The following is a 106190-nucleotide window of genomic DNA, read 5'->3' on the forward strand; positions in this document are numbered from 1 at the left end:
GCAAATCCCAGCACTTTGGTTCCAGGAGATTATCACCAGCCTGGGCAACACAGTAAGACCCCATCTCTACTAAAAATGTGAAAATTACCTGGGCATGGTGGTGTGCACCTGTAATCCCAGCTACTTGTGAGGCAGGAGAATGGCTTGAAGCTGGGAGGCAGAGGTTGCAGTGTGCCGATTGTATCACTACACTCCAGCCTGGGCCACAGAGACTCCATCTCAAAAACAGAAAATAATAATAACTACCAAAGGATGAATGAAGCTGAAGAGTAGTTAGATCACAAGTTGTTGTCCTTATGACTGTGTTTCCTCCTTCCCCCAGCCCTCTCTCCTTCCCTTAATCTCTTCCTGCCCGCCCCCACCCCCAAGTTGAAGTCTTGCTCTGTCACCCAGGCTGGAGTGCAGCGGCGCAATCTTGGCTCACTGCAACCTTCACCTACCAGGTTCTCCTGCCTCAGCCTTCTGAGTAGCTGGGATTACAGGCGCCCACCACTACATGCAGCTTTTCTATTTTTTTTTTCTTTTTTATTGCATTTTAGGTTTTAGGGTGCATGTGAAGAACATGCAAGATTGTTGCATAGGTACACACATGGCAGTGTGGTTTTCTGCCTTCTGTCCCCTCGCCTGTATCTGTCATTTCACCCCATGCTATCTCTTCCCACCTCCCCACCCCCTGGTCCCTCCCCCATTTCCCCCCAACAGACCCCAGTGTGTAGTGCTCCCAACTTTTCTATTTTTAATAGAACTGGGGTTTTACCATGTTGATCAGGCTGCTCTCAAACTCCTGACCTCATGATTTCACCCGCCTTGGCCTCCCAAAGTGTTGAGATTACAGGTGTGAGGCAGGCACCTGGCCCTTTCTCTTTCTTTCTTCTCTCTACCTTCTTTAAGTCTGCATCATGAAATAAAATTTAAATCTCCAAAAAAACAATTAGAGTGACTGAATCTCAGAAATCAGTTAGTTTGCAGACCAATCCATGTGGTGGGAGGTGGCCCTGATTCTCAGGAGCCCAGAGATTGTGGAAATACCCATTGCACGGGGCAGCCTTTCAGCTTTTGATTCCAGAAGTGCCTTGTGAATATCCAGGCACTTCTCGTGCATCCTGAATTCCACATTGGGAGGTGCAATGTATGTGATCCTAACTGTTTACACCAATGTTCAATGCACTCTTTTTTAAAAAGGCAAATTCAAGCTGGGCATGGTACCACCCTCAGGAGGCTAAGGCTTCTCTCTCAGAGGCTAAGGCTGGAGGGTTGCTTGAGGCCAAGAGTTCAAGACCAGCCTGGAAACATAGACCCATTTCTAAAATTTAAAAAAAAAAAAAAAAAATGCTGAGTGGCTGGCTGCGGTGGCTCATGCCTGCAATCCCAGTACTTCGTGAGGCTGAGGTGGGCAAATCACCTGAGGCGAGGAATTCAAGTCTAGCCTGGTCAACATGGTGAAACCCCGTCTCTACTAAAACAATACAAGAATTAGCCAGGCATGTTGGCGGGTGCCTGTAATTCCAGCTACTCAAGAGGCTGGGGCAGCAGAATCACTTGAACTCAGGAGGTAGAGGTTGCAGCGAGCTGAGACCACACCACTGCACTCTAGCCTGGGTGACAACACAACAGTTAGTCTAAAAAAAAAAAAAAAAAAAAAATGCTAGCATTGGCCAGGTGTGGTGCCATGGCTCACACCTGTAATCCCAGCACTTGGGGAGGCTGTGGCAGGCAGATTACTAGAGGTCAGGAGTTTCAGACCAGCCTAACCAACATGGTGAAAGCCTATTTCTACTAAAACTATGAAAATTAGCTGGGTGCGGTGGCAGGTGCCTATAATTTCACCTACTTGGAGTGCTGAGGCAAGAGAATTGCATTAACCTGGGAGGCGGAGATTGCAACTAGCTGAGATCACGCCAAGGCACTCCAGCCTGGGTGACAGAATGAGACTTCATCTCAAAAAAGAAAAAAAAAAAAGTTGGGTGTGGTGGCGTGTGGTCTCAGCTACTCAGGAGGCTGAAGTGCGCAGATCGCTTGAGCCCAGGAGTTTGAGGCTTTAGGGAGTTATGGTGGAGTCACTGCACTCCAGCCTGGGTGACAAAATGAGACCCCTATTTCTAAAAAATGAATTTAAAAAATTAACAAAATAAGAGAGACAATAGGATAATATCCATCACCAATAAGAGATCAATCACATCACCCACTGAATCTTGCCAACACGATCAAACTCTAATCTGATGGTGTGATCATTAATCCAGCTGCAAATATGCTACAAATACAAAAGACAGAGAATGGGTTCACATGCACCAGGGAAATCCAGACTTTAAGAAATGCTACAGACCCAACAGTGTGGAGTCTTCCAAAATCCATAGAAAGGAAAAGGGATAGGCCAGGCAAGGAGGCTCACGCCTGTAATCCCAACACATTGGGAGGCCAAGGTGGGTGGATCCCGAGGTCATAAGTTTGAGATCAGCCTGACCAACATGGAGAAATCCTATCTCTACCAAAAATACAAAAATCAGCCAGGTGTGGTAGCACATACCTGTAATTCCAGCTACTCAGGAGGCTGAAACAAGAGAATCACTTGAACCTTGGGAGACGGAGGTTGCAGTGGGCTGAGATTGTGACATTGCACTCCAGCCTGGGTGACAGAGCAAGACTGTCTGTAAATAAATAAAATACATACATACATACATACATACATACATAAAAAAGGAAAAGGGATAGAGGAGAAACTTGTAGATTGTGTCTTATTTAAAATTTTAGTTTTTGGCCAGGCACGGTTGTTCACACCTGTGATCCCAATCTTTGCACTTTGGGAGACTGACGTGGGCAGATCACCTGAAGTCAGGAGTTTGAGAACAGCCAGGCCAACATGGCAAAACCCCGGCTCTACTAAAATTACAAAAATTAGCTGCGCATGGTCCCATGTGCCTGTAATCCCAGCTACTTGGGAGGATGAGGCAGAAGAATGGCTTGAACCCAGGAGGCAAAGGTTGCAGTGAGCTGAGATTGCACCACTGCATTGCAGCCTGAGTGGAGTGAAAAAGAAAAAATTAGTTTTTGTAGAGACAAGAGTCTCCTGTGTTGTCTCAAACCTCTGAACTTAAATGATCCTCTCACATCAGGATTACAGGAGTGAGCACTCACCCAGCCAACAAACTTGGAGATTGAAAGAGGCTTAAAAGACAAAACAATACTGGGTAACAGTTATACGTTAGAGATGCATACTAGGGCAGCTCTACTCTAAAGAAACAGAAAGAGGCCAGGCGTGGTGGCTCATACCTGTAACACCCAACACTTTGGGAGGCTGAGAAGGGAGATCGCTTGTGCCCAGGAGTTTAGGACCAGCCTGGCAACATAGTAAGACCCTGTCTCTGCGGGGGAAAAAAAACTTTATCTTGTTTTTTTTTTGTTGTTTTTTTAAATTAGCGGGGAAGGGTGGTGCACGACTATTGTCCTGCCTACTCAGCAGGCTGAGGGGAGAAGATCACTTGAGCTCAAGAAATCAAGGCTGCAGTGAGCCGTGATTGCACCACTGCTCTCCAGCCTGGGTGACAGAGCAAGAACCTGCCTCAAAAAAGGAGAAAGGAACAGAAAGAAGCAATTACTGTGAATGTCAGGATTGGGAATACTTCTGGAGAGAAGAGAGGGGTTGGCATTGTGCCCGTCCCCAGCCTTTCTGGAAGTACAGAGTCTAGTGGGGAAGACAGCGGCACAAGTGGAGATTCAGGCTGCAGCACCAGGAAGTTCCCTTCCACCTTCCCGCCTCCCTGCCCTTTCCTTTGGGGAATGGGAGCATGATTTTCTTTCTTATTTGCATTTCTAACTAGATTGAGTTTCTGATGGGAGAATTCATATACAGGATGTATAGCATCAACATCCACAGCCAGCTGGAATTGACGGCTTTGTTGATACCCCAGCCAGGCACATCCCTGATTCCTCTGCTAAGTACATCTAGATGTTCCTGCTGCCCAGGATTCTCAGCCACATGCTGAGTGCCCACTCGCAGATCCTGGAAATCCCCTGGCATTGCCCCCAAAAGGAGAGACACTCACTCACAGTTCTGCATAGAAATTGTCTCTATGTGTCTTTTTTTTTTTTTTTTTTTTTGAGACAGAGTCACTCTGTTGATCAGACTGTAGTCCAATGGTGTGATCTCAGCTCACTGCAACCTTCACCTCCCAGGCTCAAGCAGTTCTCCTGCCTCAGCCTCCCAAGTAGCTGGAGTTACAGGCACCTGCAACCATGCCTGGCTAATTTTGTATTTTTAGTGGAGACGGGGTTTCACCATATTGGTCAGGCTGGTCTTGAACTCCTGGTCTCAAGTGATTTGCTCACCTAGGCCTCCTAAAATGCAGAATTTATAGGCATGAGCCACCATGTCTGGCCATTTCTGTGTCACCCCCCCAGGCCAGCCTCTGCATGTTTCGGCTTGATGAGGCTGTGGCTGTCCAGCTGGCTACCTGTCATCTTTAGTCTCTGTGTCTCCTCGATCCTTCTCAGCTGCCCCATAAATTCATTTCCTTTTCTTTCTTTTGTTTTTTTCTTGAGATGGAGTTTTGCTCTGTCACCCAGGCTGGAGTGCAATGGCATGATCTCGGCTCATTGTAACCTCCACCTCTCATGTACAAGCAATTTTCCTGTCTCAGCCCCCCAAGTAGCTGAGACTACAGACACGTGCCACCATGCCAGGCTAATTTTTGTATTTTTAGTAAGATAGGGTTTCATCATGTTGGTCAGGCTGGTCTCAAACTCCTGACCTCAGGTGATCCACCCACCTCGACCTCCCAAAGTGCTGGGATTACAGGCATAAGCCACAGTGCCCGGCCTCAGTTGTTATACTCAGCCTGAGTGGGCTTCTCTCGCTAGCAGCTAAGAGCTCTGACTCCTACGGCATCATAATAAATATGTAAATAAAATATTTATAAAATAAAATAAAATATTATTATGAGACAGAGAAAGACTTGGTCTCATAATAAATGAATACATAAATAAAAACCCCTTCTCCCACCCAGCAGGAGGTGTTTGGATGTTTCTGGATCTAAAATCCAAGTGTCTAAGCCTACCAGTAGTTCCAAGTGCAGATGGTCACACAACTTTTTGACTTTACAATGGCACAAAAATGATCACATTCAGTAGAAACTCTGCTTCCAGTACCGACACAATCTGTCTGTTTTTCACTGTTAGCATAGTATTCAATACATTGCATGAGGGCCAGGCACAGTGGCTCATGCCCTTAATCCCAGTACTTCAGAAGCCTGAGGTGGGAGGATCGCTGGAACCCAGGAGTTTGAGACCAGCCTGGGAACATAGTAACATCCTGTCTCTATAAAATATAAAGATAAAAATTAGCCACGTGCAATTGTGTGCACCTGTAGTCCCATCTACTTGGGAAACTGAGGCAGGAGGGATCACTTGAGCCCAGGAGATTGAGGCTGCAGTGAGCTATAGTTATGCCACTGCACTCCAGCCTGGGTAACAGAGCAGGACCTCATCTCTTAAAAAAATAAAAAATTTTGGTTTATGCCTGTAATCCCAGCACTTTGGGAGGCTGAGGTGGCTGGATCGCGACGAGGTCAGGAGTTCAAGACCAGCATGACCAACACGGTGAAACCCCATCTCTACAAAAAATACAAAAATTAGCTGGGTGTGGTGGCATGCACCTGTAATCCCAACTCCGGAGGCTGAGGCAGGAGAATTGCTTAGAACGTGGGAGGTGGAAGTAGCAGTGAGCCGAGATTGCACCATTGTACTCTAGCCTGGGAGACAGAGAAAGACTCGGTCTCATAATAAATAAATAAGTAAATAAAAATTTAAAAGCACGTAAAGTATTGTTTCACGAGGACAGCATTTCTGTTTGGGATGATGAGAAAGTATAGAAACAGATGGTAGTGATTGTTGCACAATATTGTGAAGCTACCAAACACCACTGAATCGTACACTTAAAGGTGGTACATTTATCCAAATTTATTATCTATTTCTACAAACATTCACGAAGGCTGGACCCCTGAAATGTCAAAGTCATGATCCAAGGTGGGGAAGGGTGAGTGGGTTTTGTTCTCCTTTTAGTACTGCTCGGTTTGTTCTCAACCTGAAGTCGGCTGGACTAACATCCAATGCTTGGTAGTGTAGGTGTATTACATGCATTTGCGGGCCGGGTAGGCTGGCTCACACATGTAATCCCTGCACTTTGGGAGGCTGAGGTGGGCAGATTGCCTAAGCTCAGGAGCTCAAGACCAGCCTGGGCAACATGGTGAAACCCTGTCTTTACTAAAAATACAAAAATTAGCTAGGTGTGGTAGGGTGCCTGTAGTCCCAGCTACCCGGTAAGCTGAGGCAGGAGAATCACTTGAACCCGGGAGGCAGAGGTTGCAGGCAGTGAGCCAACATGGGATCACTGCACTGCAGCCCAGGCAACAGAGCCAGACTCCACCTCCAAAAATAAAAATAAAAATAAATAGGACAGGTACAGTGGCTCACACCTGTAATCGCAGCACTTTAGGAGACTGATATAGGCAGACTACCTGAGGTCAAAAGGTCGTGACTAGCCTGGCCAACATGGTGAAACCCAATCTCTACTAAAAATACAAAATTTACCCAGTGCTCATGCCTGTAATACCAGCCACTCGGGAGGCTGAGGCAGGAGAATCACTGGAACCTGATAGGCAGAGGTTGCAGTGAGCCAAGACTGCACCACTACACTCCAGCCTGGATGACAGTGTGAGACTCTGTCTCAAAAAATAAATAAATGCATTTTCAACCTAGTATGTTTTCACTTTTTTTTTTTTTTTCTTCAGAGACAGGATCTCTCTGTGTTGCCCAGGCTGGTCTTGAACTCCTGGGATCAAGCAATCTTCCCACGTTGACCTCCCAAAGTGCTGGGATTACAGACGTGAGCTACTGCACTTGGCTGCTATTACCAATTTATGATAGATTTATGGGGACATGACCCCGTCATGAGTTAAGTAGCATCTGTAATCATGCTGAAAATGGGGATGGCTTCTGTGAGGATATGGGGGAGTGTCACAAAACACAAGGGGACCAGGACCTTCATCGGGACACCACAGGCTGTCTCTGGCTCAAACCCAAGGCTCCCTCCTCTGTGTCTCCTGCTGCAAGACAGACCCCAGGCCCGCAGCTCTGCAAATTCAGGCTGTCTGCACTGCAGGACTTCAAATCCACAGCTGGGGGTTGTGGGTGATGTTGGAGCAGGAGCAGGGCAGGGGGAACACATCAGGGGTTGCACCTGGAGCCACATTGGCAGAGCAAGTGCATTTCCTTTTTTCTTTTTTTTTTAAAAAAAAAAGGAGTTTCATTCTTATTGCCCAGGTTGGAGTGCAATGGCATGACCTCGGCTCACCGCAACCTCAGCATCCCATATTCAAGTGATTCTCCTGCATCACCCTCCTGAGTAGCCAGGATTACAGGCATGCACTAACACGCCTGGCTAATTTTGTGTTTTTAGTAGAGACGGGGTTTCACCATGTTGGCCAGCTGGTCTCAAACTCCTGGACCTCAAATGGTCCACCTGCCTCCGCCTCCCAAACTGCTGGAATTACAAGTATGAGCCACCGCACCTAGCCCTGGTTTCCCTGTTCTGCCTGCTGGCTCTGTACAGCCTCAGCTTCTCTTCCCCCCCACCCCTTAGGTGATAGTGAGCAACCCCCACTTCCTGAGGTTCTAGGCCACCTTCCATGAGAGCGATTACAAGTTACATGGGAACACCAAGTACAATCTGGTGAGCTATGTCCCCACCAAACCTCGCCGCATGTCTCCTGAGGGATTTCTCTTCCTTCTTCCCTTACCAGCATAAAGAGCTGAGGAATTTCCAGACAACACAGCCCCTAGCCCTGCCCTGTGGTGGGAAGATCATCAGGCAGCCAACATCTACACACCTTACTTCATTAAAGTATCACACAGGTCAGGCGTGTGGGAGCCTGTAACCCCAGCACTTTGGGAGGCTGAGGCAGGTGGATCACAAGGTCAAGAGTTTGGGACCCACCTGACCAACATGGAGAAACCCAGTCTCTACTAAAAATTAAAAAATCAGCAGGCCGTGGTGGCATGTGCCTATAATCCCAGCTACTCAATAGGCTGAGGTAGGAGAATTACTTGAACCCGGGAGGCAGAGGTTGCAGTGAGCTGGGATTGTACCACTGCACTCCAGCCTGGGTGATGGAGTAAGATCCCATCTCTATCAATCAATCAATCAATCAAATAAGTAAGTAAGTATCACATGGGGGATTCCCGCATGGTGTGACAGGGAGGAGCCTAACCCAGCCTGAGACAGGGCTGAAGATCTGAGTTAGCTGAGTAAACTGAGGCATAAGGATTTAGTGGGGGCAATTTCCACGGGGCAGGGGCCTGACCAGCTGCAAGTCAGCAACAGCAAACTTCTTTGTCCAGGCTCATCACATCTAGATGAGTGAGAAAAACAATCACTCCTCACTGTGTGTCCCCAGAACTCTGGGAGCAGTGAGTGGGAGTCTTCATATTGGGGCCATTGTTTCTATGAGCTTCCAGAAGCCTTTCACAGGTGGTGGGATTAGAATGCAGCAGGGATTGGCTGAGCGCAGTGGCTCACACTTGAAATCCCAGCACTTTGGGAGGCCAAGGTGGGTGGATGGCCTAGGGTCAGGAGTTGGAGACCAATCTGGCCAACATGGTGAAACCCCAGCTCTACTAAAAATACAAAAATGAGCTACGTGTGGTAGCACTCACCTGTGGTCCCTGTTACTCAGGCGGATGTGGCAGAAGAGTCTCTTGAACCTGGGAGGCGGAGGTTGCAGTGAACCAAGATTGCATCACTGCACTCCAGGCCTGGGTGACACAGCAAGACTCCATCTCAAAAAAAAAAAAAAAAAAAAAAGTCAGGGCAAGGGACGGAGTGGGTCTAAGTGGCTCCCAGGTTTACCTCTCCTCCAACACCCCATCTCTCCCACAGTCCTGAGTTGGGGGATGCCCATGGTGTTCCCCAGGTGCACTTGGGATTTTCTCTCCTGGCCCCACAGGATATTTACCTAAAACAGAAGCAGCACTGAGGAAGGACAGACCCAGGTTCCCTTCCAGCTATGCTGTCTCCTGGACAGAGGTGGGGACTGGGCTGCCTACGGGAAGTTCCTTAGCAGGAGCAGAGAGAAACAGGGCTGCGATCACAACCCCAGCTGAAGAACAGTAAAACAGGATGATTAAAACACTTTACAAGAGCCAGGTGAGGTGGCTCACACCCGTAATCCCAGCACTCTGGGAGGCCAAGGTGGGTGGATCACCTGAGGCCAGGAGTTCGAGACCAGCCTGGCAAACAAGGTGAAACCCTGTCTATCCTAAAAATACATAAATGAGCCAGGTGTGGTGGCAGCTGCCTGTAATCTCAGCTACTCAGGAGGCCGAGGTATGAGAATGGCTTGAATGTGGGAGGAGGAGGTTGCAGTGAGGCCAGATCATGCCACTGCACTCCAGCCTGGGCGACACAGTGGGAGTCCATATCAACAACAATGACAAAACACTTTACAAATGGTGGTCCCTCAAAACACTTACACACAGCATTGCCATTTGCTCTAACAAAGCCACTGCCATCCATCCCAAAAGAATAGAAAGCAGGAACTCAGGGAGGTATGTGCACACCTGTGCTCACAGCAGTGTGATTCACAGCAGCCAAAAGGCAAAAATCCACCGAGGGGTCCACCATCAGAAGAAAAGATAAACATTGTGTGATCCATCCGCACAGCAGAATAGGACTCAGACTTAAGAAGGGAGGGACCGGGCACGGTGGCTCAAGCCTGTAATCCCAGCACTTTGGGAGGCCGAGGCGGGTGGATCACGAGGTCAAGAGATCGAGACCATCCTGGTCAACATGGTGAAACCCCGTCTCTACTAAAAATACAAAAAATTAGCTGGGCATGGTTGTGCGTGCCTGTAACCCCAGCTACTCAGGAGGCTGAGGCAGGAGAATTGCCTGAACCCAGGAGGCGGAGGTTGCGGTGAGCCGAGATCGCGCCATTGCACTCCAGCCTGGGTAACAAGAGCGAAACTCCGGCTCAAAAAAAAAGAAGGGAGGGAGGCTGGGCGACGTGGCTCATGCCTGTAATCCCAACACCCTAGGAGGTCACGGTGGGTGGAGACTCTGTCTCGAAAAAATAAATACATGCAAATAAAGAGAAATTACAAAGGAAGTGAGAATATATCGTGAGGTGACTCTAATAACTAAGAACTGAAAGCGTTCTCAGCTGCTGATAGCATTACTACCAACCAGTTCAGTGATGTTCCTTTTCCCACCTGGGAAGACCTGCACTTGTTCCCCGGGGCTCACCTTTCTGTACACCAGACAAGCGATGGCCGACTGCAGCCTCATCTGCAGCACCGTGAGCCGGTACGTGTTCTGCTGCTTAAACAGCGTTTGCAGGCAGGCCGAGAGGAACATCAGCACCGCGAGGAGGTAGCCCTTCCAGGCCGGAGGCTTGGGATCACCAATAAACTCCAGGAAAAGGCTTGCAGGGGAAAGGGAAAGAAGGTACAGCTGGTGAGAGGAGGTGCCCATGTGTGCTGCCTTAGCCCAATGCAGGCCAGGTGCGGGGGATCAGTCGACGTGGTTGGCTTTTTCACAATCATGATCTCGGTTATTTCCCCCACAGTCCATGCTTCTTTTCAATCTGACTACAGCTTCTCAAAATCAAGAGATGGCGTTTTTCTTACCCCTTGTTATGGGCTAAACTGTGTCCTCACAAAATTTGTATGTCGAAGCCCCAACCCCCAGTATCTCTGAAGGTGACTGTATTTGGAAATAGGGCCTTTAAAGAGACAATAAAGTTAAAATGAGGTCATTAGGCTGGGCTCTTATCTAATCTGACTGAGGTTCGTATAAGAGGAGAAAATGTAGACACACAGGGAGATACCAGGCTGGACACACAGGAAAGACCGTACGAGGACACACGGAGGAGGTGGCCAATTGCACGCCAAAGGCAGAGGCCTCAGATGGAACCAACTTGTGGATACCTGATCTGGAACTTCCAGCCTCCAGAATCATGAGAAAAATACATTTCTGTTGTTGAAGCTACTCAGTCTGTGATGCAGACTGAGCAGCTGAGCAGACACCACTTGAATCTGGGCTGGCCACAAAACCACCTTTGACCAATAGAGTAGAGTGGAGGTAAAGCTATGCCGGCTGTGAGCCTCAAGAGACAATGTGGCTTTTGGCCTATTGCTTGGAAGCCCCCGAAGCAGCCACATGAACAAGTCTGAGCTAGCTTTTTGGAGGATGGGAACCCACATGAAACAGAAAGCCATCCCAGATTCAGACACACAACTGCAGGCACATGAGGAAACTCAGCCAAGAAAAGAAGCACCACTCAGCTGAGCCCAGTCCACGTTACTGACCCGCATTACCGGGAACAAAATAAATGAATGCTTATAATTTTAAGCCACTCATTTTTGGAGCATTTTACAACAAAAGCTAATTGATGCAGTCAGGTAAGAGCTTGCTTATTTGCCCTTCTGGGGCACAGTCACTTTCTCATTAATCATTTCCCTTTTTCAGTATCCTTCTCACCCACCCTCCAGTGTCCTCAGCACCAGATCTATAGGCAGAGGCATGAGAGCTGAAGCCCTCTGACTCTGAAGGGATGCCATTAAGAGACTACCAGCCTTAGCAGAGCTCCTGAAGTCTGGACTCACCTAAGCAGCTTGGGGACAGTGAACCTGAAAACATCACTGATGAAGACGCTGTGGGTCCCAGGAGGAAGGTAGAACGGAACACCTGCCAGATGGCCCTCAGCAGTGGGCCCCACTGCCTCCCTTCTTGACCTTGGAACGGCTCAGTCTCTGGAGCCTCCATGCCACTGACTCCTTTCCTTTAAAACACTATTGCCTTGGTGTGCCTTAGAGGAAGGGAGAGGCTGGCTCTGGGTCCCATTTTATACTCAGCCACCAGCCACAGGACCAGGCATTAAAAGCTTGTTTTCCTAACAATGGGCATGCGTGGATGTGGATCCAGCCTGGCTCTCACCTGTGCCTCCTTATCACCCTGAGCACCCATTTAAGAGGCAGGCACAGGAGTTGTGGGGGAAGGGCAGGAGGGCAGCCCTGAGGACTCTTAGATGGCCATGGGAAAACACACACGTTGAGCACCTACTACGTGCCAGACACTTCCCAGTCATCCTAAGACCCCCGGCAAGCCAAATGTTGTTCCCATTTCACAGATGAGAAAACTGAAGCTCAGAGAAGTGAACTTGTCCAAGAGCACACAGCTGAGAAGTAAAAGCTGGAATTCAATTCCATCTCTCTGCCTCCAGAGCCCAGGCACTTTTCTTTTTTTTTAAGACGAAGTCTCACTCTGTCACCCAGGCGGCAGTGCAGTGGTGTGATCTCGGCTCACTGCAACCTCTGCTTCCTGGATTCAAGTGATTCTCTCACCTCAGCCTCCCAAGTAGCTGGGATTACAGGCAAATGCCACCCAGCTAATTTTTGTATGTTTAGGAGATGGGGTTTCCCCATGTTGGCCAGGCTGGTTTTGAACTCCTACCTCAGGTGATCCACCAGCCTCAGCCTCCCGAAGTGCTGAAATTACAGGCCTGAGCCCCTGCACCCAGCCTCTCATGTACTTTTCAATCTATCATGTTGTCAACCTGGAGGAAGAACAGCACCCCCTCTTCCACATGCACAACCAGCCAGCCCTTAGGTGGTTTTGAATCGGTGGAGAATCACAGCTGATATGCATGGGGCCTGGTGCTCTGGCTCTGGATGAAAGCACAGACAGATGCTCAGGCTGCCTCTAACTCATAAGATCCCCAGCCTTTGGCCATAACCAGGGGTCACAGAGAAGAGCTAAAGTGAGGAACGGAGAGGAGGTGGTAGGGGGAGGCCCAAGGGCCCCTCCAGGGCAGGTCAGAAGCCCTGGGCCACAATGGAGAGCCTGGGGTGATGCAGCTGTTGACAGCTGGTCATTGTGTGGTTTTGGGTAGGTAGGCTGCTTCCTTCTGTGTGTGTGAGAGGATGGGTGTGGTCCCCCCTCTGAGTCCCTTGTGTACCTCTGAAAACCTGTAAGGTTATCAGTAATTGCTTGCTTGCTTGCTCTTTTGAGACAAAGTTTCACTCTTCTTGCTCAGGCAGGAGTGCAGTGGCATGATCTAAGCTCACTGCAACCTCCATCTCTCGGGTTCCAGCGATTCCCCTGCCTCAGCCTCCCAAGTAGCTGGGACACACCCACATGCCCGACTAATTTTTGTACTTTTAGTAATGATGGGGTTTCAACACGTTGGCCAAGCTAATCTTAAACTCCTGACTGCCTTGGCCTCCCAAAGTACTGGGATTAAGGGTGTGAGCCAACATGCCTGGCCACTTATCAGTAATTTCAATCTCCATTACAAATCTCTGACCCGGGGCCACGTGCAGACATGGGCTCCTTACATGAAGGAGCTCACTGACTTCCCTGGACCCCGTTGCCAGGTGGGTATTATTAGACTCTCCATTTTACAGAAGGGGAAGGAAGCTGAGGCTCTGAGAGGTGGCGATAGCAGCCCGAGGTCACACAGCAAGAGCAGAGCAGGGATTGCAGCCTTGATCTTGACTTAAGGTTCCTAGAGTGTGTCTTGTGCACTAAGGACCCCCAACCCCACCACAATAATAATAATAAAAGAAGCATAACAAAAATCCCCTTGTGAGCTCAGGCGGCAAGACCCTTGCCGGCCATGATCTTTGTCCCTCATTGCTGACCTGATCTGGTGTTTGGTTTGGCATCTATGGAGGGTTGTGGCTCAGTTCTCTTACTGAATGGGCATGGCCTGCTGCTCACAGGTATTTTGGCACTTGGGTCTCAAAGCCAAGAAGATGCCCCTTCCACGCAGAGAGCATCCTTGACCACCCTTTCTGTCTGACCCCACCGTTTCATTCATTGCCTTCACAGCCTTGCCCATGGCGCCAACCCTCACTTTGTCTTGTTAGAGCCCCAGGTGGGTAGACTTTGCCTGAGCTTTTTACCAAGATGTTCCTAGTATCGAGTCCAGCATCTGCACACCGTAGGAGCTCAATAAACACTTGTCAAATGAATGGGAAAAACAGACTGAGTGATATGTATAAAAGGGCCTAACGAGAGTGCCCAGCACATACTGTTATAAACATTTATAGAAGGAAGGATGCAGCCTGGCTGGGTGGACAGAACTTGGCTTTGGAGCCAGGAGACTATGGATCCAATGCCTGCTCTGTCTCCTCTCCTCTGAGGCTGAATGTTTCCATCTGTAAAATGGGGTCAGGGAAGAGCTGACTGGGAAGTTTTCTTTCTGGCTGGAGATTTTACTCAGTTCGGTTCTAGCTGTTTGCCTGGAGAGTCACTGTGTTCAGCCTGCAGTCTCCAAAGCAGATGTTTTCCTCTTCTGGAGGTCTCACCTCCCATCAAGGAAGATGTCCAGATTGCTGTCTGATGTCTGGTCTCTGGGCTGAAGGCCATTTAGTGCAGGACTCACAAATGACCGTGGGGAAAGGCAGGGGGTATGCATGAGTGGCATGGGCAAGGTGTGAGTTGGGAGATACAAAGGGGAGTAGTAGTGAGGGCTGGGTGCAGTGGCTCACACCTATAATCCCAGCACTTTGGGAGGCCGAGGTGGGCAGATAACCTTAGATCAGGAGTTCAAGACCAGCCTGATAACCTGAACAACATGGAGGAACCCAGCCTCTAATAAAAAATACAAAACTTAGCTGGATCTGGTGGCGGGCGCTTGTGGTCCCAGCTACTTGGGAGGCTAAGAAAGGAGAATCATTTGAACCTGGGATGTGGAGCTTGCAACGAGGCAAGATGGTGCCACTGCACTCCAACCTGGGTGACAGAAGCAGAGAGAAGGAGGGAGGGAGGGAAGGAGGGAGAAAGCGGGGGAGAGAAGGAGGGAGGAAAAGAGAAAGAAAAAAGACAAAGAGAAAGAGAGAAAGAAAGAGAGAGAAACAGAAAGAGAGAAAGGAAGGAAGATAAGAGAAAAAAAGAAGCAAGCAAGAAAGCAAGCAAGCAAGCAAGAAAGAAACAAGAGAGAAAGAAAGGAAGAGAGAGAGAAAAAGAGAAGGAAAGAGAAAAAGAAAGGAAGAGAAAAGAGAAAGGAAGGAAGGAAGGAGGGAGGGAGGGACGGAGGGAGGGAAATATAAGAGAGAAAAGAAAAAGGTACATGCACGCATATGCTTATTGCAGCATGATTCCCAATAGCAAAGAACCAAAACCAACTTAAATGCCCATCAATGGTAGACTGATAAAGAAAATGTGGTACATATACACCATGGAACATGATGGAGCCATAAAACAGAATGAGGTCATGTGCTTTGCAGCAATATCGATGAAGGTAAAAGCCATTATCTTACATGAACTAACAGAGGAACAGAAAACCACATACTACATGTTCTCATAAGTAGAAGCTCAACATTGAGTACACATGGACACGCAGACACTGGGACTTATTTGAGGATGGAGGGAAGGAGGAGGGTCGGGACTGACAAACTACCTATGAGGTACAGTGCCTACCACATAGGTGAATAAATAATCTGTACACAAATCCCCAGTGACACCTATATAATAAACCTGCACCGTACCTCTGAACCTAAAATTTCAAGAATAACGGATAAACTAAATCAAAAGAAAGCATAAGGAAAGGAAAATGTGAGATAAAAACCAAAAAATAGTAGACATAATAGTTTGGTGCCTTGAAAAAAAAGAAATAGACAAATTAGTAAGAAAGGAAATAAGCATAAAACCAAAAAAAAAAAAAAGGCAAGAAAAACATTATAAGTTAACTCTAATTATAAGGGACTATTTTACACAACTTTCAAATATATAAATATATTTGAAATCTGCATTGATTACTATCCAATACAACTTCTAAATCATAAAAATGTCCTACACCTGCACTGTTGAATATGTAGCCACTAGGTACGTGTGTTGAGTGAATACTTCTACACTTAAATGCGGCTCATGTGACTGAGAAATTGAATTTTTCTGATGATTAATTTACTTAATTTTTAATTATAACTGCATTATAATTAGTTTAAATTTGAATAGTCTCATGCAGCTAGTGGTATTGTATCAGAAAGCATAGAATATGAAATTGAAATTTTCTTAAGACAATATTATTTACCAAAGTTAAATCCAAGAGTATTTATTTTTTAAAAAAGTTTAAACAGACCAACTCTACAAAAGACATAAAGTTACTAAAGAATCTCATTCTCCCAGGCGCGGTGGCTCAAGCCTGTAATCCCAGCACTTTGGGAGGCCGAGGCAGGTGGATCACAAGGTCAAGAGATCGAGACCATCCTGGTCAAATTGGTGAAACCCCGCCTCTACTAAAAATACAAAACATTAGCTGGGCATGGTGGCACGTGCCTGTAATCCCAGCTACTCAGGAGGCTGAGGCAGGAGAATTGCCTGAACCCAGGAGGCGGAGGTTGCGGTGAGCCGAGATCGCGCCATTGCACTCCAGCCTGGGTAACAAGAGCGAAACTCCGTCTCAAAAACAAACAAACAAAAAACAATCTCATTCTCTCCCTCTGACACACACACACACACACACACACACACACACACACACACACACACAAAGGTGTTACAAGGAAAAGGAAAGCTCTTCTTTATAACATAAACAGGACTTCGACAAACTACTACTCATGGCTCAAATCCTGCTGCAGACCATTTTCCTGCAGTCCATGAGCTAATAATTTTACACCACTAAAGAAGAAATAGAATATGTAACAGAGACCATATGTGGCCCACAAAGCCTAAAAGACTTAGAATGTGGCTCTTTACTGGAAAAATCTACTGGCCCCTGAGCTAGAAAAATGCCTGAATTTTAAAATCACCGTTTTGCAAATACCACCAAGGTAATATAAGATTCTGGCATGAAATTACTCCTAACACTATATACTAACATATTGTTGGGAAAAGGACATTCATATATCTCTATTACCCATCAAATGTTTATTAAGCATGGAATTTAAATCGAAGAGATGAAACTTAGCTTCACAAATATTGAGATAAAGTAATATTATAAACTTCCCGATGCAATGCAATGGGAAACATCATACTTGCCTAAACATTTTGCCTAATCCAGAAGAACAGTTAGATAAATCCAGTTTGAGAAACATTCTATGAGACAATCTCGACTCTTCAAAAATATAGATGTACAGCGTACAGAGATGTACATCTAGTATAGATGCACAGCGTACAGAGATGTACATCTAGTATAGACGTACAGCGTACATCTGGTATAGATGTACAGCGTACAGAGATGTACATCTAGTATAGACGTACAGCGTACATCTGGTATAGATGTACAGCGTACAGAGATGTACATCTAGTATAGACGTACAGCGTACATCAGGTATAGATGTGCAGCGTACAGAGATGTACATCTAGTATAGACGTACAGCGTACATCTAGTAAAGATGTACAGCGTACAGAGATGTACATCTAGTCTAGATGTACAGCGTACAGAGATGTACATCTAGTCTAGATGTACAGCGTCCATCTAGTCTAGATGTACAGCGTCCAGAGATGTACATCTAGTCTAGATGTACAGCGTCCAGAGATGTACATCTAGTCTAGATGAACAACGTCCATCTAGTCTAGATGTACAGCGTCCAGAGATGTACATCTAGTCTAGATGTACAGCGTACAGAGATGTACATCTAGTCTAGATGTATAGTGTCCATCTAGTCTAAATGTACAGCGCACAGAGATGTATATCTAGTCTAGATGTACAGCGTACAGAGATGTACATCTACTCTAGATGTACAGCGTCCAGAAATGTACATCTAGTCTAGATATACATCGTCCAGAGATGTCCATCTAGTCTAGATGTACAGCGTCCAGAGATGTCCATCTACAGCGTCAATCTAGTCTAGATGTACAGCGTCCAGAGACGTCCATCTAGTCTAGATGTACAGCGTCCATCTAGTCCAGATGTACAGCGTCCAGAGACGTCCATCTAGTCTAGATGTACAGCGTCCATCTAGTCCAGATGTACAGCGTCCAGAGACGTCCATCTAGTCTAGATGTACGACGTCCATCTAGTCTAGATGTACAGCGTCCATCTAGTCCAGATGTACAGCGTCCAGAGACGTCCATCTAGTCTAGATGTACAGCGTCCATCTAGTCCAGATGTACAGCGTCCAGAGACGTCCATCTAGTCTAGATGTACAGCGTCCATCTAGTCCAGATGTACAGCGTCCAGAGACGTCCATCTAGTCTAGATGTACAGCGTCCATCTAGTCCAGATGTACAGCGTCCAGAGACGCCCATCTAGCCTAGATGTACAGCGTCCATCTAGGCCAGATGTACAGCGTCCAGAGACGCCCATCTAGCCTAGATGTACAGCGTCCATCTAGTCTAGATGTACAGCGTCCAGAGACGCCCATCTAGCCTAGATGTACAGCGTCCATCTAGTCTAGATGTACAGCGTCCAGAGACGCCCATCTAGCCTAGATGTACAGCGTCCATCTAGGCCAGATGTACAGCGTCCAGAGACGCCCATCTAGCCTAGATGTACAGCGTCCATCTAGTCTAGATGTACAGCGTCCAGAGACGCCCATCTAGCCTAGATGTACAGTGTCCAGAGACGTACATCTAGCCTAGATGTACAGCGTCCAGAGATGTACATCTAGCCTAGATGTACAGCGTCCATCTAGTCTAGATGTACAGCGTCCAGGGATGTACATCTAGCCTAGATGTACAGCGTCCAGGGATGTACATGTAGCCTAGATGTACAGCGTCCAGGGATGTACATCTAGCCTACATGTACAGCGTCCATCTAGCCTAGATGTACAGCGTCCAGGGATGTACATCTAGCCTACATGTACAGCGTCCAGGATGTACATCTAGCCTAGATGTACAGCGTCCAGGGATGTACATCTAGCCTAGATGTACAGCGTCCAGGGATGTACATCTAGCCTAGATGTACAGCGTCCAGGGATGTACATCTAGCCTAGATGTACAGCATACATCTAGGCTAGATGTACAGCATACAGAGATGTACATCTAGTCTAGATGTCTAGACTAGATGTACAGCGTACAGAGATGTACATCTAGTCTAGATGTACAGCGTACGGAGATGTACATCTAGTACAGATGTACAGCGTACGGAGATGTACATCTAGTACAGATGTACAGCGTACATGTAGTACAGATGTACAGCGTACGGAGATGTACATCTAGTACAGATGTACAGCGTACGGAGATGTACATCTAGTACAGATGTGCAGCGTACATCTAGTACAGATGTACAGCGTACGGAGATGTACATCTAGTACAGATGTGCAGCGTACGGAGATGTACATCTATACTAAATGTACGCTGTACATCTATACTAGATGTACAGCGTACAGAGATGTACATCTAGTATAGATGTACAGCGTACAGAGATGTACATCTAGTCATCCACCCGCCTCAGCCTCCCAAAGTGCTGTATCTTCTAATTTTCTACAATATATAGGTACTGCTTGTGTAATAATAAGAGGTTATTTTTAAAACCTCATCCCAAATACTCCATACTTTTATTCATGCTGAGTCCAGGGAAAGTCAAGAAACGTACTTAACAGCATTATTCCTGACGGAGAGAAGGGTGTGGCCACACATAATACAAAGGAATGAAGTGCTAATCACTGTGGCATCCAGGTGTGGGGGACTTTCAGGGGATGTCCCAGAGTGCTGAGCCCATGGAAGGTCAAGGTGGACCAAAGTACCCAGCCCATGGGCTATAATGGAAAGAACCCAGGAAGTAGATTCTGAAGATCTGGGTATGAATCCAGACCCAAGCGCTGACTAATTGTGGCCTTTGACAAGTCATTTAATCGCAGAAGTGGAAGGGACCTTAGAGGTCCTTCCGTGGGTTAGTCACAGGGCGGACGCCAAAACCTAGGCCACTGACCCCGTGCAGGCTCTTTCCACTACGTGCTGCTTCCCTGCTTATGATCTTCTTACCGAGTAACAACTAACTTTGGTACGGCAATGTACGTCTCATGAAGCACAAGTGTTCGTCTTTAATTCTCACAGAAGCTCTTGTTAAGCCAGCATTGTTCTTTCCCATTTTTAAAAGTAAGAAACAGGTTGTGGGAGGCCGGGCTCAATGGCTCATGCCTGTAATCCCAGTACTTTGGGAGGCCACGGTGGGTGGATCACCTGAGGTCAGGAGTTTGAGACCAGCCTGGCCAACATGGTGAAACTACTTAAAATATAAAAATTAGCCGGGTGTTGTGGCATGTGCCTGTAGTCCCAGCTACTCAGAAGGCTAAGGCATGAGAACTGCTTGAATCCGGAGGTGGAGATTGTGGGGATCCAAAATTGCGCCACTGCACTCCAGCCTAGATGACAGAGTGAGACCCTGTCTCAAAAAAAAAAAGAAAGAAAGAAAGAAAGAAAAAGAAACAGGTTGTGGGGACTCGGTGGTGAAGGGAGGGGCAGGAAGAGGCGAAGAAGGGTAGATGGAGAGTGAGGATGAAAGACTATACATTGGGGCCGGGCACGGTGGCTCAAGCCTGTAATCCCAGCACTTTGGGAGGCCGAGGCGGGTGGATCACGAGGTCAAGAGATCGAGACCATCCTGGCCAACATGGTGAAACCCTGTCTCTACTAAAAATACAAAAGTTAGCTGGGCATGGTGGCGTGTGCCTGTAATCCCAGCTACTCGGGAGGCTGAGGCAGGAGAATTGCCTGAACCCAGGAGGCGGAGGTTGCGGTGAGCCGAGATCGCGCCATTGCACTCCAGCCTGGGTAACAAGAGCGAAACTCCATCTCACAAAAAAAAAAAAAAAAAGAAAGAAAGAAAGACTATACATTGGGTACGGTGTACACTCCTCAGGTGACGCGTGCACCAAAATCTCAGAAATCACCACTACAGAACTTATCCATGTAACCAAAAACCATCTGTTCCCCAAAAACTATTCAAATAAAATTAAAAAGTAATAACAAAAAGAAACTTGAGCATCAATATAATGAAGAATTTACATCAACTAATGGACAAAATAGCCAGCTAATGACAGTATTAAACTCACATATATTATTATTAATTCTAAATTTAAATTGACTAAATCCCCCAATCCAAAGACAGGCAATTTGAATAAAAAACTAAAACCCATCAGTATGCTGCATCCAGATCCATCTCACATTCAAGGATACACAAAGACTCTAAACAAGGGATGGAGAAAGATTTACCAACCAAACAGAGAGCTAAAATAAATAAATAAAAAGCAGAAGTTACAATTAAGCAACAAAGATCAAAAGAAGCAAAGAAGGACATTATATAATGATAAAAGGATCAATGCAACAACAAGAAGAGCTAAAGATCCTAAATATATACGCACCCAATACAGGAATACCTAGACATACAGGACTTATAAAGAGACTTAGACTCCCACATAATAATAGTGGGAGACTTCAACATTAATATTAGACAGATCAATGAGACAGAAAATTAACAACGATATTCAGGTCTTGAACTCAGATCTGGAACAAGTAAATGTAATTAACATTTATAGAATTCTCCACTTTAAATATACAAAATATACACTCTTATCAGTACCACATCATATCAATTTAGAAGTTTAAATGAAATCTTGGTTGGCTCCTTGTTTGTTATTCTCTTCCCTCATTTTCTTTCATGTCTCCATTATTAAGGACAATTATAGGCATACCCATATTTAGACTGCATTCTAGCCCGGGCAATAAAGCAATACCCCCATCCTCTCTCCCTCTTCCTCTTTCTCTTTCTTCCTCTTCTTTAAAAAAAAAAAAAAAGAAAAAAGAAACTTGGCTCACACCTGTAATCCCAGCACTTTGGGAAGCCGAGGCAAGTGGATCACCTAAGGTCAGGAGTTTGAGACCACCCTGGCTAACATGGAGAAACCCTGACTCTACTAAAAATACAAAAATTAGCTGGGCATACTAGTGGGTGCCTGTAGTCCCAGCTACTCAGGAGGCTGAGGCAGGAGAATCCCTTGAACCCAGGAGGTGGAGGTTGCAGTGAGCCAAGACTGTGCCACTGCACTCCAGCCTGGGAGACAGAGTGAGACTCCAACTCAAAAAAAAAAAAAAAAAAAAACGAAAACAAAACAGGCCAGGTGCAGTGGCTCACGCCTGTAATCCCAGCACTTTGGGAGGCCGAGGCAGGCGGATCACCTGAGGTTGGGAGCTTGAGACCAGTCTTACCAACATGGAGAAACCGCGTCTCTACTAAAAATACAAAATTATGCAGGCATGGTGGCCCATGCCTATAATCCCAGCTACTCGGGAGGATGAGTCAGGAGAATCACTTGAACTCGTGAGGCAGAGGTTGCCATGAGCCAAGATCTTTAAAGCCATTATATTTAGCCTGGCAACAAGAACGAAACTCTGTCTTTAAAAAAAAAATTAACTGGATGTGGTGATGTGGGCCTGTAGTCCCAGCTACTTGGGAGGCTGAGGCAGGAGAATCACTTGAACCTCAGAGGCAAAATGAGCTGAGATTGAGCGACTGCACTCTCCAGCTTGGCCACAGAGTGAGACTCTGTCTCAAAAAAAAAAAAAAAAAAAGAAAAGAAAAGAAAAGAAAAAAGAAAGCCGAGCAATCTCAACTGATCGCTCACAGTCAATTACAGATCAAACACCTTGTTCTACTCATTCCCCCTCCTCACACTGCAATTAACTAGTCTTAAAAAAAAATTTTTAAGTAAAAAATAAAAGTAAGAAACTGAGTTTCTGAGATACTAAATGGCCTACCCACAACCAGCAAATGACAGAATTAAGACTTGCCCTCTGGTCTTCAGGCTCTAAATTCTGCATTCTTTCCAAGATGCCAGATGAGACTTGTCTAGGACCGTGACAGTAACTGCACTCCTCACACCACACATGCAAGACCTTATTTGCAGGGAAGGGACAGAGGCCTCTCTGGACAGAGCATCCCTGAATGACCCTTACTGGTGCTGACTTCAGGTCATTCAAGGAAAATCCCAGACTCCTCCGGCTGTGTTACCCCAGAAACCTAATCAGAGTCCAGACCTCCAACCCTGGAAAACCAATATAATCAAGGGTCTTCCAGGCGCATTTCCCAACCTGGTTGCAACCAGGTGGCTGCCAGCTCCCTCTGTCCTGTGACTACCCTCCTGATCCACGACGAGGGGCCACAGGTCTTCATCAGCCCACCTCCCTCCTCCCCAGGAGGCTTCTCTCCAAGGCCCACTTCCTCGCCCTTATTCAGTGCCTGCCTCTCCCGAGTACCCTCTTCCCAGGCCCTAGGACTCATATCCCCTTATAGCCATGAGAAGCAGAGTAAGAGGCACTGGTGGGCCCAAGGGGCAGCAGCTGTGAGCAGCTAGCACTACGCTGTCTTCAATAATTCATTCCCAAGGAGGTTGCAGGCAGTATGCCCTCACCCTGAGCTAGATAGAAGTGGCTCAGATTCTTAAACTGAGAAGGGTGAGAGTCAAGGGTGGGGCAGAGGCTAGTGGGGGCAAGTAGAAGGGTATCCAGTCTGCAGGCCAGATGCTGGCACTTCTTTGTTAGAGGGGCTCTGATCTGGTCTCAGAGATCTGATCCTGTGAGATAAAGGAACACGCAAACTGCTGTGAACTAGAGGGGCAGAGACAAGGAATCCAAACATAGTGCCTCACTCCCACTCCCTCCAGCTGTGCATGCCAGGGTCAGCGTCTTCCCTCATGGCTCTGACCTTCTCAAGGCCACCCTCCGCCTCTTGTCAGCAGCCCCACCCTCCTAAAGGCCCAAGTCCCCTCTGCTCTAGCTGGCATGTTTCAGAGCTGCCCCCACTTGGGGAACTCATTCCCCAAAGAGCTCCCACCACATGGGCCTGTAATCTGAGTCAAATATCGCAGAACCTCTTCCAGGGATCCCTACCCCCATCTCCATCTCTTTTCAGCGCAGCTTCCCTGGCTAACCTCTGATGTTTACAAAGCTTGTAAATGCGTGGGGGTGGAGGAAGGACTTGAACTGACCCCTTGGGCTGTGCTGTGATTCAGAGTCCTAAAGCTTTAGGAGTTTAGCAAGAGCAGTTCCTTGCTTCTAGTGAAGGAGAGAAGGTGGTAAAGTCTAGGCCAGCCCCCACATTGCCCTGGCCATCCTAGAGATCCTGCCACCAATACCCCTTCCTCCCTGTGGGGCAGCCCTAGAGTTCCATTCATGTCCCAGGCTCATTGCTCACTATAATCCATTCTGTGGGACTGGAGTCACCTATCATGTGCAGCAGCAGACCCAGAGGGGAAACTGGAATCTAAGAATAAAAGAAACATTATCAAGCACCTACTATGTGCTAGGCTGAGCAGGATTCTGGGCAGCAAGAGCATGAAGCCAAGTACTTCAGCCCTCTCACCTTCCCCTCCTTCCCAGGAGGAACCCCCAAATGCACACAGCAGTCACACTATCTGTCCCAAAGTGAGCAAGAGTTGGGTCTTGAACCCATAGCTGACTCCCCAGTCCCTCCAGAGGCCTGATTCGGGAAGGAGGGTGCAATCTTGCTAGGCATTGTCAGCAAGAAAGCCTTCAGACATATTTATAGCAAATGCTGCATCAGGGGATGGAATCTCAAAGTGCCTCAAAGCATCAAATAACACCATGAGCCTAGAGACAGAGGCCAGAGAAAGAAGACACTGCAGCAGGAGGGACTGAGGTTTGATGTTGGAGGAACTTCCCCCAGAGTAATATCTGGAACTGGCAATGGGGATTCCCTGTGGAAGCTACTTCCGCAGGATTTTCTCAGAAGATAAGAGGTAGGTATCTTTTTCTGGTCTAGGTAGAAAAGATAAAAAGGGATGGACATGGTGATCTCTATCTTTGTAGTGCACAGACTTTCATACACCAGGGCCACTAAGCACAGTTGTGTAGATTATGCCTTGCTGAGGAGGCAAATGGAGATTGAAATCCAGCTCTAGATCAGTTACCTCCTGCTGCAGAGCAGTGTCCTTCACAGACTAGCCAGAGTGGCCAGCAGGGGCCCTGCCAGATGTCCCAAGTCCTGACCATCTGAGGGTCTGAGGACAAGGTGAGCAGGGAGAAAGGATGAAGGTTGCCTGGGAAGCCAAGGGGGCCTGTATGCTAGGGCTCAAGGCCTATTTGGGCCAAGCCAGAGGCCATAGCTCCCAGGAATGGATCCACGCTAGAGGCTCCTCTCAGTAGGGTACCCTGCCCAGATACTATGAGATCTGAGCCAGAGATGAGGGCCCTGAGGGAGCCTGAGTGGGGAGTAAGAGAATATGTGTCTTGGGCAGGCCCTGGAGAAGGATAATCCTGCCAGTCATGTCACAGAGAAGGGCCTAGGAGATGGCAGTTCTGGGGACCTGGAGGCTGGGCTGCGGCTCTAGCTCTGAAGTTCCTACCTTCTCTGCAAAGCAGCAGATGGAGAAGGGGCCTGTGGTCCAGCAGCTGGGGTGGAGATGAGAAAAGTGAGGGGTGTGGAACTGCCCCTGTGCATTTCAGATTTTCTATGATAGGCTCATGGAGGAGTAATTTTTTTTTTTTTTTTTTTTTTTTGAGACAGAGACTCTGTTGCTCAAAGTCTGAAGTGTAGTGGTGTAATCTCGGCCTGCCTCCCAAGTTCAAACAATTCTCTGCCTCAGCCTCCCAAGTAGCTGGGACCACAGGCGTGCACTACCATGCCCAGCTAATTCTTATACTTTTTGTAGAGACAAGATTTCACTATTTTGGCCAGGCTGGTCTTGAACTCCTAGCCTCAAGTAATCTGCCCACCTCGGCCTCCAAAGTGCTGGGATTATAGGCGGGGACCTTGGTGCCAGCCTCAGGGAGAAGTAATTGATATTTCTATTTTAAAGTGGAAGGTGGGCCAGGCACGGTGGCTCATGCCTGTAATCTCAGCACTTTGGGAGGCTGAGGCAGGCGGATCACTTAAGGTCAGGAGTTAAGAGACCAGCCTGCCTAACATGGTGAAACCCGTTTCTACTAAAAATACTAAAATTAGCCAGGCGCGGTGACATGCCTGTAGTCCCAGCTACTTCGGAGGCTGAGGCAAGAGAATCGCTTGAATCCGGGAGGTGAACGTTGCTGTGAGCCGAGATCACGCCATTGCACTCCGGCCTGGGGGACAGAGTGAGATTCCGTCTCAAATAAATAAATAAATACATAAATACATAAATAAAAATGAAGTGGAAGGTGGAGAGCTGGTTTCTAGGCTATAGGTTCAGGCAGAGAATGTGGAAGGAGGGAAGGAGTGGGAAGCCAGGGACAATGCTTAGCTGGGCTAACACCCCCTCTCCCCCACCTCCCTTCTCCTATGGAAACTTAAGCTGCCTCGGGGCCCGGAGGAGCTAGTCCATTAGCTGTGGTCAGCAGGGGAGTGTAGGTGGGGAGGGACCTCTCTCCCTCCAGGTCTTCTTGCCAAATGAAAGGCAAAGCGTTTGCTCCCTCTATTAGAGTCAAAAAGCAAAGCAAAACCATAAAACACACACACACATAACCTCTTTCTCTCCTCTGAATGGTCGAAGCTGAGCAACTTGGGGGTGGGTAGGTGGTAGGGGCTCCTTGATCCACTAGACTAGACTATGAGGGGGGTGGGGGAGGAAGTGCCTTCCTCAAGCACTTTCCAGGTTAAATCCAGCCTCGGGAGAAGCCGGGAATGGAGAGAGAATTTACTCTCCCCCAACTTAGCTCCCTCAGAAATGGGGGCAAGTAGAGAGTCAGCTGAGCAGAGGGGGAGGAACAGTCTCCCGAGATCCCGGGGATGGGAGGATTGAGGGGAGGGGTCCCGGGAACTCCCAGGGGAAGTGGATTAAAAGGGCCGGGAAGAAGGGTGGGACGCCCTCCACTGTATAGGGGACAGAGTTCTAGTTTATGCTGAGAGGAAGTTGGGGAGCTGGGTCTATCCGAGTCAGCGTGTCTCTGTCTCCAAGAGCGGGGTCCGTCGCTCCCAGCCCCCAGGCCCCGTCTTTGGTGTAGAGAAGGGTCCAGCTTGAGGGCGTTGGGGGTGTGAAGGGACCAATGAGCGGTCGGTCCGCTCAGAAGGGTGCAGAGAGAGAGCCAACTGGGACTGCACACCGCTCCCCCTTCCCCCGCCCGAACTTGGGCTTGTCCTGTTTGACGCGCCCGCAAAAGGGGCGGGAGGGGTACTGACCCGAGGAGCGGTCCCGCGACTCTGTACTCCTTGCAGCCCAGTCCCGGTCAGGACGCTGCCCGGCTTAGCGGGGTTGCCCCTCGAGACCAGGATGGAGGTAGGGACGGCCTAGGGTCCCAGAGGGGCGCGAGTGTCTCGAAGGAGCCCCACGGGGTGGGGATAAGTAGAGCGCAGCCTGGGGTCTCCTACTGGGGGCCTGGAGCTGGGACAGCAATTCCTGGAGAAAGGAGGGGGAGAGGGGTTCGTCCTGGGCTTGGGCGGTGTCTGTATCCGGGGGGCGCCCCCTCCCCCTGCTCTGGCCCGGGCAGCGCCGCCTGCTGGCAGGGCCGGACCCCGCGGCCCCGAGACCCGACTCCAGGCGGTGCCGCCACCTGGAGGGCGCGTGCAGCCGCCTGGCCAGCGAGCCCAGGGGGCGCTGCAGCCGGTCGGGAAGGAGCCGCGTAGCTTCGCCTCGCCCTTCGCCTTCGCGGAGCTGAGACCCGCGGCACCACAACCGGGGAGAGAAGGGTGACGGGCAGGGACTCTGCGGGCGCGGGGCGACCCCGGCTGGGCTGTCTCCACAGGGATGCCGATCCCGCCGGGGACACAGGACCCAGCCGGGGAGGGGCGGATGGGAACCTCGACGCTGGGGCAGGCGAGCCGAGCACCAACACTCTTGCTTTTCGGTCCTTTCCCCCGCCGAGGTCCGGGTCGCAGCCGCCGCCGGAGGAAGGGCGCCCGGCGCACGGAGCAGGGCTGGGAGGGAGCAGAAGCTTCCGCCGAGAGCTCAGGTGCCGGGGCAGCCCTGGAGCTGTTCCTGCCCTTCTGCCAGCGGCGGCGGCAGCTCCAAAGTCCCTACCCTTTCCCCGGAGGACGTTAGGGAGGAAGCGAAGGGGCAGGGAAGCCGGGGAGCGAGGGTGCGACGTGGGGATGGAAGGATAGTGGGAAGCACACGGAAAAACAGAACGGGGACCGTAGACCGGAGAGACGGAAGTGGAGAGAGGCTCGGCTGAAAGGCTGGGAGAGCCGGAGACTGACAGGGGCGGCGAGAAAGGAAGGGAGAGGGAGGGAGGAAGGAGGGAGGAGAAAGGGGGAGGGAACCAGGAGAGAGGGAAGGGTGCAAGCGGCGAAGCCGGGCGGGCGTGGGGCGAGGCCAGGCGTGCAGGCGGGAGCAGCGTGCAGAGCAGCGGCCGGGTTCTGCTCCCGCCTCGGAGCCCCTGGCCCGGGGGAGGGGGAGAGGCCGCTAGCCTGGTCTATGTCTTTTTCTGACTCCAGTGCAACCTTCCTGCTGAACGAGGTAAACCTGGCAGGGGGGAGGTCGTGGGAAGGAGGGTTCCCCAGTGGGTGGAAGGAGAGCCTCGCTCCAAGCTAGGAAGATAAGCGTTTGGAGCTGGACCGATGGAGAGGGAGGGAAACCAGAGGAAGTGAGGCCATGGGTGGAAGAGGCACCAGGTTAGAGAGGAGGGAGCGGCCAGAGCGGGCAGCTTCCTAGTACTGGGACTGGATGGGAGGGGAGGACTGACTGGGGAGCCAGAAGAAGGGGCTAGATTACAAGAAGGGTTCTGCCAAGCTCCCCTGATAACCATCCCTGAGTTCCCTGGCAGGCTGCAGCCAGAATGGTAGGGGCCTCCACCTGGTCCAGATCTTAAACACTGCTGGGAGGAGTCTTTAAGTCTTCCCAGAAGGCTTAGCTCCTGCCTCAGTTTCCCCATTCAGTGCCCAGGGACTGGGATCTGCCCAGCTTCCTGGTGCACATAGAAGAGAGGCTAGAATATATTCTGAAACCTCCAAAGAACTCCAGTTCCCGAACCTGATTATTCAGGCTTTTCCTCTTATGTCTTGCTTCCATGACTTGGGTACCTGCCAGCTGCCAGTCTAACAACTCTCTCCTAGAAAGAATCAGCAGGAGGAGTCCTCTCCCCTGATCCATTATTGCCCTCAGCTCTCTCCCTTTATGCGCAACCATGAAAAAGAAAAGAGGTTCAGGGCTACATGGATACTGACAGGCACGTGTCTTGTCACAGAACAAAAAGTCACTAAGTTGGCATGAGAACTGGCGGAGGCGGGTGTGAGTGAGATGGGAAATGAAAGGGGCATTGGGTAGCAACCCAGAGATATGAAGAGAAGAAGGGAAGCTCTGCAGCTCCTGCAGGTCCCAGGGGATGGGCCCAGGTATGAGGAACTTGAACCCATCTCCTGGGGGGGTGGTTGGCATGGCAACGCATGCCTCAGGAGCAGACTTAGACGCCCCTGTCACAGAAGATTACAAGGAGTGTGAGGAAGGAGTGCTGCCGATGGCAGATCCACTGTCACCTACAGCTCCAGGACCTTCCGTGGGTGAGGAGAGTCCCAAAAGGAGAGGCCAGGATAGTAGATGCAGGGACGGAAAGGGAAGCAGCTGCCTCCTCCACTGCTTTCTTCATTAGAACCATCTCCTAGGAGAAAAGCACCTTGGAGACTGTTACTCTTTGACACCTCTCCGGCCCCCTGAAAGACAGAAGGAATTGAATAAAAAAGATGAAAAGGGGGGATACAAGGAATACCGAGTAACTGGGTAAGGGCACAAAAGTGAGCAGTGTCTGGGGACTTCCGATACAACAGAATTCAGTGTATGACCAGCACCCAATTGGTGCTGGACTCAGGAGAGGCAACTATGAAAGCTGACTGTCTCCCCCAATAGTGACGGTCCCTTCAGCCATACGGACAGCAACAAAGTTGTTTGTCAAACCCAGTGTGAGGAAGGTGCTGGGCAGGGCTGCTCTGGGCCACCCACAGTAGACAGACTAAAGATGTCAGTCTTAAGATGAAGCCTCTTCTTTTTCTTGCGAAGAGAACACCGATAAGTGACCGTGGGAAGCCGCTTGGTTTGGGTGAGCTTTCTCACTCCCATGCCCAGTGCCTTCTACCATAGGTCTTACTAAGCCGTGTCAGGGTTTTGGATTTCTCATTCCCCTCAAGCCTAGGGAAGTAGAGGGACAAGCAGATTGCTGAACCCATCTTCCTGGATGTGAGAAATCGGTGTAACCCCTGTCTACTCACATTCTCCTCATGGGGCACAAAGGCAGGCAGTCAAAAATCAAAGAAGGAATTTTGCTCAGGAGATGAAAAAAGGAGAGAGCTCAAATGGGTGGGTGTTTGGGGGAAGTTTCCTCAAGATATGGGCTGCGGCTCTCTTACCTCAAATCTCAGCGCTCCTATGAAGAAGACTGAGCAGTGCAGGGTGGTACAAGGCCTCTGCTAAGGGGAGAATCTGGCCTTACCCTGGTAACTCCAAGGAGTAAGGCCCTTTCCTCTTCTAACCCGAGTGTAGCCAGGATCCCACCCACCCTCTGGCTTCTTTCCCCCTCCCTTTAGGCTCACCTAAAACAGCCCCTTTCTGCCCCAGTTCCCACGGATGCCTTGGCACTATCTGGCACAATCCTTGGCAGGGAAGTGAGGAAGGGAACCCCCATCCTGGCGGGACTAAGACGAAATCTACCCGCGCAACAGGTGTGGGGAGGCCTACTCAGCTCACGGAAAGTTACCCCCTTCTCAAGGGTTGGGCAACACCGCGTTTGCCGCAGCGACCCCGTACTAAGGGGGTTGGGCACCTGTTGGGACAAAAGCTGCCGTCCTGGCATCAGCCTGGGGGTGTCAAGCCCATTCCTCCCACGACCACTGCGGGGTTTGCTTTCGGAGCCTCGGGGACGCACCGGCCCAGATCCGAACTGCTGTCGCCTGGGACCCCTCCCCTGTCTGCTGCTAGTCCCCGCGTCTCTTCTGTCTCCTAGGGTCTCCCCATTTTCCTGTCTTCCCTGTCTTCCCCGCGTTCCCTCTGCCTCTCTCTCTCCCGCTTCCTCGACACCTGCGCCCTCTCCAGTCTCCGCCCGGGTCGCGTCTCCCTCGCGGTCTCAGCGCCCCCTCCCTCCCCCGCCGCAGCCCTTTGTTTCCCGGCGGAGTAGTTCCTGGGTTGCCGAGCGTCTCTGTCTCCGCATCTCTCCTCGCTCCGCCTCCTCCCTGCCTGGATCCGCCCCGCCCGCAGCCTCTCCTCCCCTTCCTCCCCGTCGCCACGGCCCCGTAGGTGCTCGGGGACCCACCTTCCACCCAGCGCGAGTCCGCTCCCCTCTCCCGGCCGGGCGCGGGCTCCCCAGTAGCCGCCGCCCCCGCCTGTTCCCAGGGAGGGGGTCAGGTGGGCGGGCACTATTGTTGTAGGAGCCGGCGCCAGATTCCTCAGCCGCGCTCGGGGTGGGACCGGCTGGGTTTGGGGGGGTGGGGTGGGGGGAGCGGTGATTTGAGCTCCGAGCAGCTGGTCTTCGCGGCTCGCTCCCTCCTTCGCGCTCTCTCGCTCCCCGCCGCCGCCCGCAGGGCTGCGGGGCTCGGTGGCATCTCCCGGGCGCGGCCCGCAGTCCTCGCCCCTGCCTCCGGGCCGCTCCCGCCCCCGGCGCCGCTCGCTCCCCCCACCCGGACTCCCCCATGTATGACGACTCCTACGTGCCCGGGTTTGAGGACTCGGAGGCGGTGAGTGCCCACGGTGAGGGTGGGGGCGGGGAAGTTGGGGTGACACCTCCTCTCCCTTAAACCCTTCCCCCAGTTCAGGACTTTGAAAAACGCCTCGGTGGCAGGGCAAGGTGTGTAGGGGGACGCTCTAGGTACGTGGGGAGATGGATTTTCATGCCAAGGGCTCCCAGCGACCCAGACCCAGACCCTGGGGCATCGGGTGTGTGCAGAGAGGGGGCAGTGTAGGAGAAGGGCTCGAGCAGGTGGCTCCACGGCCCAGGAAAGAGGGGCGGGCGGGGGCGGGGGGGGCAGGGCTGGAGGCCGAGGGCACCGAGGATCTGGAGAGGGAACACGCCATGTCTGGAGTTCCAAATTCTGGATTTCTGGGGTCTGAACACAAACAGCTAGGAGAGCCGCCGAGGTTGTTGGGAAGGCAGACATTCCGGACCTCCCGTGCCTCAAGTAAACGACACATGAGGGAGCTGAGAGGACATCAGAGAGCCAGGGACCAGCCTCTTCAGACAGAGGAATCCTAAAACTTGAGGAGCTCCATTATTCCCCTCCACCCCCTCCATCTCTGCGCATTGCCTCATCTCCTCACCCTTTCTCTAGCCCAGTTTCTCTCCCAGGCTGAAACCTGGGCACCCAGCACATGGGTGGGCCAGGTGACTAAGCCCCATCCATTCCTCAGCCCCCTGCTGAGGCTTGCTCTGAGCAGCGGGCATCCTGCGCTCCTGCCCAGCATGGAGGGCCTGGAGGTGAAGCCAGAGGAGCTGAGGGCCTGGGGATGGAGAGGAAGCGCTTTGCTCAGAGAAACAGGCAACCGATAAATATTTAATTCTCCTCTTTGCTTTTATCTCCTGACCCACTGAGACAAATCAGCTCATTAAGCAGTGATTCCCGGAGCTCAGAGAGCAGAGAGAGTGCCTGGAAAGATGGGGCCAGAATGCGGAGCCCCTTGGAGCTGCCAACTTTCCCTCAAATGTCCTGTAAGAAGGCCTCCTTAGGAGAGGACCACTAGATGGCTTGGAAGGGCCCCTGATAGGTGTGGAGGTTGAGGCACCTCTGGGTGGGAAAGGGGAGTATGTTCAAGTCTTCTCCCATTGCTTGCTGCCAGGCCCAGGATAGATGAGTGCTGACGCTCAGAATAGGCAACTGTCCGTTTCTGGGACTGGACTCTTTCTGGGCCTAATTCTTCTCCCGGCCTCTGGGACTAATTACATTGCTGCCAGAGCAAATGATTTTTAAGGCTCTGGTGGACACCTCTTTCTGACAGTTGAAGGGACAGCTGGCATAGCCCAGGGTGCCAAGGTGAGCTTGAGAACAAACCTCTCTGTGGGACTTGAGGGCCCTAGGAGGTTCTTCCCATCCCTGATGAGAAGGCAAGAGCTATTGCAAGGAACAGACTGACATGTGGATGGTGTTGGAGGGCAGCCTGCTGACCCATTGCTCCCTCCCATCTCTCTCTGGCTCCTGATTACCCACCCCTACTTCCCTTTCTCTTGCTTGGCTCCTTGCTCTCCCTGAGGCCCCCTCTGAAGCAGTAGGAGGGAGATCAGGCTCTAAATAAATCCAACGGCTCATCTCCCTCCTCTCCTTCCCCCGTGCCAGGCAAGAGAGGAGCTGCAACCTGCCCACACACTCACTAGGCAAGGGGGGCACCACCAGGGCACCGTGCCAACTCCTGGCAGCTCCAAAGTACTGAGAATCTGGCTATTTTGGCGTAGCAGGGTATAGGAAAGGTAAGACCCTAGATCATGCTTGGCAGGGCAGTCCTGGCCTCCCCAAGTCATATCAGAGCACAAGAGATGGATGAGCCCAGAGGACATGGGAGTAATGGAGAAGGAGTTTCATTCTGAGCCAATTCATTAAATAGGGAGAGATCCTTTGATCCCCATCCCAGGGTGAGAGGTCAGGTAACCCAGATGCCCCAGGTGTTAAGATTACTAAATTAGGCCAGGCGCGGTGGCTCACACCTGAAATCCCAGCACTTTGGGTGGCCAAGGCGGGCAGATCACTTGAGGTCAGGAATTTGAGACCAGCCTGGCCAATATGGAGAAACCCCGTGTCTACTAAAAATACAAAAATTAGCCAGGCATGGTGGCATATGCCTGTAGTCCCAGCTACTCGGGAGGTTGGGGCAGGAGAATCATTTGAACCCAGGAGGCAGAGTTTGCAGTGAGTCAAGATCGCACCATTGCACTCCAGCCTAGGTGTCACACCAAGACTCCATCTAAAAAAAAAAAAAAAGATTAATAAATTAAACCAGGCGTAGAGGCTCATACCTGTAATCCCAGTGCTTTGGGAGGCTGAGGTAGGAAGATAGCTTAAGCCTAGGAGTTTGAGACCAGCCTCGGCAACATAGCAAGATCCTGTCTCTACAGAAAAGTAGTAGGCATGGTAGCGCATGCCTGTAGTCCTAGCTACTCAGGAGACAGGGGAGCGCTTGAGCCCAGGAGTTCAAGGCTGCAGGGAGCCATGATTGTGCACTCCAGCCTGGGCAATTGAGCAAGACTAGTCTCTAAGTAAATAAATAAAATAATAAAAATAAAGATTACTAAATTGGGTTGAGAGCCTGGAGCACAGGCAGAAAAGGTCAGACTCCTCTTCAAGCATGGTGCTGGGCCTCTGGGAGGTACCTGATATATCTGTACCAAAGCGAGTGGTCATCTGCCTTGCCTCCTGCCTCCCAGTCTATTGGCCCTGTCTGGTCCCTTCAGACAGCAACATCTCACAGAGGTTTCTCGTGTCCTAAGACCCCTGGGAAGGAGGTCCCTCACCCTGTGCAAAGATCCTTTCTGCGGCTCAACCTCCACTTATACTCTGCCTCCTAGCCTCATTTTGTTCGGAGAGATGAGGAACAGCCAGTAGACTCTTACTCTCCTATAAAATGAAAGATCTTTCTCCCTTGTGCTATCTTCAGGTGTTTGGTCTGCAATAGACACTGTTTTTATCCTAAGGCTCAAGGCTGTGGGCTGACCCCCATCTGAACAGCCCTCTTGCCCAAGGCAGGGTGGGGGTAGACAGCACAATGGACAGCAGGTATGTGATTTTTACCTTCTCCTCTGAGAGTCTGGCCTCTGCTGCCCTCCGTAGGTGGTCATGCACAGTGAGCCTGAGAGAATGTTCCTCCACCTGAAGGACATTCTAAAGCCCCTTCCCCTATACACACATACACTCCTGCATGAACCCCTGATCTAGGCTTATCTCTTCTCCCTGCGACTGGTACCTCAGAATTGTGGGAAGGATCAGTTGAGGCTTCTGGCCACAGAGAGGGAAAACTGAGGCAGAAAATGAAAGCTTCCCTTAGACAGGGAGAAACCCAGACACCCCATCCTCTGTGCTCTCGTCTTGAAGTCCAGTTTCTCTCATTCATTTGTGCCTCTTCCTCATGGCCTTGAAGCTGAGCCCTGCCACCCTCAGCTGTACCCTCGTTGCCCAAGACCTTTCCCATGGGCAGGACTCAGAGACTCTCCTTGCTCATGTTACCCCATCCCCGTATTCCCGGGGGTCCTGCTCTGTAGCTGGTTTGCCTGGCACCAGCATAGCCTTCTTTGAGGGCTCAGTATCCCCTGGGCCTGGGAAAAGAGTGGGGAGATGTAGGCCAAGTTGTAGGTGTGGCCCAGCCCCACCTGCACCCAGGGAAGACAGCTTTGTGTTCTTCTCAGTCTGTGTCTTGTTTGCTGCCCACACCTGGCCAGTTGCCCCAGTAGGTGTGGGAGGAAAGAAAGTAGGGGGTGGGGACAGCGAAGAGGAGGTAACTTCTAGGAGCTGGCAGCTTTGTGTCCTCCTCTTCACCCTGGTAGGTAAGGGCTCACCGTTTGGGAGCCTCCAGACCCTTGTTGGAGTAGAGAAGGTGGAATCTTAGGGGGGCAGATGGCTGGATCCTGACGCTCGGGACTGATGCTGTGCCAACCAGCGTCTCTTGACTGTTGCGGCTGGCTGGACTCCTGCCAGGCATCTTAAAGGGATGATGTCCAGGCTGCTTTGCGGGCTGCTGTGAACAAGAGGGCTGGGTCTCCTGGATCCAGAATCATCTCTAATATATCATCTTCAGCACACCTCCCTTCCCTCTGGCTCAGAGGACATGTTAGAGGGGAGAAAAGGGAGGAAAGAGAAATGAAGGCTCTATTCAAAGCTGCAGTATTAATAGGCCTGGGGGAGGAGGGGCCCAGATCTTTGCACCTATGGATTGGGCCAGCTTTCTTGCAGCCTCAGAGGCACTGGGGCCCTTCTCAGGGGATAGGAGGGGCCCCAGGGACCCAGCCAACCCCTTGGAGATGGAGAGACTGGGGGCAGTAGAGGCAACACTGTAAGGTGAGGAGGGTGCCTCTGCAGCATCCTTTATGCCAGAACCTGGGAGTCACAGCCTCTTTCCCAACCCAGGGTTCAGCCGACTCCTACACCAGCCGCCCATCTCTGGACTCAGACGTCTCACTGGAGGAGGACCGGGAGAGTGCCCGGCGTGAAGTGGAGAGCCAGGCTCAGCAGCAGCTTGAAAGGGCCAAGGTATACTTGGGCATGGGGCAAGACAGGAGGCCAAGCTAGGTAGAAACCTGCACTTGGTCCTAAGTCCCAAGGGGTCCTTGGGCAGGATGTCCTTGAGTGTGAGAGGGTGTGTGTGACGGGCAGAGGCCGTGGCCTTCTGCTGTTGGGACACTGAGGCTGGAAAGGGCGCTCCGAGGCTTCTCTCAGTTGCACTAATGGCCAAATTCTCCAGCACAAACCTGTGGCGTTTGCGGTGAGAACCAATGTCAGCTACTGTGGCGTACTGGATGAGGAGTGCCCAGTCCAGGGCTCTGGAGTCAACTTTGAGGCCAAAGATTTTCTGCACATTAAAGAGGTGATCAACCCCCTTGCTTCCAGAAGCCTGTGACACTTCATTTTCTTGCTCTTGCCCCCAGATCCCAATGCTTCTGACTTCAATCCTCAGTCTTAATTCCCCAAGCTAATCAGCTCTTCTCCTTAACACACACCTGTCCACCTCTCATATCTAAGACCTCATCCCCAGGATCTCCATCCTTCTGAGACCTGGCTTGGGCCTCAGTTTCCATGTCTGTCAAGTGAGCAGTTAGATTAGCTGCCTCCGAGGCTGTGACAGTTGTAGTGCCTCATTCAGAAATCCTGGGTGGCCCTAACTTGGCTGCCCTTGCCCCTTCTGCTCACTGCCCCTTGTGCTGCATTTGTCAGACCGGCTCAGTGACTGCCTCCCTGGCTCCTTCACATTGAAAAGCCAGGACTGGGGCGGGGCGCTCCTCTCATTGCCCCTTCCTGCTCCACCCACCCCCAGAAGTACAGCAATGATTGGTGGATCGGGCGGCTAGTGAAAGAGGGCGGAGACATCGCCTTCATCCCCAGCCCCCAGCGCCTGGAGAGCATCCGGCTCAAACAGGAACAGAAGGCCAGGTGAGAGTTGGGCTGTGACTTAGTAAACACACCCCAAACATGTGCACTATACCCACACACACGTCACCGTGCATGCCACACACATGCATATCCCCCGAAATACACACACACATATGCCCAGCTCTACGCACTCACACTAATCTACAAACACACATGATGCACACATATTGCATGTACACCTGTCTCACTAAAGCCTATGAGAATGTGTACAATTATTAAATAATGCATAGAACATAGTACACAGAAACACATTCTTCTCTCCCTCTCTCTCGCCTCCCTTTCTTCTCAGGAGATCCGGGAACCCTTCCAGCCTGAGTGACATTGGCAGCCGACGCTCTCCTCCACCATCTCTAGGTAGCCTCCCCCCAACCCACCCATTTTGGGAAGGTGGGTAACTAAGACACAGGGAAAGGGGGGATTCTGCCCCAGTGAACTTGTGGGAAGGGGTTGGTGAGGGATGGGCAGAGGTGGGGAGAAGCCAGTATCTGCTCTGGGGATGGGGCTACCATGCCCCCAGGGACCTTTCCCCCTTCACCAACTTTATTCTTGTATTTCCTTTTCCAAAAAGCCAAGCAGAAGCAAAAGCAGGTGAGTCAAGAAAGGGACCTGGGCTGGGGGACTCATGGCTTATGGCTCTGGGGACAGTGGTCTAGGCGGTCATTGTTGGAGGGCAGAACAGAGTCAGGAGGGAGCACAGAACCTCTGGATCTGCCCCAGTATCAACCAGGCAGGAGGCAGGCACCAGAGCCATGGTTTCTACTCACCTCTTGTCCATTCCGCAGGCAGAACATGTTCCCCCATATGACGTGGTGCCCTCCATGCGGCCTGTGGTGCTGGTGGGACCCTCTCTAAAAGGTTATGAGGTGAGCGGTCCTTAACCCCAAAGAGTCACCTCTTCCAAGTCTACCACAGGAAGACCCTAGGGAAAGTGGAAGGGGTGTGTGTCTTCCCTCCAGGGTCTGCATATGGAGGGCATAAACTCTGGGGCCCTGCAGGGGGATGCGGCCTCCCTCCACAAGGGCCCTTCATCAGTGCCGTGTCCTCCCTCCAGGTCACAGACATGATGCAGAAGGCTCTCTTCGATTTCCTCAAACATAGATTTGATGGCAGGTAAGCCACACTGGCTTGGGGTGTCCCAAGAACCAAGGAGAAGCTCATGGCCTACTTCCAGATGCCTGTAGCAAGTCTCTGAGGGGAGAGTTAGTGGGAGCTGGGTAAGGAGAGGCTGAGGCTTCAGGTTTAGAAGCAAGCTGGGATTCTCCACCCTCACGCCAGGATCTCCATCACCCGAGTCACAGCCGACCTCTCCCTGGCAAAGCGATCTGTGCTCAATAATCCTGGCAAGAGGACCATCATTGAGCGCTCCTCCGCCCGCTCCAGCATCGGTGAGAAGTCCCCACCACCTGCTTCTGTGCCCACTCAAGCACCAGTGAGAACCTTCCTCCTTTTTTTCTTTTTTTCTTTTATATATACATATATATATATTTTTTGAGATGGAGTCTTGCTCTGTTGCCCAGGCCAGAGTGCAATGGTGAGATCTTAGCTCACTGTGACCTCTACCTCTTGAGTTCAAGCAATCCTCCCCACCCAGCTGGGACTACAGGGACCCACCACCACACCTGGCCAATTTTTGTATTTTTAGTAGAGACAGGGTTTCACCATGTTGGCCAGGCTGGTCTCAAACTCCTGACCTCAAGTGATCAGCCTACCTTGGCCTCCCAAAGTGCTGGGATTACAGGCCTGAGGCACCGTGCCCAGCTCCTCTTCCCTTTTCTCTTCCTTACTCCTTGTCTTTCTGCCCAACTTTTCTACCTGACCCCAGGATAGGCAGGAACACACCCCTCCTCCTCAATTCCCCTTCCTCTGCCTGTCCAGGCTTTGATGAATGCCCCTTTTCTCCAACTCCTTCCTGTCCACCATTTGGGAGCCCTCAAAGCCTGCTGGAGTGAGCAGGGGGCAGAGCTCCTGGTGAGCACTGCTGCTGCCTCCCTCCATAGCGGAAGTGCAGAGTGAGATCGAGCGCATATTTGAGCTGGCCAAATCCCTGCAGCTAGTAGTGTTGGATGCTGACACCATCAACCACCCAGCACAGCTGGCCAAGACCTCACTGGCCCCAATCATCGTCTTTGTCAAGGTGTCCTCACCAAAGGTAAGTCAGCTGGGGTCATGGAGGCCCACAGGGCTGCCCCATTAGAATGTGGCATGACTTTACTTGGTCCCTGCCTGGGGCACCTGAGTTCCCTTTTCCTGCTGCCCTTAACACAACTCTGAGTCATCCTCACCTGCTACTGATGCCACAAGTGGAGAAAGTGCCTCACTCTGCCCAGGCTCAGCTCTGCCCAGAGTTCCCAGAGACTCCAGGCCTAGCTCTACCCTCCCCGCTCAGGTACTCCAGCGTCTCATCCGCTCCCGGGGGAAGTCACAGATGAAGCACCTGACCGTACAGATGATGGCATATGATAAGCTGGTTCAGTGCCCACCAGTGAGTGCCTGGGTCAGCTGCTCCTGTGCCCACTCCTCCAGGGCTGCGGCCATGATAGAGATGGGTGGGGGGCTGCTGCTGAGGGGAAACCAGCATTGCGCCTTCCTCTGCCTCCCCAGGAGTCATTTGATGTGATTCTGGATGAGAACCAGCTGGAGGATGCCTGTGAGCACCTGGCTGAGTACCTAGAGGTTTACTGGCGGGCCACGCACCACCCAGCCCCTGGCCCCGGACTTCTGGGTCCTCCCAGCGCCATCCCTGGACTTCAGGTAACCATTTCCAGTGGGCGGAGATGCTCAAGCTAAGCCAGCCAAAGCACTGCCCCTCCCTGCCCAGAGGACTGTCCTTGGCATCCAGTTCAGCATGCCAGAGGATTGTAGAACTCTCAGCTCTGCTGTACAGACCTAGTGCAGACAGGCAAAGGAACTTCCTGAGGAGAGAGGGAATCAATCAATGAGATGGATAAATCAGAGATTCGTTTCCTAGGGGTCAAGAGAAATACAATCTTCAAGTCCTTCTCCCAGGCTGCCTTGAAGGCAGAGCCTGAATTTTGCAGGATTCAAAGCTCAGTTTTCTCTCTGAAGAGGAAAAATCCTCCAGCACGTTTCTCCCTTGCACTGTTTCCTGTACCGGGGAATTGAGAGTTGAGGGGGGAAGAATCTCCCACCCCACCAGAGGATAAGGTGAGGTCTATAGTGCCTCACTCAGAGATGTTTTGTGGCCCCCAGAACCAGCAGCTGCTAGGGGAGCGTGGCGAGGAGCACTCCCCCCTCGAGCGGGACAGCTTGATGCCCTCTGATGAGGCCAGCGAGAGCTCCCGCCAAGCCTGGACAGGATCCTCACAGCGTAGCTCCCGCCACCTGGAGGAGGACTATGCAGATGCCTACCAGGACCTGTACCAGCCTCACCGCCAACACACCTCGGGGCTGCCTAGTGCCAACGGGCATGACCCCCAAGACCGGCTTCTAGCCCAGGACTCGGAGCACAACCACAATGACCGGAACTGGCAGCGCAACCGGCCTTGGCCCAAGGATAGCTACTGACAGTCTCCTGCTGCTCTACCCTGGCAGGCACAGGCACAGCTGGCTGGGGGACCCACTCCAGGCAGGGTGGCGTTAGACTGGCATTAGGCTGGCACTAGGCTCAGCCCCCAAAACCCCCTGCCCAGCCCCAGCTTCCGGGCTGCCTGTGGTCCCAAGGTTCTGGGAAAAGCAGGGGGCCCCTTTACCTCCTGGGCAGTGACCCCCACTAGGCTCCCATTCCAGGTACTAGCTGTGTGTTCTGCACCCCTGGCACCTTCCTCTCCTCCCACATAGGAAGCTGCCCCACTGGGCAGTACCCTCAGGCCAGGATCCCCTTAGCAGGGGCCTTCCCACCAGACTCAGGGAAGGGATGCCCCACCAAAGTGATAAGAGGGTAGGGTGTGGGCACCATGGCATGAGGAAGAAACAATGTCCTGTCAGTCAAGGGACTCAGGGGCTGTGCTTTGGCGTCTGAGGGCCTCTAGTCACCTCACTGCCACACATTAGAAATGCGACAATCAAAGCCCCCGGGGTGGCATGGCCATCCATCTGCTGGGGTGGGGCATCCACATCCAAGACTGGAGCAGCAGGCTGGCCAGGCTCGGGCCAGAGACAGCCGACAGCCGAAGCTCTTGGAGGAAAGGGCTCTCCTCACCCTGCCAGGAAGCTTCTTAACATGTGACAGGACCAGGGACCAGGAGCATGGTGAAGGCAACTGGCAGACGGGAGCCCACCTGGATGGATGTTTGGGGAAGGAGGGCACGTGTAGCAGAGAACTTATGAAACAGCTTCGGGGGCCTCCTTGCCTTTCTCATTCTTTTGCCCTGCATCCTGTCATTTCTGTTCTTGTCCCTCATACATCCTGGGAGAACCGGGCTCCAGACTTTGTTTCCTGACTCATAGCTGCCGCTTGTTAGGTTAGGGTTAGATGGGGAGAGACGGGGCACAGAGGACCTGTGTCCCTGGCCACTCTCGCCTATGGCTCTAGTGTGTGACCTACAGAGCATGCTCCACAAGCCCATGCCTCACCTCACTGCCATCACTAATAAACACCATGCACAGTCCCTCAGGCTTCTGTTGTCTGCGGCGCAGGTGGCCAGGTTCCTCACCAAGCAGCCCAAGTCTGGAGGAGGGAAAGAAGTGTTCGGGCCACCCTTCTCTGAGATTCGTGGAGCAGGAAGGGCTAAGGGCAGAGCTGAGGGATGCTTCCACTCGGGTTATCCCTACTCCACATACCCAGCTGTCAAGAGGGAGACATCTGGTAGCATGGAAGGAACTTGTCCTGGGAGGTGGAGAAGAGGAGGCTTGGTCATGGCTTTATACTCTCCTTGCCCCAGGCCAAAAAGGACCTAGAAGCAGCTGCAACTTGAATTCCATGTACTGGGCCGACTCTGTGGGGTAAGGAACAGCATATGAACAAGATGGGTATGGGGGGAACACAGCGGCCCTGTGTTCCTCTTACCACAGCCTGGCACAGCTGGGCCCACTCGTCTTGCACCATCCCCTCCCAGAAGCAATAGATCTAACTAGGGAGCCACAGGCAAAGATCTTGAGACCGGGCATTGGGCACACAGGGGCAGAGTGGTTCCAGTGGCCTCACCTGCCAAAATTTCACAACTGCTCTCCTTTCTCACCTTTGCCTAAAGCTCCCTAGAGGTGTCCAGCCAGGACCACACATTACGCAAGGATAGAGCAGGGGAGAAAGATGCATTACAGTCCTGCTGCCAAGGCTTTTGCATCACCCCTTGTCCACGTATTGACTTAAAATGACTGTCAGCAGAGACTCTGCTCTGCTCTTAATGTGGCTGTCTCCCATTTCCCAAGCCAACCCACCCCACCCAATGGTGTCCCTCCTGCCAGGGAAATCAGTTTAGCTGGAACTAGACACAGCCTTAATATTCATGTATTTATTCTCAGAACATACAAACTTATCTTCTCAGAGAATAGAAAACAGAGATTTCACTCAGTGACAAAGCTGGACACAGCCAGTTCACCCTGTCCCCCATCTACTTAGAAAATACCCTGGGGGAGGGATGTCCAGAGCACATAGCACCCCTTGGTGCATGGCTGTGCACAGGTCTAAAGGCTCTCGACTTGCTTTACAATCCAAATGGGAAAACAGCTGTCCATATGACAGTAAGATTCCACTGTCCATAATCCTCATGGTGCCAGGTCTCCTGGGGCATCTAGGGCAACGATGCTGCCGCAGTTTATATAGTTACACAGTCAAGTCTGTGCCAAAGGAGGTCGCTCAGGCAGCCAGGATTCTATTCAGTCTGGGGAGTAATGCCGGCTGGCTGCCCCCATATCCTGGCATGAGGTGATGGCCCACTGCAATCCCAAAGCAAAGGGCAGAGGTGGGCCAAAAAGCTGCAGTAATTTGCTCTCCCTACCTCCGACAGCATCATCCTCTCCTTTTGCAGCCCCACACGCAGGCCTCCTGACCTGAGGGTCTGAGCGAGGAAGTCTGAGTGTTTTCCTAAGCGCTCATAACCCAAGAGTGAGGACCTGGGAAGAGGGATGTGAGGGTTCTGAAGAGGCATGAGGCAGCTTCGGAGATGCCCTCAGCCCTGGGAAGAGTGCTGTGTCAGGCAAATATGGTCTCTTCCCGGCGCTTCTTGGTGAGGATGGTGCCTGGCTTATGCTGGGCATCTGGATGGTTGGCTAGCTCGGGGGGACAGGAAGACACTGGGCTTTCCAGGATGGCCTGCTTCAACTCGTAGAACACAGCAGAGTCCTCTTTTGTGAGGAAGGTGATGGCCACCCCACTCTTGCCTGCTCGTCCCGTGCGGCCAATGCGGTGGATGTAATCTGGACAATGGGAAGAATGTCACTCAGCACAGTCCAGGTGCCTTGGGGAGCGGTGTCTGATGCCTCCACTTCTAGAGGCATCCTTCCCACCCCATCTCCAAGGACAGGAATACAGCACGTGCTGCCTGAACCTGAGGCGCACACAGCGCCCTCTCCAGGTGTCCATCTCCCCCATCCTCCTCCTGACTGGCCCCTACCACAATAAGACCCACAGCTGCCTAGCTTTTCTTCACACTCCTGAGGACAAAAGTGTCATCCCACATGCTGGGACAACAAACCCAGGTAAGATAAAGGACAGGAGCACTTCTCATGGAAGCAAGCAATCCCAGACTTGGAGCTGAGAGGCAGCAACAGCCTTCCACGGACAGCACCCTGACTTCAAGTGGGACGCCACAAGGAATCTGACTTCACCCCAGGTTGAAGCTGCTTTCCCTGGAACTTACCTTCAATATTTTTGGCCATATCGTAGTTGACAACCATAGACACATCTTGGATGTCAATACCACGACCAGCCACATCTGTGGCCACCAAAATATCCTTGGCCCCAGCCTTGAGGTTGGACAATGCAAATTCTCGCTGCTCCTGGCCTTTTCCACCATGCAGTGTGCAAGCATTGTACTGTTGGAAGAATGGTGAGGTGAAGAGTGAGCAACGGAATCAAGGAGAGACACAGTTCAGAGGAATGGGACAGGCAGGGAGGGAGGGTTGGAGAGGGTAGGAGAAAGGGAAGGAGGCAAGAAAAAGAATGACTGCAGTGAAAGGAAGGAGAGAACAAGTGAACTCAAGAGAGGGACGAGAGAGAAAAAGGTGTGGTGTGACAGGGACACAGAGCAAGGGCAAAGGCAAAGCAGCTGGGAGAGTGGTAGAGCCAGACACATGAGAAGTCCTCAAAGAAAATTAGGAGCAAGATCAGGGTGGAAAGCAGGGATCGAGAAGTTTAAGGAAGTCGAACAGCTGAGTAGCAGGAACACACCCTTCCCCTCAAGCACCAGTATCAGGAGAAAAAGGACATTGATTCCCAGCTCCCTTCCGACCCTATCATCTCCTCTCCCCAACATACCTAAGCACAGTTTTCACCTACTCTTTTCTACATCCTCAGACTTGCCAGGATATGAGTCCCACACCTTTCCCTGGCTCCACCTCATCAGGATGAAGGGCCAAGGCAGCTCTGGCTGGCAGCACTGCAGCAGACAGGGAGTCCCAGCAATTACTCCATTCTCCTTATTCCCTCAAACCACCCTTTCCCCCTGGTTCTGACTTGTTGATTACTAGAAGGTTAAAGAAAGGGTGAGAATGAAAAGGAAGCACCTAGGGGGCCCTGCTAGTTTCAGAAAGCAATGCCACAGAGGCCAGACTTTGTTCTCCCCTGCCAGACACACCCCCATCTTCTCCAGGGATTTGGCCAACACGTCACAGCCCTTCTTCTGGTTGACAAAAATAATGATGGGTGGGTCAAAACCTTGCTCCAAGATTGCCAGCAGCTTTTTCCTGGAGAGAAGAGGAGAAAAATGAGATGCCTACTAATACCTCCTACTCCAAGTGAAATGCCCAACCCTGATCTAAGAACACTACTTTCAGGGTCTTCAATGCCCATGACATTCTGCCCAGAAAATAGCAGCTCTTCAACAAGGCAGAGAATTGCCCTGCCATGCCCTCGCTCTGAAAGAAGTTCTCAGAGTCATTTCTTTCTCCACCCTGTTTCCCTTGGCTCAGCTGCCCTCATACCTCTTTTCTGACTCTGACATGAGGAAGACCTTCTGTTCCACACGCTCATGGGGCTTGCCTGCGGAACCAATGTACACCACAGCAGGTCGTCGAAGATAGCTCCTGGCCAGACGCTCCACCGCTGGGGGCATGGTAGCCGTGAACATTACTGTCTATGAAAACAGGAGGCTCAGCCTTGCACCCAGGCAGGCATAATCATATAGCCCACTGTCACCGAAGACTAAAGAATCTAAAATGTGCCGTAGTATAAGCTTTGATAGCCAACACCTTAAAAAACAGTGTCCTCTGCCTTCTCATCTTTCCCCAGTACCTGTTCATCAAGGCACTTTGCATCTTATGATGGCAGGAAGGACTGAGAGCATTTGCTAGCACCTGTGGTCCCAGCAGCAGCATGAGTCTTTGAAATAGTTTTTCCAGTGCTAAGCTAAATGTCCCCCAACCAAGGATTGTCAGAAGACCGTACCTAGGCATACTTCATTCTAGAAACATGTACTCTGAGCCCACCTAAGGCAAGAAAGGCCCAACAGAAGGCTGGCAAATTTGTACAACTATTTTCCTTTTTTTTTTAGATGGAGTTTTGCTCTTGTTGCCTAGCTAGAGTGCAAAGGCGCGATCTCGGCTCACTGCAACCTCTGCCTCCTGGGTTCAAGCAATTCTCCTGCCTCAGCCTCCCCAGTAGGTGGGATTACAGGCATGTACCACCACACCTGGCTAATTCTGTATTTTTAAGAGAGACCAAGAGGGGGGGTTTCTCCATTTTGGTCAGGGTGGTCTCAAACTCCCAATTTCAGGTTATCGCCTGCCTCGGCTTCCCAAAGTGCTAGGATTACAGGTGTGAGCCACTGCGCCTGGTTTGTTTTTTTTTGAGACAGGGCCTTACTCTGTTGCCCAGGCTGGAGTGCAGTGGCATGATCTCAGCTCACTGCAACCTCTGCCTCCCAGGCTTAAGAGGTCCTCCCACCTCAGCCTTCTGAGTGGCTGGGACCACAGGTGCACACCACCATGCCTGGCTGATTTCTGTAGAGATGGGGTTTCACCACGTTGCCCAGGCTGGTCTCAGTCTCAGACTCCTAAGCTCAAGTAATCCATGCAGCTTGGCCTGTCCGACTTTTCCCAGCCCAGGGAAGCAGCCTTACTTGGCGGTACTTATGTTTTCCTGACTCAAAGTTGGCCAGCATCTTCTCAGGGTCCTCAGCCTCATCCGTGTCTGGCTTCTGGTTGCTGACAGGCATGTGCTCCAGGATCTTCTGGACATCTGGCTCAAAGCCCATGTCAATCATCCTATCTGCCTCATCCAGAACCACATAGGTACAGCGGCTTAGCACCAGGTAGCGGTTCTCCAGCACATCAATCAAACGCCCAGGGGTAGCGATCACAATCTGTGGAGTGCAGTATAATTATTTATAGCCCAGCAGTTGCCCCTTCTTTTCTTTCCTGTAAACTATCCACCCACTTGGGTGACAGACCTTCAATGCTAAGGAACTTGAACCCCAACCTCTGGTTATGTTCAGCAATAAGGCTCCTGCAAACTGGCATGAAATCACTTGTTGCTTGATATTCTCAGTGATGAATGAGGTCTCTGAGTATAAGGTACAGGGATTAGACAGACGAGGCAAAATCAATAGGAACTTTTTTTTTTTTTTTTTTAGCAAATCATTTCAGATCCTCAAGAAGGAATTTCTTAGATGGGACAAACTAAGGGGGTTGCATAAAGGGATTACACTGAGATGTCTGCAGAACGACTAAATTTCTGCAGCAGACTTCTCATAAAAAAGTTCTCCTCCACTTTCCTGAGTTGAAGGCAATGTACAAAGTCAAAGCTTTAGTCTGGCAGAGTAAAGAGTAACTAAAAGCACAGGCTATGGATATGAATCTCAGCTCTGCCCACTGCCAGCTGTTTGTGACTTCAGGCAGTTATTAACCTAAACCTCAGCTTGATCTGTAACAAGGAAATACCACTACCTACTCTCATACATTATTGTGAGAATTAATGAGTTAATATACATGATGTACTGTTTGTGATATAAACCCTGGTGCGGCAGGGTACCACGGCTCACGCCTGTAATCCCAGCACTTTAGGAGGCCAAGGCAGGTGGATCACAAGGTCACAAGTTCAAGACCAGCCTGACCAAGACAGTGAAACCATGTATCTGCTGGAAAAAAAAAAAAAAATTAACCAGGCTTGGTGTTGGATCCCTATAATCCCAGCTACTTGGGAGGTTGAGGCAGAGAAATGCTTGAACCCAGGAGGCAGAGGTTGCAGTGAGCTGAGATCATGCCACTGCACTCCAGCCTGGGTGACAGCGCAAGACAGTCTCAAAAAACAAAACAAAAACAAAAAACAAAAAAAAACCCCTGGTACATAAGTTCTCAATAAATAGTACATACATATAAACCAACTCCTTTCTTCATTCTACTGCACATCTATTCCAGAAACTAGAACAAAGCCCCAAGATAGCCTTCCCAGACAGTAGGCTGTCTTCTAGACACTAGACAGAAAAACAAACCTCACAACCCATGCGCAGCCTGAAGCCCTGGTCTTCTCTGGAGATGCCACCAATGACAGCCACAGTGCGGATGCCTAGCGGCTTCCCAAACTTGATGGTCTCTTCTTCAATCTGTTGAGCCAACTCACGGGTGGGAGCCAGGATGATGGCATAAGGGCCTTGGTCTGACTCTTCGATCCTGTGGTAAATGGGATGTCCCACAGTTTCGTGAGCTTTGGTTCTTATCCAACCACAAACCAGAACAAGACAAAGTCACTCTTACAGGGAGTGATGAAAATGGGGAGGGTGATAAGAAAATGCAATGATCTCACTTAAAAATCAGACTGGGGCCGGGCAAAGTGGCTCATGCCTGTAATCCCAGCACTTTGGGAGGCCAAGGTAGGCAGATCACTTGAGGTCAGGAGTTTGAGACCAGTCTGGCCAACATGGTGAAACCGTGTCTCTAATAAAAATACCGTCTCTAATAAAAATTAGCTAGGCATGGTGGCCGGCACCTGTTAAGACCACCTACTTGGGAGGCTAGGCAGGAGAAGCACTTGAAGCCGGAGGTGGAGGCTGCAGTGAGCTGAGATCCCACCACTGCACTCTAGCCTGGGTGACAAAATGAGATGCCATCCCAAAAAATAAAATAAAATAAAATAAAATAAAATAAATTTAAAAATAAAAACCAGAGACTCCAGAACAGCCAAGTTCTCCAGGTCTTTGCCAGCAAAAAATAAAATAAAATAAAATAAATAAATAAAAATCAGAGACTCCAGGATAGCAAAGTTCTCCAGGTCTCTGCCAGCAACATACACTTCCATGATATCATGATCCAGTTATTCCCTAATATTCAACCTAGAATAAAGAAGCGAGCTTCTGATTATAGGTGTAAAACAAAACCAAACATTCATTTGCCACTTTCATCTTTCCTACCCAGACAAACCCACTCCAGCTGGTGCCAGCTGACCCCACCTGTCAATTTTGGGAAGTGTGGTGATCCAGACCAGCAGTGGGATGAGAAAGGCTGCTGTCTTGCCGCTGCCAGTCTCAGCCACACCAATGATGTCACGATTCTGTAGACCAATGGGAATTGCCTGACGCTGGATGGGTGTTGGTTCCTGCAGTGACCCCAAGAAAGAGTAATAGGTACAGGCAGAATTATACAATCTGGGCTACCACTGATAGTAGAAAGCACATCTGCTAGCACAATGGAAGGATGCCAAGTACAGTCCACAGAAATGGGGACCCTAAGAAGAAACATAATCACTAAAAGCCAACACTTCTACCAGAAAGTGACAGAAAAGGTTGATGCCCACTAGCAGCAATGGTCCCAAATAGTCAAGGAATAAAGTTCTCTATTCCCAAACTAGTGTAGGAACATATCAGATCTCTTGGGCCAATCTGCCCCTCCTTACCTTGTAGCCACACTTATCAATGACTTCCAAAATGTGTGGGGGAAGAGAAGAGTCTTTCCAAGATCGGATGGGATTGGGGATCTTGCCACCTTTGGTGGTGATGCTGTAGTCCTCACGGAAGATCCGCCAGTCCCTGTCTGTCATCTCATCTAACTTTTTCTGAGACCAATGACGATCATCCCAGCGCTGCTTGGCTTCCTTCTTACGAAGTTTTCGGAGTCTTGCCCTGGAGCAGGATGTGAGGAGTAATTAGGATCAGTGCCCTCCAACTCCTTTCTGTAGAGACTGGGCTCTCTCCAGCCACCCTAGCCTTGATCACTCACTCCTCCTGCTCCTTTTCTTCCAGGGTTCGTCTCTTCTCCATTAGGTCTCCATAGAAACGTGACTGCTCTCGTTTCTGCTGCTTGAGGTCAATGCCTGCAATGAAGCCTCGCCCCAGTAACTGCACCTGGTGCCGTTCTTTGTACCTGGGATTGAGACAAAGGAAAAGAGAAGGAGCTGCTACGGCAGCAGGAGGGAAGGTCAGACTGCCAATATGAAACAATTCTTCCTGGACAGGGTCTTCTTTCCACCAGAGGGTTGGCTGACTACCAGTCTACCAATTTTCCACCCCAGCTTATCTTACTTTCTCCACCTCTGTAGTCATCAGCTCTCTAGGACTGCATAATGGAAAAGACCTAGAACTCAGGCCCGAAGCCACTCACAGGGGATTGTAGTCGATGGATGTGTCTTCAGACGCATCCCACTCAAAAACAAACTTTCGGTCATTGAGGTGTCTCGTTCGGCGCCGCTTTTTGATGCCACCCAGGTAACGCTCCTGCCCAGGGAAAGAATACAAAGCACATAAGCCTTGAGGCTCAAGTCTCACATGCAGAGATCACAATGGCCAAATAACTAAACCTCATTTTTGTGTGTGGGAGAGAAGTGAAGATGGAGCCAAGGCCTGCACCTTAATGGCATGCAGTTCCTTGCTCTTATCCTTCTCTTCCCGGATCTTCTGCCGCCCTTCCTCATCCTCATTTCCATTGGTCTCCCGCTCCATCCTCTCCCTGCGTTCCCGACGTTCCCGTTCCTGAGGATCTTCTGCAGACCAAAGAAAGCAAAGCTGCAGAAGAGCTCATGGAAGAAAAGAGGAGAGGGAATGGAGGGAATCCAGATGAGGAACACCAAATGAAGAAAAAAAGGGGTAGACTTATGATACAGGATAGATGGAGATCTATCACAAAGATGTTTTCTCATCAACTCCCACCATCCTTCCCTTTTCCAAACTCCAGAGTGAACAGGTTTCTGTCTCTCCTGAGGGACACTATCTCATCTCTTTCCTCTCCCATCTAGGGGCTACACAGGGTAGAATAACGAACCCAACATCTTCCTGCCCAAGTCTTGGAACTGTTTCCTTTTCTTCCTCTCTTCTTCAAGCATCTTCTGCCGCTCTTCCACCTCCTGCTGCCGTCGCTTTAGAGCCTCAGCCTCTCGTTCTGCTTTGGAGAGGAACTTGGGCTACAAAACAGATTGGAACTGTAAACAAAGGATCTGGGAGCAAAGTATAACCACATCACTGATGGGGAGATGGCAGGGAACCCAAAAATATTTGCTCAGGCATTAAGCCTGTTGAGGAAAACACAAACAGGCCTTGGACCCTGTTACGGACTGAAATATGTCCCCTATGGAATTCATGTGTTTTTTTTAAGACTGGATGCAGTGGCACATGCCTATAATCCCAGGGCTTTGGGAGGCCCAGATGAGAGGACTGCTTGAGGCTAGGAGTTCAAGACCAGCCTGGACAACATAGCAAGACCTTGTTTCTACAAAAATAAACAAACTCAGCCAGATATGGTGGCATGTGCGTGTAGTCCCAGCTACTCGGGAGGCTGAGGCAGGAAAATCATACGAGCCCAGGAGTTTGAGGTTATAGTGAGCTGCGACTACACCACTGTACTCCAGCCTGGGCAAAACAGCAAGACCTTATCTCTTTAAAAAAAAAAATTCATGTGTTATATGTATTTTTTGAGACAGTCTCTTGCTCTGTTGCCCAAGTTGCAGTACAGTGGTGTTATCAAGGCTCACTGCAGCCTCAGCCTCCTGAGTAGCTGGGACTACACACGCATGATACCACAACTGGCTAATTTTTTATATTTTACAGAGATGGGTTTTCACCATGTTGCCCAGGCTGGTCTCAAAATCCCTGACTCAAGTGATCCTCCCATCTTGGACTTCCAAAGTATTGGGATTACAGGTGTGAGCTACTGTACCCAGTTCAAAATTCATGTGGAAGCCCTAACCCCCAGTACCTCACAATGTGACTGTATGTGGAGACAGGGCATGTAAAGAGGTGATTAAGTTAAAATGAGCCCATTAAGCTGGGCACAGTGGCTCACACCTGTAATCCCAGTACTTTGGGAGGCCAAGTCACTTGAGCCCAGAGGTTTGAGACCACGCTGGGCAACATGGTGAAATCCTGACTACAAAAAAATACAAAAACTAGCTGGGCTTTGTGGCACAAACCTGTAGTCCCAGATACTCTGGAGGCTGAGGTGGGAGGATTGCTTCAGCCCGGGAGGTGGAGGTTGAAGTGAGCCAATATCACACTACTGCACTCCATCCTGGGCGACAGAGTAAGACTCTGTCTCAAAAAAAAAAAAAAAAGAAAAAAGAAAAAAAAAAGAGGCCTTTTTAGGGTGGGTCCTAATCCAATACAAGGGGTACATATGTACAGAGGGAAGATCACGTGAAGAGTTGAGGAAGAAGACAGCCTTATAAGCTAAGGAGAGAGGCCTCAGAAGAAACAACCCTACTGACACTCCACTCTCAGACTTCTAGCCTCCAGAACTGTGGCATTTTGTTATGGCAGCCTGAGCAGATGAAGACCCCCAAGTATTTACCTTAGCCTCAGCTTCTTCCTCAGCCTTTTTCTTAGCCAGAAGTTCCTCCAGGGATAATGGCTGGGCCTGAATATAAAACACAGAACTTCAGTCTATAAAGGTTCTCTTTAAAGATCAACAAAACCATGCATGAGTTGAAGAAGATGAAAATAATCCTTCCTCTCCTTTACCTTAGGCTTCTTATCACCATGTTCATCCTCTTCATCCTTCTTAGAGTCTCTGTCCTTCCGAGATTTAAAGTCTTTTCCTCGGCCAGGAGATAAGCTTCAAAGAAAAGGAGCAAGAAAGGTCCACATCATTCTTACTTCAACGCCTGGATGAGGTTCAGGTTCAGCCCCAAAGAGAATGGAAGTTTCCCCATGACTCAACAAGACTGGCCCAGGGTCATCTATCATGTCTTGAAGCTCTCTTAGCAGGCATGGTCATTCTGCCAGCTCAAACCTAATTATGGCCCTGTCTTGGCCCCTTTCAACCCAAATCTCCTTTTCTGAGACTAATCTCTTTTGGGAAGTGGGACTTTACTACTGATGTCAAAAATATTTCCTCGGCCAAGTACGGTGGCTCATGCCTGTAATCCCAGCACTTTGGGAGGCTGAGGCTGGCAGATCACGAGGTCAGGAGATCAAGACCATCCTGGCCAACATGGTGAAACCCCATCTCTACTAAAAATACAACAAAATTAGCTGGGCGTGGTAGCACATGCCTGTAGTCTCAGCTACTCGGGAGGCTGAGGCAGGAGAATTGCTTGAACCCAGGAGGCAGAGACTGCAGTGAGCTGAGATCGCACCACTGCACTATAGCCTGGGTGACAGTGCGAGACTCTGTCTCAAAAAAAAAATATTTCCTCTAGGCTGGGTGCAGTGGCTCCTGCCTGTAATCCCAGCACTTTGGGAGACCAAGGTGGGTGGATCACCTGAGGTCAGGAGTTCAAGACCAGCCTGGCCAACATAGTGAAACCCTGTCTCTACTAAAACTACAAAAATTAGCTGGGCGTGGCAGTACACATCTGTAGTCCCAGCTACTTGGGAGGCTGAGGCAGGAGAATTGCTTGAACCCAGGAGGCAGAGGTCACAGTGAGCTGAGATTGCGCCACTGCACTCTGGCCTGGGCAACATCATAAGACTGTGTCTCAAAAAAAAAAAAATTTCCTCTAGGGCCGGGCACAGTGGCTCACACCTATAATTCCAGCACTTTGGGAGGCCGAGGCGGGTGGATCACAAGGTCAAGAGATCGAGACCATCTTGGTCAGCAAGGTGAAACCCCGTCTCTACAAAAAATACAAAAATTAGCCGGGCATGGTGGTGCATGCCTGTAGTCCCAGCTACTCGGGAGGCTGAGGCAGGAAAATTGCTTGAACCCAGGAGGCGGAGGTTGCAGTGAGCCGAGATCGTGCCATTGCACTCCAGCCTGGGTAACAACAGCGAAACTCCGTCTCAAAAAAAAAAAAAAGAAAATTTCCTCTAAACAGCAATTGCTTTTGAAAATGGAGGCCAGGCGTGGTGGCTCATGCCTGTAATCCAAGCACTTTGGAGGCCAAGGTGGGCGGGTCACCTGAGGTCGGGAGTTCAAGACCAGCCTGACCAACATGGTGAAATCCTGTCTTAAAAAAAAAAAAAAGAAAGAAAATTGAGATGGAGTTTTTGCTCTGTTGCCCAGGCTGGAGTGCAATGGTGTTATCTCAGCTCACTGCAACCTCCACCTCCTGGGTTCAAGCAATTCTCCTGCCTCGGCCTCCCAAGTAGCTGGGACTACAGAAGCATATCACCACACCTGGCTAATTTTTGTATTTTTAGTAGAGATGAGATTTCACTATGTTGGCCAGGCCAGTCCTGAACTCCTGACCTCAGGTAATACATCCACCTCAGCCTTCCAAAGTGCTAGGATTACAGGCGTGAGCCACAGCTCCACCCTCTTTAACTCTTTAATACACGAAGAATTTAACCTACATGGCCACTACCACAAGCCAAGAAGATACTGCTATACATATTCCCTCATCATTTTTCATTCCTATCAGTCCCAACAATCCTTTCCCCATACCTGCTGTAAGCTTAATCTACAAGAAAATTCAAACAAACCTATTAAGTTTCTGTTACGAACATTCTGTCCTCTGCCTTGAGTTCTAACCTACACTTTCAGGTGTATTCAGGCAGGGCACAGTGGTTCAGATCTGTAATCCCACCACTTTGAGAGGCCAAAGTGGCCGGATCACCTAAGTTCAGGAGTTTGAGACCAGCCTGGCCAACAGGTGAAACCCAGTCTCTACTAAAAATACAAAAATTAGCTGGCCATGGTGGTGCATGCCTGTAATCCCCACTACTTCAGCAGGGTAGGGAAGGGGGCCTGAGGCAGCAGAATTGCTTGAACCTGGGAGGCGGAAGTTGCAGTGAGATCTCACCATTGCACTCTGCCTGGGTGACAGAGTGAGACTCCGCCTCAAAAAAAAATAAAAGAACTTTGTATACAAAGTTTCCAGAGGAAAATTATCAAGATGCTGGAGCATTAAGCTAGTCCAACAAATATATGTTGTAGAAACTTTTTTTTGAAACAAGGTTTCACTCTGTCACCCAGGCTGGAGTGCTGTGGCCCAGTCATGGCTCACTGCAATCTTTGTCTCCCAGGTTCAAGGGATTCTCCTGCCTCAGCCACCAAGTAGCTGGGACTACAGGTGTGCGCTACCATCTCCAGCTAATTTTTCTATTTTTAGTAGAGATGGGGTCTTGTTATATTGCCCAGGCTGGTTTCAAACTCCTGAGCTCAGGTGATCTGCCTGCCTCAGCCTCCCAAAGTGTTGAAATTACAGGCGTCAGCCACTGCACCCAGCCTTTAAAACTTTTTTTTTTTTCTTGAGATGAAGTCTTGCTCTGTCACCAGGCTGGAGCACAGTGGTGCAGTCTCAGTTCACTGCAAGCTCCGCCTCCTGGGTTCAAGCGATTCTTCCGTCTCAGCCTCCTGAGTAGCTGGGACTACAGGTGTGTGCCAAACACCCAGCTAATTTTTGTATTTTTAGTAGAGATGAGGTTTCACCATGTTGGCCAAGACGGTCTCGATCTCTTGACCTCGTGATCCACCTGCTTCAGCCTCACAAAGTGCTGGGATTACAGGTGTGAGCCACCGCGCCCAGCTAAAAAAAATTTTTTAGAGACAAAGTCTTGCTCTATCACCTAGGCTAGAGTGCAGTGGCACAATCATAGGTCACTAGAGCCTCAACCTCCTGTGCTCAAGTAATCCTTCCACATAGCTACACTATCATACTTTCTAAAGAAGACATGTGGCTTCTAAAAAAGACAGCTCTAGCTAGGTGTGGTAGTGCACACCTGTGGTTCCAGCTACTTGGGAGGCTGAGGCAGGGGTGCTGCCTGGGCCCAGGAGTTCAAGGCTTCAGTGAGCTATGATTGAGCCTCTGCACTCCAGCCTGGGTAACAGAATGGGACTCTGTCTCTAAAAATAAAGGCTGGGCTTAGTGGCTCACACCTGTAATCCCAGCACTTTCAGAGGCCAAGATGGGCAGAGTGCTTGAGTGTAGGAGTTTGAGACCAGCCTGGGCAACATAGTGAAACCCCATCTCTACAAAAGGAAAAAAAAAAAAAAAAAGCAAAAACAGTCCGGGCGCAGTGGCTCACACCTGTAATCCCATCACTTTGGAAGGCTGAGGTGGATGGATCACTTGAGGATAGGAGTTCAAGACCAGCCTGGCCGGGCGCGGAGGCTCACACCTGTAATCCCAGCACTTTGGGAGGCCGAGGTGGGTGGATCACAAGGTCAAGAGATCAAGACTATCCTGGTCAACATAGTGAAACCCCGTCTCTACTAAAAATACAAAAAATTAGCTGGGCATGATGGTGCGTGCCTGTAATCCCAGCTACTCCGGAGGCTGAGGCAGGAGAATTGCCTGAACCCAGGAGGCGGAGGCTGCGGTGAGCTGAGATCGCGCCATTGCACTCCAGCCTGGGTAACAAGAGCGAAACTCCGTCTCAAAAAAAAAAAAAAAAAGACCAGCCTGGCCAACATGGTGAAACCCTGTCTCTACTAAAAATATAAAAATTGGCCAGGTGTGATGGCAGGTACCTGTAATCCAGCTACTCAGGAAGCTGAGGCAAGAGAACTGCCTGAACCCAAGAGGCAGAGGTTGCAGTGAGCTGAGATCATGTCACTGCACTCTAGCCTAGGCAACAGAGTGAGACTCCGTCTCAAAAACACAAGAAGAACCCCAAAAAAAAACACAAAACAAAGCTGGGAATGGTGGCAGATGCCTGTAGTCCAGCTACTCGGAAGCTGAGGTGGGTGGATCACCTAAGCCTGGGGAAATCAAGGCTACAGTGAGTTGTGATCACACCACTGCACTCCAGGCTGGACAAGAGTGTGAGACCCTGCCTCAAAAACAAATAAATAAAATAAAAATAAATAAGAAAGAGTGCTCTGTAACACCTACCAACAGAATCTGTTAAGAAGAAATGGGAGCATTCCTCTGAAGCCCACTCTCATTCCTTCATGTACCTGGATCGTTTACGGTCCTTGTCCCGTCTGTGCCCATCCTTGTCTCGATCTCGGTCCTTTTTATTCCGATCCCGCTCCTTATCTCGTTCTCGTTCTTTGTGCCGTCGTTCTCTGGAAGACCGCAAATTTAAGAAATCACATGATATTTCCAAAGTATCTTGCTTCACTGCTGCCTTGAGAAGGTTCCTATACTCTCGTCCCAAAGTAATGTTCCATAAATTAGAGAATATGTCTCCCACAGAAATAACGGGGGAATTCTAAGAAGGTTTTATAGATCAGAGATGTACTGTTAAGTATTAACAGCAATGACAGGTCATGAACTATGTGAACAGATGAACCTTCCTTTTTTTATTTTTTTGAGACAGAGACTCGCTCTGTCACCCAGGCTGGAGAGCAGTGGCATGATCTTGGCTCACTGCAACCTCCGCCTCCCAGATTCAATCAATTCTCCTGTCTCAGCCTACTGAGTAGCTGGGAATACAGACGTGCACACCACACCCAGCTAATTTTTGTATTTTTAATAGAAACAGGGTTTCGCCATGTTGACCAGACTGGTCTCAAACTCCTCATCTCAAACAATCCACCCACCTCAGCCTACCAAAGTGCTGGGATTACAAGTATGAGCCACCACACCTGGCCACAGATGAACCTTCCTTGATAACCCGGACCTTCATCTTACAAGTTCCTCTCAACTCTTAACAGTTGGGCAGGACACAATGGCTCACGCCTGTAATCCCAGCACTTTGAGAAGCCAAGGCAGTTGGATCATGAGGTCAGGAAGGAGTTCAAGACTAGCCTGGACAACATGATGAAACCCCGTCTCTACTCAAAATACAAAAATTAGCCAGGTGTGGTGGTCCACGCCTAAAATCCCAACTACTCAGGAGGCTGAGACAGGAGAACGGCTTGAACCTGGAAAGCGGAGGCTACAGTGAGCCAAGATTGCACCACTGCATTCCAGCCGGGGTGGCAGAGCGAGACTCTGCCTTAAAAAAAAAGAAAAAAAAAAAAAAAGAGTTGGGTCGCTGAGGAAAACTGAAAACACCTGCAGGTCCAACTGGGATAAGAGCAGATTAATGTACAAAAAGCAGATGCCTAATACTGGAGGCATCAGAAGAACCAGTAAGGAAGAAATCTGAAATGTACTCTCCCTTCCCATGTAATAACGTACAAAGTTACTTTACCTTTCTGTAGATTTGGAACGGGAACGAGAGCGAGAACGGCTGCCTCCTCGACGTCTATCCCTTGAACGATGCCGCTTCCTATCTTTAGATGGGGAAGTCTTCCGGTCCCGGTCTCTATCCCGCTCTCTGTCAGGAGTCCGTGATCGCTTCCTTTCCTCTTTGGAAGGTGATACATCCCGGTCCTTTTTGTCAGCCAGCTCTCCTGCCATCTGTAATGAGTAGGAAGAGTACTTTACAATGTACTAATTGCTGCTCTAAACTGCTTATATATAATTCACTTACTCTCAAAACAACCCTATGAGGTGGATATACTAGTATGTCTACTGTACAGATGAGAAAGCAGAAGCTCAGGTATATAAAGGAACTTGTCTGAGGGCAGACAGGTGGTGGCCGAGTTGCAGGCAGTCTGGCTCCACAGGCCATCATTACTCACTATACTATATTGTCTCCCTGTGATTCCTTTCAGGGTCTCACTCTGTCACCCAGGCTGGAGTGCAATGGTGCAATCATAGGTCAGTGCAGCCTCAACTTCTTGGGCTCATGCCATCCTCCTGCCTCACCTGGCTAATTTATTTTTTGTAGAGACACGGTCTCACTATGTTGCCCAGGCTGGTCTTAAATTCCTGGCCTCAAGCAATCCTCCTGCCTCAGCCTCCTAAAAGGCTGAGATTACAGGTGTGGCCAATTCTTTTTTATATATTCATTTCTAAGTATGTACAATGAATATACCATATTTTTATAAGTAGACTACAAAAGAGTATTAAAAGAAGTCTTAGTGAATGAACAGTGTACCAACTATTTCCAGAAACTTCCTATATTGCTTACTTACAAGTTTATTACGTCTGCCAACCCAGTAGGATCAGTCAGCACACACATCTGAGAGAGAGAAATTTTCTTGAGCTCATAAAGAAAGCTCAATGGTGAAAAAAAGTTTACCTTTGAGATCTGGATTATATTATAATTAGCACCACAAGGAAAACCTGAATTTAAGTGGGGAAACACAGTTTTATTCAGATTAAAAGAAATGTACCTCTAGTTATACAATGGAAAAAACTTACTGAAGGGTACACACAGGACCTCTATACACATTTTTTAACTTCCTGTGAAACTATAATTACTTCAAAATATACACATTTTTAAGTACCAAAAACTAGAGGTCGCAGAATTGAGTACCAACAACCAGAGGTTGTTGACATTCCCTGTTCAGATTTTCACAACCTTGGTCATCTGCATAACCCAGTTTTGTGAAAAGTTGCAGCAGCAATTTGTTTCCCTCCTACCTAGGAGACACCACTCCCACACTGTCAACTATTCTTTGGACTATGAAATGTAGTTCAGCCTGGAGCTAAAACTGCAGCAAGCCTGAATCCTCAACCAACCTCATCTTAATCCCAAAGACTCGGAATACATTTCTCACAACTTATTTTATCCCCAGATGGTTCAGCTCAAATGGTTCCTTAAGCTTTAGCTTATAAGTCCCCTTTCTCATGCCATTCCTTGCCATATATCCTTAAGAAAGATTGTATATAAAGATGAGAAAAGAAAAATGAACAAGAGGTCGGGCGCGGTGGCTCATGGCTATAATCCCAGCACTTTGGGAGGCCATGGCGGGAGGATCACGAGGTCAAGAGATCGAGATCATCCTGGTCAACATGATGATACCCCATCTCTACTAAAAATACAAAAATTGGCCAGGCGTAGTGGCACGCCCCTGTAGTCCTAGCTACTTGGGAGGCTGACGTAGGAGAATCGATTGAACCTGGGAGCTGAAGGGTGTCGTGAGCAGAGATCGTGCCACTGCACTCCAGCCTCACAACAGAGCAAGACTCCGTCTCAAAAAAAAAAAAAGAAAAAAATGAACAAGAAGCACTTCCCTCTACCCACCGCCCCTACCTATTTTTTTTTTTTTTTTTTTTTTTTGAGATGGAGTCTTGCTCTGTCACCAGGCTGGAGTACAATGGTGTGATCTCAGCCTCTGGGTTCAAGCAATTCTCCTGCCTTAACCTCCAAGTAGCTGGGATCATAGGCACCTGACACCATACCCGGCTAATTTTTGTATTTTCAGTAGAGACGCAGTTTCACTATCTTGGCCGGGTTGGTCCTGCACTCCTGATCTCATGATCCACCCACCTAGGCCTCCCAAACTGCAGGGACTACAGGCATGAGCCATTGTGCCTGGCCTCACAAGAAGCACTTTCAAAAGGTGAGGATGACCCATTTTATCTCACAAACATCTGAGAAATGACTGACTGCTCTGTATCAGTATATCATGTACATCACATAGAAATAACTATGTCTTGACCAGGTATGGTATCTCATGCCTATAATCTCAGCACATTGGGAGGCAGGCAGATCGCTTGTCCAGGAGTTCAAGATCAACCTGGGCAATATGCCAAAAACCCATCTTTACTAAAAATACAAAAAAATTAGCCAAGCATGGTGGCGCACACTACTCAGGAGGCTGAGGTAGAAAGACTGCTAGGGCCTGGGAGGTGGAGGTTGCAGTGAGCTAACATTGTGTCACTGCACCCCAGCCTGGGCAATGAAGCAAAACTCTGTCTCAAAAAAAAGAAGAGCCGGGCGCGGTGGCTCAAGCCTGTAATCCCAGCACTTTGGGAGGCCGAGGCGGGTGGATCACAAGGTCGAGAGATCGAGACCATCCTGGTCAACATGGTGAAACCCCGTCTCTACTAAAAATGCAAAAAAAATTAGCTGGGCATGGTGGCGTGTGCCTGTAATCCCAGCTACTCAGGAGGCTGAGGCAGGAGAATTGCCTGAACCCAGGAGGCGGAGGTTGCAGTGAGCCGAGATCGCGCCATTGCACTCCAGCCTGGGTAACAAGAGCGAAACTCCGTCTCTAAAAAAACAAACAAAACAAAACAAAACAAAACAAAAAAAAAAAAGAAGAAAAAGTAGAAAGAAAGAAAGAAAGAAGAACACTTATAGCCCTAAGAAAAAAAGAAGAAAAATAGAAAGAAAGAGAACACTTATAGCCCTAAGAAAACAATCCCAAAGGAAGGCTACTTTGTCTGTACAGCATTCTGGATATCATTCATTCTTTCAACAAATATTTACCAAGCACCTATAAGGTGCGAGAAATCGTTATAGGTAATGGCGACAAAGCAGTAAAGAAAACAAAGTCACTGAGTGCTGTGGCTGACACCTGTAATCCCAACACTTTGGGAGGCTGAAGCAGGCAGATCATGAGGTCAGGAGTTCAAGACCAGCCTCACCAACATGGTGAAACCCCATCTCTACTAAAACTACAAAATTAGCCAGGCGTGGTGGCATCCGCCTGTAGTCCCAGCTACTTGGGAGACTGAAGCAGGGGAATCACTTGAACCCAGGAGGCAGAGGTTGCAGTGAGCCAAGACTGCTCCACTGCTCTCTAGCCTGGGTGACAGAGCCTGTCTCAAAACAAACAAAAACCACAGTGATACTATGGGTAGGGGTATGAACAAGAGATAGGTGGCTCAGGGAAGAAGTTTTTGTTGATTTTTAAGCTGAGTTTGAATGATGGGAAAAAGAGCCATGAAAAGATCAGGGTAAAAAAACGCTTATTATGGCCGGGCGCGGTGGCTCAAGCCTGTAATCCCAGCACTTTGGGAGGCCGAGGCGGGTGGATCACGAGGTCAAGAGATCGAGACCATCCTGGTCAACATAGTGAAACCCTGTCTCTACTAAAAATACAAAAAATTAGCTGGGCATGGTGGCGTGTGCCTGTAATCCCAGCCACTCAGGAGGCTGAGGCAGGAGAATTGCCTGAACCCAGGAGGCGGAGGTTGCGGTGAGCCGAGATCGCGCCATTGCACTCCAGCCTGGGTAACAAGAGCGAAACTCTGTCTCAAAAAAAAAAAACAAAAAAAAAAAAACGCTTATTAGATAGAACAGATGTGAGTACAAAGAAACTGGAGCAGGAACTAGCTTAGCATGTCTGTCAGGTTTGTTTTGTTGTTGTTGTTGTTGTCACTGAGACAGGGTCTCATTCTCTCACCCAGGCTGGAGGGCAGGGGCACAATCACTGCAGCCTTGACTTCCCAGGCTCAAGCGATCCTCCTGCCTCAGCCTCCCAAGTAGCCAGGACTATAGGCATATGCTATCACACTCAACTAATTTTTTTTTTTTTTTTTTTTTTTTTTTGAGATGGAGTCTCACTCTGTCACCCAGGCTGGAATGCAGTGGCATGATCTTGATTCACTGCAATCTCCAACTGCTGGGTTCAAGCAATTCTCCTGCCTCGGCCTCCTAAGTAGCTGGGACTACAGGAGCGCACCACCATGCCTGGCTAATTTTGTTTTTGTTTTTGTTTTTTTTGAGACAGCGTCTCGCTCAGTCACCAGGTGCCAAGATGGAGTGCAGGGTCACAGTCTCGGCTAACTGCACCCTCTGCCTCCCGGATTCAAGCAATTCTCCTGCCTCAGCCTCCCGAGAAGCTGCGACTACAGGCGCGCGCCACCACGCCCGGCTAATTTTTGTATTTTTAGTAGAGACAGGGTTTCACCAGGATGACCTCATGATCCACCCACCTTGGCCTCCCAAAGTGCTGGGATTATAGGCATGAGCCACAGCGCCGGGCCCTAATTTTTTTTTTTTTTTTTTTTTTTGAGACAAGAGTCTTGCACTGTCACCAAGGCTGGAGTGCAACATTGTGATCTCAGCTCACTGCAACCTCCACCTCCCAGATTCAAGTGATTCTCCTGCTTCAGCCTCCCAAGTAGCTGGTATTACAGGCATGTGCCACCATGCCCGGCTAATTTTTCTGTTTTTAGCAGAGGCGTGGTTTCACCATGTTGGCCAGGCTGGTCTCGAACTTCTGACCTCAGGTAATCCACCCACCTCAGCCTCCCAAAGTGCTGGGATTATAGACATGGGCCACTGCACCCGGCCCCAACTAATTTTTAAAATTTTTATTAGAGACATGGTCTCAATTTGTTGGCCAGACTAGTCTTGAACTCCAGGGCTCAAGCAATCCTTCTGCCTCAGCCTCCCAAAGTGCTGGTATTACAGGTGTGAGCCACTGCACAACTACAGTGCAGTTAAAAACATCTGTGGCCAGGCACGGGCCTCATGCCTGTAATCCCAGCACTTTGGGAGGCTGAGGCAGGTGGACTACCTGAGCTCAGGAGTTCGAGACCAGCCTGGGCAAGACAGTGAAACCCTATCTCTACTAAAATACAAAAAATTAGCCAGGCATGACAGTTTGTGCCTATAATCCCAGCTACTCGGGAGGCTGAGACAGAAGAATCACTTGAACCCAAGATGCAGAGGCTGCAGTGAGTCGAGATAGAGCCATTGCACTCCAGCCTGGGCAACAAGAGTGAAACTCTGTCCCCCACTAAAAAAAAAAAAAAGAAAGAAAGAAAACCATATTTGTGTGGCCAGGCCTGGTGGCTCATGCCTGTAGTACCAGCACCTTGTAAGGCTGAGGAGGAAGGATCACTTGAGCCCAGGAGTTCAACTCGAGAGTAGCCAGGATAATACAGCACGACTTCCTGTCTATTCTGAACAATAAAATTTTATATTTATAAACAGTTAAAAATCAGCCAGAGGCCAGGGGTGCAGTGGCTCACGCTTGTAATCCCAGCACTTTGGGAAGCCGAGGTGAGTGGATCTCTTGAGGTCAGGAGTTCAAGACCAGCCTGGCCAACATGATGAAACCTTGTCTCTACTAAAAATACAAAAATTAGCTGGGTATGGTGGCACCTGACTGTAATCCTAGCTACTCAGGAGGCTGAGGCAGGAGAATCGCTTGAACCTCAAAGGCAGAGGTTGTAGTGAGCTGAGATCTCATCACTGCACTCCAGTCTAGGCAACAGAGCGAGACTGTCTCAAAAACAAAAACAAAAATTAGCCGGGTATGGTGTTGGGTGCCTGTAATCCCAGCTACTTGGAAGGCTCAGGCAGAATTGCTTGAACCCAGGAGGTTGGGGTTGCAGTGAGCTGAGATTATCCCACTGCACTCCAGCCCAAGTGACAGAGCAAGACTCCATCTCAAACAAAATCAGCCAGGTGTGGTGGTTCATATTTGTAATCCTAGTACTTTGGGAGGCTAAGGATGGGTGGAATGCTTGAGCTCAAAAGTGCTCAAGAGCTCATAGGCAGAGGCCTGGGAGGAAAATATCTTCCAGGGACATAGCTTGTACCCCCAGGAGCCAATACTACCTATGGGGCCCACGACCCTTGGCTACTGCCCAGGGAGGAGCACCTGAGCCTGGGCTGAGCTGTAAAGACCACTTAAGCCTAGGAAGCACTGATGCAGGGGGAATACTGATTCAAGATGAGTTCAGTGAGCTGGGCAGGAGTCAGATCATGAAAATGTATTGGCCAGGCCTGGTGGCTCACGCCTGTAATCCCAGCACTTTGGGAGGCCGATACGGGTGGATCGCGAAGTCAAGAGATCCGAGACCATCCTGGTCAACATGGTGAAACCCCATCTCTACTAAAAAAAACAAAAATTAGCTGGGCATGATGGCACACGCCTGTAGTCCCAGCTACTCGGGAGGCTGAGGCAGGAGAATTGCTTGAACCCAGCAGGCGGAGGTTGCAGTGAGCCGAGATCGCGCCATTGCACTCCAGCCTGGGTAACAAAAGCGAAACTCGGTCTCAAAAAAAAAAAAAAAGAAAGAAAGAAAAGAAAATGTGTTACAGGCCAGAGTAGAGTAACTTAGATTTTAACTGCAATGGGGATCTTAGAAGAACTTTAAACAGGAAGCAATCTAATACTTCGGTGACTTGCAAGAAAATAGACAGTAGAGAGGCAGAGTGAATACACAACCATTGAGAGTGCTATTACGGTAGTCTAAGCAAGACATGGCAGTGGCTTGTTCTAGGAAGGTGGCAATGGAGATGGAAAGAATTAGGCGGCATCAGAGCATATTCTGGAGGACTTACTGATGAAGGGAGAAAAGGAAAGAGGAGACACAAAGGTAGTTCCTAAATTTATAGTTTCCAGCAACCTGATAGTTTGTGGTGCCATAGCAAACAAACTGGAGAAGACTAGGGAAGGAACAGATTTAAGAGGAAATCAAAAGTTTCATTTTGGCCAGGTTGAGTCTGAGATGTCAGTAAGACAACCAAGTGGAGATTCCTGAAAGGCAAATAGAAATACAAATCTAGAACTCAGGAGAGAGGGTCTGTAGACAAAAGCTTGAGTCACCAATACACAGACAGCTTTTAAAGCCATGAAACACTTAATAATAGCCAACATTAGTGAAAGAAAAAAAACAGCAGAAAGATCGAGGATTGAGCTCTGGAACACTTTAACAGGAGTTAGGCACAGGATGAACAAGAGAAAAAGACTGGAAAGAACCAGCAGCCATTGAGAAAAGAGAAGAGTATGGCAACAAAGAAACCAAAAACATGTTTCAAGGAGGGAGGGGTCAACTGTGTCAAGTACCACCAAAGTGGAGAGGGACTAAGGGACAGGGGAGCAACCACTGAATGTGGAAAAATTGGCATTATTGGTGATCTTGACAAGAGCTGTTTCCGTGGCATTAAGGGAATGGAAGCCTGAGTGGAATGAGTTTGGAAGAGAATGAAAAAGGAGAAGACAGTGAATACAGGCAACTTTTATTACAGGTTCTATTATCACAAGGACCAAATAACCAAGCTGACTCTGGCCATGCTTCCCGGCAGCCTTCCTCTCAAACTTCCAGATCTTCTGGGTCCTCAGTTCTTGCAGGGCAGGGGTACATTCTTTATTTTCATTCGATGAAGTATTTATCAAGCATATACTGTATGCAAGGCACAGTGCTAGGCGCTATGTGAGTTACAAAAGGAAATTCCGTTCACAGGAAGTTTTTAGAACAAGTGGTATGAGGCCGGGCGCAGTGGTTCACGCCTGTAATCCTAACACTCTGGGAGGCTGAGGCAGGTGGATTGCCTGAGCTCCAGAGTTTGAAGCCAGCCTGGGGAACACGGTGAAACCACGTCTCTACTAAAAATACAAAAAACTGGCCGGGCGTGGCAGCGTGAGCCTGTAATCCCAGCTACTCGGGAGGCTGAGACAAGAGAATCGCTTGAACCCGGGAGGTGGAGGCTGCAGTGAGCCAAGATCCCGCCACTGCACTCCAGACTGGGCGACAGAACGAGACTCCGTCTTAAGAAAAAAAGAAGAAAAAAACAGACAGACACAAGGACAATAGGGGGTATGAGACACACACATACCAAGAAGAGTACCAAAGCTCAGCTGTAGTATTACGGGTGTTCAAAGGCGTTTCCCTTCACTTGTAAAAGGTGATGTGGAAGGCTTGGTAGAGGAAGTGACTTATGAGCCTTTAAGTATAAGTAGAATTTGAAGATATGTAATTAAGGACGCGGAAAAGAAGTCATTCCCGGCAAAAGAAATAGTAAGCGCGGCGCAGAGGCAGGAAAGCATGTACTGATTCTGAGAAAAGTCAGAGTTCCAGTTTGGCTGCAGCAAAGGCTACTTGAAGCATGAAAGAATTAGGTCAGACTGGGGGTATCACAGGCGCTGTGCCCATGGGCAGAGTTCTGGGAGGAAAATATCGTGCAGGGACGTGGCCTGTGTCCGCAGGAGCCAACACTACCACTGGGGCCCGGGCCCCTTCGCTCCTGCTCGTGCGAGCTTCCCGGGTTCATGCTCCTTCCCTGAGGCGTTCTTTCCTGCCTCGTCCCGGAGGCAGGGGCCACCGCCGTGCCCCGACTCTCGCCCTCTCTGTAAGCCCGTGGGAACCGCCTCCACTGCCCGGGACTCACCACCCTGAGTCTGAACCGCCCAACGCGGCCTCAACGTCGCGGAACCGTCGCCATCTTTCCCGTTTCCTGGTCGCGGAGATGCAACCCCCACCGGCCGCGCGGCAAGCTGGGAAAACGGGTTCCCGGAGCTGGGCGGCGCAGGCCGACATTAAGGCCTGGGAACTACCAATCCCAGAATGCACGGCGCGAGCGCCGGCGCCAGGCTGTGGGGTCGGCAGGGCAGAGAGGTTCGCCACACGTTAGTGTCCGGGAAGGAAGAGTTTCTCGTGAATAGGCTTCCGGCATTAGGTTCTCCCGCCGAGCAGCCTTCTTGAAATCTGCTGGTCTTCCTAGAAACAACAGTAGATGACTATCATTGCCCGTGGCTTACGGTGGAGGAATTTAAGGGCTTCCTGAGATACCTATGGCACGTAATTCTAGCCAACTGCAGTAACAAGATAAATGCCATTCGTGGAAAGGCGATTTTAAGAACAATTCTATGAGAATGAGACAATCGTTAGCCCCATTTTACAGTTGGAAAAAGTAAGATTAGGTTACAGGAGTAGGTTCACAATGAGGGTGATGCAATTCTCCACTGTGCGGAACTATCCGAGGCTTAGGAGGATGTTTTAGCAACCTTGGCTCCTGCAGCCGGGTGAATACCATAACAATCCGCAGTTATTGTTATAGCTCCAAATGAGCCCACACGATGAACACTAAAGTCCTCCCGGAAGGATGGTATCTCCTGGGCTCTAGCACCTGTTTTCTCAACATTCCTGATAGAACTGTGGTTTCCTCAATTTCTGGCCCTTTGGAATCTGACCAGTTGTTGAGCTATCTTGGTATTTTTGCTTTTTTCTTCCCCCAGATTCCCCTACTTCAGTCCTCCACTGAATTTGCTGCTGCTGTTGTTGTTTCAACCTCAAATCGTAAGTTCACTTTGTATTTCTCTTTGATCTTAAGGGTTCATAACTCTTTCCCTCAAAACAAAACATTGCAATTGAGGAAATGGTTTAGATAACCAGAATTATCTTGGGCCCCCTTCCCATTTTGCCAGCAGCAGGTTTGTTGCTTCAGTTCCACATGGCTGTAGGTCTAGCTTTTCTCTCTGAATATGCCTTAAGCTCTCAAGCAGAGCTTCAGGATACACCCGAATAATCCTAAAGCCCTGAGCATCACGCACAATGACCCACAGTAAACCTCGGAGACACACACTTCTCTTGGAACCTTGCAGCCTTTCACTTACCAGCTTCTGCTCCAGAAAAAAAACCGAAGGGAAGAAGGGAGCGCTGTTTGGTGTAATTCACCACGAAAGCACGAGAGGGCGCTCGACTCACAGATTCACAGACTGAACTAAGAATCAGATCAACTATGGTAGGCCAAAATCTTCAAAAGCTGCAGCCACTTTTTATTGAGAATCTTCGGTGGCTCACGCCTGTAATCCCAGCACTTTGGGAGGCCGAGGCGGGCGGATCACAAAGTCAAGAGATCGAGACCATCCTGGTCAACATGGTGAAACCCTATCTCTCTTAAAAATACAAAAAATTAGCTGGGCATGGTGGCGTGTGCTTGTAATCCCAGCTACCCAGGAGGCTGAGGCAGGAGAATTGCCTGAACCCAGGAGGCGGAGGTTGCGGTGAGCCGAGATCGCGCCATTGCACTCCAGCCTGGGTAACAAGAGCGAAACTCCATCTCAAAAAAAAAAAAAAAGAGAGAGAGAGAATCTTCTAGGTGCCCAGCTCTGAGCTGGACACTTAGGTTCACTACCTTACTTGTTTTGCTTAGTTCTCATAGCAGTATGAGATGACTGCTATCATCTCCATTTTACCGGTGAGGAGATTGTGGCCCAGAAAGAGTAACTATGCCTTCAAAGACCACTTAGTTAAAAGAACGGGCCAAGTGAGGTGGCTCACGTTTGTATCTCAGCACTTTGGGAGGCCACGGCAGAAGGACCGCTTGAGCCCAGGAGGTCGAGGCTGCAGTGAGCCCTGATCATGCCATTGCACGACAGCCTGGGTGACAGAGCAAAACCCTGCCCGAAAAAGAAAAGAAAAGAAAAGAAAAGAAGATAAGAGAATGGTTTTCTTTCTTTTCTGAAATTCAGGTTCATTTAACTTCAGAGTCCATCACCTTTCCCTAGTTTCAGGCTGCCATCTTAACTCTCTTTAAAGACGAGTAAATTGAGCCCCTGGAAGGTGAAAAAAAGCTTGTCCTAGTTCATAGTGGCAGAGTTCCCCTAGTACTTGTGCACACCTCTCATGACACATGTAAGACATTGAGCTTCAAGGACGCTTATTTGCCTTGCCCCACAAGTTCTCTCACAAACGTACATCTTTGTTTTCTTATTTGTTTTTATATGTTTTTTATTTTTCAGACAGGGTTTCACTTTGTTGCCCAGGCTGGAGTCCAGTGGCACAAACAACTCGCTGCAGCCCTGACCTCATGGGCTTCAGCGAAACTTCTGCCTCAGCCTCGCATGTAGCTGGGACCACAGGTGCACCCCATCACACCTGGTTCATCTTTTGTTTGTTTTTTGTTTTTTGAGACAGAATCTTGCCCTGTCGCCCAGGCTGGAGTGCAGTGGCATGATCTCAGCTCTCTGCAACCTCCGCCTCCTGGGTTCAAGCAATTCTCCTGTCTCAGCCTCCCAAGTAACTGGGACTACCGATGCCTGCCACCATGCCCAGTTAATTTTTGTATTTTTAGTAGAGATAGGGTTTCACCTTGTTGGTCAGGTTGGTCTCAAACTCTTGACCTCAGGCGATCCACCCACCTTGGCCTCCCAAAGTGTTGGGATTATAGGTGTGAACCACCTCGCATGGCCTAATCTTTTTATTTTCTGTAGAGACAAGGTCTTGCAATGTTGTCCAGTCTCATCAAACTCCTGGCCTCAAGCAATCTGTCTGCCTCTGCCTCCCAAAGTGCTGGAACTACAGGCATCAGTCATTGCACCCAAACCTTCATCTCTGGAGATGGAGTTGTACTCCATTTAGTACTGTGATCTTGTGCAAATTATACGCCATCTCTGGCTTTTCTCTTTCCTCATTTACAAAATAGAGATAATAATACCACTTCCCTCACAGGACTGGATAGCCAAACAGGTTAGAGTGCATGATGTGAAGCCAGATTGCCTGGCTTTGTATCCATGTTCAACCACTGTCTAGCTGTGTGACCTTTTGCACATTACCTAATCTCTCTGAATCTCGGTCTTCTTGTCTGTAAAATGAAATAGATAGTGGCTGAGCACGGTGGCTCACTCCCGTAGGTCAGGAGTTCCAGACCAGCCTGACCAACATGGAGAAACCCCATCTCTATTTAAAAAAAAAAAAAAAAAAAAAAAGGGCCAGGCGTGGTGGCTCACGCCTGTAATCCCAACACTTTGGGAGGCCGAAGCAGGTGGATCACGAGGTCAAGAGATTGAGACCATCCTGGTCAACATGGTGAAACCCTATCTCTCTTAAAAATACAAAAAATTAGCTGGGCATGGTGGCACATGCCTGTAATCCCAGCTACTCAGGAGGCTGAGACAGGAGAATTGCCTGAACCCAGGAGGCGGAGGTTGTGGTGAGCTGAGATCGCGCCATTGCACTCCAGCCTGGGTAACAAGAGCGAAACTCCGTCTCAAAAAAAAAAAAAAAAATTAACCAGGTGCGTAATGGCGCATCCCTATAGTCCCAGCTCCTGGCTGGGGCAGGAGAATCGCTTGAACCCTGGAGGCAGAGGTTGTGGTGAGCCAAAATCATGGTATTGCACTCCAGCCTGGGCAACAAGAGCAAAACTCCATCTCAAAAAAAAAAAAAAAAAAGGAGATAGTACCTCATAGGCTCATAGGGTTATCACAGGAATAAATAACATATAAAGAACTCACGAGTGGGGCTGGGCACTGTGGCTTATGCCTATAATCACAGCACTTTGGGAGGCTGAGGCAGGAGAATCACTTGAGCCCAAAAGGAGACCAGCCTGGGCAACATGGCGAAACCCCATCTCTACAAAAAATAGACTACTAATGTAGTACTCCTGTAGTCCTAGCTACCCAGGAGGCTGAGGTAGGAGGATAAGTTGAACAAGGAGGGTGAGGTTGCAATGAGCAGTGATTATGCTGCTGTACTTCAGTGTGGGTGACAGAGTGAGGCCCTGTCTCAAAAAAACCTCATAAGTGCCCCTGACCTATCGGAAACATTTAACAAATGTTAGCTATTGTCATTGATGAGGCTAAATATGATAATGTAAAGCCCTAGACACAGCAGAGTGCTGAACCCTCATTAAGTACTCAATACATGCTAACTTTATTTCTAGTGCTAGCACTACACCATGGCACTTGGAAAACAAGAGCTGTAAGTCACTGAGAAAGGAAGGTAAGAGTTAATGTTCCTGAGCTGCCAGCAGTAGGCATCGGAATTGGAAGGTTATGAAGGCAAATGTCTGTCACCTCTCCTTGAACTCAAGAGATCAGAATCCCAGGAACCTCCCCCAGCTTTGGCTTAGTCTGTCCACCTTCAACGTGGGCTGGGATCCTCTACTGATGATTTCACCTCATCTTTTTCTCTCCTCTAGACTCTCCAGGGCAGTGGTTCTCAACCGGGAGTAATTTTTCCACAGGGGTCATTTGGCAACATCTGGAGACATTTTTGGTTGTGACAGCTAGGGAGTAGGGTGCTGTCATCTAGCATTCAGCAGATGTCAGGGACACTGCTAAATGTCTTAGGCTGCATAGGACAGCGCCTCACAACAAATCATTATCCAGTCCAAAATGTCAATAGTTCCAGGGTTGAGAACCCCACTCCCCTGCTCTAGGGCTAAGGAGCTCTTCCTTGGTTTAGTAGGTCTTGGGTGGGGCTACAGCAGGGGATGGGGGAAAGAAGTTCCTTCTTGGAGGAGCTGGGGAATGGTGGAGGCAGCCTGTCTGCAGCCCACAGAAAGGGCCTCAGGACAGCTTTTCTCTCATTATCATCAGCCAAAGGGCCCAGCATGGTGGCTCATGCCTGTAATCCCAGCTATTAAGGAGGCAGAGATGGGAGGATAGCTTGAGCCCAGGAGTTCGAGATCTGCCTGAGCAATATAGCCAGACCCCGTTCTCCACAAAAAGGGGGAAAAAAAAAAAAAAAAAGGACAAAAACAAGTAAAACAACCAAAGAAAACAGGAAGAAACAAAAATGGAGCCAAATTCTTTATATTATATTTTTCATTAATAAATAGGTTTTCTTCATTAAACACAGAACATATAACAGATTGAAACACTCCCCCCTCCCCCCAATTCCAAAGACAAGAGTCTATAAAACAAATGCCAGCTGTACTGCCCTAAGGGCAGAAAGTCTGGTGACCCCCACCCAGCCCTGCCCCTGCAGCACCACCACCCCCACACTCTGCAAGAGAAGGGGGTCTGGGGCTTCTCCCTTGGACCCTGGGGACTTAGGTGAGAAGCATGTGAATGTATGATGTCACCTCTCCACGAGGCATGGGCTATGCAAAGATGAGGTTTCCTTCTCATTGGCTCTGACCAGCTCCTGCACTTCCGATCGCAGTTATGAAGCACCTGGGCTAAGCCCCCAAGGGAACTGCCGCTCGGCTTCCCCGCTGTGTTCCTCTGCTCCTCCTTAGAGGGGACGGGAAGGGCTCAGGGACCCCTCCCATCCCCTGGCCTGCATGGAAACGCTGTGTGGAAGAGGCATGATGCTGAAGGTGAGGCTGCTGTAGGCCCCCAAGCCCCTGAGGCCAGCATGTCCCCCATCCCCCACAGCTTTCCTTCCTCTGGAGCGGTGGGGGGCACTGGGGTAGTTGCCCTGTCCACAACCTAGTGCCTGGCTTGGGGTATGATGGTTCTCTCTCTGTCAGGTCCTCACGCCGGGCCTGGCTCCTTCCTTGCCCCATTCCTGTCTCCTTCCAAGCCCTCACCATGGCCATCTGAAAAACTCATGTCCAGTGTCCTCAATTGTCTCATCCTCCCTCTCCCCGTGCCTCTGCACCCCAAGGGAGGAAGTAGGGGGTTATCTCCCCCCTCCAATTTCCACTTCACATAATGGAACAGCTTTTGGCCTTTTCCTTCTTGAAGGTAGAAGAGATGAGTTCAGAGCGACTGGGGAGGTGGAGCAGTCGTTTGGAGAGGCTTCGGACAGGGCTCTTCGGGGGCAGAGGGCTAGGCTTGTTCAGACACACCATGGATGCCGTCCGAAAGATGCTGTGGATGCTCTTTTCTGATGTGAAAGCTGAGCCTTCCAGGTAGATTTCCGCACCCAGCTGTTTGGCTATTGCACAACCCTGCAGGAGGGGGTGAGGGCATTAACGTGGTGGCCAAAATGGCTCTGTGACGCTGCCTCTCTGTGTCACTCCCCAGGGCCACTCCAGAGGTGACCCAGCTCCCAGTCTCCAACCACCAGCCTCTACCAATTATTCAATTATTATTTTGGGGAGGGGGGCATACACCCTGTCTGATGATGCCTCATTTTCTTCAGAGGATGCCTGACTGCACATTATAAATCACCTGGAATATTCTTAAAACTATATTGATGCCAAACTAAGTGAATCAGAATTTCTGGGGATAGCTGGAGCAGTGGCTAGTGCTGCTAATCCCAGCTACTCAGGAGGCTGCGGGGGAGGCTCACTTGAGGAGGCCAGGGGTTCAAGACCACCCTAGGTGGCTGGGCATGGTGGCTCACGCCTGTAATCCCAGCACTTTGGAAGGCTGAGGCAGGCAGATCACGCGATCAGGAGATCAAGACCATCCTGGCCAACATGGTGAAACCCCATCTCTACTAAAAAATACAAAAATTAGCTGGGCAAGGTGGCTCACGCCTGTAATTCCAGCACTTTGGGAGGCCGAGGTGGATAGATCACCTGAGGTCAAGAGTTCAAGACCAGCCTGACCAACATGGAAAAACCCCATCTCTACAAAAATACAGAAAAACTAGCCAGATGTGGTGGCACATGCTTGTAATCCTAGCTACTTGGGAGGCTGAGGCAGGAGAATCACTTGAACCTGGGAAGTGGAGGTTGGGGTGAGCCAAGATTGCACCATTGCACTCCAGCCTGGGCAACAAGAGTGAAACTCTGTCTCAAAAAAAAAAAAAAAAAAATTAGCTGGGCATGGTGGCACATGCCTGTAATCCCAGCTATTCGGGAGGCTGAGGCAGGAGAATCAGGGAGTCAGAGGTTGCAGTTAGCCGAGATAGCACCATTGCACTCCAGCCTGGTGACAGAGCAAGACTCTGTCTCAAAAAAAGAAATAAATAAATGTTTAGGCTGTGCTTGGTGGCTCATGCCTGTAACCCCAACACTTTTGAAGGCAGAGGTGGGTGGATCACCTGAGATCAGGAATTTGAGACCAGCCTGGGCAACATGGCAAAAGAAACCACATCTCTACTAAAAATACAAAAATTAGCCGGGCATGGTGGCTCACACCTGTAGTCCCAGCTGCTAGGGAGGTTGAGGCAGGAGAATCGCTTGAACCTGGGAGGCGGAGTTTGCAGTAAGCCGAAATCATGCCACTGCACTTCAGCCTGAGTGACAAAGCAAGATTTCATCTCAAAAATAAAAATAATAGAAATTTTAAAAAAAAATTTTTTTTCAATAAAGATGGAGTTTCACCATGTTGGTCAGGCTGGTCTTGAACTCCCGACCTCAGGTGATCTGCCTGCCTTGGCGTCCAAAGTGCTTGGATTACAGGTGTAAGCCACCACGCCTGGCCAGAAACTTTTTTTAAATGTTAAAAAATTCACAGGAAAGGAAGTAGGGAGCTGTAGAAATTTAATTTTAAAAAAAATTACTGGAAGTGGGCACACAACTGGACTCTCAAATAGTAGGGAGGATCGCTTCAGCCTAGGAGTTCTACACTGCAGTGAGCTAGGATCACACCACTGCATTTCATTCTGGGTGACAGAGTAAGACCCTGTCTCAGGCCGGTCACCTCAGGTGATCCGCCGGCCTCAGCCTCCCAGAGTGCTGGGATTACAGGCATGAGCTACTATGCCTGGCGTTTTTTTTTTTTTTCTTGAGACAGAGTCTTATTCTGTTGCCTAGGCTGGAGTGCAGTGGTGCAGTCTTGTCTAACTGCAACCTCCATCTCTCAGGTTCAAGCAATTCTCCTGCCTCAGCCTCCTGAGTAGCTGGGATTACAGGTACATGCCACCACAACAAGCTAATTTTGGTATTTTTCGTAGAGATGGGGTTTTTCCATATTGGCCAGGCTAGTCCTGAATTCCTGAGCTCAAGTGATCCTCCAGTGCTAGGATTATAGGTGTAAGCCACCACGCCTGGTGCCCCCCACCTATTTTTTTGAGATAGGCTCTCACTCTGTCACTAAGGCTGGCGTACAGTGGCACAATCACAGCTCATTGCAGCCTCAACCTCTTGGGCTCAAGTGATTCTCCCACCTCAGCCTCCTGAGTAGCTAGGACTGCAGGCACTCACCACTGCACCTGACTTTTTTTTTTTTCTTGGTAGAGACAGTCTTGCTTTGTTGCCCAGGCTTATCTCAAACTCCTAGGCTCAAGCAATCCTCCTGCCTCAGCCTCCTAAAGTTCTGGAATTACAGGCATGAGCCACCTTGCACCTGGCCTCGTGTGTGTGTGTGTGTGTGTGTGTGTGTGTGTGTATGTATGTATGTGTGTGTGAGAGAAACTCTAATAAACACCCCTAATGATTCTAACACAGGTGGTCAGAATATAATCTTAGGTGGGCACACACAGGAATAACTCACCTGCTAACTGACAGCACACATCTGGGTAAGCAGGTACCTACCACCTCCCTCCAGGTGACTCCTTTGCTAACTGTAACACCAGTTCTCTCTTGCCATAGTGGAAGTTTGAGCCAGGGCCACATTTTGAGCTATCTGCCTGTGGCCTTCCCCACTTCTCCCCACAACACGCGCTAGTGCGCACACACACCTGCTCATAGGAGATGGGCGCCTGCTTCTGGTGGGACAGTTCCATCAGAGTACTCAGGTCTGTTCGCAGGTCTGTCTTGCAGCCAACGAGCAAAACACGGGTGCTGGGACAATAATCTAGGATTTCTGTCCTCCACTGAGGGGTCAAACAGGAAGAAGGGAAGGAGAAGGAAGAAGGGAGGAGAGTCAGTGGCAGACGGATGCCAGGAGAAGCCTAGCTGGCAACGTCACACACATCACCTCTCTTATCACCGGCCCAGTCCTCCCTCTGAGTCACAGCATCACCACTGCACTAATTACATCATCTTCCTGCCCGTAAGGCCTTTGGGGGCTCCAGAGTGCTGACCCAGAAGCCTGTTCCCCCAGTCTATGGCCCAGTCACCAGAGAGAGCACAGGGGCAATTCTCCCACTCTGCCAAGCATACAGGGCATGGATCTGCCCCCTCACCCCAAAGGGTCTCACAAGTCCAGAATGTCAGGGGGAAGCCAACCAACTAGTCTCTTCCCAAGGGAAGAATGTGACCCCAGCATCTTCTATACTAGGTACACAGGGTTTCCTGGGACTCCTCAGCATTGGCGGATCTGCCTAGACCCAAGCATTTCATACCAGCAGCTCAGCTCAGATCTAGCTGGCTTGTCCAGTCTCAGTGGGATGGGGATCCGGGTCTACGGAAGCTGCCTTCAAAAGGTCCCATCCCTGACCCTCAAGTTGTATCACCTAAAGGTTCTCTGACTCTCGATCCTCTGCTTCTTGAGTCTCCAACACCACCCTTCCTGTGGGGCCTCTGGCAAGGCAACATGGGATAACAAAAACGGCAGGAGGCAGTAGGGTGAGGAGACCTGAGTTCCAGTCCCAGAGCTGTAGCTAATGGTGTGGCCTCAGACAGATTTCTTCCTTCCCTGGCCTCCATTTCTTGCTGTTATATACAAGGGGATTCGTGACAAGGTCCCCATGATTCCTTCTCGATTCTCATTCTGTCAGATTGGAGAGGTGATCTAGTCTTACCTTCTTGAGTGCGCTGTCCACTGTCTCTGGGCGGCTGATGTCAAAACATAGTAACACTGCATCCGAGTCGCTGTAGCAGAGTGGACGGACGTTGTCATAGTAGGGAGATCCTGGTGTAGGCCAGAAAGAGCTGATGGTGAGCCACGGTGTTTCCCCTCCCCAATAGGCCTAAGCCCTAGAGCCCTGGGAATACCATCCTCCATCCCAGAGGATCCATCCATCTCCCAGGGAAATGTGCTGCGGCTGGAAGCTTGGGACCGCCAGCCAGAAGGTCATGCAAGAAAAAGGGAAAGAAGGCAAAATAAAGTGGGTGGAGTATAAGTTGGCCCCGTCTGGGTCTCCTGCAGCAGTCTTAATTGGAGATGGAGTAGTTTTCTGAGTCACAGAAGATGCTTCCAGCCCTGTGGAGAGACCATGCTTATCTCAGGGCCCCTCTGCTCCAGAGCCTGCCTGCTGCCCGGCTTCGCTCCCTTCTGCTCCAGGGTCTCCCCAGCGAAGAGACAAACCTGCCTCTTATATAACCCGGCTGCTGCTTTGCGATGGGGTGAGAACTTTAAGAGGCTGTCAGGGGAGGGAGCGCATCAAGGGTTCAGTGCCCACTTCTCCACCCATCCAGGTCGGCTTACACTGAAAAGAGCAAAAGAAAAGCTGTACCCCCGACCCCCCCCTCACCCCCCCTACCCGGCCAAGATCTCAGGAAGGCAGTCTCTAAGACAGCAGCACCAATAGCTGGGGATTTAGAGGCTAGAGTAAGAGTCCTTCATTGGGAGGGGAATAGGCAATGCAGACCCAGGCGGTCCCATATGGGAGAATGCTAGGGGCTGAGCCTACCCCTCCACCCTGGGGAAGGAGCAGTAGCGGATTTGGAACCCAGACAATCCGTGCTCAGAATAGCAAGCAGCCCCTCTCCCTGCAAAGCAATCGCCATGGAAACTAGGGGGAATCCAAGTTGGGGGGGGGACGTTGGTCATTTAAAAAAAAAAAAAGGAGTACAGGGGAGTTGGGATAGCTGCCTGCTCCTTTAGCAAGACTCCCCGATCCCTTTCTGAGGTGGGGTCTTACCACTGCAGCACGGAGAAGCGGAAGCACTGCAGCACCGGGGAAGGGGGAGGGGAGGAGGCCTCCATTTTGGCTCCGAGCAATCCCCCTCCCCTAAGACTAGCAAGCGAATAATGGGAACAGGAGCAACCCTGACCCCAACATGGGGACGCCCTATCCCACACACCTACGCCACTTCCTCCTTCCTTATGGGAACCTAATCTAAAAGAGAGAGTTTGAGAATAACTGACAGCCTTTATCCTTTTGGAAACTGGGTGGTGGGGGTGTGACACAGGGAACAGAGACAACACTTGCTGATTTTCTGTGATCTGGTTTGGGATTTGAGGGCTGCATTCTGACTGGAAGGAGGAAGGAGGTGGGGGGAGGGGGCTTGGGCAGTGGTAGTGAAAAGAGATGAGCTGCAGTAAGATTCTGGGAAGATTGGAAGGTGGGAGGGTACAGCAGATGAAAAACCAAAAAACTATACATCATGCAGTCAAGCTGCATTCTAGTCGGATCTAGCCAGCACAGCACAGCCCAGGAGAATCAGAACCCTGCGGCCCAAGCCCTGGAACTGCAACAGGGAAAAGCACACCAGGTTGGGGAATTTTTGTTTAGGGGGTAAAGGCTCATTATCTGTCTCACCATCCGCAAGCCCCAGTCTTTTCAGACCTCAGAACTGGAGCATAGGAACAGCTCTTGGAGGAGCAGGACAGCATATTTATTATATGTAACAGGAAACACCTAGGGATTTACAGCCCCTCTTTAAACTCAGCCTGAAGATGCATTTCTGGGGAGGGATGGATTTTATTTTCTCTCCCCTATTCCCAGCTTTTACTCCTTCATAACTCTGAGCCAGTCTATTGAAAAGGTCTGGGGTAGAGAAATAATGGGAAGGGGTCAGAAGCGAGGCAAAGGATAGCCTAGCACAAGGGCTTGGGGCTGAGAGGCTTGAAAAACATTTGTTTCTAGGTTCTAGAGACACAGAGCATCTTCTACCTCACCCCAGTAGTGGGAAAACAGAGCCAACCTCCCCTCTGCCCTGCCGGCCACTCTTCACAACTGATTATGCCCCTATGTTAAGCCATCTCCCCCATCCTCCCAAACATCGATGATGCAGCTGCAGCGGTGTGACGAGTCGGGCTGAGCTGCGGCAGGAGGACAGCAGTGGCCCAGGATGGAATGCTGGAGACAAAACTGAGTCTGAGCATCTTTCCCCAAAGCAGGCTTGTCTCCCCATCCGACCACACTACTTCCAGCAGCGCTCCCTCTTCTTGCCTCTTATTTGGCTTTGCTCTGGGGACGTAAAGGGTGTATGTGTGTGTGTGAGTGTGCATGTGTGAGTATGTGTGCGTGCACGCTTGCCTGCTGGGTGACAGAGAATGGAAACGGAGAAGCCCTGTTTTACTGCCCCCCCCCCCCCAGGAATATTCATGGGTCCCTTCACCTCACCATCCCAGCCCTCTGAAGGGTGGAACTAGACCCAGGGAAGAGAGTGGCTCCTAGGGTTCACCCACTCTGCACCCCTGGACGATCCAACAGAGTTGACCAACTGTCACCCCTCCCCACAACTAAGGAATCTTCAGATCCCCTTCTTTCACTTCTCCCCACCAAAGGGGAAAACAATTTCTAAAATACAGCAGCTACACAGCAGACCAGTGGAGGTTGGAAAGGGGCATTTGGAGCCACAATTCTTACCTGAGGTATCCCAGAGACTAAGCTCCACCCTCTGTTCCTCTGTCTCCAAACAGGCTGTGTAATTTTCGAACACGGTGGGCACATAGGTCTGTGAAGAGAGAGAGGAAATATTCACCCCGGGGCACCCCTACCCTCAGATCCTCTGGTTAGTGATGGCTACACACACACTCAGAGAGACAGTAGTCGCAGGAGACAAGAAGCCAGAGGAGGGGATGCCTGGAGCGAAGCAGGAGAGAAGGGACTGTGGAGGCACAGGCACTTTGCTGTGACAGCGAGAAATGTGAATGACGCCTCCCCCCATATCCTAGACGATCAGGGACATACACACACAGATCCTTCCCATCCCCAGATTTGTGCTTTCCAATTTGAGAGAGCCACAAGCCAATCCTAGCTCATCTTCTCTTCTGAAGCTCCTCCGGCCAGGTAAATAGAGGGGCTGCAGAAGAGCCCAGCTGGAGGCAGGCATAGAGCCTTTGAGAAGCAGGTGAGCAGACGGGCAGGGATTACGTCAAGAAGAAACCCCAGACTCTCAAATGCCTCCAGTGCCCTCTCCTGAGAGCAGACTCCAGGGACGCAGGAAGGTGGGGGGATCTGATGGGGCCTCTGGGTGAAGAGGTGAGGAGGAGCCAGCGGGGCGGCAGAAGTGGGACAGGTCTCAGGGGAAGCTAAGGCAGGGCAGTCCTCCAGCCAGAAAGCAACTGAGGATGGGAAAGCCTCAGAAAGCGGCTGAGGATGGGCTGCGGCTGGGGAGCTACGTCTCCTGGGCAGGTGGAAATCTACCCCAGGGCAGGCAGGGAGAAAAGCCGGCCAGCGAGGGGGCGGGCGGGCAGCTCACCTCCGGATAGCAATCCTTCGCTAACACTTGTAACATCGCGGTCTTCCCACACTGCACGTCCCCGACCAGAACGAGTTTACATCTGGCCACGACTGGCTGGGGGGCTCGTCTCTCCTTCATGGTTGCAGCGTCGGCGAGACTTGAACTCCGATTCAGAGGAGAGGGTTGCGCCAGGTGCGTCTAGGGACACCAATACCGCCGGATTCCCTGCCTCCCTCCAACTGAGGAGGAGGCGAGCACAGCCGCCTTATATTTCTCTGGCCGAGCCAATCACAAGAGGAGGCGGACTCTGTTACGCCCAATCCCTGAGGTGGGATCCCCTCCAGCAGCCAATGGATCTGAGGATCTGAGTCAGCGCCCTCTTCCTCCCTTTGCTTTCTCTTAAAGCGGTACCGTTGCTTCCCCCTGAAGGGGGATTCCCACGTTGTTTTGCATTTGTATTAGGAAGGGGAAAGGGTACTGGAAGCCACAGAAAATGATCTGGAGTGTTCACCAATTCGTGTCATAAAACAAACTAGCTATGGAAGCAGGAAGTGTGGTCAGGCTGGAGTTTCAGGGACTGTCCCAGGTGGGTTACAAGAGCAGGACCTGCTTAGACTATAGGCAGGTGTGTGTGTGTGTGTGTGTGTGTGTGTGTGTGTGTGTGTGTGTGTGTTGGCGGAGTGGGGTTGGGGGAAATGGCCCAGAGCTTTTCTGCCTTTTCTTCTTTTTTTTTCCTTACATCTTTTAAGTAGAGACAAGAGTCTCACCATGTTGCCCAGGATGGTCGGTCTTTAACTTCTGAGCTCAAGCAATCTGCTTGTCTCAGCCTCCCAAAGTGCTAGGACTACAGGCCTGAGCCACAGCGCCTGGCCTGATGTCTGGCTTGTTTTTTTCTAATTCCCATCCAAACCAGTTCTTACTTCCCCTCCCAATATCAGCTCCTGCTGTAATCCTTTTATTTTTATTTTGTTTTATTTTTTGAGATGGAGTTTCACTCTTGTTGCACAGGCTGGAGCGCAATGTTGTGATCTTGGCTCACCACAACCTCCTCCTCCCCAGTTCAAGTGATTATCCTGCCTCAGCCTCCCAAGTAGCTGGGATTATAGGCATGCGCCATCATGCCCGGCTAATTTTTGGATTTTTAGTAAAGACAGGGTTTCTCCATGCAGGCCAGGCTGGTCTTGAACTTCAGACCTCAAGTGATATGTCTGCCTCAGGCTCCCAAAGTGTTGGGATTACAGGCATGAGTGACCACGCCTAGCCTGTACCCCTCTTAAAGACTTCTTTTCTTCAAGAATCACCTTCACCACCAGAGAGAGAAAGAGAGAGAGAGAGAGCTTTCTAGAGTCATCCAGAAAAAAAACACACAGCACCTGACCCAGAGATGGGTAGAGAGAAATGAGGGACTCTGGCAAGTGGGGATGGGAGAGAGGAAGAAGACAAAGCAAACACAGTCGCTGTCTGTTTGGCCAGACAGCCTCTCACCCATGCCTGGCAGGAGCTGCTTAGGGGTGTTTGTTCTGTGGTCTGGGCTCAGCTTCCTGGATGAATCAGGCACAGGTCCAGTTCCATGTTAACGCCCACTGAAACTGATGAACTAATGTGTGTCAGCTGGTTAAAGTCCAGACTGGACCTAGGATTTTGATCTTGGGATTACAAGCTCTCAGACAATCTAAGGTTGAGATGAGCTACATAACTTCTTAACAGACCTGACCTGTGGGGCCCTGTATTTTGAGGAGCTTCTCTACTAGACAGAACATGGGCTGCCCACAGCTTAAATAAACCACTGATTGTCCAGGAATCAAGACTATCCAAATAAGAACTCCTGGGGATTCATGATCGAAGGAAGACCAACCTTGGGCAAAATTGAGAGTAGTCCCTTCTCCTTGTCAAGCGCAGTGTCTCTGGGGCATGCCCTGGGTCTTGCTTCATCTGAGCTTTACTTTTTTTTTTTTTAAATACAGAATCTTGCTCTGTCACCCAAGCTAGAGTGCAGTGGCATGACTCACTGCAACCTCTGCCTCCCAGGTTCAAGCTATTCTCCTGCCTCAGCCTCCTGAATATCTGGGATTACAGGTGCCTGCGATCACACTTGGCTAATCTTTGTATTTTTAGTAGGGATGGGGTTTCGCCATGTTGGCCAGGCTTGTCTCACACTCCTGACCTCAAGCAATCCACCCGCCTCAGCCTCCCTCCCAAAGTGCTAGGATTACAGGCATGAGCCACCATGCCCCAGCCTGGGTTTTACTCTTAATTCATAGTCCTTGCTGCCCCACTCAGGAGTAGTTTCCCTGTGACAAAGGATGCTTGAAAGCCATCCACAGACCTAAAGGGACAGAACTCTAAGAGTGAGATTTCCAGTGCCCACTCTTGGCAGTTAGGAAAGTAGATGTTATTTTGGGAATATAGCCTAGCCAGTGTTCCTCCAGTCAAACCACGTGGCTCTGGGGCCAAGACCTACAACTGCTCTCCACCCAAGTCCTAAACTCCATTCACTTCCAGGGATAGGGAATGGCCTGAGGGAAACTTCAGGGTGGCAAGGGCATCCAGGTGTTGCCCTTAGCTGCCTTCCCTCCTCTCCCAGGCTTTCAGAAGGTTTCTGCCCTCTACCTCCCCCAGGCCTCATCCTCCATCCTCAGATAATGTTCTGTCGACAGAATTCGTCGTCTTCTTGCCCTTTTCCAGCAGTCCGACTGCCTCTCTGAGCTGTCTATAAGTGGGGTTTCGGAGAGTTCCAGGAACAGCTGTAAGACCATGGACGGCCTCAATCTGGAATCCTTTCCCTCAGCCTGACCTTCTCCTTCTGTATCCTCCTGTCCCCTACCTTCAGTCTCATCTAGACTTAGTTCTGGAAGCCTCAGTAGAGTTCCCGTACATCCTCTTAACCCTTAACTGAGTTCTCTCCAATCACAGCCCCAAAAGTGTTAGCCTTCTCGACATGTTCTCTACCAACCTCCCCCTATACACACCATCCATCCGCCACTCCAAATAAACATTCAGAAAAAGTAAAAACTGTTTCTGCTGCGGGGCATGGTGGCTTACACCTGTAATCCCAGCACTTCGGGAGGCCGAGGTGGGCAGATCATGAGGTCAGGAGATCGAGACCATTCTGGCCATGGTGAAATCCCGTCTCTACTAAAATACAAAAATTAGCCAGGTGTGGTGGTGCATGCCTGTACTCCCAGCTACTCAGGAGGCTGAGGAAGGGGAATTGCCTGAATCCAGGAGACGGAGGTTGCAATGAGCCAAGATTGTGCCACTGCACTCTAGCGTGGCGAAAGAGCAAGACTCCGTCTCAAAAACAAACAAACAAACAAACAAACAAACAAACAAACACCTGTTCCTGCTAAGCAAACAGCTTCTTCTGGCTTCTAAAAACATTGCCATACCTGAGCTCCTCCAAGACAGAAATTCTGAGAGCTGATGCCAACACCGACTCTTCCCTAAGTGGCTGCATTTAAGGGTCAAGTAGCAGAACACTTGAGCAGTGGTACAGAGCAGCCTCCACCATGGCTGAGGCTCAAGATGTGTCTCCAAAGGTATTTTGTGGGTCATATGTTTATGGGTTTTCGTGGAAAGGGTGTTATGTGTGTGTGAGCGTATGTGTTGGATCGGGGGCAGGCAGGTAACAGGAAAAGGATGGAACCAACATCCAGTAGGTATAGGCCTTGGACCTTGCTTTGTATTTAACAAGCTGTGTGTCTTTGGGTAAGTTACTTCTCTCTCTGGGCACCTATTTGCTTAAATGCAACATGAGGAATTTAACTAGAGAAGTTTTTGTTTGTTTGTTTGTTTGTTTGTTTGTCTTTTGAGACGGAGCCTTGCTCTGTCACCCAGGTTGGAGTGCAGTGGCGTGATCTCGGCTCACTGCAACCTCTGCCTCCCAGTTTAAGCAATTTTCTTGCCTCAGCCTCCCAAGTAGCTGGAATTACAGACATGTGTCACCATGCCTGGCTATTTTTTTGGTATTTTTAGTAGAGACAGGGTTTCACCATATTGGCCAGGCTGGTCTCATACTCCTGACCTTGTGATCCTCCCACCTCAGCCTCCCACAGTGCTGGGATTACAGGTATGAGTCACCATGCCTGGTAGAAGGAGTTTTTAGATGTTACTATTATTATTTTTTTTTTTATTTTTTTTTTTTTATTTATTTTTTTTTTAATGAGAGGGAGTTTCGCTCTTGTTACCCAGGCTGGAGTGCAATGGCGCGATCTCGGCTCACCGCAACCTCCGCCTCCTGGGTTCAGGCAATTCTCCTGCCTCAGCCTCCTGAGTAGCTGGGATTACAGGCACGCGCCACCATGCCCAGCTAATTTTTTGTATTTTTGGTAGAGACGGGGTTTCACCATGTTGACCAGGATGGTCTCGATCTCTTGACCTCGTGATCCACCCGCCTCGGCCTCCCAAAGTGCTGGGATTACAGGCTTGAGCCACCGCGCCCAGCCGTACTATTATTTTTTTTGAGATGGAGTTTTGCTCTTGTTGCCCAGGCTAGAGTGCAATGGCGCGATTTGGGCTCACCACAACCTCCGCCTCCTGGGTTCAAGCGATTCTCCTGCCTCAGCCTCCCAAGTAGCTGGGATTACAGTCATGCACCACCATGACTGGCTAATTTTGTGTTTTTAGTAAAGACAGAGTTTCTCCATGTTGGACAGGCTGGTCTGGAGCTCCTGACCTTGTGATCCACCCTCCTCGGCCTCCCAAAGTGCTGGGATTACAGGCGTGAGCCACCGAGACCAGTTTAAACCTCTTTTAAATGACTTTATTTAAAACTCCATAGCCAAGACCAGGTGTGGTGGCTCATGCCCATAATCCCAGGATTTAGGGAGGCTGAGGTGAGAGGATCACTTGAGCCCAGGAGTTTAAGACCAACCTAGGCAATAGAGTGAGATCCCCCATCTCTACAAGAAAAATTTAAAAATCAAATAGAAGTCTGTAGCCAGATTAATACATTATGATGGCTCTTCCTGGCCAGACACAGTGGCTTACACCTGTAATCCCTGCACTTTGGGAGGCCAATGTGAGTGGATCACTTGAGGTCAGGAGTTCGAGACCAGCCTGGCCAACATGGTAAAACACTATCTGTACTAAAAAAAATTAGCGAGGTTGGGGGCAGGTGCCTGTAATCTCAGCCAGTCTGGAAGGTGAGGCAGGAGAATAGTTTGACCCTCGGGAGGCAGAGGTTGCAGTGACCCAAAATCACACCACTGCACGGCAGCCTGGGCAACAGAGGGAGACGCTGTCTCAAACAAACAAAAACTATGGTGGTTCTTCCCTACCAAGATCAGAAAACTTTAAAACAAGGTTATAGTTTAAAACATTATGCCAAGGTGAAAGAAGCCAACCACAAAAGACCATAGAGCCTATATCCCTTTCTATGAAATGTCCAGAATAGGCAAATCCAAAAAGACAGAGACTAGATTAATAGTTGCCTAGGTCTGTAGGGTTGAGGAGGAAATGGGGCATAACTGAAAAACCATCGAATTGTATAGTTCAAACTGGTGAATTCAGGCTAGGTGCAGTGGTTCGTGCCTGTAATCCAACACTTTGGGTGGCTGAGGCAGGCAGATCACTCAAGCTCAGGAGTTCAAGATCAGCTTGACCAACATGGTGAAACTCCATATCTACAAAAATACAAAATTAGCTGGGCATGGTGGCACATTCCTGTAATCCCAGCTACTCAGGAGGCTGAGGCAGGAGAATTGCTTGAACCTGGGAGGCAGAGGTTACGGTGAGCCAAGATTGCTGCACTGCCCTCCAGCCCGGGCAACAAAAGCGAAATGCCATCTCAAAAAAAAAAGAAAGAAAGAAAGAAAAGAAGGGCTGGGTGAGGTGGCTCACGCCTGTAATCCCAGAACTTTGGGAGGCCGTGGTGGGTAAATAACGAGGTCAGGAGTTCAAGACCAGACTGGCCAAAATTGTGAAACCCTGTCTCTACTAAAAAATACAAAAATTAACTGGGCATGGTGGCTCATGCCTGTAATCCCAGCTACTTGGGAGTCTGAGGTAGGAGAACTGCTTGAACCGGGACCCAAGAGGCAGAGGTTGCAGTGAGCCGAGACCGCACCACTGCACTCCAGCCTGGGCTACAGAGCAAGACTCTATCTCAAAAAAAATAAATAAATAAAAATAAAAGAAAGAAAGAAAAGAAAAAGAAATTAAGAAGAAGAAAAAAGATTGGTGAGGGAAGACTATGGGTGTAGCAAAATTCTAAGCACACCCAAGGACTGAAGAATCAATCCAATCCACTGGAACAGACGATTCAGGGTGGGGAGGTTAGCAGCTTGTCTGAAAACATAATTAGAAAGAGAAATTTGCCAGGCACGGTGGCTCATGCCTGTAATCCCAGCACTTTGGGAGGCCGAGGCAAGCAGATCATGAAATCAGGAGATCAAGACCATCCTGGCTAACACGGTGAAACCCTATCTCTATTAAAAATTCAAAAAATTGGCTAGGCATGGTGGTACATGCCTGTAGTCTCAGCTACTGGGGGTCTGAAGCAGGAGAATTGCTTGAATCCAAGAGGCAGAGGTTGCAGTGAGCTGAGATGGTGCCACTGCACTCCAGCCTGGGTGATAGAGCGAAACTCCCTCTCAAAAAAAAAAAAAAAAAGAAAAGAAAAAAGAAAGAAAGAAATCTACTGCTAAAATATTTTTAAGCTGGGCGAAGTGACTCACACCTACAATCCCAGCACTTTGGGAGTCTAAAGCAGGTGGATCACAAGATCAGGAGTTCAAGACCAGCCTGTCCAACATGGTGAAACCCCATCTCTACTAAACATACAAAAAAACCCAGCCTGGTGGTGCGTGCCTGTAATCCCAGCTACCAGCTATTCAGGAGGCTGAGACAGGAGAATCGCTTGAACCCAGGAGGCAGAGGTTGCAGTGAGCCAAGATTGCACCATTGCACTGCACTCCAGACTGGATGACAGAGTGAGACTCTGTCTCAAAAAAAAAAAAAAAGCAAACTTTAAAAGCACTTCACATCCAAAGGCATAGGGGTTTGTAGTTTTTTAAAAAAACATATTCATATACCTGTATGTTGTTCTTGATTATCAATGTCCTCCAGCCAAAAGACCACCAGCAGATATCTGTAATTGAACAAAATTGGGTTTATTGAGTCACTTCTGTTATTTCTTTTCTCTTTTTTTTTTTTTTTGAGGAGGAGTTTCGCTCTCGTTACCCAGGCTGGAGTGCAATGGCGCAATCTCAGCTCACCGCAACCTCCGCCTCCTGGGTTCAGGCAATTCTCCTGCCTCAGCCTCCTGAGTAGCTGGGATTACAGGCACCTGCTACCACACTCAGCTATTTTTTATATTTTTAGTAGAGACAGGATTTCACCATGTTGGCCAGGCTGGTCTTGAACTCCTGACCTTGTGATCCACCCGCCTCAGCCTCCCAAAGTGCTGGGATTATAGGTGTGAGCCACCACGCCCAGCCAGCAGACTAATTTCAATAAGAACACATGCCATGGTGGAACTGTGGCACATCCAATAAATGAGTGTTAGAAATGACTCAGAGGGCCGGGCACGGTGGCTCAAGCCTGTAATCCCAGCACTTTGGGAGGCCAAGGCGGGTGGATCACGAGGTCAAGAGATCGAGACCATCCTGGTCAACATGGTGAAACCCCGTCTCTATTAAAAATACAAAAAATTAGCTAGGCATGGTGGCGCGTGCCTGTAATCCCAGCTACTCAGGAGGCTGAGGCAAGAGAATTGCCTGAACCCAGGAGGCGGAGGTTGCAGTGAGCCGAGATTGCACCATTGCACTCCAGCCTGGGTAACAAGAGCGAAACTCCATCTCAAAAAAAAATAAAATAAAATAAAATAAAGAAAGGACTCAGGATTTGAACTCACATTTGGTGATTTGGGGAAGAGGTGAAGGAAGTGAGGTTTTGCTTGGGATTGGATGCTGGTCAGAAAGCGGAGTATCCAGGAGGCAGAGGCTGCAGTAAACTGAGGTTGTGCCACTGCACTTCAGCCTGAGCAACAGAGGAAGACTCCATCTCAAAAAAAGTAGAGTATCAATATATCTTCTGTCCTGTACAAGGTGGGAGGAATAAAGCAAGGAGAAACGTGCTTGGTAAAGAAGCAGCACTGGCTCATGTTAGCTTGGATGCACAGATGGTTCGTTATTCCTGTGGTTTTGACAATATTCTTGTTTCTGTCTTTGTTGAGATATGATTACTGAGAGATCTTGTTTCTGTCTTGATCTCTTGAGGTCAGTCACAGCATGGCCTTGCCTGATGTTGCTTTTCTGTGAAATGCTTATGGAAAACCAAAGCATTGCTGAGAGTGCCAGGCAAGTTCCTGGCTGCCGGGAGCTGTTTTCTCCTTCTCAGCTCCTCTTCGGCTCCTCTTCCTGGGAGCTGGGCATTGTTACATAAGTGGTGAGAGAGAGCTAAGGAAAAACAAAAAGAAAGAAGAGAATTTCCCAGGAAAACTTTCTGGAAGAAGTAGCACTGAGCTATGAGGTAAAGCAAGAATAGGATGCTGAGAGGTGGGCCAGTGCACAGGGAATGTTCTGGAGGAATGGGGTGGCTTGGAAGCAGGAATGGAGGCCTGAGGAAGAGGACCAATGCATGTGTGTATATGTGTGTGTGAACAGGAGGAGAAAAAACAAAACAAAACAAGCCACCTGAGCTGGACTAAGAATGAGGAGGGAGGCCAGGCGCAGTGGCTCATACCTGTAATCCCAGTACTTTGTGAGGCTGAGGCAGGTGGATCACCTGAAGTCAGGAGTTCAAGATCAGCCTGGCCAACATGATGAAATGCTATCTCTACTAAAAATACAAAAATTAGCCAGAGGTGGTGGTGGGTGCCTGTAATCCCAGCTGCTCGGGAGGCGGAGGCAAGAGAATCACTTGAACGCGAGAGGTGGAGGTTGCTACGAGCTGAGATCGTGCCACTGCACTCCAGCCTGGGCAATGGCGTAAGAATCTGTCTCCAAAAAGGGAGGAGAAGGAGGAGGAGGAGGAGGAGGAGGAGGAGGAGGAGGAGGAGAGGAAGAAGGAGAAGTAGAAGGAGAGGGAGAAGGAGGGGGAGGGGAGGGGGAGGGGTAAGGGAAGAGAGAGGGGAGAGGGAGTGGCATGGGGAAAGACTGAAGCCTTCTCAAACTTAAAGAAAAATAATAATTAGGAGGGAGGATGAAGGTGGCCGAGGATGGGGCCAGAGTGAAAATAGAGGAAGGGGCCAGGTGCAGCAGCTCATGTTGGGATTACAAATCCCAACGCTTTGGGAGGCCAAGGCAGGAGGATCACTTGAGCCCACGAGTTGGAAACCAGCCCGATCAACCTATCAAGACCCTGTCTCTACAAAATCAAAAAACAAAAAACTAGCCAGGCATGGTGGTGCAGGCTCCTATAATCCCAGCTACTTGGGAGACTGAGGTGGGAGGATCGCTTGGGCCTGGGAGATCAAGGCTGCAGTGAGCTGTGATGGAGCCACTGAACTCCAATGTGGGTGACAGAGCAAAACCCTGTCTCAAAAGATAAAATTTTAAAGACAAAACAAAACAGAGAAAGGCAGTGAAGATAGTAAAGAAGCCTGTGTTCCTTCCGGTTCTCGCTGAGTTGGGGATGGGGAATGGAAGCGCAGGGAGAAGCAGAGGGCAGCTGGAGGGAGCTCAGAGTAGCCGCACTTGGTGTATAGGAGACTGGAGACCACACGCAGGCCTTGTGTCTTCTCTTGCCACTGGCCCAGGGCTCGGTCAAGACTAAGGTGAACACTTGCTGGGTGAGTGGGAGAGAGTAATTCCCAGGCAGGAAAGGACTTCAGGAGCACAGGAGTGAGCTGGAAAATGATGTGAACCCTGAGCCAGGCCCACTTCCTCTCCAGTTTCCCATCTCCTCATCCTCCCAGGTAGCAGGGATTCTCTCAGTCTGTTTTACCCTCCTTTTCTTCAGACTGAGTCTCGCTGTGTTGCCCAGGCTGAAGTGCAGTGGCACAATTTTGGCTCATTGCAACCTCCACCTCCCGGGTTCAAGTGCTTCTCATGCCTCAGCCTGTTGTTATCCTGGCTACTCCAGAGGCTGAGGCAGGAGTCACTTGAACCTGGGGTGACAGATTGAGACTCTGTCTCAAAAAAACAAGTAAACAAAACACCAGAAAGTACATAGATAATGTTTATTCTCTGCTTAAAGTCTTTCTGTGGGGTCAGGTCCACTTTTTTTTTTTTTTTTTTTTTTTTGAGACAGAGTCTTGTGCTGTCGCTAGGCACCAGGCTGGAGTGCAGTGGGGCAATCTCGGCTCACTGCAACCTCCGCTCCTGGGTTTAAGCGTTTCTTCCGCCTCAGCCTCCCAAGTAGCTGGGACTACAAGCGCACACCACCATGCCCGGCTAATTTTTGTGTTTTTAGTACAGAGGGGGTTTCACCATGTTGGCCAGGATGGTCTCAATCTCCTGACCTCGTGATCCACCTGCCTCGGCCTTCCAAATTGCTGGGATTACAGGTGTGAGCCACCGCACAGCCTTTTTTTTTTTTTTTTTTTTTTTTTTTTTTTTTTTTTTGAGACAGGGTCTCACTTTGCCATCCAGACTTGAGTGCAATGGTGCGATCATGGCTCACTGAAGCCTCAACCTCCTGTTCAGTCAATCTGCCCACTTCAGCCTCTTTAGTAGCTGGGACTACAAGCATGTGCCACCATGCCTGGCTAATTTTTTTTAAATGTATTTTTTATAGAGACAGGGGTCTCCCTATGTTGCCCAGACTGGTCTTGAACTCCTGGGCTCAAGTAGTCTGCCCACCTCAGCCTCCCAAAGTGCTGGGATCACAGGCCTGAGCCACTAAGCCCAGTCATCAAGTCTATTTTGAAGGAAATCAAACTTCTTATCCTGGTTCATAGAGCCATACACGACCTATGCTTGCCCCCTGCTGACCTCACCTCCTTCAGTTCTCTCATCAGCCACATTAGAGAACTTTTAAAAATTCCTCCAATAATGGTTTTCAAACTTTTCTGTTCACAAGTCACAGTCAGAAATGCATGTTATATCACAATCCAAAACATACATTCATGTTATATTTAGAGATATAGATGTATCAATATATATTATGCCATATATATATATATATATATATATATATATATATATCTGCATGCATATATAGATGTCTCCTAAACGCTCCTGAAACATCTACCTTTACAATGCACTCTGATAATTTTCTTTTCTACTTCTTTTTTATTTTTTGAGACAGAGTCTTGCTGTTGCCCAGGCTGGAGTGCAGTGGTGTGATCTTGTCTCACTGCAACCTCCGCCTCCGGGGTTCAAGTGATTCTCCTGCCTCAGCTTCCCAAGTAGCTGGGACTGCAGGCACGCACCACCACGCCCAGCTAATTTTTATATTTTTAGTAGAGATGGGTTTCACCATGTTAGCCAGGATGTTCTCAATCTCCTGACCTTGTGATCCACTCGCCTGAGCCTCCCAGAGTGCTGGGATTCAGGCGTAAGCACCACGCGCAGCTACCTCATTTTTGGATGCTTGTCAGGACTCACTAAATTGATTTCACTATCCACTGTGCTCACACACAGGCTTATGCTCAGGGCCTTTTCGCTGGCTGTTTCCTCTGCCAACAATGCCCTTCTCCCTGACTGCCCCAACTGGCACCTTTTCATCCTTTAGATCTCAGGTTGTCTCCTGCGTGGAGAAGTCAGCCAGCCTGAAGTAGCCACCTGATCCTTCTCTTTCATGTTCTCAGTATGGCCTTAATCCTCTGATATTTTTCTAGTTTGTGTTTTTTGTTGACCTATTTTTTGTTGATTGTCTTTCTCCCTCACCATGATAAGGTAGATTCTGTAGGTGCAGTGACCTTCTTACTTTGATATCATACCTACAACAGTGCCTGGGGACAGCAGATACTCAATATTATCAGTAGACCGTGGGAATGGGCTTAGCCAAGACCCTTGCCCTCTTTGGGCCTCGGCATTCTCCTCTATACAGTGTGAGGTCAGAGCCACTCCCTAAGAGCCCCTCCAGCTCTGTCAATCCAGTTTCCAAGAAACACTAAAGGATGTGTTCCAGAAACCCCAGGGTTGGGCCGGTGGGTGGGACAGAGATGCCTAAGCAGCTAACTGAGCCCAGGTACCGAGAAGGGGCCTTGCTTCCAGGCTGCTGAAAGCCAAGGATATAAACCCAGGCACACAACAAAGAATGGAAAGGCAGAACTGGAGCCAGCCAGGCATAATGAAGACAACTGTGTTGGTATACTTCCCGTGTGCTAAATGCTCTGCCTGCATCACCTCATTCAATGCTTGGTCCTCTAAGGGTGGAAGAGGTGGTACAGAACATCAGGATGCATTCAGGCTCTGGAGTCAGCCAGATCAGATGCAAAACCCAACTACAACACTTATATAGGCAGCACAGGTGGAGAGTGCAGGCTCGGGCCACACCTACATGGGTTTGAATCCTTGCCCTGCCAGTTACTACTTATGTGATTTAGGGTAAATCATTCAACCTCTCACTGAACTTTCTTTTTTTTTTTTTTTGAGATGGAGTTTCGCTCTTGTTACCCAGGCTGGAGTGCAATAGCACGATCTCGGCTCACCGCAACCTCCGCCTCCTGGATTCAGGCAATTCTCCTGCCTCAGCCTCCTGAGTAGCTGGGATTACAGGCACACGCCACCATGCCCAGCTAATTTTTTGTATTTTTAGTAGAGACAGGATTTCACCATGCTGACCAGGATGGTCTCGATCTCTTGACCTTGTGATCCACCCGCCTTGGCCTCCCAAAGTGCTGGGATTACAGGCTTGAGCCACCGCGCCCGGCCTGAACTTTCTTATATCTTTTTTTTTTTTTTTTTTTTTTTTTTGGAGACAGAGTCTCACTCACTCTTTCACCCAGGTTGGAGTGCAGTAGTGCAATCTCAGCTCACTGCAACCTCTACCTCCCAGGTTCCAGCAATTCTCACGTCTCAGCCTCCTGAGTAGCTGGGACTACAGTTGTGCACTACCACACCTGGCTAATTTTTGTGTTTTTAGTAGAGATGGGTTTCACCATGTTGGCCAGCCTGGCCTCAAACTCCTGACCTCAAGTGACCTGTCCACCTTGGCCACTCAGAGTGCTGGGATTACAGGTGTGAGCCACAGCGCCCAGCCTGAGCTTTTTAAATGTCTTAATGAGCATGGCATTCGTTACGTTACCTCATGGTCTTTCCAGCACATCTCTGGAAAACTTTCCTGGGGATTAGGAAATTTAACCAAACTTGGAATCTCCCGTTGGCCTCTATCCTACCTGACCCTGTGGGCTCCTGGCCTCTGAGTACAGTTTGCCAGTTGGAAGGCTCAAAGCTGAGGTCTGAGTCCAGGATTTAGTGCTTAACTCACTTGTGACCTTAGATAAGCTACAACCTCTTCGAGTCTCACTTTTCTCAGAAGGACTTAGGATTTCCTGAGCCAGCCTCAGTCTCCCCAACCTCAACACTTTCTCTTCTTTCTTTTTCCTGAAGGAGAGAAAACAGAATTGCCACAAAGAGCCCTAAACTGTGTTATCATTAAGAATCTTGGGGGCCGGGTGTGGTGGCTCACGCCTATAATCCCAGCACTTTGGGAGGCTGAGGTGGGAGGATCAGGAGGCCAAGAGACCATCCTGACCAACATGGTGAAACCTTATCTCTACTAAAATCCAAAAATTAGCTGGGCGTGGTGGCACACGCCTGTAGTCCCAGCTACTCAGGAGGCTGAGGTAGGAGATTTGCTTTAACCCGGGAGTTGGAGGTTGCAGTGAGCCGAGATTGCACCACTGCACTCCAGCCTGCTGCCTAGCGACAGAGCAAAACTCTGTCTCAAAAAAAAGAATCTTGTCCAGGCATGGTGGCTCCGCCAAGGTCCTTAATTCCAACACTTTGGGAGGCTGAGGCGGGCAGATGGCTTGAGGCTAGGAGTTTGTGACCAGCCTGGGCAACATAGGGAGATCTTGTCTCTACAAAGCATAAAATAATTAGCTGGGCCTAGTGGTGGCCACCTGTGGTTCCAGTTACTCAGGAGGTTGAGGCAGGGGGATCACTTGAGCCCAAGAGGTTGAGGGTGCAGTGAGCCGTGATGGCACCATAGCACTCCAGCCTGGGTGACGGAGTGAGACCCTGTCTTGAAAAAAAAAAAATCGGCTGGGCATGGTGGCTCATGCCTGTAATCTCAGCACTTTGGGAGGTGGAGGCGGTTGGATCACCTGAGGTCATAAGTTCAAAACCAGCCTGGCTAACATGGGAAAACCCCATCTCTACTAAAAATACAAAAATTAGCCAGGTGTAGTGGCAGGCGCCTATAATCCCAGCTACTCGGGAGGCTGAGACAGGAGAATCACTTGAACTGGGGAGGCAAAAGTTGCAGGGAGTCAAGATCCCACCATTGCACTCCAAACTGGGTGATAAGAATGAAACTGTCTCAAAAAGAACCAAAAAAAAAACAAAAAAAACCTCTTTCCTTCCTCTTCCAGCTTTCTCTAGGTTGAATAATGAAAATCCTCTTTTCTTTCTCTTTTTTTTTTTTTGAGACAGAGTCTCATTCTGTTGCCAGGCTGGAGTGCAGTGGCACAATCTTGGCTCACTGCAACCTCTGCCTCCCAGGTTCAAGTGATTCTCCTGCTTCAGCCTCCCGAGTAACTGGGACTAGAGGCACCTGCCACCACACCTGGCTAATTTTTGTATTTTTAGTAGAGATGGGGCTTCACTGTGTTGGCCAGGATGGTCTCGATCTCTCAACCTCGTGATCTGCCCTCCTTGATCTCTCAAAGTGCTGGGATTACAGGCATGAGCCACCGTACCTGGCCTCTTTTTTTTTTTTGAGACAGAGTTTCTCTCTTGTTGCCCAGGCTGGAGTGCAGTGACATAATCTCCACTCAGGTTCCAGTGATTCCCCTCCCTCAGCCTCTCAAGTAGCTAGAATTACAGGTACCCACCACCACGCCCGGCTAATTTTTGTATCTTTAGTAGTTTCACCACGTTGGCGAGGCTGGTTTCAAACTCCTGACCTCAGGTGATCCTCCTGCCTTGGCCTCCCAAAGTGTTAGGATTACAGGTGTGGACCACCGCAACTGGCCAAAAATCCTCTCTTGCCCTCACAAATCTAATTCTTACTCCCCTCCCACATCTCTCCTTTGCCACCTCCCTGTACCACCTGTGTCTTCTGCCACTGGCAACACCAAGCCCAGCTTCAAATCCCTCTGGCTGAGGTTCAAACTGAGTTTAGCAAAAGAAGGCTGAGAAATAACCCTGTGTCCCATAGACCTCTCAGATCCAGGGAATCAATGGCTCCATTCCTGAGGTCTGCGCCACCAGGAAGGCACTGTGCTAAGTGCTGTTGGGGCTCAGAAACCAATATCCCAAAATACCGTGTTTTGTCATCTGAACTGAAGAAGCCTCAAGGTCTCTCTGACCTTCTTCCCACCCACCATCTCCCAAAGTGAACTTCCTTTATCTACCTGAGATCCAGACCCACCAAAAGGAACAACTGCTTTTCCTTCCCATTTCTGTAAGAACAAGAATGTAAGTAACCACACCTGAACAGACACTTTTGCAAGATAATGTACAGGTTAGTTTCTGTTCCCTGGATACATTCATTCTCTCTAGTAATCTCCTCAACAGAATTCCTGTTCTCTGCCTTCCATCCCATTTTGCTAGGATGGTATACAAGCTCCTGACCCACACCTGGGAGTGGGCACTCATCATGATTCTCCTCATTTACATCTGTTAAATACATTTGCATGCTTTTCCTCCAATTAATCTGCCTTTGGTGAGTTGAATTTTCAGCAAAGCCTCAGATGAAGAAGAGGAAAGTTTCTCTTGGTCCCTATGGTGCCCTCCTTGCATGATTTCATGTAAATCTTTCTGCAACTCTACTAAATATAATACTATTGATGGTGAAACCTAAACATAATTGGTGGGGTGCAGGGTTCTAGGTTCATCTGACTCTGTTAGGGAAACAGTATAACACAGCCAGGCTGACTTTTTTTTTTTTTAGGCAGAGTGTTGTAGCCAATGGCAGTATCGTAGCCAATGAGGTTTATCCGAGGGGCGATTATTGCTAATGGAAAACTTTTCCCAATACCCTACCATGACGGCTTGAAATATAGTCAGCATTGGCAATTTTTGACAGTATCTACGGAGACTGAATTATTAAAAAAAAAAAGAGAGAGAGAGAGAGAGTCTCGATCTGTCGCTCAGGCTGGAGTGCAGCGGCACAATCAGGGCTCACTGCAACCTCTGCCTCTCGGGTTTATGCAGTTCCCCTGCCTCAGCCTCCAGAGTAGCTGTGATTACAGGCACGTGCCACCATGCCTGACTAATTTTTTTTTTTTTTTTTTTTTTTTGTATTTTTAGTAGAGATGAGGTTTCATAATGTTAGCCAGGCTGGTCTTGAATGCCTGACCCCAAGTGATCCACCTACCTCAGCCTCCTAAAGTGCTGAGATTACAGGTGTCAGCTGCTGAGCCCGGCCTCGGTGACACCATTTAAAAAATCAACTCCAGGCCGGACACGCACCTGTAATCCCAGCTACTCAGGAGGCTGAGGCAGGGGAACTGCATAAACCCGGGAGGCAGAGGTTGCAGTGAGCCCTGATTGTGCTGCTGCACTCCAGCCTGGGCGACAGAGCAAAACTCTGTCTCAAAAAAAAAAAAAAAAAAAATCAATTCCATATGAAAACTAGCCAGGCATGGATCAGGTGCAATGGCTCACACCTATAATCCCAGCATCTCAGAAGGTCAAGAGGGGCAGATCACTTGAGGTCAGAAGTTAGAGACCAATCTTGCCAACATAGTGAAACCTCATCTCTAAAAAAATACAAAAATTAGCTGGGCATGGTAGTGGGTGCCTGTATTCCCAGCTACTTGGAATACTGAGACAGGAGAATCACTTGAACCCAGGAGGCAGAGGCTACAGTGTGCTGAGATCATGCCACTGCACTCCAGCCTGGGTGACAGAACGAGATCCTTTTTCTCTCGAACTTCTTTTTTTTTTTTTTTTTTTTTTTTTTGAGACGGAGTTTCGCTCTTGTTACCCAGGCTGGAGTGCAATGGCGCGATCTCGGCTCACCGCAACCTCCGCCTCCTGGACTCAGGCAATTCTCCTGCCTCAGCCTCCTGAGTAGCTGGGATTACAGGCGTGCGCCACCATGACCAGCTAATTTTTTGCACTTTTAGTAGAGACGGGGTTTCACCATGTTGACCAGGATGGTCTCGATTTCTCGACCTCGTGATCCACCCGCCTCGGCCTCCCAAAGTGCTGGGATTACAGGCTTGAGCCACCGCGCCCGGCTGAGATCCTTTTTCAATAAATAAATTAATTAAACTAGCAAGGCACGTTCCTCGACAGTCACAACCCATGGTCATGTTTATGGCTAAGAAAGCAGCTTATTAATGCCTGCAAGGACAAACTCCTATCACAACAGAATGTTTACATACCCTGTAACTGCATAACAATTATGCTTTTAAGATAGTCATGGTTGCCAGGCACGGTGGTTCACGCCTATAATCCCAGCACTTTGGGAGGCTGAGGCACATGGTTCACTTGAGGCCAGAAGTTCGAGACCAGCCTGACCAACATGGTGAAACCCGTCTCTACTAAAAATACAAAAAATTAGCTGGGCATGGTGGCGCGTGCTGCTAGTCCCAGCTACTCAGGAGGCTGAGGCAGAAGAATCACTTGAACCTGGGAGGTGGAGGTTTCAGTGAGCCAAGATCGTGCCACTGACACTGACTCCAGCCTGGGAGACAGATTGAGACTCTGTCTCAAAAAATAAAATAAAGAAAAAAGATAGTCATAGTTAGCTGCTGCTGCTACTTTTTTTTTTAAAGATGGGGTTTCACCCTATTGGTCAGGCTGGTCTCGAACTCCTGATCTCAGGTGATCTGCCCAACTCAGCCTCCCAAAGTGCTGGGATTACAAGTGTGAGCCACTGTGCCTGACCATAGTTATGCTGTTATGTACTTATGCCTTTAAAAAGTAATAATAAGGATAGTTTTATTTAAATCCACAGAATAACAAATTTTGTCATGCTATCAGCCCACCCACAGCTAGACAGACATACCTTAGCTTTTACATAGATAAGACTCCTACATAAGATGAATTGCCTGGGCACAGTGGCTCACGCCTGTAATCCCAACACTTTTTGAGGCCGAGGCAGGTGGATCACTTGAGGTCAGGAGATCCAGACCAGCCTGGCCAACATGGTTAAACTCCATCTCTACGAAAAATACAAAAATTAGCTGGATGTGGTGGTGCTCGCTTATAATCCCAGCTACTCAGGAGGCTGAGGCAGGAGAATCGCTTGAATCAGGGAGGTGGAGGTTGCAGTGAGCCGAGATCACACCACTTATGCACTCCAGCCTGGGTGGCAAGAGTGAAACTCCGTCTCAAAAAAAGAAGAGTTGGCGCATTCCTCCTCCTCTTGCTTTTTGAGGACACCCTACTCTGTAACTGAGTAGTTTTCAATCAGCTATCTCTTCTCACTGCACACTGTGGCTTGCCTTGAATTCCTTCCTGCAGGAGATCCAAGAATCCTCTCTTGGGGTTTGGATGAGAACCCCTTTTTCCAGCAACGACTCCACACTTCCTGTGAATCAGGATGCTACTGAAGTAGGACAAGCCAGAACAGCAGAGATAGAGTTGCCTTTTCTGAAACAAGGGGGAAATGCCACAATGGGGAAGGAGGAGGAATTTCTTGAAGGAAAACAAGATAAAAAGGATAAGGAACCCAGAGACTCAGAATTGTGTCACAATTTGCATATATTGGTACTGAGGGGATAGGAGACGCAGAGAGATGAGAGGAGGGTGGGGTAACTCCGGGAATTCTCAACAGAGGGTAAGGTTGTGTGCCAGAGGGGTGGGAGGCTGGGAAAGGGAGACAGGGTTGAAGAAAGGTCGGGGAAGAAGTGGCCCCACCCCCATGCCTGCGGGAGAATCGAAAGATCGGGAAGGTACTAGCGTGTGAAGTGTTTATTTTTTCCAGAGGCTAAAAATACAGTGAAAAGGAAACACACACACACAAACTAACCTAACCAGAAACGGGGAAAAGTAGTCACAGCAACAGCTGAGAAATCTGAGACGGAATTTCAGGAACTGGGATAACTCAGTGACCGGAGCTTGGAAATTCCACCCCATGACGAGGCTCTGGAGAGCGACTGCTTCCCATCAGCGTCTAGAACACTTTCCAGCAGCCTGAGGTGGGGCAGAGAGGGAATAAGGGAATAAGCCAGGTGGAGGTGACTGTCCCCAGTTGAGAGGGCAGATCTGTCACCTCCAGGGAAGGTGGGCATGGGATGGATAAGGCGTGGGACCCTCCATCTAGCCCACTCTCAGAGTAATCATAACTACCTTAACAACAACCCCTTACTAAGATGCCAACAGTCTTGTCAAGTAGTATCATCCCCACTTTACAGATGAAGACACAGAGGCACAGAGAGGTTAAGCAATTTGACTGAGGTCTCACAGCAGGCAAATAGCAGTCCTAGGGACCTTTCTCTTTTTTTTAAATTTTTATTTATTTATTTTTTTATAGAGATGGGGTTTCACCATGTTGGTCAGGATGATCTTGATCTCTCTCTTTTTTTTTTTTTTTTTTTGAGACGGAGTGTTTCACTCTTGTTGCCCAGGCTGGAGTGCAATGGCGCGATCTCGGCTCACCGCAACCTCCGCCTCCTGGGTTCAGGCAGTTCTCCTGCCTCAGCCTCCTGAGTAGCTGGGATTACAGGCACGCACCACCATGCCCAGCTAATTTTTTGTATTTTTAGTAGAGATGGGGTTTCACTATGCTGACCGGGATGCTCTCGATCTCTTGACCTCGTGATCCACCCGCCTCGGCCTCCCAAAGTGCTGGGATTACAGGCTTGAGCCACCGCGCCCGGCCTGATCTTGATCTCTTGACCTCGTGATCCGCCCGCCTCAGCCTCCCAAAGTGCTGGGATTGCAGGCGTAAGCCACCGCCCCCAGCCGCTAGGAACCTTACTGAGATCATAGAGCCCTTTCCTGACCATCTAATGGATGCTGTGTAGCCAGTACCCATGAAAAAAACCTTATAATAAACTTATACATATTCCATTCAATTTCTGGAGGTTCAAAGAGCCCCTAAGCCCATTCCATGGGAAAGAAATTGGACAGTAGGCAAGTGTTGAATGATCTCCCACCCTTATCCCCAACCCCAGGGTCCAGTAAACAAAGCCACAGTGCATATGGGGGAGGGTGGCTTAGAGCAAGTGCGCACCACTCCTTCCTTGAAACCTCTACTAGCCTGGAACCTGGGTTTTGCCCTAGCTGGTTTGAGAGGCCTCCCCAACCTGCTCTGGCAAGAGGTGGTGATTGGGGTGGCAGCTGGGAGGGGGTGCGCTGGGAAAGCCATAACAGACTTTGTGGGGAAGCCGGAATTGTGCTATATTGGAGGACAACACCTCTCCCTCACCCCCTCAGGGTATCCTTTTTCGGGCTGAGATTTGGAACTGCCCAGCCTGGAAGAGACGAAGGCCTCCTCCCTTAATTAAATGCCCAGGGGTTGCTATGGAAACCAGAGCTTCCAAATCCTGGCCAGACAATGGGGAGAGGAGCTGTCTCCAGTGAAGCTTCAGGGGCCTTGCTGGGGACAGGAATGGGGCCATGGGGTGAGAAAAAAGGGGGTACCAGCTGAGAAGCTCAGCCTCCTCTCTCCCTGGGGCTGTGGGAAGGGGCCTCTCAGAGCCAAGGGGTCTGAGACAGGGGCAACCCTCCTGGAAAGGGGAGGCAATGGGGGCGGGTAGCTGGAGCCAGGCACTGCCCAGAACTGAACACCTCCTTTGTTCCCAGAGGAGAAAGCCAGCCAAGTTGGTAAACAAAGGGAAGAGGCCAGAGGGCAGACAGCTAACTGATAAGGCCGGGACTGCAGAGAGCTGAGTAATGGAGCCCCAGAGACAGGGAAATCTCCATGGTCCAACTGACAGGCAGGACACGCAGCAGGCCTGCATACATTGTCGCACCGACACACACAGTCACAGCGACCACACAGGATACACAGGTGTTCCTACAGACGCACTGGTCTTCAGGGACACTCAGATCCCCTGCTCCTTTGTCCCGACCTCTCCTCTAGAGCTCATTAGTCTCCCTCCTTCGGAATGCTTGTGGAAGGCAGAGGGCAGGCCTCTCATGAGCGTGGGCTCCCGCAGGTGGGAGCACTGCACGCGGGGTTCCGGGACGTCAGCAGGTCACGGATCCTGTTACCACGCTTTGAGAGGAGACACCCCCGTTTGGAAAACATCACAACACAGATCATTCATTTATGTGTCGGGCACCGTGCCAAAGGCAATATAGTCTCTAGCTTCATGCCCCCTACAATTCTGTGAGGTAAAAATGACTGTCTTCTTCTTCTTTTTTTTTTTTTTTTTTTTTTGAGACAGAGTGTCGCTCTTGTTACCCAAGCTGGAGTGCAATGGCACGATCTCGGCTCACCGCAACCTCCGCCTCCTGGGTTCAAGCAATTCTCCTGCCTCAGCCTCCTGAGTAGCTGGGATGACAGGCACGCGCCATCATGCCCAGCTAATTTTTTTGTATTTTTAGTAGAGACGGGGTTTCACCATGTTGACCAGGATGGTCTCGATCTCTCGACCTCGTGATCCACCCGCCTCGGCCTCCCAAAGTGCTGGGATTACAGGCTTGAGCCACCGCGCCCGGCGACTGTCTTCTTTTACTAGAGAGAGAATCTGAGGGGAACTTAGGTAAATCAGGCGCACACTCACAGTAGGTAAGTGGAAGAGCTGCGATTAGGATTAAACCCAGGTTTGTCTGACTCTTCCCATTTTTCCTACATTTGCTTCAAAAACTTCTTGGAAACTTTTCTGAGCAAGCCTACTCTGTTCTCATCCCTTCCCTCTCCCACTCGGTGTTACCTAAATACTTCTCTAGAAGCAGTTCCCAATTTGCAAGCTGGTTATTTAAAGGGTTTATATATAACTTGGTTGTTTGGAACCCAAACACATTTTTCCCAGAGAAAAAATGTTAAATGGGCCAGGCACGGTGGCTCCCGCCTGTAATCCCAGCACTTTGGGAGGCCAAGGTGGGCAGATCATGGGTCAGGAGTTTGAGGCCAGCCTGGCCAGTGTGGGGAAACCTCGTCTCTACTAAAAATACAAAAAATTAGCTGGTAGTGGTGTCCCATGCCTGTAATCCCAGCTACTTGGGAGGCTGAGGCAGGAGAATTGCTTGAACCTGGGAGGTGGAGGTTGTGGTAAGTGGAGATGGTACCATTGCACTCCAGCCTGGGCGACAAAGCAAGACTCTGTCTCAAAAAAAAAAGTTAAATGTGTCCAGAAAGGCCACTTGACCCAGAATGTATGTAGCTGACAATGTTACATCTAGTTCAGGATTAGCCTGGGAACCCAACCATCAGTAATAACAGTGTTTTCTGAGAACTATGTCTGGTTACACTGTGAGAAAGAAATAACATTCTTTTTTCACTTTCTTTTCCTTCTCCTTCCTCATCCTACCAGATCTATACTACAGTTCCTGGAGAGCCTGGGGCAATAAGAATAGATGGCAAATATGGTGCTGACCAAAGGGAGTTTCTTGAGAAGGGTGGAGAAGAAGGGTAGAAGCTAGCCATGGTGGCTCACGCCTGTAATCCCAGCACTTTGGGAGGACAAGGCAGATGGATTACCAGAGGTCAGGAGTTTGAGACCAGCCTGACCAACAGGGTGAAACCCTGTCTCTACTAAAAATACAAAAATTAACCAGACATGGTGGCAGGCACCTGTAGTCCCAGCTACTCGGGAAGCTGAGACAGTAGAATTGCTTAAACCCAAGAGGCAGAGGTTGTCGTAAGCCAGGATCATGCCACTCTACTCCAGCCTGGGCAATAGAGCAAGACTCCATATTTTAAAAAAGAGAGAGAGAGAGAGAGAGACAGAGAGAGAGAGAGAGAAGAAAGGTAGAGAAGGGAGTTTCTTGAGAAGGAGAGGAAAGGGTTGAGAATCCAAGCTTTCCTGAGCTGAAAGAACTGTTGAGATGGCCCAGCGAAAGCTGAGGGCAGAGGGAGCGGCCAGGAGGACCGCTGCCTGTTCCTGTTTCAAGGACACAGCTTCAGACAGCCAGTCTAGGACCAAGTGGTGGCAGGTGATCAGATTTTTCTTCACTAAGAAGAACTTTCTAACTATTAAATCTCTCCAAAAGCAAATGGCCTCTTGGTGAAGTAATGAGTTCTCTGCTGCTGGGACTATTCAAGGAGCCGGTAAATAGCCTATTGAACGTATGGTGAAAGAAAAGAAGCATTGGACCAGTAGACTTCTGAGATTCCTCTAAATTTGTAAACCCATTTAGCAAAATGGTATGTAGTATCTATATGTGCCCAGCACTATGCAAGAAACAAAGTTTGCAGCAGGGGTTCTTGCCCTCATAGAGCTTACTGTCTAATGGGAGAGTCAAGCATTAAATAAACACAACTGAATATCATTTCATTTTTATGTATTTGTTTTTTAGTGACAGGGGTCTTGGCTATGTTGCCCAGGCTAGTTTCTAACTCCTGGCCTCAAGTGATCCTCCTGTCTTAGCCTCCCAAAGTGCTGGGATTATAGGCATGAACCACCACACCTAGCCCACAACTGAATATGTAATTTCAAATTGTGATACAGATTATAATGGAAAATAATAAGGTACTACTATGAGAGACTAAGAGAAGGGATCTAATTCAGAGGGACTCTTTGAGGAACTGACAGTGAGGCCGGGATCTGGAGAATGAGTGTTTTGTGTGGGACGTTCCGGTTCAATTCAGTGCCTTTGCAATTACCTTCCCTCTCAAGAGATAGCATAGTTTGGTGGTGAAAAGTAGGAACTCTGGAGCCAAACTACCTGGGTCTAGATAGTGGCTTTGTCACTTACTTGCTGTTTGACTTTGACAAGTTACTGAACTGCTTCAGGCCTCATGTGTAAAATGAGGATGACCATCATTATCTCCTGGGACTGTTATGGAGTAATATTTGTTATTGTTAAGTGTTTAGGACAGAGCCTGGCATATAGGTACTAGAATAATCTCCCCATTATCTTCAGGGAATACATTCCAAGACCCCCAGTGGATGCCTGAAACTGCAGATAGTACCAAATTCTACATGGGTCATGTTTCTTTTTCTTTTTCTTTTTCTTTTCTTTTCTTTCTTTCTTTTTTTTTTTTGAAATGGAGTTTCGCTCTTGTTACCCAGGCTGGAGTGCAATGGCGCGATCTCGGCTCACCGAAACCTCCTCCTCCTGAGTTCAGGCAATTCTCCTGCCTCAGCCTCCTGAGTAGCTGGGATTATAGGCACGTGCCACCATGCTCAGCTAATTTTTATATTCTAAGTAGAGACAGGGTTTCACCATGTTGACCAGGATGGTCTCGATCTCTTGACCTTGTGATCCACCCACCTCGGCCTCCCAAAGTGCTGGGATTACAGGCTTGAGCCACCGCACCTGGCCCCCATGTTTTTTTTTCTATGCATACTTACCTATGATAAAATTTAATTTTAAAATTAAGCACAGTTAGAGATTACCAACAATAACTAATAATAAAGTAGAACAATTATAATGATATGCCAGTATCGCTACTCTTGTGCTTTGGAACCATTATAAAGTAAAATAAGGGTTCCTTTTTTATTTTTTGAGACAGAGTCTTGCTCTGTCGGCTAGTCTAGAGTGCAGGGGCGCAATCTTGGTCCACTGCAACCTCTGCCTGCCAAGTTCAAGTGATTCTCAGTGGGCCTCAATCTCCCAAGCAGCTGGGCTTACAGGTGTGCACCACCATGCCTGGCCAATATAAAGGTTACTTGAACACAAGCACTGTGATATCGAGGCAGTGGATCTGATAACTGAGATGGCTACTAAGTGATCATGGGTAGGCAGCATCTACAGTGTGGATACGCTGGACAAAGAGATGACTCACATTCCGAGCGGCATAGAGTGGGATGGTGTGAGATTTCATCACGCTACTCAGAATGGTGGCAATTTAAAACTTATGAATTGTTTATTTCTGGAATTTTCCATTTAATGTTTTCAAACCATGATTGACCACAGAAGGCGAGACCACATACATAGACATATACAGTAGCCCCTTCTTATCTGTGTAACTGAAACTGTGGAAAGCAAGACCATGGATACGAAGGGACTACTGTATATGAGTCAGTTTTTTTCCTTTTCGTTTTTTTTTTTGGAGGCAGAGTTTCACTATGTTACCCAGGCTGGTCTCAAACTCCTGGGCTCAAGTGATCCTCCTGAGTCGGCCTCCCGAAGTGCTGGGATTACAGGCATGTGCTTGGTCCAGAGTGGTGTTTTTTGTTTGTTTTTGAGATGGAGTTTTGCTCTTGTTGCCCAGGTTGGAGTACAATAGTGCAGTCTCAGCTCACCACAACCTCCGCCTCCTGGGTTCAAGCGATTCCCCTCCTCAGCCTCCTAAGTAGCTGGGATGACAGCTGTGTGGCACTACGCCCGGATAATTTTGTATTTTTAGTAGAGATGGGGTTTCTCCATGTGGGTCAGGCTAGTCTTGAACTCCTGACCTCAGGTGATTCACCCGTCTGGGCCTCCCAGAGTGCTGGGATTATAGGCATGAGCCACTGTGCCCAACCCAGAGTGTTCCTTAAATGAAATCACCAGCAATAAACCTTTACAACATCTCCTGTTTTCCTAGCTCACCCCCATGTTCTCCCAGTCCCATCCCTAGGTCCACAGCAGGGAGCAAGAAGCCCAGCCTGCTGTTCTCTCTACTCACCCACTTTTTCGTCCAAGGCTTCCTCTGGCCACAACTCTAGTGCTTAAAAAAACAGCCAGGTGCAGTGGTGTGCACCTACAGTCCCATCTATTCTAGAGGCTGAATGGAGAGGATCATTCGAGCCCAGGAATTTGAGTCTAGTCTGGGCAACATAAAAAAAGAGAGTAGGTAGAGCTGAGTCACCCCACCTAGCCCTCCTCACCCCCTGAATAAAAGATGTTCCTAACGGTAGGTTCCAGTCAAATCAAGGTGTATTGGTGACTCTCCTTTCTTCTCTCTCTCTCCTCCTCTCCCACCACGTCTCCCCTCCAGCTATTTTCAGAGGCTTTGAGTATTCTGAATACACGAAATATGTCACTGATCCACCTGCACCTGGAGCCCTGCTTTGTGGGCCTTGGTCCTGATCCCCACAGCTGAGTTCAGTGCTCACCCACGTGCTCCCATCCCACCCCATGCTTATTCTCAATGTGGAACTTAGCACTTCTGCATCATAAACACCAGCTTTCTTGTCAGTGTTCTTGAGGGCAGCAGCTGTCTGCCTGTTCTCTGTTGCATCCCAGGGCCTACATATAGCACTTACCACTCTAGCCTCATTTCTCCCCGGTTCTCCTCCTGGCATCTCTGAGCCAGCCACAAGGGTCTGCTGTCAGCTTCTCAGGTCTGCTGTTCCCTCTCAGGGCCCTTCCACGTGCTTCCCTCCATGCCCAAAGTGCTCCTCCTCAGGTCCTCGCCTGGCCAGCCCCTACTCCTTCTTCAGGTCTCAGCTTACCTGTCATTCCAGGAAGCCTTCCGTAAAGCCCCTGGTCTAGGTAGGTGGCCCTCCTTAGGGGTCGTCCAGCACCACAATGCCCGCTGCATTTTAAGATCTCTTTATACCTCCCACTTGCCTGTGGAACTCAGGTAGGGCAGGGACCATGCTTATCTAACTTGCTGTTGCATCTCTAGTGCCTAGCCCAGAGCCCAG

General features: G+C 49.5%; 3 protein-coding genes and 1 non-coding gene across 7 annotated transcripts; 2 read left to right on the plus strand and 2 right to left on the minus strand.

Annotated features, from left to right (window-relative positions):
• Positions 1–27069: 27069 nt before the first annotated feature.
• On the plus strand, positions 27070–41476 carry CACNB3 (calcium voltage-gated channel auxiliary subunit beta 3). 4 transcript variants are annotated; one of them, XM_003939105.4, is made up of 13 exons: positions 27070–27144; positions 35889–36011; positions 36223–36345; positions 36793–36908; positions 37198–37262; positions 37477–37496; positions 37691–37771; positions 37960–38018; positions 38184–38293; positions 38906–39057; positions 39295–39390; positions 39510–39659; positions 40119–41476. In XM_003939105.4, the coding sequence occupies exons 1-13, from the start codon at positions 27139–27141 to the stop codon at positions 40431–40433; spliced, it is 1416 nt and encodes a 471-aa protein (XP_003939154.1). In that variant the 5' UTR covers positions 27070–27138; the 3' UTR covers positions 40434–41476. The 4 variants fall into 4 exon arrangements, with proteins under 4 accessions (XP_003939154.1, XP_003939153.1, XP_003939152.1 ...); XM_003939104.4 differs by lacking the exon at positions 27070–27144 and adding an exon at positions 27444–28323; XM_003939103.3 differs by lacking the exon at positions 27070–27144 and adding an exon at positions 28336–31523.
• An 828-nt stretch (positions 41477–42304) lies between these two features.
• On the minus strand, positions 42305–66238 carry DDX23 (DEAD-box helicase 23). The gene is made up of 17 exons (XM_003939106.2): positions 66131–66238; positions 57413–57621; positions 56229–56339; positions 51905–51998; positions 51735–51800; positions 50214–50352; positions 49802–49935; positions 49557–49669; positions 49176–49319; positions 48853–49078; positions 48410–48555; positions 47456–47633; positions 46085–46327; positions 44949–45100; positions 44603–44711; positions 43667–43841; positions 42305–43223 (listed from the first exon to the last, which is right to left on the minus strand). Exons 2-17 carry the CDS (start codon positions 57619–57621, stop codon positions 43000–43002), a joined length of 2463 nt encoding a protein of 820 aa, XP_003939155.1. The 5' UTR covers positions 66131–66238; the 3' UTR covers positions 42305–42999.
• Positions 66239–71263: 5025 nt separating this feature from the next.
• On the minus strand, positions 71264–79796 carry RND1 (Rho family GTPase 1). The gene is made up of 5 exons (XM_003939107.3): positions 79565–79796; positions 78730–78817; positions 75994–76103; positions 74989–75123; positions 71264–72364 (listed from the first exon to the last, which is right to left on the minus strand). Exons 1-5 carry the CDS (start codon positions 79682–79684, stop codon positions 72119–72121), a joined length of 699 nt encoding a protein of 232 aa, XP_003939156.1. The 5' UTR covers positions 79685–79796; the 3' UTR covers positions 71264–72118.
• A 15705-nt stretch (positions 79797–95501) lies between these two features.
• LOC120365261 (U4 spliceosomal RNA) lies at positions 95502–95644 on the plus strand. The gene has a single exon (XR_005580264.2). It is a non-coding gene; the product is annotated as a U4 spliceosomal RNA (small nuclear RNA).
• The last annotated feature ends 10546 nt before the right edge of the window (positions 95645–106190 follow it).

This window comes from Saimiri boliviensis, chromosome 7 (assembly GCF_048565385.1).
Source record: "Saimiri boliviensis isolate mSaiBol1 chromosome 7, mSaiBol1.pri, whole genome shotgun sequence".
Classification (NCBI taxonomy): domain Eukaryota; kingdom Metazoa; phylum Chordata; class Mammalia; order Primates; family Cebidae; genus Saimiri; species Saimiri boliviensis.

Bases quoted from the DNA above. Each gene is read 5' to 3' on its own strand.
- RND1 (XM_003939107.3), bottom strand. From the start codon at position 79,684: ATGAAGGAGAGACGAGCCCCCCAGCCAGTCGTGGCCAGATGTAAACTC. The intron at 75,124-75,993 runs GTAAGACTAGAT...TTGACCCCTCAG, and splicing joins TGGACAGCGCACTCAAGAAG to TGGAGGACAGAAATCCTAGA. The intron at 72,365-74,988 runs GTGTGTGTGCGC...CCCCTCCTGCAG, and splicing joins CGCCCATCTCCTATGAGCAG to GGTTGTGCAATAGCCAAACA.
- DDX23 (XM_003939106.2), bottom strand. From the start codon at position 57,621: ATGGCAGGAGAGCTGGCTGACAAAAAGGACCGGGATGTATCACCTTCC. The intron at 51,801-51,904 runs GTAAAGGAGAGG...TTTTATATTCAG, and splicing joins ATGGTGATAAGAAGCCTAAG to GCCCAGCCATTATCCCTGGA. The intron at 43,224-43,666 runs GTAAGTTCCAGG...CCCATTGTCCAG, and splicing joins TATGGCCAAAAATATTGAAG to ATTACATCCACCGCATTGGC.
- CACNB3 (XM_010349761.3), top strand. From the start codon at position 32,438: ATGGGGCCAGAATGCGGAGCCCCTTGGAGCTGCCAACTTTCCCTCAAA. The intron at 37,497-37,690 runs GTGAGTCAAGAA...TCCATTCCGCAG, and splicing joins CCAAGCAGAAGCAAAAGCAG to GCAGAACATGTTCCCCCATA. The intron at 39,391-39,509 runs GTGAGTGCCTGG...CTGCCTCCCCAG, and splicing joins AGCTGGTTCAGTGCCCACCA to GAGTCATTTGATGTGATTCT.